This window comes from Cyprinodon tularosa, unplaced genomic scaffold (assembly GCF_016077235.1).
Source record: "Cyprinodon tularosa strain WSP-4 unplaced genomic scaffold, ASM1607723v1 ctg472, whole genome shotgun sequence".
NCBI lineage: Eukaryota > Metazoa > Chordata > Actinopteri > Cyprinodontiformes > Cyprinodontidae > Cyprinodon > Cyprinodon tularosa.
Window position 1 is genome coordinate 276619 of NW_024039199.1, and position 111766 is coordinate 388384.

At 39.9% G+C, this 111766-nt stretch overlaps 1 protein-coding gene across 1 annotated transcript; it reads left to right on the forward strand.

Annotated features, from left to right (window-relative positions):
* Positions 1–23726: 23726 nt before the first annotated feature.
* Positions 23727–97750, forward strand: reck (reversion-inducing-cysteine-rich protein with kazal motifs). The gene is made up of 21 exons (XM_038301708.1): positions 23727–23928; positions 37672–37730; positions 40923–40997; positions 45304–45340; positions 51260–51345; positions 51488–51535; positions 54847–54880; positions 55052–55249; positions 56069–56333; positions 56418–56591; positions 59447–59659; positions 66216–66352; positions 73816–73959; positions 74035–74223; positions 77377–77487; positions 77628–77799; positions 80042–80231; positions 82461–82671; positions 82750–82823; positions 83335–83490; positions 96232–97750. Exons 1-21 carry the CDS (start codon positions 23745–23747, stop codon positions 96442–96444), a joined length of 2970 nt encoding a protein of 989 aa, XP_038157636.1. The 5' UTR covers positions 23727–23744; the 3' UTR covers positions 96445–97750.
* The last annotated feature ends 14016 nt before the right edge of the window (positions 97751–111766 follow it).

Genomic DNA, 111766 nt, shown 5'->3' on the forward strand with positions numbered 1-111766 from the left:
CACTCAACCCTCGACGGATACAGACCACTACACAGGTCAAGTTTAGTGAAAATGACAGCAGCCTGGACAGATTCTAAAGCACATGACAGCAGCGGGAGTGGATACTTGTTTTTAACGGTGATCTGGTTTAGCCCTCGGTAGTTGATACATAGACTGAGGGATCCATCTTTCTTCCCCACAAAAAAGAACCCGCGCCTAATGGAGAGGATGAATCTCCCTTGGGAGAGGAGTTGGATGGCTGACAAATAGGTAGGACAGACTGGAAACAACGCAAATTACAAGCAGGAGACCAGGATTCTAAACGAAACTCTGCCCAGTTACGATGGGGATTATGTTTCCAAAGCCAAGCCTAGCCCAACACCACCGGAGAATGTTTTAGTGGAAAAACAAAAAGCAAAAGTAATTATCTGTGGTTACCAGAGATAATTACCTCCAAAGGTTTGGTTTGATGGATGATGAGCATTAAACGTTCCCCATTGTGCCAAAGTGATTCAGTTTGTGTTCACCACTTGTCCCTTATTCTTTTTTTCTGATTTCTAATGCTGAAATTTAAACATTAGTTTGCAACTTTGCTTCACTTACTATCCCGGGTTTGTTTGTGTTAGCATTATGTTGCAGTTTCCATCTATTTATGTTTAAGTCAAAGCTATTACTTCTGGATTATTGGTTGAAATAGTTTATTTTGTTTCAAAGTATTTTCATGGTATTTGTTTTCCTTTTTACTCACCATTGTTTGTCCAAGTATTTCCTGCTAAATTGGCTAGATGATGTAATCAATTACCTTAATGGGTTCTACCCTTTAGAGGGTTTCCTTTGGAGTAATGCTTTGTTTGTTTTTCTATAAAGTAACCTTTCGAGTTATCTTGTATATATTGTTTATTTTGCAGATTCTTTGTTTATGTAGATGAGTTTATAAATTAGATTCATAATTTTATTCTTGTTTCTCTGTTTAGACTTTGTTTGTATTTTTCTACCTGTTTAATTGAGGCTTGGTCCAATCACGTGCAGGTGTGTTGTCACTTGCATAAGTATGAAACTCCACTGCCTTTCGGCTGAAAACACTGTTTTGAATTCATTAATGAAGGCTTGGAAGGTGCAACCAAAGGATCAGCAGTCTGGGAAGTGAGCTTCAGCCCATCTGAGGGCTCTACGGGTTAATAACTGTAAAAAAAAAAAGGGAAATCTTGCCATGATCTAAAGCATCAGTGCTGGGAGATTGGTAAAGCACAAGAGAACACTGGAAAGTGAAACCTCTGCAGTCAACACTGTCTCCGGAGTATTTCTCTGGGCTCGGAGAGGCACATGAGAGAAAGGGGGAGATTAGGCAGGAGAATCAGATGACAAGTTACTAGGAGGTGGAATACTGGATGATGCGGAAGCGGAGGTTAACGCAGAGGTAAGTTGGTTAAGTTGAACTGTCAAAACTTGCTTGTGCTGCATTTACTGCAAAGCCTAGAGTCTTTAACTGCTCCTGCTGGGCAACAAGCTGCCTAACAAAAGTGTCTGCTGGGTCAGTTTGGCCAGAGTGATCCTCTGTCATGGTTTTTAAGGTGTTTGGCCCACATGCAGACACAGAATGAGAACAAAGAGCAGTTTAAGATGTTTATTTAGGCTATACACAAATATGAATAGCTCACAAGTTGAGCTGCAGGCGAGCCTCGGAACGTCAGCATTAGGGGCACTGCGAGAGGACAGAGGAAACACTAAGATAGTATGGGAGATCTGCGCTGATGCTGCTTCACTTACCGCCAGGTACCAATAGCCTATCCGGGGAGGGTAAGTGGAAGAAAGGGTTCTGCAACTCACTGCTTTCCGATGGGAAGAGATGGCTGAGCGGCAGGTGAGGTAGTGGATGGATCTTAGGCAGGAGCCTGAGCAGCACCACAGTGGAGACAGGTTCAAGGAGCAGCTGAAGGAACCAGAGTAAATCCAGCAAGGGGGTTCTCTTGTCTGCTTCGGTAACACCGAGGGTGTTAGAGGGGAATGCTGGGGCACAATCTGAGCAGCAGCATTTTAGGAACCGGTCTTCAGCGCACAGAGACAAGACGGGTGAGTAATCTAGAGCACAACCAGCTGAGGGAGACAGGATAACAGACTTAGAACTAGGAATCCAAAACATCAAACTCTCAGGAATGAAGATCTGTCGATAGGACAGAGGCCTAGGCATACCACAATGGTTTAACACTCTGGCGTCCAGCCAGAGCAGCCCCAACGAGCTGCAGGTGCCGGGCCACGCCCACCTGTCAACAACAGCCACCTGTGGAAGAGAATTTGCAGAACACAGAAACCTGACACGCTTTAACAGAAAGAAACCCCCAGCAGAGCCAGGCTCAGTGTGAGCGGCCATCTCCTGAGGGCAACTGGAATTCAAGGAGACAGAAGCAGACATACAGAAATTAATAGAGATAAAATGTAACTTGTCAACCAGCTCCACAGGAGGCCCCGTACAGGAAAGACACAGCCAGGCAGACGAGCTTCGAGCCAGCCCCAACATCAGAGGACAAAAAGAGCACATCCAGTTAGTCACAGTCAGAGAAACAGGACTACACTGAAAAATAGGCCAAGCTCAATCATCTATAAACAAGGGTGTTGATGGCAGCAGCAAAGCTCATATTTCTCTTCAGGATGGTGTCACAACCAAACAGGAGCAGAACAGATGAAACTACTATGAAAAAAGCAAAGAGAGCATACTCTAAGAGATTGAAATAACAAATTTTGCCGAATGGAAGAATAGAATAGAATGGAGCAGAATTATGAAAAAGGGGTGGCTATGTGCTCCAGCAGTCTAAGCCTATAACAGCATAGAGAAAGCACAGGATAACCTAAGCCACTCTAACCATAAGCTTTATAAAAAAAGGATCCCTACTCTTAGAAGTAGACAGGGTGTCTGCCTCACGGACTAAAACTGGTAGAGGAGAGGAGCCTGATAACTAAAAGATCTGCCTCCCATTCTACGTTTAGAAATTCTAGGAACCACGAGTAAAACTGCTGACTGAGAGTGAAGTGCTCTGTTAGGAACATAAAAAACAATCATATCTTTGATATCAGATGGAGCTTGGCCATTTTAGGCTTTATATGTGAGAAGGAGGATTTTAAATTCTTTTCTGGATTTAACAGGAAGCCAATGAAGAGAAGCCAGGATAGGAGAGATATGATCTCTCTTTTAAATTTTCAACAGAACTCTGGCTGCAGCATTTTGGATCAGCTGAAGGTTGATGTAACATCAAGCAGGTTATTGCAAGCTTTTATAAAATAATTTCTGTGAAATTTGACTTTATACTGCATTTTTTCAGCTAAATATGATTGCCAGAAAAGAAAATGATGGTAACATTTATGGTTGACCAGCTTTGAAGTTGCTTAAATTACCTCCTATATCTCTGAAAAGCTTGATTTAACTATATAACATTAAGATGCTGACTGCAAGCTTTGCTAAAAGAAATTGTAGGCAATGTGACTTTATACTGCATATTTTCACCTAAATATGATTGCCAGAAAAGATCAGTGCTGTATCATTAACCGTTTGTCTGTTTTAGCAGCTAAAGAGGCCAAGGTGACCTCCGTTCGAGCTAAAAAGCCTATTTTTGCCATAGATCCTAAACTGCTGATTTGAAGGTAGGATCCAAACATTTCTGCTCAAAACCACTTTATATTGTTGGTTTTAAGGTTAAAATATGTGCCAGAAAAGATCATAGCTTTATCATTAATGGTTTGTCTGTTTCAAGTAAAGAGGCCAAAGTGATCTCTGTTCGACCCAAAAAGCTTATATTTGTCATAGATCCTCAACTGCTGATTTGGAGCTTGGATCCAAAAAATTCTGCTACATAAAATCAAGCTGCTGATTGCATGCTTTGTTGAAATAATTTCTTTGCAATTTCACTTTATGTTGCAGATTTTCAATTAAATTTGATTAGTAGAAAATAAAATTATGTGAACATTTATGGTTGGCCAGATGTTAGAAAAGTGGCTTAAACTACTGTACCTCTGATTGCTATGAGAAGCTGCTGATTGCAAGCTTTGATAAAAATAATTTCTGGGCAATTTGACCTCATACTGCATATTGTCAGCTAAATGTTATTACCAGAGAAGAAAATGATCATAGCATTTATTCTTGGTCACATTTGAGAAAAGTGTCTTAAACTACCTCCGATTGCTCTGGAAAGCTTGACATTGCTATATAACATGAAGCTGCTGATTGCAAGCTTTGATCAAAGAATTTATTTCCAATTTCACTTTGAAATGAGAATTTGTAGCTAAATATGATTGCCAGAAAATAAAATCACGGCGATTTTTATGGTTGACAAGATGTGAGAAAAGTGGCTTAAACTACCTCTGATTGCGCTCAAAAGCTTGATATTGCTATATAATATGAAGGTGCTGATTGCAAGCTTTGACCAAATAATTACTTGCATTTTTACTCTATGTTGTATATTTTTAAGCAAAATAAGTTTCCCAGAAAAGAATATGACGGTAGCATTTTGGTTGGCAAGAAATGAAAAAAGTGTCTGACACTAGCTACAACTGCTCTGAAAATACAGATTTTTAGAAATTACTGAACAATCACCATTCAGATGAGTAATATTGTCTTGCAATAGTCATTTAGAGTGGGTAAGATGACAACAAAGCCCTAGCAATAACAAAATTAGAAGAGGGAGGATGAAAAATATTATGAGCTGGTACAGCTAGCGTATCATTGCCTCAAGCTAACAGGACGGAATGGCTAACCTGGAAAATTTACTAGAGGAACTGAGAGGGTTTCCTGTCAGGAAAACAAGGACTTTAAACCATTAAAGAGGAAATACGAAAAGCGAACGCAAGGATAAGTGAAGTAGAGGAGCGGTTGGGAAAGACGAGGGAGTGAACCCAAAACACGAAGGAAGTGGTAGCAGTGGTGAGTCTGGACGATAAGCTGGTAGACCTGGAGAGCTGACCCAGGAGGGAGAATGTCAGGATCTACGATGTTCCAGAGGGGCCTAAAAAGAAAAGTGAATCAGTGGTTTCATTTGTGGAAACTTTACTTAAAGAGGGGCTCGGTCTGTAGGACAAAGAGCTGTTTCTTCACAAGGCTTGGCAGCATAAGGGATTTGTCTTGTGTGAAAAACAAATAAATCTGGATCACGATTAGCCAACAGCCATCCTCAGAAAGCGCAGAGTACACAGAGGTTTAGAGGGTTCTAAAAGAGAAAAGGGTTCCAGACACTCTTCCCTGGAAGTTAATTATAAAGAAGGGTCCAAAATCTACAACACCATAGAGGAAACAATGGAGGACCTGGCTAAAAGAGGCTACAAAGTTAAAGTCATCAGATCTCCAGCCTCTCTTAAGGAGCAGATTAAGCAGCTGTCCTGGAGCAGAAAGGAGGGGAGAAAACAGAAAGGTTCTTCCAGCTCCGTAAGATGAGAACATTACAAAAAGAGGCTCTTCTGCCTTCAGAAGAACAGCTCCACCTGAGACCTGTTAACTGAAGGATCCATCTTGTTCTCTCCTTGGATTTTCCTCTTAGAGAAAGGTGTATAGAGGGCTGATTTAGGGATGATGGAACTTAAAAATTATTTGCTTGGGGTCCACTCTTATTTGAGCTGCCGCCACCCATAAGGGCCCTCCCTAATATTATCGGAGGTTTTTCCCTTCTGGGCTGCTTTCAAGAAGCTCAACAGGGTCTAGGTCACAGTCTCCTCCTTTGGATGATCAACATGTTCTGTTTTTATTTTGGTTTATATTTACATGTTTGTTTCTTGTTCACTGTTGATATTTTGTTTATACTAGTTCCAGTGAGTGGTGGAGGATTCTCAGGGTCATTGGTGACATGGCAAAGAAAATTAAATAAAGGAGGAAGACACAGTTAAAAGTGGATTTCCTTCAATATAAACTGCATTAATAATCTAATTTAGAGATGGATAGTTTTATCTAAACTAAGGAAAAATAAAGTTCAAGTAGCGATGCTACAGGAATCACACCTAGGTGATTCTGAAAATGGCAAACTGAACAAAATGGGGTTTAAATCCATCATGGCTCAGGGAAATGAAGAGGGGTTTTGATTTTAATATTGAGCTCCTTGTACTATGAACTTGTAGCAGAACATAAAGACAGGGAGGGTCGTTATATTTTAATCGCAGGAAAAATAGATGGCATTCTGATAAGTTTTGTTAATGTCTATGCCCCATCCGATAGGGACTGGTCATTTTCCAAGAAAGTGTAATGATCTGTGCTGGGGGCTTTAATTTGAGGTTAAACTCAAATCTGGACTCATCTAAAGGAAAAAAAAATTAAAAAATATCAGTAAAAGAATGAAAAATATGATGGATGAACCTGGACTAGTGGATGTATCGAGAGATAAGAATCCTACTAGTCGTATTGACACACATTATTCTTCTTCTCACATGTATACTTACATATTGATTATCAACTCAACTTTATTGTCAAATGTGCTACATAGTAAACTTACAACACAGATGAAATTGCAGTCCTCTCAACCCCACGGTGCATAATAAAATATAAAATATAATAGACCATAGCATAAAAAAAATAGAAATAAAAACCTAAGATATACAAATAAATATTTAAATATGCAAACAGTAGTGTGAATGGTGCAAATAGTGCATAGAGTAGCAGTCCTGATGTTATGTTTTCATGTTTAAAAAGATGCATAGATTAGAAAGTTGGGGTTGGGCTCCAGTCCAATATCAGACCACAACCCAATCTATATTTCCCTTTAGCTGGGTGAAAAGAGCAGATCCATGTTCTGGAGACTGAATACAAACTTTTTAAATAGTAAAAACTTTAAGGCGAATATGAAAACTGAAGTCAAACTATACCTGGTGTTAGGAATCCAGTTTGCGTTGGTTGTGTTTGTGTTTGTCTTACCTCCTCCACCAGGCGGTGCCTGGTTCTGGTTGGCCTCCTCACACACCTGCGGATGGTTACCTCATTAACAGAGTGTTCTTAAGCTGCTGACTGCCACTACCTCAACGCCAGAGTGTTTGCCAGTTTTGGGTACTCTAGCCAAGCTGGGTTTTGCTGAGTCAAACTGAGTTTTTGTCTACCTGAGTTTTAATCTTGCTGTTTTTGTCTTTGCCTCTCGGCAGGAAGTCATCCTGCTAACTCGATGTTTTGGACCTTCTCCCCCCTGGAAGGATTCACTGAGCACCAAACTGAGCTGAGGATTCAACCTTTTCCCCCAAGGATTGTTTGGGGCTTCTCTCTGAGCAGGGGATTCATCTCCACTATAACCCGTTCAAGTACCGCAGGAAAACTAAGTGGCAGTCAGCTTCTCCGTTCACCAAGGAACAACCGCAATATGGGTAAACCCTGTCCGCCCTCCAACGAACAAGACCTTCACTGGAACAACCCACACCGACTGGATTCAATAAGAGACACCTTTTTCTGGAAATGTGAGTCTGCACCCTAAATCCTCTTCTTCAAGTCAAAGACACTAATTTCCCACTGAGCCTGAACTAACCGCAGTATCTTCCCCTTCATTTTCCAGTTCCGGTTCGACAGTGTTCAGAATAGCACTGGATTCATCTCATTCACTTTCAATAAAAACCTGTTACTGTAAACTTTTCCCTGGTCTCTCTGTTTGGTCTTCTGCATGTGGGTCAGAGCTCTAGATAAAATCATGACATCTGGGTGAGAATGATAATAAAGAGGTGGGTCCGGCGATACTTTGGAATGCCCTAAAGGCAGTAATCAGGGAAAAAAATGGTAGCCATTTCCTCCCACGAAAATAAATTAGACAACAAAAACACTCAATTAGAAGTGGAACTAAAAAAAATGTCAGAACATTCCAAAACCTTCAAGAGGGAAACAAAAACTAAAATCGAGACAGTGAAAAAGAACAAAAAATTTGAAACATGCAAGAAATACAAAAGAAACTTATCTTTGCTAAACAGATATACTATGAGGCAGGGGGAAAATCTCTGAAGCTCCTAGCATTTAAATTATGGAAACAACAAGCGCATAGAACTATTTACAAAATACATAACAAACATACAAATAGGGTTGAAACTAACCTAGAAAAGATTCATAAATGCTTTAGAGGTTTTTCTCCAAACCTTATATTCCCAGCCCAAATTACACAATGCGCTCTATTACAGGCGAACAAAACAAACAATATCAGACATAACTGAAGCAGAACTAAGTGATTGGTGATTAGAAAGTTGAAAGTGGGGAAATCACCCGGAATGGATGGGTTTACCTCCGTGTGGTAAAGAGAAATGCAAAATCAGTTTGTCCCTGTGTTACTAAAATGTTTCAATAATGTACTGGAAAAGAAAATAATCCCTCTCTCATGGAGAGATGCAATTATTTTGCTATTCCCTAAGAAGGGAAAGGATAAGTTGGAATAAGGAAACTACTGCCCAATAAATGTGCTAAATATTGTTTATAAATTATTTACTGCCATAATTGTATCAATCAACGAGGACTCAGAACCAGAAATACTTTGGTAATCCCAGGGAGAAATTACTTTCGTTCCATTACTCCATATGTAATAGAGTGACTATACACAACACAACACTAACACAATTTTATACAATATATATAAAATAAGGGGGTACCCCGCTCCATTACGCCATCAGTTTGGGGGTCCTTGGCCTGGAAAATATTGAGTACCCCTGCAATAAACCATTGGCCAGGATAAAAATAAATGAGACTTATCTGTCCCATTTACTTTGGAAAGGGGTACAAGGCAGGGATGCTGTGTTTCGCCACTCCTGGTTGCCCTTTTTTTTTTTAGAGCTATTCAGTCAGTGGATTAGGCAGAGGACAGACATAGCTGGAGTATACACGGCATCTGGGAAACAAAAGTTGTCTTTGTTTGCGGACGATCTATTATTAACCATAACAAACCCTGCTCAAACTCTACCTGTACTTATGGGGGTGATCGAGGAATATGGTTTGCTCTCTGGTTACAAGATAAAGATAACCAAGACTGAGGGTTTAACGATAAATTACAAACCACAGAACAATATTAGGAGTCATGATCGGTTTAAAAAATCTGACCCACATGCAGAGTAACCATTCAGAGAGCATGGAAAAGGTTTAACAGGTTTATTGAGGGGGGTCAAACAGGAGTTGGATCTGGAACTGGTCACTTCAGGTACCGTGGAAATCTTGGAAGCACTTAGATTTTGCAAGAATGGAACTCATGTTAGAGGGGGGCCTTGTTAGTCCATGAATCCAGTCTGTGTGGTAAATCCAGAGAATAGTGCACAAGTTGGAGGGCAGACAGGCTGAGAAGCGTTGGACCCGGAGGAGTAATTGATTGGACTGTGACTCGGATTTCCGATGGGACTTGAACGAAACATGTGGAGGTTTTCCCCTGTTCAGTGTAACTCATTTTTTCCTTCCAGGTGAAGGTCCAGGAAACCAGTAACACAGGAAAGCTTTCTGCCGAAGAGCAAAGACAAAAACAATTTAAGACTCAGAGAAACAAAGCTAGGTTAGACTCAGCTAAACTAAGCTGGGCTAGAGTTACCCAGAACTGGCAAACACTCTGGCGTCAAGGTAGTGACAGCCCACTGCTCAAATACTCCTCCAGATAATGATCCAATGAGCCGCAGGTGTGCAGGGAGGGACAGCGAAGATAGGGAACCTCCTGATGGTGGAAAAAGGACAGACACAAACAGGCCACACAAACTGGATTCCTAACAGCCCAAGGATTTTTTCCAGAATTTGTGATGTCAACTATGGGCCCCAATTATAAATCTGAAATCTGACATATAGAGATGGAATCTGATACTTTTTCAAATTTATACTCCAGAGTGGAGTCAGTTAGAATGAACATTTTCCCACGCTTCCTATATCTTTTTCAATTTTTACCTATTTTGATATCAGAAAGTAGCTTCACAGTGGGAAAGATTACTATCTCAATATATTTGGCAGAAAAAAAAGGCAAGGGTCAGATACAGAATGCTGCAGTAAAAGAAGGAGAAAGGTAGACTGGGTCTCCCCAGTCTACAGGTTTATTACCTTGCTGCCCAGTTAAGACCAGTGTTCTGTCTGTGCTCTCCTTCCTACGATGCAAGGTGGAAAGATTTGGAAGGAACAACAGTGGAAGGAATACCTTTTATCCTCTAGATTTAGAGAATAGATCCATAAAGGATTAACCACTTACTATACATTTACCCAGGAGGGCAGGTTTCTGAGTTTTGAGGAACTTCAGAGATGAAAGGGGTTTAAGAGGGTCAGACTTCTTTAGATATCTAAAGGTTAGGGCCTATTTCAATCAAAATATATGTAACAATTGGGAAACAGCCAAACCTGGACTTTTTAATGTGTTCTTGTCTCTGTTGAAGTCGGGTTCATGCAAGAAATTAGTTTCCATATAGTAAAATGGTATTCTATCCTCTAAAAATGGTGACACAGACTAGATAAGAAAAATAAGGAAATTGATCCATCTCAACTGAAGTCTGGGAACAAATAAATAAGTTAAACTGGATGACCTCGAGCTCCAATACATGTAGGCAGTTCTGTTCAATATTTTGTAACTCCAGCTCAGAAAAAACATGGAGGCAGCGGAGACACATGTTGGAGACTGTGGAACAAATCACCACCACATCTTCTGGAGCTGTCCAGTGATCAGTGGAGCAGATATATTCCCATCTAAATACTGAAAGAATCCTATGTCATTATGAATCCCTATACTTAGGAAATGTTTCATTTGATAAATGGACTCTGGGGAACAAAAAAAAATTGCTGTTAATGCTTCTGGCAGCAAGCAAAAAGACAATCACTAGAAAATAGTTACAGTCTGAAGCCTCTACAGTTGAGGACTGGGTTAATATTGTAGAAGAAATCTATATTCTGGAGAAGCTATCTTTTTCTTTCCAAGGTTGAAGGGACTAATTCTTCAGGATCTGGTCTAAATGGACAAACTATGTAAAATCAGTAATCCCTGTGGACTAAATATGTCTTTCACACGTAAATTCTGTTTGTTTCTTTTTGTATACACTCATGTATACCAAATGACAAAATAAATTTGTCTAAGTCTGTTGTGATGTGTATTGTACCCTGGCTCAGGAAGATGACAAAATGTTGTTTCTGATTGTGCTTTTCCCCCTAATCAAAAATCAGACTAGACCCACCCCCCACTCACTTTTCTGTTATGGATGTTCGGTTATTATACAAAAATCCTGGATTGGCTTATATCATTCCTGCTCATACTTCCATTGTGATGGAAGCAGGTCCGCCATTTAAATCCCATATCAAAGAGGTTTCTAAAATGTCCTTCTTTCATCTGCAGAATATTGCAAAAATCTGAAATATCCTGTGATGCTGAGAAACTAGTCCATGCATTTGTTACTTCAAGGCTGGACTATTGTAATTCTTTACTATCACGAAGTCCACAAGCTGTAGTTAAAAGCCTTACGCTGATCCAAAGTGCTGCAGCCAGAGTTCTGATGAAAATGAAAAAGAGAGATCATATCTCTCCTATCCTGGCTTCTCTTCATTGCCTTCCTGTTAAATCCAGAATAGAATTTAAAATCCTCCTTCTCACATATAAAGCCTTAAATGGCCAAGCTCCATCTGATATCAGAGATCTGATTGTTCCTTATGTTCCTAACAGAGCACTTTGCTCTCAATCTGCAGGTTTACTAGTGGTTCCTAGAATTTCTAAAAGTAGAATGGGAGGCAGATCTTTTAGTTATCAGGCTCCTCTCCTGTGGAACCAACTACCAGTTTTAGTCCGTGAGGCAGACACCCTGTCTACTTTTAAGGCTAGGCTTTAAACCTTCCTTTTTGATAAAGCTTATAGTTAGAGTGGCTCAGGTTATCCTGAGCTATCTCTATAGTTATGCTGCTATAGGCTTAGACTGCTGGAGGTCATAGGGACCCCTATTTCATCATTCTGCTTCGTCCTATCTCTATTCTCCCACTTTGCAGAATTTGTTATTTTAATCTCTAACATTACGCTCTCTCTGCTTTTCCCCATAGCTTCATCTGGTATGTTTCTGTTTGGCTTTGACTCCATCCTGGAGAGAAATATCAGCTTTGCTGCTGCTTCAGCACCTGTTTATAGATGTTCGAGATTGGCCTGTTTGCCCTGCGATGGGCTGACGACCTGTCCAGGGTGTATTCCACCTCTCGCCCATTGACAGATGGAGATCGGCACCAGCATCCCTCCCGACCCCACTTGGGATTAAACGTGTTAGAAGATGGATGGAGATTGGCCTGTTTTTCAGTGTAGTCCTTTTTCATCTGACTGTGACTGGCTTGATGTGCTCTCTTCACCCTCTAACATGGGAGCTGGCTTGGAGCTCGTCTGCCTAGCTGTGTTTCCTGGACAGGGCCGCCTTTTACAGCTGCCTTTTGTAACTCTGCTTCTGTCTCTTTTAACCCCAGTGGCCTCAGCAGATGGCCGCTCACACTGAGCCTGGTTCTGCTGGAGGTTTCTTCCTGTTGAAAGGGAGTTTTTCCTCTCCACTGACGCTACAAGCACGCTTAGTGTGAGGGATTGCTGAAGAGTCAATGCGTCAATGCAATCAACTGGTTTTCCTTAGAAAACTTTGAATCAATTTCACTGTATGATCTGGTGGATTTTAAAGTGCCTTGAAATAAATTGGCGCTATAGTAATAAACTTCATTTAATTGAATGATCTGCTAAAGTGTGTTGTGATTTTATGTTCTTTTCAATATATATTTCTGATACTTTAAGATGTTTATTGCCCTCCCCTGTAGGGGATGGAAATATCTTATTTAATCAGATATTATTTCAGCTGTTATATACTGTTTATGACACACAGTCTTAACTGTGTGTTAGAACAATAAATGAAAGAGTGATTCGAGCACTAATCATGGTCAAACAGTTAATTCTGCACATACATGGAATAAATTCACCACAACTTCTGTTCAAAATATAAAAGTTTATTAACAAAAATCGTTCGGCTGCAAGTCAGAGATATTTCAGTTTAACACTCTCAACTAAGACTAGTAAAACTGAACTAAACTAAACTACTATGTAGAAGAAGGGGAAACATGGTTGAAAACCATATCAGAGTTTAAGATGGATTTTGTGTTTGAAACCAAACTTAATCTGGAATAATTTGTTATGTGATCAAATTAGCTTTTCACAATTTTTTTTGTCACTTATATTTTATTATTTTTGATCATACAACGAACATACAAATAAAAAGGACCAAAGTACACTAATATGAACATGTCTGGGTAGCACCCTTTCAGTTTTTCTGTTTATATAATGTCCATTTTTCCCATTTTTTTTCATCTGTGGTTCTTGTCGTCTCAGTCTGTGTGTTAGTCTTTCCATGAGAAATATGTCTTCAATTGTCGTGATCCATTGGTCCTTTGATGGCACGTTTGACTTCCCCCATTTCCTTGTTATACATTTCTTTGCAGCTATCAACATCATCTTTACCAAATAGTTATCCTTTTCATGGATAGTATCATCACCAAAATTGCACAAATAGAGAATTTCAGGTTTCATTGGAATTACATACCCTAATACTTCAAATAATACACAGCAAACCATTTCCCAAAACTCCAAAAGTTTTAAACACTTCCAAAAAACATGGCAATGGTTGACATCTATCTCCCCGCACTCTCTCCAACATTCTTGATGCCTATGCATTTGTTTACTTTTGGACTTGGGCGTAATAAAAAATCTTATTACCGGTAGCTTTTTCCAGGCAAATTCCCTCCATGTCTGATAGCCAGTAGTTGTATGGTATAGTTTCCACATGTTGAGCCAATAAATATCTTCAATTTCTAAGTCAAATTCTCTTTCCCATTTTCCCTTAACATAGTTAGTTGTATGTTTATCAAGGTTTATTAGGGCTTTGTATATTGCCGTTATTATTCTAATATTACTGTCTTTGTATGCTTTAATTATAATTTGGACCACTTCGCTCTCTTCCACGGAGGGCCTCGTTTGCATTTCCTTTTTGTAATAGTCTCTGATTTGGAGATATCTGAAAAAGTCCTGTTTATCAAATTGATATTTATGTGTCAGAGTTTGGAAACTCTCCAGCCTCCCATTGTTTTCCAGAACACACCAAGCTGTAACTCCCTTAGTTGCCCAGTATCTATAATTTTGGTCGATTTTAGCTGACGTAAATTTGCTATCATACGCTACCCATTTTAGTTTTGTTGTATGCTTTTGGATTTTATGCAGACGCAGTATTCTAAACCAGATGTTAAACGTATGTTTAGTTATCAAGACTAAATAAATTTTATTTTTTTCATAGTTATCTTTGTCTCCAAGCAAGTTTTAAATAGGCTGTTCCACGGATCCTACTTCTATATCTTTCCATTTACCATAATAATATGGATTACACCAAAAATAAATATATTTTAATTGTGAAGCCTGGTAGTATTGTTTTTAACTCTGGTAACGCCATTCCTCCAATTTCTTTGGGTAGCTGGAGAGTTTTATATCTCACCTAGGCCTCTTGCCATCCCAAATAAATCTAGATATTATTCTATCTATCCTATGTTGTAAATTGAGTTTGACTGACCTCTACTGGTAGAGCTTGAAATAAAAAAAGAAATCTAGGTAAGATGTTCATTTTTACTATTTCAACTCTGGAACTAAAATCTAGGGGCAAGGTGGTCCACCTTTTTATGTCTTTTTGTATGTTGTCTTGAACCTTCAAATAATTAATATTATTGAGATCCAGAAGGAATTTCTGGAATTTCTATTCCCAGGTATGTAATCGAATTCATTTCCCAATTTAATTTGTAGGATTTTTCTATATCTAGAGAGGGTGTATAGTGAAATTTTTGAATTTGCGTTTTTGAGACATTTATTTTGTATCCAGATATATAATCAAATTGTTTCAGAAGCTTCATCAATGTAGGTATAGATTTATTTGGTTTTCTGAGATATATAATAACGTCATCGGCAAAAAGCCCCACCTTATGTTGCACTCCGTTTACAAAAACTCCTTTTATTTCCTGATTTTGTTGTATTGTTTGTGCCAGTGGTTCAATATATATGGAGAAAAGAGTCGGTGAGAGCCCACAGCCCTGTCTAGTTGATCTCTGTAAATTAATTTTATCTGTAAGACTTCCGTTTATTTTTATTCTGGCGGTTGGCTTGTAGTACAGTGTTTTCATATTTCCAACAGATTTATCACTGAAACCTATTTTTCTCAGAACTAGATAAAGAAAGTTCCAATCAAATGCTTTTCCCTCATCAATACTCATCACGACTGCGCTTCTTTTGTCTCTCTGTGCTCTGTCTGTTATATGCAAAGTTTTCCTAATGTTATCATATGTCTGTCAGGTACTCATAAATCCAGTCTGGTCTTCGTCAATTAATTCTGACAGAAATGTATTTAACCTTTTGGAAATGATTGATGTACATATTTTATAATCAATATTTAATACTGAAATTGGCCTATAGTTAGAGCAGAGTTCCTGGTTTTTACCCGGTTTAGGAATTACTGATATTATTGCTTCTGACCATGAGACTAGCATGTTATTTTCTTTTAAGGTCCAATTTAAGGTTTTACAAAAGGTTGTTATTAGTTCGTTCTTAAAAATTTTGTACCATTCAGCTGGGAAACCATCACTTCCTGGTGATTTGCTATTTTTTAAAGCCTTTATGACTTTTAATATTTCCTCCTTTGACATCTCAGCTGTTAATACATTATTTTGATTGGTGCCAATTGATGGTAGGTCCAATATTTATAAAAACTCCTTCTGTTCTTTAATGTCTGCAGCCGGAGGTTGTGTATAAAGTTTTTCATAGTAGGTTTTGAAAATATTTTCAGTTTCTTTAGGTTTATGGGTTACAGCATTTATATCTGGATCCCTGATCTTATAGATTTTATTTAATGTCTGTTCTTTTCTTAATCTTTTAGCCAGGAGTTTTGTTGACTTTGGTCCCATTTTATAATAGTTTTGTCGAAGGTAGACATGTTTTTTTTTTTTCCATTTCTTCCTCTAGCATATTATTGAAGCATTTCTTAACTTCTTGAATTTTCTGTTGTATTTCCGATTTTTTTTTTGTCTTTAAAAACTGCTGTTCCAAGTCTTTAAGCTTTTCAGAACAATATTCATATGTTTTCATTTTACTTTTTTTCAACCAAGCCGTTTTAGAAATAATTTTTCCTTGCATCACTGCTTTTAGAGCATCCCATACAACAAATGGGTTCACCTCTCCATTGTCATTTTGATCAATATATTGTTTGATTTCTTCTTTCAAATCTTGTATTAAACCTTCATTATTGAAAATGCCCACATTTAATCTCCACAAAGTCCATTTTTCCCTGCTTGCAACATTAATTCTCATATATATATAGCGTTGTGATCCGAAATATCTGCGTTCCCAATTTTACATTCCTCTACTTTATATTTGTCTAAATTGTTTATAAAGAAATAATCTATACGTGAGTGTACCTTGTGGCTGAGGGAATAATGGGTAAAATCCTTCTTGAAGGGGTTGAGGTTCCTCCATATACCAATCATTCCCAATTCCTCCAGGGACAATTTTACAAATCTCGTCAAATGTGTTTTATGTTTTTTAACACTTGTTGTGTCTAATTTGTTGTTCAAAATTATATTAAAATCCCCTCCACATATTAGAGTTCCTTCTGCTTCTGTTGCTATAACCCCAGGCTCACACCGACACCGGTCTTACCGTTGCGGTGCGGTGGGTGCAGCGCCGCAGTGATTCCAAGTCATTAAAAAGACGTAAACCTCTCTCACCGGCTGCTGAGCTGTCCGGCTGCGGTTACCGAGACACTCCGGTGCTGCAGAAAATTCCGCAACCCCTTGCTCACACTCGCCCCGGTGCGGTTACTGAGCCAACGGAGACCGCAACACCCGCACACTCCCTCTCACACCGCCCTTTTGACTACGGTGCGGTGCGGCTCTGCGGCTCCGGCAACAGGTCCGGAGATTTAACTCGCGAGAACAGAAGTTCACTTGAGTTCACGTAACTTCACGCGATAACACGGCCCAAATAAGGATATTTGCGAGAGCTTGTTGCGGAGGGCTCCGGCACGCCGCAAGGATAGCTTTCTTGCGGAATTTTCTGCAGCGCCAGAGTGTCTCGGTAACCGCAGCCGGACAGCTCAGCAGCCGGTGAGAGAGGTTTACGTCTTTTTAATGACTTGGAATCACTGCGGCGCCGCACCCACCGCACCGCAATGGTAAGACCGGAGTCGGTGTGAGCCTGGGGCAAGAAAGCTATCCTTGCTGCGTGCCGGAGCCCTCCGCAACAAGCTCTCGCAAATATCCTTATTTGGGCAGTGTTATCGCGTGAAGTTACGTGAACCTCTGTTCACTTGAGTTCACGTAACCCAAGTGAACGGTGTGAGAGGGGGTGTGCGGGTGTTGCGGTCTCCGTCGGCTCAGTAACCGCACTGGAGCCAGTCTGAGCAAGGGGTAACGTTAAACATGGATTTGAAAAAATGTTTATCACTTTCTGGAGGGGCGTAGACATTTACTATTGTGATCGTCTCTTCTTCTAACCTCCCCTTTATGATCACATGTCTGCCTTCCTTATCTTTAATTTCTCTTTCTAGATCAAATTTTGTATGGTTGGATATTAAAATTGCTGCCCCTCTTTTACACTCCTGTTTTGTTTCAAACAAGTTGATGTACACCCAGAAAACAAACAAAGACTGAACCAATATTATGAACAAAAACCAATATTAAGAACTGGCGCCTTCCAAAACTGATGTTTCTTGAAACCTCTCTCTTTCTCCCTATTGGTGGGTGGGCAGGATATCCTCACTGCTGATGAGGGCCTGCCACAAGACAGCTTAAAACATCCAACTAATGGAGTTATTCGTCTAGCAATGTCCAACATAGTCTCCCTCAACCCTCAAAGTCGGCAGTTATGTTTACTTGAGCCATTGAACTAGCATTGTGCTGTACGGTTCCAAATAGTATGTTACATTTATAGTAACTTAATAAAATAATATCTTAGCCCTTTTGAACTTATTGTATTAAGAGTCTCCTTGGGGAGGTCTGTTACCTTTGTAGTTAAGTCTTCAATATTGTTGCGGCCGTTGATATTTGCGTAGCTTATCCCTCGTACGTTGTCCGGTCTCCAGCACGGATCCTCCGCTGCTCACCCGCTGCCATCCTGTATCTATTTAAGTGCGGCGAGTCTCTCCACTGCTCTCCCCTAGCAGATCCACCTCGTATCCCCTCGCTCTTAGGTCCAGCGCGGCGTCCATGGCGTTGTCGTAGCTTTTCGATCCATCGCTCCAGAAGACACGCATTCTGGTGTAGGGCATTTGGAAGTGAATGTTTCGCTCCTTCAACACTTTCTTGATGCCTATATAAGCACGCCTTTTCAGTACTATTTCTGTAGGGTAGTGGTGGTCAAATTGGATTGATTTATCTGAAACTCAAGAAATTGACCACTATAGCCCTCAGTTGCTCACCTGGCTTTGGTTTAAAGGGAGGGGTTCTGTGTGCAGGTTAAATATGGGTCTCTGTGTCCTTCCGTAGATCTAGTTCTGTTTTTAAAAGTTGGTCTAAAAATGTTAAAACCGAGTCCTTTTCACTGTCCTCTGGAAGACCAAATGTACATATATTATTTCTCCTAGATCTTGACTCCAGCTCAGTGATCTTGGCCGTTTCTCAATATGCGTTCTTGAGCGTTCTCGTGTGCTCGTGTACTCGTGACACGTCATCAGCCTCAGCCTGAGTACCGTTCCAATTCTCGAGAACGCCAGATTGAGAACGCACCAAATCCCCGGATGTTGTTCTCGCCCCGCCCTCTTTATTGAGCATGCATCAGAGCAGACTTGTGCGTTCTTCAGACTGACCGCTTCCCCAGAATGCCGCGCGGCCGCAGCTTGATTCGAGACAGCGCTCACAGTGGTAAGTTAAACATTCCCGTTTCTGCTGCTGCTGTTCTTCAAACGTACGTTTTGAAATCGTTTGAGGCGATAACATTATACATTTAAGCCTCCCTGTGTGGCCTGTTTACAGAGTTAGTGCGAAATTTTAAAAAAAAGTCTGACGTTGAGCGGACCAGAGTGACCAGCAGACCTCCGAGGGTAACTGCAGCCAGCGCTAATGTTACCTCGTCTGTAGTGAATTTCTCTCGGTCTAGTTATGTGTGAACTACCGCTCGTTTTGATGGCGGTTTTTTTGGTTTAATTCGGCCAAACGTCCAATTTTTTTAAATGTTTTTTAAGCTTTAGAAATTAAAAATATTGTTTTGAAAATGTTTTGTGTAGGGAATAAATAGTTTTGACTGTTAAAGAAATGCTAAAGAACGTTGCATGTGATGACGTCACAAGTACGCTTCTGTTCCAATACACATACGTGCTTGCGTTCTCGACAAGTCCGATCTTCCTGCGTTGTCGCCAAGAACGGACTTGACGAGAAGGCGAGTACGTACTCGCGTTCTCGTGAATTAAGAAACGGCCCTTGTCTTGCAAATTTCGAGTATGAGTTAGCATCTTCAGGAGCCAGCCGTTAGCCTCAGTGTTCAATTCCTTGAGTTCCGCAATGTGAGCTTGGGCCTCAGCTAGTTCAGTTTTTGCTCTTCCATCTCTTTGTTACTTTTTTGAATCTGGACTCCATATCTTGACGTAGTGACGTTATATCATCTCTAAGCTCGGTTTCAAACGAAATTAGATCGCTACGCATTGTGGTCCGGAGGTCTTGAATTTCTTTGCTAAGCTTTGCTAGCCCCTCGAGCATTAGCTTAGCATGGTCTGGATCTTCTTTGCCCATTTCTTCCTCCTGTCCCTCATGAGCGCTCTCTTCATTTCCAGCAACCTCAGTCAGGCCTTTTGGTTTTCTTTGGCTTTTTCGCATTCCCGGTTCACTCATATTGTTGATATAAGTCGTTCTATATCGACTTCTCGATTTTTGTGGAGTTCTAGTTCACCGACATTAGATAGCTACTTGCTATGCGTCTTCACTGTCCGCCATCCTCCCGGAAGCCTCATTTTCGCTAATTTTAAAGAAATTGGAATGTTTTCAGACCAATTCACAATGCAAATCCATGAGGTGAAGAAAACATTATTTGGCCAAATTATGTTTTATTCAATGGTTTGCTTAATCAAGAACAAAAAACCGTTCTTTACCCTCTTTGAAATAGCTAGAAGCGAATAGACATGAGGATTCCACTAAATGACTCTTGGTCATACTTGATAATGGAAATGTAATGAACATCTGAGGAACACATGAACACTAATGTTAAATCAGTGTTTAAATTCTTAGTGAAATAAAGGTTGTCCAAGCTTCAGCAACAGCTCACAACATATTCCTGTAACATAGCGTAGCATGCAGTCTATTCTGTTAGCGTTGTCTTTACTCATCATAAACACATGTTGTATCTTCTGTCCCTAATCATGCCAGACCTGCAAAACCATTTTCCAGTCCTTTGGAGGGCTTGAGTTTCATCCAACTGCAGCTCAGCAGTCAGGGCAGCAACAACCAGGGTTTTTTATGTCTCAGTGGCACACAGCAGGGGTCCTCTTTGTCTCAGTAATCTATCAACACAGGGTAAGCCTTCTCTCCAGTCTGGCTCTATAAGTTCTGAAACTCAAGAAAAATTTGTTGCCAAAGATCTGTTTGCAGCAGTTTGGTTCTGAAAGGTTACCACAATGGCCCATTCTTGATGGTTCTGGAGATCTGGTTCCCCTGGGGCCCGCATCTCCACTGTGGTGGAGATCCAGCCAAGGCGGATCTCCTCCTGGGCAAGGAAGAGGAGGCAAGGAGCACAAGAGTCAAAGAGGAGGAGGCAAACGAGAGAGGATCCTGTCCGCTCTGTGGTTTTGTTCTGTCCTCACAGAGAGGGGTTTGGTTTTTCACACCTCTGGTGGCTTCCATGTGACATGGCTTTGACTGCTTTGGCTGAAAGGAGGGGGGGTCTGCAGAAGTCCCCCAGCTGTTATTTACCAAAGCTGCGTGTTCTCCTCCTGTCATCCTGTAAAGATGAAATATGGACACTGGTTCCAAAAAGTATGATGATCATGGCATATGGTACAACATGTGAAACCTTCTTTTGGGGGAGGAGAACTATGTAATCCTGAAGGTTATTAAAAAGTGGTCAGAGAGGACAGGGTTATGAGTAGGGATGGGGATCGAAACCCGATTCCATCAAGGACCCGGTTCCACTTTTTTCAAAACCCGAAAATCAATAACATTTGGGCTTATCGATACCACTATCGAGTCTGGTCGTTTTTGTTGTTTTTTTCTCCCGGAGGTCCTGTAACATAATTTTGTGTCCCTCGAGTCGCGTCACAGCATTTAAATCTAATCAATCCAATCACTGCAGCATGTCCACCAATGTTTTGGAATGAAATTGTAAACAAACAGATATTAAAAGTAAAACAAGTGAAGTCTGGCACTTAACTTTGCTCGGGACTTGAGAATGGCTGAACGGAAAAGACTCCTCCGGCTGCTGCCGCCGCACCACAGTCGGGCCCATCTTCATCATCCACTCAGAGTACCACTGGTAAGCGCGCACATAGACTTTGTAGCTTGTCCGGTCAGTTAAAAAATAGTAATTGTGAAATCCGTCTTGTAATCGGAAGCATACAAGCTAGTTAGCTTGAAAAGTAAATAGTTTCAGACATGCTGCGGGATGATGTGTTCAGATTGGCTCAGTAAAACGACAATTAGGTTATCATGATGCATTCAAGTGTAACGTAAAGAAAACGGGAAATTCAGTTTTTTGCGAGAAACATGGGTAATACAGTTGTATATTGCTCTAACTATTTTAGAATATATAATTAAACTACTGATGCCAACATTTATTAAAAATTACATTTAATTTAAAATACAATTATTTATTTGCTAAATATTTTCCTAATCACTAAAAACATGATGAAAAGTGACAGTTGACAATACATTAACCAACAAATGTGAAAATATATTCTAGTTAGTTTTATGTCATTTTGAAGTGGCCTATTACATTAGCCATGTTTATTGAAGGCTAGAAACGTTTTTGTTATGCTCACTTGTTAAGCAATAAAAGCAATACCAGTTCTGTTAAAAAAAAAATTTGTTGCATCGTCTTTCCACCAAATAACAGAAAAGTATCGATAGTGGTATCGATAAACACTCGGATCGATAAGGAGTATCGATAAAGGTATCGATATCAATAAATATTAACGATCCCCATCCCTAGTTATGAGTAGTGTTATGAGATGAGCCATGGCTTCGAGGCGTGTCTTGAGTAATGAAGGGGGCTTTTTCCCAAAGCATGTGTCGAGGTGTGATTCATTTAGGGCATGGGCCAAAACTGATCATTTCCGAAGCCTCTCTACAGCGATACCATGTGACCGCTTAAGGAGGAGGTTCCGACCGATAGAGGTTCATCTTCGATAGCCATTTAAACACCCTCACTACTCAGTCAAGATGTGGGAGTTTGCAGAAGAGTAACTGTCAGTTGGATAGAGTTTGGATAGATTCTAAGAACAGATTGTTTGGTAAAACCCCCAATCTAGTTGGTTGAAACTAGTGTGGTTAGATTAAACAATGTAATAATCAAAATCTGAGTAAGCCACTGACTACAGCTGTAACATCAGTGTTAAGTAGTATTGCTTTTAAGTTAGCAGTTAGCATTGCTAGTGGTGCCATCTGTAAGACATTAACTTCCATTCCTGAGGTTGTTGGTTTGAAACCCACCTTAGACTTTTGAAAGTTGCGATAATACTTAAGTATTTTGGCGAATGTGACTAATTTGTATTGGTTTGCCCTAATACAAATATAGATTGGGTAAAAATACTGACAATTTAGGATTTAATTCTGATAGAAGAATAGAACATGTTAGTATCAAGCTGTAGCCATGTCTGTTTTAGAGACTGAAGTAGCTCTCTTGTTTTAATCACCTTCTTCTCTTCCATTAATGAAAAAGCATCACTGGGGACCCTCCGAACATGTAAAAAAAGATATCTAATTCCGTCATTTTCCACCAGTGTGTTACTGGCCCTCCCAAACAACTCACATCTTTGGTGCCATTTAAGTCAAGTTAAAGTCAGCATTCTGAGAAAAAGGTCTGAATTCTGAAATTAAACTCAGAATTCTGAGAAATAAAATCTGAATTCTGAGATTAAAGTCGGCATTCTGAGAAATAAAGTCTGAATTCTGAGATTAAAGTCGGCATTCTGAGAAATAAAGTCTGAATTCTGAGATTAAAGTCGGCATTCTGGGAAATAAAGTCTGAATTCTGAGATTAGAGTCAGGTTCTGAGGAAAAAAAAGGCTGAATTTCTAAGATTAAAGTCAGAATTCTGAGAAAAAAGTCTGAATTCTGAGATTAGAGTCAGACTCCTGAGAAAAAAGTCTGAATTCTGAGATTAGAGTCAGCATTCTGAGAAATAAAATCTGAATTCTAAGATTAAAGTCAGCATTCTGAGAAAACATTCTGAATTCTGAGATTAGAGTTAGCATTCTGAGAAATAAAATCTGAATTCTGAGATTAAGGTCAGGTTCTGAGGGGGAAACAAAAGGCTGAATTTCTAAGATTAAAGTCAGACTCCTGAGAAATAAAATCAGAATTCTGAGATTAAGGTCAGAATTCTGAGAAAAAAGTCTGAATTCTGCGATCAGAGTCAGGTTCTGAGAAACAAAGGCTGAATTTCTAAGTCAGAATTCTGAGATTAGAGTCAGAATTCTGACTTTTTTCCCTTATTAAACTGAAAAAATATTCAAAAATCTTCTTTTTTCTTTTTAGTCGCCCTAATCCTCTTCCATAGAGCAAAGCAGAAACACTAAAACTTTCTGTGGATCCAGTAGTCTGAACCTTTGGAAGCAGGATCCTGCTGTGGAGCGCGCATGCTCTGTTCGCTCCCTGCTCGCATATGCGGCAGTGGAAATGGAGAGTTAACGGGGATCCATGGAAGTGGCATTCCACAGCACCGCACTTTTTCCTGACTTTTCTTCTTCACGATGCACTTTGGGATTTCAATAAGATGCGTGCCTGTTTCCCGATAACGAGCTTCCTTCTGGCCATCAACATTTACTGCCAGCAGCTGCGAGCTCAGGGTGAGTCTGTCCCTGACTTTGCTCTCAAACTTTCCAAACTGCATCCAAACCGATCCGCTTTTCCCTGGAAGAAAAAAAAACTAGCTTTGCTGAGCTTCGGACTGGTTAGATGGTACAGTGATGTTTTCTATGGTTTGTCTTCGGGGAAAAGCGGAAAGACGTCCACCCTGCGCATTTACTGGGATTCAGAGTTTCTTGTTTTGTTTCCTTCAAATGTAAAAACGCTGAAGTTGGCATCTGATTCACAGATTCTGACACGGTGCCTCCGTGTGACGCCTTTTAAAGTTCATACTTTGATCATCTTTCCTTGGTAATACAGTCCATTATCTAAAGAATCTGGGACTCCATGAAGGCAAAGATGTCAGCGGGATGGGATTAGGAAAAGTCAGCATTCATCCAAGAGTACTCAAAAATTTAAAGATTAGAACTACATCGTATTTTTTCTCAAGTAAAGTTAAAATAAATGGGGAAAATGGCTCCTCCAGCTTTTTTTTAATATATTGTCATTACACTGTCACAAGTAGATATAAACCCTCAGCATTTAACACATCCCCTGGGGAGCAGTGGGCTGCCATTGTGTGCCCCCCAGGGAGCAGTGTGGGATTAAGGGTCTTGCTCTATGTGAGTGGGTTTCGAACTCACAACCTCAGGATTCCAGCTCTATTCTAATCACTCCCATAATAATAATTGAACTTTATTGATCTCACATTGGAGAAATGTGCCTCTGCATTTAACCCATCCCTTGGGGAGCAGTGGTCTGCCATCGTGGGGCGCCAATAATCTGGGATTAAGGGTGTTTCTCAGAGAGCCAGAGTCTGTGGGAGTGGGGCTCGTGCTCACAACCTCAGTGTTCCAAGCCCCTAACCACTAGGCCGCCACTCCCCACAAAATCTGCCAGATAGATATGATTTAAACTAGTCTAGTACTGTTACTTTTATCAAATGTATCAAATGCAGCACTGGGGCTCGAACTTGAACTCTGAACCTCAGGATTGTAATCTCTATGCCCTAACCACTAGGCCGCCACTCCCCTCATGAAGCAAACTTATTCAAATACTGAGTAACTAATCAAATTATATAAGTTAAAGAAACATAGAGTTATCTGCTAATTTTGAAAATGAGATAAAAAAAAATTTAAATATCTAACACTCAGTCATCAAACAATCATTTTTTTATTATCTTTAATACAATTGAGTCTTTTTTTTGACAAAAGACCTATGATGCTATAGGCCTATTTAACATGCAATAAATAAATATAAGTAAATAGATTTGACATTCAGTACTTTATTGTCATATACACTTCCGTGCACGCAGCCAGGGTCTGTAACATCATCAGTTCTCAGGTGAATATATGCGCTATTAATTAAACTTCACAACAACACTATGACAACGTAGATTGAGTCAGCTGGCATGAACCTCAATCACTGTGTTTATGTCACACGTGACTCTATTAGCTCCAAAATCCTTTTACGAAAACCACAAGGAAATAATTATATTATGATACTATTTTAATGTTATTGAACAGTTCTCCTCAGAAAAACAGTTCTCTGATTTCAACGTGGCCTGTGGTAAAGGGTATAATAGTCACTAATGCAACTTTTTTGGCATTGAAATAACAGGACACCCTGTGGAAATGTTATAATGAATTTTACACTGACCTTTTCAGTCTTTGGTAGAACATAAAATGTATAATTTGTTAATTCCTTGAACTCTTTGTTTCAGAAAGTTGTTTTTTTCCATTGTTTTTGGTTCTGTAAAACAAACTTCTCAGTTTGGATGGATTTGAAATTCTGCTTTTGAAATATCAGCTGAAACTCTCTAAACTTCAACATGTTTTTTGTTTTTTTTACCATCTTATGTGAGGGTAAATGAAATGAAGGCCAGATATTTAGAAAGATATAGATTTTTTTTTTGTTTTTTTGTCAGAAAACAAAGGAAATGGCTTCCTATTGTGCTAATGAATTCATTAGGACATGTTTGGTCAGTTAAAAGAAAACAGCTTTGCCTCACACCAGTGCAATAAAACAACTGGTGTTGATTTGGCTTTCACTTGTTAATTGGCAGAGTCAGCATGGAGCTGTTGGTTTTCAGACACATTTCTGTTTCTCCTTTGGTCTCTTAAGGAGACCTTTTGCTGTTGCCACAGTTTTATTTGCTGTGCCCGCTTTGTCCCAAGGCCTCTCTCACTGAGTCTATTTTCAGAGGGGCTGTACAGTGTTATAAATTGGTCTAACGTACAGCTAAGGATGGTCTTTGAAGTTTAGTGCACATGGGTGCAGGATGTGGATTACCTCTGATTAAATATCACTTTGTTCAGCCCATTTTTTTCCCCTCCCTAACACATCTGCTCCAAACATGAAAGAGGCTAAACTCTTAGATCCTCATTTGGGCTGCACATTGTCTTCAAGAGCCTTCTGTCAGTGAGAAATCCCTCCAAAAAAAAAACACTTTTCTTTTTTATGATATAAATGCCATAATAACTTGCCAGAAACTCATTCTCTTAATAATGTTTCTATTTTGTGTTCAAGTCTGCAGAAATGTTGTTGACAAACAAACTGTGCGCAGTGTTTTCCTTCTTAGTTTATTTCATGGTGTGATCTGTTTCTTGGGACTAGCCAGGAGGTAATGCATCTGGAACCAATTTAGCTGTGCGAAGCAGAGAGGGGAAAGCAGGGAGGGAACAGACGCTCTTTGCTTTTTGTGTCCACTGTGACCAGACATAGTCCTGAGTCCCACAAACCTAATTTATGGTGTGGTAAACACAAGATTAAAGTGCACACAGCTGAAGGTTTTGGCCAGAGTTTGGTGGAACAACTATTGAACTGACTAAGACACAAATGCCTAAGTGTTGTACTTAAAGTCGTAGGGAAATCATATTTAAATGTCAAATCATTCTGGCTTAAACATGTGTATAAATGTACTCTTTATCAGATGATATGGTCCCAAAATTAGAAAATTTTTATTTAAAAAACAAAATCCTGTCTTAAAATCAATGGGGGGTTTTTCCATTATCTTATGCTGGCCAGTTAGTTATACGTCGGCCTGAACACCTAAATTCGGGCAATAACGTATCAACGGTCATCTGTCAATCAAATTTTTTCGGTCATAGCCTCTTGATTGATATGTCACAGATAATATATAGGGGTTGACGTTAAGGATTTTTACCACTTGCCCTTTGGGCAAGTGACTTTCACATTTCATTTGCCCAGAAACAATTTTTACTTCCTGGTGTGTATCTGCATGTGTCAGATAATGAACTCAAGCCTACATTACCTTGTTAACATGCTTTTCAATCCTTCCTGCACATTCTTTTCAAACTAAACTTTGCTTTAAACTGTTGTGTGCTTGGGAAAATATAAATTGTAATGTTAAAAATCTAAAAAATACTTGACAGGTTAAAAACTTAAGATAAATCACAAGACATAAGTCAATGTCACAAATGAATAACTTTTATTTTAGAGTGATGGTATGTTGATACAAGATAATACTATTAATATAATGTGACTTTTCTAGAGAATCATTATACATCGTTATTTTATACAGGGTTTCCACAGTCTTACATCATTTTAGAATTCCCTGACTTTCAACTGACTCAGGATTAGTTTTCCTTGACAAAATAAATGCAGCTGTTTGTCGTTTTGGTAATTACATCAAAATTACTGCTAGGTCAACAAAAATCACGCCATCTGGGGGAAAATCACGCAGCGTTTTCAAATCTTGCGGCTTTTTGAAATCACGTGAGAATGTGTACAAAACAACAAAAATGGCGCCGGCAACGCTTCTAGGTCGTTATCATCGAATGTCGGTGATTTTAAAGTAATTTTAAATAATAAATAATTTTCTTTGCGATCATTGCATTTGCCCAGCAAATGCAATGAAATTTGTACTCTACCAACAACAAAAGCTACTTGCCCCGGGAGATCGGGCGATGGTTAACATCGAGCCGTGATATACGTAATGGTTGAAATAAGAATAATTTCCTATCTTAGTGAGTTCTGTCCCAGTGTTCACGGGGATGGACGTCTGTGTCTTCGGCAGGCGTAGAGCTAACAGAACTGGCAGCATTGCGAGGCAAGGGCTCAAACATGTACGGCTGTAAGCCTTCTACACCAAACCAAGCTTCTGGCGTCCTCTTCCACAACATCTTTGTCCCCGCTTTCCTCTTCTAAATAAATAAAAAATGTATGATGGAGGAGACTCCTCCATGACTTCCTACACAAAACTCTCCTCCTCTTGCATGTTTCCGCTGTCCATAGCGTTTATTGACTGTCGTTTCTAAGTCACCAGTTTAGTGCTACTTGGTCCCAATAGAATTTCCCATTGGGAACCTACTAGCACTAAGTTGCTAACTGGTTAGCAAGATGATTCAGAGAAACCGGCTACAATCAAACGTGTTTGCGAACCTTCCGCCACGACAATCCCACCCTCTTGATAAACGACCAATCACATTCACTTTATTCACTCGTGTAAAGTCGGGCACCACTCTGGAGAATTCGGTAATGGAACGGTTGCAGCAGCCGTTTCCCTACGAATTTAAAACTACTTTCTTCCACAAGCTACAAATGATATTAAGAGGGGATGACTTTGAATTTCATATTTGCTTATAATTAGGAGTAATTGGTTTCATCTTTATAGCCAGACCTACCCCACCGAGCAAAAATTGGTTGAAAAGACACTCAAAAGACAACATCATTAATATCCATACGACATCAACATTTGGTTGAAAAGTGAAAAACATTAATTTTCATGTCATTGAAAAGCCATTGAAAACTGGGTTTGCAACGTCTCTCAGTGTCCATTACTGGACTAAACTGGGACAAAATCAGACCGTTCATCTATTTGTGGACAAAATAAAGACTATGATGAACCGTCCAGATTTAGCCTAAAAACCAACGTCTAAATCAGTTATTCCCAACCAAATCATGTTGAACAGGTGGTGTTGAGAAAATATTGTTTTTTGTTTGTTTTTGTTTTTTTTGACTAAAGACCTATGAGCCTAAAGGGCTATTTAAAATATAGTAAATAAAAATAAATAGACATCATCGGTTCTCAGGGGAATATATGCGCTATGAATTAAACTTCACATTGACACTATAACAGCATAGTTTTGGCATGGGCCTGAGTCACTGTGTTTATGTCACTCCTAACACTCTTAAGGCTGCGTTATGTCAGGATTAGACTATGTAAATTTACTAGTCTGCTACCGTGAGCGGGATACCTCTGTACTCGGTGACCACTTGGCTCTTTGACGTTGAACTTGTGTTGAGTAGGCCTCAAAATAATTAAATTAAAATACAAATACACGCAATAGTAAAAAAAAAAAACTAAAAAAAAACGTACCCCCTAGTGACGACAGGGAGATTTTTAATACATTTTATTTTTTAAATCTTCCTTTCGCCGTAGGGGGTGCTGTAGCACGCCCACTTCCCACGGCCATGCTGGGATCTATTCTGCTTTGTGAGGTCCTGATTGAAAAATTAAACAGAAAATACAATGGATTTCTGGCTTTCATCTTTTCCTTATGATACATTAGAGTTCCAAGTCCATTCAATAACAGCAAGATGTACAGTAGCTGTGGAAAACTCTGTCCCCCACCCTGTTTGACACCCTGTTTATACCTGATTGCTGGTTTTCATAAACAAGTAGCTGGACAGGATGGCCAAATATGTCTACTTCCGGAAACATTTACAGGGTTCCAGTGGGTCCTTAAAAAGTCTTAAAAGGCATTGAATTCTTCAAAATAAAACTAAGGCCTTAATTGGTATTAAAATGTCTTAAATTAGTCTTTCCTAGGTCTTAATTTTTAAAACATCATAAATAGGATTATTATTATTATTACGATTTATTTTTGTAATCTAAATAAAACTTCTTTCTTCTCTCATAAAATTTTAAAAATAACAATTTTTTTTTTTATATATAAAAAGAGAAATAACGGCTCGCCATTATTGGTTCCGTCCCGATAGCGGAACCAATAAAAGCGTTGTTGCGGGCGGGACATTTGGGAGATGCACCATTAACTTTTTGTCTGGGTTGCTGCTGCTAGATACTTTCAGACACAGCAGGCAAACCTGTGGCAAGCCAGGCGATGGGAAAGAAGGAGAAGACAATGAGAAAAAGAGAACATAGAAAGTGTGGACTGCTGGACGAACTGCAGTGAACTGTTGCGAAGCAGGATTGAACAGAATCCCCCCAATCAATAACATTCTGTAAACTAAACATTTGATCATTCATCAATTATATAATTAATCCTCTCATTTAGCATATGATTTTTATTATCGCTCTATAACTAGTATGATGGTATTGTTACAGAGTTTTTTTGCTATTCTGTCCTTTCAGCCATTCTTTGTGTAGCAATTTGTCTCTGTTCTTGTTGTGTGCATGAAGCAATTCAGAAATGGGCCAGGAATCATTAGCAGGCAGATTGGGGCCTCACACAACAAATGAGTGAATGGGCCCCATCATCCCGTCTCCTGCCTCTAGTAATCATGTCACCTGACATTGATTGCAAAGGATGAAGACCTTTCTGAGTCAAACATTCATACCATTCTGTGGCTTAGCTCACTAAAGCCAAACAACCAACTTTGAACAGGAATGTTGGTGAATATTCTCAGTCATCCAGGTCATAGTCATTCCAAAAAAGTTAAAAAAACAATTCACTGGACTTTGTTTCCAAGTTTCAAGACGTTTCGATTCCCATCCAGGAAGCTTTTTTAATTCAAATGTCAGAAATAGCGTTGCTTTATACAGTAGCCTGTATACAGGTTTATAGAGTGTATATATGCTGTATGCAGTGCAGGTTGTCTAAGCAATACGAAGTATTCTTTGGCCTACTGTATAAAGCAACTCAACGCTTTTTACAGGATGGGAAGCAAAGCGCCTTCAAACTTGGAAACAGTCTAGTGGATTGTTTTTTTTCAACATTTTTAACAGGATTGTACATGCTGACAAAAGAATGCTGTGGTTTTTAATTGTTCATCAGTGGACACTTAAAGGAATAGTACACCCAAAACATGATTAGCCTTCATTTTCTACTCACCCCCATGCTGAACAACACTCTGGAGTACTTTTTTGATATCTCAAATGCATCTGGAGATCTGGGAGGCTTCTTGCTGTCTGCTGACATTCAAAGAAATGGAGGTCTATGGCGCCCGAGGCAGAAAGGTCCATAAAAGTCCACAAAAAACGTGTCAATATTCCTCCATACTGCTCGTTCAATGTATTCCAAGTGTCCTGAGTGGGTAGCGTCCAGAATTTACTCGAAACGAAGTCATTTAGAATGTTTTTAGAGCATAAACAGTAGTGTATAGGATTTCCTAAAAGCGCGCGCCTGCGCGTTCACGAGTCTACGGAAGCCGGCAGACCAAACCAGATGAAAGTGCGCATTCAGCGTCTGCTCTGCCGATAATGCAAGCGTAGAAGAAGAAATGTGCTGTTTACCTGTGCAAAGAAAGAAACAACGAAAGAAAAATGTCTGAGGACTTCAGTGTTGAGGAAGAGCATGAGTTCTTTGCCGAGCTGAATGCGCACTTTCATCTGGTTTGGTCTGCTGCGGTTTCCGTAGAGTCGTGAACGCGCTTTTAGGAAATCCTATACACTACTGTTTATGCTCTAAAAACATTCTAAATGACTTCGTTTCAAGTGAATTATGGACGCTACCCACTCAGGACACTTGGAATACATTGGACGAGCAGTATGGAGGAATATTGACAGGTTTTTTGTGGACTTTTATGGACCTTTCTGCCTCGGGCACCATAGACCTCCATTATTTGAATGTCAGCAGACAGCAAGAAGCCTCCCAGATCTCCAGATGCATTTGAGATATCAGAAAAGTACTCCAGAGTGTTGTTCAGCATGGGGGTGAGTAGAAAATGAAGGCTAATCATGTTTTGGGTGTACTATTCCTTTAAAGAGGACCAACTCTGCCATATTTAAAAAAAAAAAAACAGACATAGATAAACGCTCAATAAATAAATAAGCCTACAATTAATTGCCACCAAAAATACAATAAACAAATAAATCCTAAGTAGAAATTACATTATACAGTGAGATATAAATGTATATAACTCTTTTAATTAGCTTCTTTATTTATTTGCCTTTGTAATATTTACCTTATTTATTTTTTTGTCCTTTATAATCTTCAACTTTATTTTTTTAATTACTTATATTTTTAAGTATTTATTTATGTGCATTTTAAAATATTTTTGTCTGTTTTATTCTTCCTTTGTATTTTTTTTACCCTAGTTATTTCTTCGCCACTGTTTATTTCTACCTTCCCTTTTTACAGTTCTGTATGCATTTCTGTCTCATTATGCAAATGAGGAGGGGGTGTGTCCTAGAGAGTCCACTTCTGCTCATTGGTTGGCTTGGCGGTCCATCTCCTTAACTCACAGAGCTCAGAGTACTAAGTTAAAAGTTCTCTCTCTTTTCTATTGCTGTTGTTCAATAAAAGCACGTTTTAAGATTATTTGAGGCGAGAACCTTATACTTTTAAGCATCTCCATATGGCCCATTCACAGATTTAATGCGTAATTTAAAAGAAAATGTTACGAACTTGAGAGGACCGCGGCAACCAGAGGAGCTCCGAGGCTAACGGCAGACCGTCTGCAGCAGCACTCTCTCTGCATAGCCATGTGTGAAGGACCGCTAGCTATTATGGCAATTTTTTGTTGTATTTGAAGAACATACTTGGCGAGGCAGAAATGCATACAAAAATGTAAAAATGACAGGCAGAAATAAATAGCGGCGAAGAAATAACTAGGGTAAAAAAATACAAAGGAAGAATGAAACAGACAAAAATATTATAACATGCACATAAATAAATACTTAAAAATATAAGTAATTAAAAAGTAAAATTGAAGATTATAAAGGACAAAAAGATAAATAAGGTAAATATTACAAAGGCAAATAAATAAAGAAGCTAATTAAAAGAGTTATATACATTTATGTCTCACTGTATAATTTAATTTCTACTTACATTTATTCGTTTATTGTATTTTTGTTGGCAATTAATTGTATGCTTATATATTTATTGAGCCTTTATTTATTTCTGTATTTATTTTTAAATATGGCAGTTGGTCCTCCATAGACACTGTTCTCTTTTCAGTCTCATAATAGCTCCCAGCAGTGAACAGATTGTTGCTGCTGCAGGGCAGTTCTCCATATAAGGACAGGTATACAGGAAGCTCTCAAACCTTGTTTAGTGCTTTTCCCCAATGTCAAACATTCAAATGTATCCATTGATGTTCTATACCCAGAGGTTTCAAGTAACTAAGTACAAACACTTTGATACTTTACTTAAGTAGAAAGTATGAGTATCTATACTTTAAAGGAGTAATTGATTTTCACTTTCTACTGCTTACATTTTAAAAATAGACTGTTTTGTTTCATTTGAGCTCATTTTGGTTATGGGTTGTTGATATTTAAAAAAAAATAATAAAAAACATCAAAATAATTAATTAATTTCTCTCTGGGTGGACTCGGTACTGCACCAGAATAAATAGTTCAAGATGATGCAAACTTACATTTGACACAGTTGCTTTTGGTTATTAACTAACAATGAAATGAAATATATTTTAAACAGCAGGATTTATACTTCTACTGTGGTAATAAACATTAATACTTTTGACACCTCTGTCAATACAGAATATGTGTGTAAATCCCTTTATTGTCCCAGAGTGGGGAAATTGACTCTCTGCATATAACCCATCCCTTTGGGGAGCAGTGGGCTGCCATTGTGCGGCGCCCAGGGAGCAGTGGGGGGTTAAGGGTCTTTCCCAGAGTCTCAGGGTCCAGGCTATGGGGATCCAACCGGATACTTTCAACCTTCACAGAGCAAAAGCGCACTGCCTTATCCACTAGGCTAACACTCCCCCTAAGAGACAAACAGAACAAATCAAAAGAATTAAAATAATTTTAAAAACCCTGCAGACTTCCTTGGTGGAATTTTCTAACAGTATTTTAAGCTGATAGAGCTGGGGTTATTTGGTTTCAGGTCTTTGAGGTTTCAGGCAATAGATGAGACTTGGATAGTGAAGTACTCATTTCAGTTGTGTTACTAGTTCCGACTTTTATCGGATATCACAGAAAAATACTAAAAGTGTTGTGCAAACATGCACCATGGAACCAGCTGAAATTAGCAGCCAAGCCAAAGCCCATTTTCGGTGAGCGAATGCACCGCACCTTTGTGTAGGGACAACATTTTGATGTGGATGCTGTTGAGCCGGGCATACGCTGCAGTATTTGCAATCATTGCTTGAGCACACACCGTACGAGGAAACGGCAGGGTTTAAAAGGTCACACTTTACGTCTAAAAACCACGCCAGACTGCCTTTGCAATTTGTGCAATTTTGTGCTGAAAGTAGGGCTGCAACAACGAATCGATAAAATCGATAAAAATCGACTTTTAAAAGCGTTGGCAACGAATTTAATCATCGATTAGTTGTGTCGCGCGATTAATGCGTCATCCGCCGCCGCCGTCATCCCGGGGAAGAAAAAAAAATACGGCAGAGCGAGTCAGCGCCGCAGTTGCAGTGTTGACAACTCAGCGACTTTTCAGACCCCTCCAGCAACTATTTCTTTAAAAAGCTACTAGCGACAAATCTGGCGACTTTTTACGGTGTCACTGGCGGCTTTTGGAGACTCTTACGTGAAAGCATGTATCGTTCCTACTCTTCTCCTCCAGCGGCAGCTGCTGCCGTGGGGCGCCTCCCCCATCCCAACCCCTTTCTCTCTCTCCCTCTCAGCGGGGCAGTCAGAGCCGCAGGATTTTAGTGAGGAGTTTACCCTCAGCGTCCAGACTGCAAATGAAGCGCGCATGCCCCGGGATTGACGGCGCAAATTGATCACAATAATTAAAATAGCCTGCGCTTTGTAAAGTGAAAAAAGTCGTAACATGCAACTTTTGTAAAAACAAATGAACATGGCACGGAAGCACCACTGTTATGATGCAGCACCTAAAAAGAAAACACGCTGGAGCCTTAGATGTCAGTGAAGAGAGCTCATCAGCAGGATGAGCGACCATGTTTGTTTCGTTTTAAAGTGGGGAAACGTAACGTTAGTTTCTCAGGTAGCTCATCTGATGCTTTCCTTACCGTGTTAGTAGGTTACAGACAGTGATAAGGTTGGCTACTTATTTTACTTTTAATATCATTTGAATTAGCTTAAGCAGCGTTTATATTTTCTTTATAAATAAATTAATTTGCAAATTATGAGGGCAAGGCTTTTAAAGTTTAAATCTTCTGGCAAAGATAAAGTAAAGAAGATCCTGCAATTTATGGAAGTAAAGCAGAATAAAATCCAGCAAGATCAGTAATATGTCAATTAATTATCTGCCACATTCCCATGTAAATATCTGTCTTTGGAGGATGTGTTTTTTAGCACCCCTAGTTCTCTCATTTTTATTCCAAATACAATTTATAATTTGAATCACAGGGCTATTTTTATCTCTATGGTTCAGTATTTTCTCAAGTAGCAACTTTAACTGCTATACTTTCCTGTCTTAAAAGGCAGAACTCTTCTAGTCTATAAAAACCTAATTTGTTGAAATGGGGGGACCTATTGTTTGAATCCCTTAGGGGCTTTTAAAAACAAAAATGCCTGTCTCTTTGCGCTTTATGAAACAAAATACCCTATATTTTGTGGATGTACAGCTACATTTCTCATGTAAGTTTGCGTAGTTTTAACACAAACATTTATTTTTCATATTGCACCAGTACAGTTAATGAGAAACCTGTACTTGCGTGCTTGTTTGTTCTGTCTAAAATGTTTATTTTGGAATGAAGAGGTTAATATAAAAAAAATATTTTGTGTCCGATTCATCGATTAATCGAAAAAATAATCGGCCGATTCATCGATTTTCAAAATAATCGTTAGTTGCAGCCCTAGCTGAAAGGCCTAAAAAGGAAAGGTGACGCCTTATTTGGACAAAGCCATGGCTGAACAACCCTGGCTACTACAGGCTGTCAATTTTAAAGAAAGAACTCAATTTCACTCGCATCCCCGCCATGCTTCTGTGTTTTCCTCTGAGAAGAAGAAGAGTCCTTGTTTCTGCATTGACTTATTTGCTACGACCACCTTATGACAGCCGACTGAATTTCAAACCTGTTTGATTTTCTCCCGACCTTACGATTCCTGATCGGGGAGGTCGTGGTAAGAGGCTAATCCCCCCTCATTAGCCCCTGTACAATACACGTTGCAGGACGCATGAAGAGGCTCAACGTCACATCCTCGCATCCTTGCCAGAAAAGGGCAAAAAAAATCGTAGAGAGTATGCCTGACTTAAGGAATTTACATAGGAGCATTCTGAAAAATACGGTACTGATTAATAGGGTTGTCAAAAGTATCGATTCTCAAAAAAGTATCGATACTGAAATGTTGTATCCGGATACAATACTCGCTTCTAAAAGTATCAATGCAGTGCCACCACCAGTGGCACCTAAGCAGTCCTTCATCTAAAGTGCAGAATAGAGGAAAATGCACTTTAAGAACACTGTGTAATTGAATAATTCTGGGAACTTTTCAGTTTCAGACTTTTTTTTTTGTAAGAGGTGCAGCCGCTGAGAATTATTTTTGTTTCTTAACCGGTTTGGCTACTGTCATTGTTCTGTGTGCAAAGCATAGCCAAGGTAGGAACACTTAATTTTAATTCTATAAGTTTTTTTTTTATCAAGCTTGCTTAATATTGTGCACAGCAAAAAACCTTTATTGTATTTATTTGTTGTATTTTGTTTATTAATGAAAATATTTCTGTAGAATTTTGGAGTCTTTGTTTTTATCCTTGTGGTATCGAAAATGGTATCGAGTATCGAGTATTTTCCTTAGTATCGGTATCGAGTTGAAAAATTTAGTATCGTGACAACCCTACTGATTAATTAAGCTGTGGAAAATGTCCTGCTCGAGGTCAGTAATTCAGACATTCAAAACGCAAACTGAATGCATTATGATTAGCCAGACTCACCTTACTTCCTGGCAATTTAGACAGATTCTTAATAATGGCTGTGAACACTTACAGCAATTTTATGGGCCATTACCTGCCAAAAAACTCCTCTGTTAATGCAGTTGCTGGCAATTAAAGCTGATCAATTGTAACGTACGGCTCTATGCGTTTCCCCAGATTGTAAAAAACCAACCCAGGTCAGTTTTGGGCCCTTTGTTCTCGGCTAAAGAAACTCATCAGACTGCTTAGTACCTGTTTCCGGGTAATCCGTGGAGAAAGGAATCGTTCATAAAAGTTTGTGATTTGTCATTTGAAATTATTTGAAAGAATTAACAAAATATCTAAACCTACTTAGTAAAAGGAGAACATGAGCTGGACCTTTTTTCCTTTACATTTTTAACTTTTCAGAGGTGATGCGTCTTGACTAACACCACTGCTTACAGTAGCAGCCATTCAAAATTCCCCCACTTTCCTTGATGGGCCCTTGGCTGGTCCCCTACAGTTCATTTTAAACATCAATATTTGTACTAAAATATTCTTTCTTTCATGATTTGTGGACATTAAGATCTAAAGAGAAGCGTTATCTCCTGGTCAGACCCTGTAATTCAGTGAAGGGGTGGAGTCAGAGTAACAAAATATGCATGCCCAGGAGAAGGCCAGTGGCTGGAAGTTGGAGGGGATTTACCGTAGCTGGGAGCTGCAGGGAAGGCGGCTGCCATTCGGCTTGCTTTTGACTGGGAAGAGCCATTTTGAACGGCTGCTAATGTAGGTGAGGATTTTTTTGCTAACTCTTCATTTCTTTGTCTACAGATTCCTCCTGTTGCCAATATGCTGCTGAGGCATCGCCCTGCAAAGAAGCTTGTGAGCAGGTATGATCAAATCAAATGTTTGCATTGTGCCAATTTAAAACACATCACCTCAAGGCGCATTACAAAGTCAATTCAATCAAATCTTACAGACAGATTTACTAAAGTATCATTGGCTTGCACAAATCACTCATCCTGTATGGGCTTATATGTTCTTAGAAAAATGTACAGAATATGTGACAGAATTAAGAAAATGAACTTTCAATTCAATTTATTCCTATAGCACCAATTCACTAACCTGACTCCGCCAGATGGATTTGCTCCGCATATCCATCTGATACCTTCCGTTGAAGTAATTTTGGGAAGGGGCGAAAATACTGGTTAGCTGATTGGCCTATGTTGGTGATAGACGGGCCAAATAAACCAATCAGATCAACGAAGCATATGAGGTAACAGAGCCACGACGAAGAGGAGCCAATTGATAGATCAAACTCTTGCCCAAACCAGTCGGGAGAAGAGCAAAAACATCTTTTCCTCTGAGAAAAGCCTCCAGAGCAGTGTTTTGCTCTTCTTTCAGTGAAGAAATACTCTGTAATTCCGATAAAACTTGCTCGATAGCCACGCTAACGCTAGTTTCATCGGCTGAAGCCGCCATGTTCTTTAGACTGAACTGTCACGCTTCTCGTTGCGTCACACCTCAACCCGCCTCAAAGCCAACGCTGATTGGACGTTCGTTTGGTGAACTGCTCCAAATTTTCTTCAACGGAGAGTCTCCAGACTGATCTGCGAGTGAAACCTTGAAAGCTCGCGAGATCAGGATGGTCTCACAAGGCTACCAATTTACAACATCCCAAGGCACTTTACAGATCACCAGATCATCCAGTCAGATTGATTCAATCGCTCTTGCCAAGCATGTATGTAGTAACAGTGGAGAGGAAAACATATAGTAAGAGATTGAATTAACAAATTCTGCAGGGTGGGAGAATAGAGATAGAATGAAGTAGAATTGAAATAGGGGTCCCTATGCCCTCCAGCAGTCTAAGCCTATAGCAGCATAACTATAGAGATAGAGCTGGATAACCTAAGCCACTCTAACTAAAGCTTCAAAAATGAACTATGCAGTTTAAGTAAAATAAACAATGGGGAACTAATATTTATTACTGAATTACTGGTTCTATTACAGGAACCAGTGCAATCGAATCCCATGCAAACTACACTGTGTATGAATATTTGGTAAAAGGCTAAGGATTAAAAATCATTATCTTATTAGTTTTTTTTTTTTTTTCAAATTGACACAACAGCTAAATAATTCAGACCTTCTAGGAGGATGTAGAGTCTATAAAAACTCAATGACACAAGACAGCACTTCACTGGATGTTTCATTTTGGTAGATGTGATGGAAGTTAAGTTTTTAAATATATTCAGTGGACTAAGATAAGAATAATTGAATAAGTTAAGTAATAATAAAATGAGAAGATCGTGATTATGTTGATTTAATTAGTCCTAAACTCCAACAGGAGATTATTAGATACTAGAATTAGTAAAAATTTTTCACTTGTGAGCAAAACATGGACTAAAACTGGGACTAAATCAGGTGGATAAGCTACAGCAAACAAGAATTAAAGCTTACCAAAAAAAAGCACTAAATGAAGAGAAAAGAAACATTTGAGGTCAGTTGGATGTGATCCTGCACACAGTGTCCACATTGATCACTTAAGCCAGCTGCTGTAAATTTGATTTATATTTACTCAAGTGCTTTGCTTCAAATCTTCATTAATTTTCAAAGTGAATGATGTTAGTCCAGATAAGATAATATAAAATTCAAATATAATACCTCTAAGTAACTGCTCAGAAATCCCCGTCTATTTTCAATTTCTGGCTCAGGTCCTTCATCTCCGCTGCTCTCAGCACAGTGAAGAGGTGTGCTGGTGCAAAAACTAGTTTTGTGCCATTTTTTGGCCCCGATACCAATACCTGGCTGTGCAGTATGGCTGATACCATACCGATAGCATCCTCTGCATCCTACTTGGATGTAAAATTATTGCCATCATGGCTTTGTCAAGCTGCTGCCTACCTTTGTGAAGCAGGAAAAAGACTAATACAAAGTGAATCCAGTAGAACTTTTTATTGCCTTCCTGGAATGGGTGACAATAGTTAAATAAACTTTTGGCTCTAAAAATAGTATCTGTGCCTTATTTGTCCTCGTCAATGTCGATACCACCATTTTAGTGCTGGTTCGGGGCCCCGCCCAATACTGGTATCATTATAACAAAAAAACGGACTGGATATAAACCTGGCATGTCCTCATGTGTCAGCACTGAGGTTGGGTTGAAAACGCAGACTGGCTTTTTATCAGCATGTTATTTCTATAACATATAAGCGGAATGGGGTTGATTTTTATAGTCCGTCAATTTTTAAGCGTAAAAAAATCGGATATTGAGTGAGAGCGTGTGAAGACACTGAGATGTGGGAGTCTCACACCAAATGGCTGAGAATTGACAGACTGGAAGTTGCTTAGGCAATGTGAACGTAAAGCTTGAGTCTTTCAGTTCTTAGATGATAGATTTGTATAATATTTCTGTCAATAAATCCCTGAAATGATTACATACTGTAGCTTTAAGGTCCAAGGTGCTTTGTGAACAGTTCACATCTTCCCCATTTAAAATTCTATGACAAATGTTAGAATTTGGAAAGACTTTTTTCATTCATTGTCATCAATAAAAGCTACTTTCAGAAATCCAATCTAATAAATGCTCACACCTTCCCCATAAAACTGGTTGAATGAGCCTGCAGCTCTGAGTAGTAAATATATATATATATATATATATATTTTATTGCTCCTCAGACGAAATGAGAAGTGAAAACATTTTAGTAACAATTCCAACAATACGTACATTAGATGTAGCAAATCACATGTACTCTGTGAAGTTCAATAAAAATTCCTATAAGAAGGAAGGAAAGGTGTAACAAAATGACTGATGCTAGCCAACCATCACCTGCAGTTACTTAAGGGGTTAAAATCTGGTTCAGCTCTGGAGTCATATCTTATTTTTTTCTCTTCGCTTCTCTGTCCTTTAAGATTTAAAGTTGAACTTTTAGGTTGGAAACTGCCATTTTTGTCAAAGATAATCTCATGAGAAGTTTTCTCAGACATAGCTCTCTCTCATTCAGAATAGCCACTATGTTGACATTCAAGGGTTAGGTATGTTTTTAGATCTTCTTTGCTTCTGACCTTTCTCTTGCTTTATGCCGCAGCTTGCAACCATCAAGAGTGAGTCACGCCTAAAGCATCTTCTCCAGAGGTTACCCAGTTACTGTCCTGAGTCGGTGGTGAGTCCGTTTTCCTTTTATGACAGCCGAGAACTTTTATAGACAACTCTGTTTTTCTTAAACTCTCAGAGCATATGTATGTCCCATTGCTGGAAAAGCTACTAAAACAATTTTTTTATTTACCAGAAATCTTTGAATAGAGTGTTCTGGGCAAGATGACCAGATTTCTGAGGTCAAATCTGGGGACGTTTCCAGCTTGTATATAAAAAAAAAAAAGAACATATCATCAGAATTAAAATAGGAAACGGGGACAGTGATGCTTTTATCCATTTTTACATATTTATTAATGTTTAAACAACTAAAATCAAGTGTAAATCCAGGAACGTTCCTCTCCTATTTCGGAATATCATTCAGTCTTCTCTGTCCTCCTCCCTCTCCATCTTCTATTGGTAGCTGACTTCTACCTGCTCTCTGTTTTACTCGTAGATTTTTCCACCTCTCTCATTCAATCTTCATTCTGTCAGTCTTCTAATCTTCTTTTTCTATCAATCTTACACTCAAACACAATCAAAATCCCATAACTACAGATCAGTAACTAAAAAATTAGAGCATAATTCTTCTATATTACCTAAAAACTAAGACCGTTACTTTAGATTATTGGATTTAAACTATTGGTACTTCAACACACCATGAAGCAAATTTTATCTTGATCAAAATATATATTTAATACTATCAGTTTCATTAAAAGTTTAATTAAATCCAGTCACAACTTCCAAGAGCGCATCTCAAGACATAAAAATAAACTTCTTACCTCAGGCCTGGATGAAGAGATGCCGAGTTTGGAGGTAGAGAACAAAGAATTTTGTATCATCTTAATTATCCCCGTTACAAAGATGCACAATGAAAAGAAATGCTTGAGGAGAAACATGATGGATGCTGATGGTGAGTTTTAATTACGTCATTAAATTAAGCCTTCATTTCCTCATGTTTTGCTCCTATGAATTTAATAATAATACTAATAAAGTTGCGCATGCTCTCCCAGAGCCCCGATGAAGTCGAAGCGGAGCAAGAAAGCTGTCGGCTTTGCTTTGCACAGCGATCTGGAGAGGAGCGGTTGCTCCTTCTCTTCTACCATAATAACAGCCTACATGCAACATTTCCCCCTCATTCATATAACTGTAAAATCTGGGATATTTCCGGGGACAAGTGGTCCAAAATGGGGAATTTCCCCGGAAATCTGGGACCAAAAACATTAACGTATATAAAAATAAATAAATTACAAATAACCGCCGATTCCGATGCAAAAATGTATAAATCATGCATCCCTAGAAGTACAATTTGCATTCCATCCATACATCCAGAAAACTATGGATATGCTGCATTTTAAATATAACATTGCATAATTGTTTCTTGTAAACTTTCTGGTGAAATTGGAGATATATTTTATTGCATGTTGCATGTCCCAGTAAATCTGTTACAGCTTTAATCTGCAGCTCTCCCTACTTCTCTCTGTGCTCTGTTTAAAAAGATTTATGGACCTCTTTACTAATATAATGAAGCCAGAAACAAAATTTATGTCGAAGCTCTGTGTGATTCTGTCTGTACAAGAAAATATTTGTTCATTTTAACCTGTAACTAGGAGTCATTGTCCACTGAGAACCCCAGCTTTTTTGAACTAGTAAAGAAGAACATTTAAACTATATTTTCTCAAGCTTCTTGCATTATATTACTAACTTGTATAAACTTGCAATTTGTTGCTATTTTTAGCTGAAAAAGCTCTGAATGAACTGATTTTTTTTGGTGGTATGATCTCAATTTTTTTTAACCAACTTTAACTTTTACTGAAACAGCGGAAAAACTATGGAAGTAGCTCCCGTTTAGTGCTGCTGTGTGTCTGTCCTCCGAGAGGCAGGACAAGGGAGCAGCAACACTGAAACAAACATTCTGAAAACAAACAGCTGCAGACAACCTCTGTTACCCTCGGCTAAAGGAAATTATAAGGAAGGGGGAAAAAAAGCAGAAATTATTGGTGTGTCAGAAGAAACGGGACCAAGTTGAATCCTTTTAACATCATGGGAGAAGATGTGGAGGTGATGGAGAGTAGAAATAGCTTGGTGTTCACTTGGACAACAAACTGGACTGGAGAAATAATTGTGAAGTCGTCTACAAGAAGGGATAGAATTCAAAACTTATTGGTTTACCTCCACTGAAAATGAAACTTGAATACACAAGGCCTATATTTCTGTTCTTATCTTCAATAATGTCATTTGCAGTTCCCCAGAAATTTCAGAAATAAAAATATTCCCTACAAAGTTCCCATTGTAGGGAACAAAGACCCTTTCAATCAGCCAGACATGTGTTTTATTTGATAAAATTCACTGGTCTTGTTATATTTACCACTGTGTGCTACCAATTTGCTGATGACGATCAACTTTTTTCTCAGAAGCAAATAAGGATTGATTCTCTACAAACATGGATCACGTTCTTAAAAAAGTAAATTTTTTAATGCCATTGAAATAGCAAAAGCAGCCGGTTTGCATGCAAAGTCAATGGTTGACGTGTATCAAGGTGCATCAAAGGGTCCTGCAGCATCTAGAGCAGCAGGAGCAGAGCATATTGACGCTTCGAAGCAGCTGAAGCAGCGCCTCATGAGCTGCTGAGCATCTGAGGTGTGTGACAAGCAGCAGCTGTTGGAGTTGGAAACATTTTTCTGCTGATGCGCCACATCAACCAATCAGAGAAGCTAATCTGGGATCTGGCAGGGAGACGGACACAGCACTGCTGATGCAGAGTGCTATGATCACTCCACTGAAAAAGTTAATTAACGCCTAAATTAACTTAACTTGTAGAAACCTGGCGGCAGAATATGTTTTCTTTTATAAACCTGGAGCCTGCAGTTTTTACCACATCCCTGAAAAAGGCTATTAAAAAGAGTCTGAGCGGCTTCGACGGCGAAATATTTGAAGGCAGGAGGGTAATCTTGATGAACTTACTGCACAGACAATGTTTTCAGGTGGACTTTCTCAATATCACAGCAAATATAGCAAAGCCGCTCTCTGCCATTGAACACAGGAGCAGCAGAAGCATCAGACGCATCTAGACACACTTTACTGGACGTACTTCAGGAGCATCAAAGATGCTCTAGAGGCGCGTCTGACCTTAATGCGGACAAGCAACACAATTAAGCAGCAGAAGTGATTTTGGTGCTAAAATCGCGTTAGATGTGAACGTAGCATTAGTGTAATGTGAGGGTGTGGTCCATGCAAAGCATCACCAACAGCCCTTTACCATTAGTTTTTCTTGTCATTTCCTTAATATTTTATTTATTGATAGCTACAGGAACATGGTAGGGATTTTTTTCAGTTCTACCTGTCTCTTCATCATAATCTGTGTTTCTGTATTAGCCACCAAATAAACACAGATGCTAGACCACTGTGACACTGAGCTCACATCTCGTCTTCTTATCTTCTGCCTAAAGGTAGACAGAAAGGTCATATCCTTGTGAAGTTTTGTGATAAAATAACAAAAATAAGTCATATGTTGAATTTTCTCGGACCCTACAAAAGAAACCCACCCAGAGATGATGTTACCACATTCTAAAGTAGGGATGCACGATATAATCGGCCCACTATCGGTATCGGCCTTAAAACTGAATATCGGACATCGGCCACCCCACCGATATTTAACCTGATATTTGATCAGCTTCTGAGTTTCTAAAGTCTAAAAAAAAAAAAAAAAAATACTACTTCTTCTTCTTCCTCAAAAACTTCTTTTTTACAGACTTAAAAACTTCTAAAGACGAGGGAAAAAATATTGATACATTAAAATATCACATTATCTTCATATGCTGATATATTGCCATTTAAAAACACCATATCAATCTCTTTTACTAATGAAATATTTCTATATGTTATCGTTATGCTACGAAATCCCCCGAAAATTCACAAAATGTTGCCATATTTTTATATGTTGATATATTGACGCAGTATCGATCTATTTTACTAACAAAATTTTACAAGAATTTGCAAAATATCACGAGAGTTTGTAACAGAACGATGAAATTTCACCAGATTTTGAAAGTAAAATAGATCGATACCGCGTTTTTAAAAATCAATTTGATATCAGCATATGAAAATATATTTGAGTATATAATTTTTCAAAGTGTCAGAAATGGATAACAAAACTGCTATTTTCAATGACTACTTATTTTTGTCCAGCTTTAACATCAGTATCGATATCGGTTATCGGCTATATGAGTTTTAATATATCGGCATATCGGATATCGGCCAAAATCCCAATAGCGTCCATCCCTATTCTAAAGGGTTAATAATGACAGCTGCTGACATGATCCTTTTTGTTTCTGCAGAGTGAGCTTTGGATGTGCATCAACTCCACACTCCCAGGTAAGAGAAGAGTGTTCACAAACACACTGTGCACTCTTTAGCTGCTCTTTTACTGACTTAAAAAAAAAAAAAACAGACTGAGGGTCTAAATATCATTAACACTAGAACTCCCACTGGCCGTCAATTTGACGGGTGACATTTTCCCAATGGAACGCATGAGTAGTGATGATGTCATCAACTGAAACGGTTCTAGTATGCGATATAAACTCATTTTGGCCTTAAAATAGGTCTAACATATATTTTTGTTAAAGACTGTATTGTATGCTATTATTATTTGTGGTCTAAATTAAATTAGTAAAATAGATCAGTTTTATTACACAGGTTTGAAATTACAATTTTATTTACAGAAATGGATTGATTCCCCCCGAACATTTCCCGCACACCCCCTTTTCACATTGATGACAAACACAATATGAGTGTTTTTTTTGTGAAGCGCCGAAGCACCTGGCAATGATTGCTTTGACTCCCCAAAGCTGCTCTTCAGTGGCAGAGGGGCTGGTAACCTGGGCCCAAGCTCTGAAAGAACTTTAAATATGCAATTATTGCATGCTGTTCAATAAATAATGAGTGTTTTAATTCAGAGTAATTTTCATTTGAATGTGCTTTACTGGAGGCATCCATGTTTGTGAAAGAACACTACTGCCACCTACTGGTTTGTGACGTCACGGTGCGGTATCGGCTGTTGATCAAGTCCCAGTGCTGTATCTGGGGTTTGTCACAATGCGCTATTATCCAAGTCATCTTGAAAACATTCTTCTTCCAAATGTTGGCTACATATTACGGGTTTTTTCTCTGGTAAGAAGTTCGATGGCAAATCCTCCCTCTCCAAGTTGGCAATCCAACGACGAACCCGTCAATGGAGGATCAGGAATCGGAAAGATGGAATAACTCTTTGGTTTTTTTTCACTTTTCCCCAGTGTATTCCAGCATCCAGCTGCCATACACGTGGGCATTGTCAGTTTCACTATAGCTCTGGTGAATTTCAATGGTGAAGTCCTCTGAAAATCTTCAATAATTGTTGTTGATTGCAGATGTGTCTAGTAGTTCCCATTGATTTAGCTTGTAAAGCAGGGAGAATGGCGCTAGGCTTACCGCACCGTGGCGTCACTGCTGAAAGATGGCAGGAGGGAGGGGTTACTATATTTGGACAAAAATGGCCGCTCCCAGACTACGACAAAACGACAAAAAATATTTTTTTATTTTTTACTGATTAACGCTACATTCATTAAATCACCGCAAACGTATAAGTTGTAGGTATAAATAATGATCCGTTGGTTATATGGATGTGTGTTCCAATTGCATGGCATTGTTTGGCAGCTCGCTTAATGATTCTCTTAACAGTTCCAGGCAGCTCAGGCCTAGCGCTGGGCAGCAAGACTTACGTCGCGTTTTGTACGTAAGTAACATCCTGTTTTTTACGCAAGTAACGCACACAGCATTCAGTAAGCAAGTACGACATGACCAGGCGTAAGTCTAGAAAAGCATAACAAAAAAATGGCGTCCTATCGGGTAAACCGATGGAAAGTTTGGATGTAAAGTGGCAATAAGATCTGCGGGAGGAAATGCATCCAACACGCAGAAACATCTGAGCACACAATGAGGCATACATTTTAGCGAAGGCCATGTTTTTGATGCCTTCTGGACAGAAGCTAAAGTTACGACCAGCATGGAAGGCAACTCTGGTGGGAAGTAGGTCGTCACTGGCTGCAGTGTTGTAGTACTCGAGACCGGTCTCGAGACCAATTTTTTGATGGTCTCGGTCTCGTCTCGGACTTGACCGCATTTGGTCTCGGTCTTGTCTCGGTCTCGGGCGCTGAGGACTCAGCATTTTATTTCAAGACCGGTCAAGACCACAACTGTGGAAATAACACTAATCATCAGAATATTATCAGTTTCTTTAAGATCCTTCTTTTTATTGGATGCTTGGATTCAAATCCAAGCAATAACCTGTCTCATTGGTAAATGCAGTGAAGGAGATCAATCTATTTTTTAAACAAATTATCTGTCTCATAACATATTTCACAACTTGGTGACAGATATAGATTTATTTAAGAAAAGTTATATGATATAGCTTTAATCTGTATATGAGAGAGAAACAAGAGAAATGATTGGCTTTTTTTTTCAGTTTTACACTTTTATAGAATTTTGCACATTGTTTTGAAATAGCACATTTAAAAAAAACATAAATGTATGTACTGTTCATGAAGGGCAGAGAAAATACAATTTTGATCGACTTTGATTATTTGTTTGAAATTCTGTGATTACTACACAGAAGTACTAAATAAAGATGTTAATGTTTAGTCCAGTTATGTGTGTTAAATATCTAGGTGTTTTTATGTGAATGTGGGTCTTTTAGATCAATTTTTGTGATTTTGATCATGTTTCACATTTTATTGTCAAATACTGGCGCTGGTCTTGGTCTTGACTTGGTCTCGGACCCTAAAAGTCTTGGTCTTGTCTTGGTCTCGGGTTAGGTGGTCTTGACCACAACACTGACTGGTTGTGCTTAATGTGGTTCCTAGTAAATCCATGCCATTTCTGAAAATAAATCAATTTCCTACCTCTTTTAGGGTTATTAAACGTGCTACGAAGTTGCTCCAAAGTTCAGGGAGCAAGAGAAAGGTGACAGTCGTTTATTTAAATAAGGGGGAGAGTTGTTTATTTCCCGACATTGTACAGTAATGCTTTTTCATTAAACGGGTGCCTTCTCCATTAGATTTAGATGACTGTGGTAGCCTGGCTGAATCAGAGGCTGGCAGCTCCCGTTCACTGCCTACTGTTTTCGCCGAGGCAGGCAGAAATAGAATATCCCAGGCGAAGGTAGACGAATGTCACTGCACATACCTAGTTCATTGTTTCACAGAATCGATAAGAGAATTGATAAGGAATCGAATCGTTTAACAGAATTGATAAGGGAATCGGAATCGTCAAGATCTTATCAATTCCCAACCCTAATTGGTTATTCCCCGCTGACCGTACTTTTCCTTTAAAGTTTTATAGTGAAATCCTTCTTTATAAAAATGAAATAAAAACATGACGTTCTTTTTTAAGAAATTGGTTGACTGATTTATTAACTTTCCTGTGGTTTTGTGTAGCTTCATCAGCGTCAGTATTTTAATAGAGTTTGACTTAAACAGCACTTTGACGTGTTTTTCTGTTTGCTTCAATCCAAGATTTAGATCAGGAATCACATAGTTAGCCATGCTTTTTCTGTTCTAATGCTTATTTAGAATGAGTAAAGAAAAGCGTCTCCACCGTAAATCCAATAAATCTAGATAACCTTTGTCTTTGTCTGCTTGCATTAGGATGAATGATAGCTGGCGTGTTTTGGCCTAACCCTAAGCAGACGGCAGAACCGTTGAGCAAAAAACAGAGCAGGCATCAAAGGGCTGAATTCTTCTGCTCTAACTTGGAAAACAAATCTGTCAGACTCCTAATGGCCTCCAGATTTGGATGCCTTTATCCTTTCCTCTTGTACCTGCTGAACAGTTGGCCTCCAGACAGCCTCAGGTATTTCCAGATTAAACTTTAAGGGTAAAGCTTTTCCTCATATCCTTCGCTCGTAGATATGATCAATATCGTCTGCTTTCCAGCAGCTTCTTTGGATTTTTTTCTGTTGGTGTAAACAGACTCCTCAATGTGCCATCTTCACTTACTGACTTTCCGTATCATTCTGCCTTATTTCTCACTAAGTGATACTTTGACTTTCACAAATGACTTTTAAAGTAAAATATATCTTGAGCAATTACAGGTCTACTATTTAGGAAAGCTCTGTGTTTACGCCTCAAAGCTTTCTCTCTCCAGTTCTTTTCCTGAGACTTCACTCAGAACAAACTTTCAATAACACTTTACAATGTATTTTATGACCATGATATGACATCAGATTTTGATAGAAACTGTAATCTTACTCAATTTTCTTTGAGTCACAGAAGGCAGCGCTTACAAACCAGACTCATCTCATTGAATTCAATTCAATTCAATTCAGTTTATTTATATAGCGCCAAATTCACAACACATGTCATCTCAAGGCACTTTACAGTTCAACCAGATCATACAGTCAAATTGATACAAAGTTTTCTATCTAAGGAAAACCAGTTGATTGCATTGACTCATTGACTCAAATACAATCCCCCACACTAAGCATGCTTGTAGCGACAGTGGAGAGGAAAAACTCCCTTTTAACAGGAAGAAACCTCCAGCAGAACCAGGCTCAGTGTGAGCGGCCATCTGCCGAGGCCGACTGGGGTTCAAGGAGACAGAAGCAGAGATACAAAAAGCAGCTGTAAAAGGCGGCCCCGTCCAGGAAACACACAGCCAGGCAGACGAGCTCCAAGGCAGCTCCCATGCCAGAGGACGAAGAGAGCACATCCACTCAGTCACGGTCAGAGAAACAGGACCACACTGGAAAACAGGCCGATCTCCAACATCTATTAACAAGGGTGTTGATAGAAGCAGCACAGCTGATGTTTTTTTCCAGGATGACGTCACAGCCAAACAGGAACAGACGAGGCAAAGCTACTCTGAGAAAAAGCAGAGAGAGCAGAACGTTAGAGATTGAACTAACAGATTCTGCAGAATAGGAGAACAGAGAGAGAATGAAGCAGAATGATGAAATGGGGGTCCCTATGTCCTCCAAAAGTCTAAGCCTATAGCAGCATAACTATAGAGATAGCTCAGGATTGAAGTGGCCCCAAATCCCATTGCAGAAGCATTTTATACAACTCCACTCTGCCACATCATCACATCATTACATCATGCATGTTTGTAAATGAGGGAGACATCAATGGCTACAGCCATATCAAAATATTACACTTTGTTCTTAGATCAAGCACGAGGCTCTCATTCCTTTCCCAAATCTTTTCCACGTGCAGAATAAAGATGATAATTATATATCCGGACAGAGGAACTGTCTTAATTAGATAAACTACTTGCTGGCAGGTGATATTAGGGTTTAGAGGAGAAGTCGGGTCAGCAAGGAATAACCAATGGATCATTATTTATACCTACAACTAATACATTTGCGGTGATTTAAAGAATTTTGTGTTAATCAGTAAAAAGTAAAAACAATAATTTTAGTTACGATCACTGAGTCTGGGAGCGGCCATTTTTGCCCAAATATAGTAACCCCTCCCTCCTGCCATATTCCGGCAGTGACATCATGGTGCGGTAAGCCTAGCGCCATTCTCCCCGCTTTACAAGCAAAATCAATGGGAACTAATAGACACATCTGCAATCAACAACAATTATTGAAGATTTCCAGAGGACTTCACCATTGAAATTCACCAGAGCTATAGTGAAACTGACAATGCCCACGTGCATGGCAGTTGGATGTTGGAATACATCGGGTAAAAGTGGAAAAAAAAAAAAGTTATTCCACCTTTCTGATTCCTGATCCTCCACGGACGGGTTGGTCGTTGGATTGCGAACTTGAAGAGGGAGGATTTGCCATCGAACTTCTGGCCAGAGAAAAAACCTGTAATATGTAGCCAACATTTGGAAGAAGAATGTTTTCAAGATGACTTGGATAATAGCGCGTTGTGACAAACACCAGATACAGCACTGGGACTTGATCAACAGCCAATACCGCACCGTGACGTCACAAACCAGTAGGTGGCAGTAGAGTTCTTTGACAAACATGGATGCCTCCAGTAAAGCAAATTCAAAGGGAAATTACTCTGAATTAAAAACACTGATCATTTATTAAACAGTATGTAATAATTTCATATTTAAAGTATTTTTAGAACTTTGTATTCTGAATATGACTGGGTTTTTTTTATTTAACTTACTAGCAAATCATCAGTATGACCATATCACCTTTTAACAAACACTTATCTGCCAATGGCTTTTCATGGTAGATAAACTTTGTTGGAGAATGGAAGGTAGACTGGGTTGATGCACTGCTGTTCGGTTTGTTTCCAGGGGTTTCGAAGAAGTCTGATGGCTGGGTTGGACTTGGTTGTTGTGAACTGGCAATAGCAAGCGAGTGTCGTAGGGAATGCAAGCAGGTAAGAACTTCAGGATAAGGACTCTTTGTCATGTTAGTAATTTCACTGTTGTTTTTATTTGAAATTTGTTTGTTTCTAAATGTACTTGATAACATAACATGAACAAAATATCTAAATATATTTGGTTGTTTTCTTCCACCAGGCATCGTCTAAAAATGACATAACAAAAGTATGCAAAAAGGTCACAGAGGTAAGACAAACATGCTGTTAAATCCCTCATTAATTTTGTCATTCCAAAAAAAGTTCAAAAACAATCCATTGGACTTTGTTTCCAAGTTTGAAGACGTTTAGCTTCCCATCCATGAAGCTTTCTCAATTAAAAATGTCTAAAATAGCATTGAGTTCAAAGCTTTATCCAGTAGCCCATCAAAGCCTTGTTTGGTCTAGAAAACATGCAAACTGAAATAGACGAAGGGGTCCACCCCTTTGGAATGGGGGTCTTTTGGCTTCTTTGTTAGCCTGCATTGCCCCATACCTGTCTATGTCTCTGAAAGGGTGCCATTAAAGGGAATTGTTGGCCTGGCTGAATAGGCAAGGTCTAATGTTCCCCTGTAAAGGGGTTGCAATGATAGCAGGAAGGAATCAGGTCAATTGCTGAATTGTAGGCTTTTGAAGGCTGGAATATGAGCCCACCCCCTCTGTTTAAGGTTGGTTTTTCTTTCTTAACATAGATGGCTTCCTTCACACTTGTTTCAAACAACCTATTAACTTTTTCCAAAATGTGAACATTCTGGTCCTAAAAGAATGCCCTTTGTCCATAAAGTTATTTAGTTTTAAATCAGGCTAACTTTGCTGGGACTGACTCAAATCAATAATTTTTAAGACCGAGAAAGTTATTTTCCAATATATAATCTGGTTAGTACAGAAGCAAATATCAAATGTAATTTTTGTTAACAAAGCAACCAGGTTCCTTGTTACTTATTACTCCTTGTTTAAATTCAATTACTCAGTTACTATGATTAACCACTTACTTTGTGGAATTCATTTAACAAAATGCAACCCGGCCTAATCTAAAGATTTTTGTAGACGGGTAAACCCTTTAAAAATAAACACATTATACACTGATTTCAAGAATTTGAAAAGAGATGTAAAAAAAAAAAAAAAACATTGATATATTGAGTTTGGAGATGGTCACAAAACCGTTGCAGCAGCTTTTTGTGGGACCAAATGAGAGCCTGCCTAGCTCCAAGTAGGTCAGGCGGGCGGGGGAAGTTTACTACAGCGTGCACATGAGGAGCGCCTCTGCAAGTGGAAGTGAAGACTTTGCCAGATGCTGAACAGCTCTAACAACAACTTTTATCGCTATGTAATTGTAAATGCTTGTACAACAAAAAGTAGCATATGTGGTGCTACATTAGCAGCCATTCATGGCAGTCCACTCCCCTGCGACTGCCAGCCACTGGCCTTCTCCTGGGCATGCATTTTTTTACTCTGACTCCACCCTTTCCCTGACCAGGAGATGACGCTTCTCTTTAGATCTCAATGTCCACAAATCATGACAGAATATTTTAGTACAAAGATTGATGCTCAAAAAGGAATTGTAGACGACCAGCCAAGGGCTCATTAAGGAAAGTGGGGAAATTTTGAATGGCTACTACTGTAGTCTTCTTCTTCTTCAGCTTTTTTTATCACGAACTTCCCTCTTTAATCCATTTGGCTGTGAACAGAAAAGTGGTTTTCTTTGTTTCAGGATGGAATTAATTAAAAAAATTTTCTGCATTTTGTGCTTTTCAAACATTGTATTAACATAACTACACTGAGCAGCCCAACAGTTTCCAGTTTGCTGGACACCAGTTAGCACCAATGGTGTCAAAAGTACACACATTTTTCACTTAAGTAGAAGTTTAGTTTAAAAACAAACTAAAAGTTTTAGTATCAATTAACCTCTTATTAACCTCTCATGTAAAAGTGAAAAAGTATGTGCTCCCAAAACTACTTGAAGTATAAAAGTATAAAGTAACCTTTAAAAAAACAGCCAGATGCCGCTATATGAATTAAAATCTCAATTTTTTGACTATTTCTAAAAATTCTCTGAGATAGGGCCAAGGATGAGGGAGGTCTTGTTGGTCTCCGTCTCCCGATACGATCTTGCCTGTGTCGACCTTTCAGACATTTCAACATCTTTTTCTGAATCCAACGTTGTAGCATGGCATAGACAATTCACGTTAGCAGTTTGAAGAACACCTGCTTGCTTCTGATTATTTCTTTTGGTGTCAGCACAAATTTGTATGAGTAGCCACCCAATGAGTGTCCAATTACACTAGTTTTTACTAGATGTGGATGGCGCCAATGATCTGCATTGATGTGAAATAAATATTTATAAACATTAAACTGAAGCCAAAAGTAACGAGTAGCTTTTGTTTTTAAAATGTAAGGAATAGAAAGTACAGATATTGTGTGAAAATGCAATGAGTAGAGGTCAGAAGTAGGAAGAGAAATAAGTAATGGAGTAAAGTATAGATACCTAAAAAGTGTACTTAAGTACAGTAATAAAGTATTTGTACTTTGTTACTTGACACCTCTGGTTACCACCAGTCCAGTTGAAGTCGTTTTGATTCCTGACAATTTCTCGATACATACACAGATGAATGTTATACAGTAGCAGCCATTCAAAGGCTACGTTCACACTGCAGCCTGAACTGACCCAGATCCGATTTTTTTTTGGGCCCACATGTGACCTGGATCTGATCTTTTCATGGCAGTCTGAACAACACAGATCAGTTTTTTCCAATCCGACCAAGGCCACTTGGCTGTGTGATCCTGAATCCGATATGAATCTGATCTTTTCAAATGCGACCTGTGTCTGAACGGCCAGGTTGGATTCATCCGACCTGAACGTCATTAATACCCGACAAAGATCCCTATTCTGCATCTTGTTACACAGAAGCGGCAAGAAAAACATCAATCATGGCAGATGATGATGCAGAGATTAGTATTTATGTTTAACCATACTGAAAAGATTGAGTTTTTATGGTTGGAAAAGACCGCTAGATGCGCTCCGGCACTACCATCCATGTTTACTTCCGGAAAAAAAGAGCACGCTGGCCTGTGACGTCATTGCGTCCTCTACCGCGCATGCGGCACTTGCGTTGTATGACTGCAGTTCACACAGGAGATCACATACAAGTCGCATATATTTGGGAATATGAACGACAACGCGAAAAAATCGTATTTCACAAAAAAATCAGAATTGGGCATCAAGGCCTGCAGTGTGAACGCAGCCTAAATGGCCTTTCCCAGTCAAAAGCCAATCGAATGGCAGCCCACTACCAGCCACTAGAGTGACCCCTCTTCTACTGGGCGTGCATATTTTTTTTCTCTGACTGTACCCTTTCACCCTTTTGAATCATGACAGAAAGAACATTTTAGTACAAATATTAAAGTGTAAAAAAGGAATTGTGGGGACCAGCCATCAAGGAAAGTGGGGAAATTTTGAATGGCTGCTGCTGTATGGACATTGGTGGCAATTATCCATGATGCCTTCCTTTTTTCTCTTTCTAGAACTCTCTCTACAGCTGCATCATCAAAAATGAAAGTAAGTTTTCAGTCTCACACAGACAATCATACATAATAATTCCATTTTGTCTCACATCTAAACCTGGCTTCTAATTTCACCACACAGTTGTGTATGGTCTCTGAATAAACACTGAAATTGTAAATACCTTACAGAATGCTTTCAGCAACGCCTTTGTGTTTGTTCCTCTAGTGGGCTCATCATGCTGCAGCTTTGTGGGCCGTCACACCAACTGCAGGGACTTCTGTGATGCCATATTCAGAACAGACTCGACCCCAACAGAGTCCCAGATCAAGACCGTCAAAGAGTTCTGCAGCAGCCACAGCCCTAAGCTGGTTGAATGTGTCAACAATTTCACAGAGTCCTACCCCGCTCGGAGCCCAATAGACAGTACGTTCACATTCGTTCAACAACTTAAAACATGTGGGAAAGCTTTAAGGTAGCATGATGACAGGAGGTACTTTGGTTTGCTTATTAATAGCAATGGATCTCTCATTTTATTCTATATTATTCTGAAGGCATTACTTTGATCTCTGAGTTTATTCATATTGCTTTTTATGTATCACTATAAGAAGATAATGTAAAGTCATAACCTGGAATTTTATTTATACAGTCCTCCTTCTTCTTTAAACAGACATTTTGTAAGTTTTTACCCAAAAATATCTTTAAAATAGCCTTTTTATTCGACACTTAATGACTAAAACATGGTTAAATGAGCAGACTGACACCTCAGTAGTTATTCAGCGATGCATGTATAAGCCTGCAGTTTCTGTGCTATTCTGCGGCTGTGACATCAAGCCTTAAATGGGTCCAACCTGGCAAACATTCAAAGCTTTATATTCAACATGGATTGTGTGGATGTGCAGAAGCAACCGGCATCCAGCTCAACTCAGACGCCAATAGCAACTCCAGGTAACGTGAGGTATGAGAACAAGCAGAAGAGTGCTGCAGTTCTGAATTTTGGCCACTGGTGGCAGTATAATTAAAAAACTGCATAATGACTCTTTAAATTGAAGGTTATTCATGTTTAAGAGAAAAAAACAAAGAGAGAGAGAAAGCTCATCCAGCCTAGCCTGGCCAGCCAGAATGAATTACGCGGAGCATATAGCCTCTTTCCCACTAAAAATAAGCATGATTTTCAAACAGGTGTCGACACGCCAATAATCAGCATTTCGCTCCCTGCTCAGGCTATGTGATTCTCTCCTCCAGGTTTGTACTGCTGTGACCGGGCTGAAGCCCCTAATTGTCAGGCGGCCTGTAAGCATCTCCTTCGCACAATGAATACAGACCAGGAGATCATGGAGGGTCTGATAAAGGAATGTGGGACCCAGCCCCTCCCTCAGGACCCAATGTGGCAATGTTTTCTGATCAGAGCCCACCCTCCGTCTCCACCTGTGGACGAGACACCGCATCCAGCCAAGATGGACCGTGCCAAGCTGCACTGCTGTTCTAAGGCAAACACATCAGTCTGCAGGTGAAGTACCACGTTCACCTCGTCCTAGAATATAGTGAACGCTTGATTACGGACGATGGCTCTTATCGTACTTTGCTGCATCAGGGAGAAGTGTCGGGAGATCAGCACCCACTGGGGCAGTCAGACTTGGCAGGATTTTGATCAGTTGTGTGAGTACAACCCAATGGAGATAGAGCTCATCAACTGTCTGGCTGACGTCCGAGAGCCTTGCCAGCTTGGCTGCAAAGACCTCACTTACTGCACCAACTTCAACAACAGGTCAGACTTCCTTCTAAAGCTCAAATGACTTTAAACACCCAAGAGTTGTCTGTAGAGGTTATTTTGACAGCACATTATTGCACAATTCATAATGTTTTGACTGAAATATCTGGTGTGACGCTGCTAACTCCATGCAAACTCTTTGCATGTTCTCTCTGAGCATGCGTGGGTTCTCTCCGGGTACTCCGTCTTCCTCCCACAGTCCAAAAACATGACTGTTAGGTTTTTTGGCTTCTCTAAATCCTCTTTAGGTGTGAGTGTTTGTGTGAATGGTTGTTTGTCCTGTTTGTCTCTGTGTTGCCCTGTGATGGACTGAAGACCTGTCCAGGGTGGACCCCACCTCTCACCCATAGACAGCTGCAGATAGGCACCAGCACCCCTCAGGACCCCACTTGGGATAAGTGTGTCAGATAATGAATGGATGGATGGATGGATCCAGAGCGACCCGCTGTATCAATAAGCTCTGGCATAACTTTATAAATCAAGCATCTCCAAAACAAAGGCACATAAATACAGTATGAAATAATGACAATACATCTAATCTTATATTTAATTTATTGATATTATGCGCTGCAAAAACAATCTGGAAATAAATTTTAAAAATCTTAAATTTAGTGTATTTACCCTTAATTTGAAGAGGTAATAAGATTATTTTTCAATGGAATGCACTTGATATGAGAAAATACAATTGGCTTTTCTTATTTTAAATGTAAATTCTTTTATTTCATAGGAAAAATAAGCTTATTTTGAGAAATACATTTACATTTACATTTCCTTTTCCATTTTAATGTGAAACAGGGGAATCTTATGAAAAGATCACGTTATGTGCAGAAGTAGCCATACCATGGACTGCAGCACTTTCATTTGACCATATTCCTATTTATTAGGAAAACAATTGGAACATTTTGACCACTTTTGACACATATGTGCCAAAATCAGCCACCCTGTCCACTAAAACCTTTTTTGGAACAATATGCTTCAACCAGTTCAGTCCAAATTTGCTGCAGTTGTGGATCTATACAGTCTGAGGGCTGATCCAAAGTTTCAAAGGGGCTTCTATTGTGATTTAAAGTGTTCAGCTTAAAAAAAAATGCAAGGCTGGAATTTTGGTTTAATCACTGTTTGATCACCTATAAAAGAGAAAATGTAACAATTGCAATAGTGACTTAAATTTCCACTTTATACATTTGGAGTTGGTATTGATTTAATCAGATATGTGATTTCATGGGGAAATTATTCCTAAAACCCTCTGGTGGGTTAATGAAAGAAAAACTCAAAATAGATTCAATTCCGTGCAGTTTATTTCTATAGCGCCAATTCACAACACGTCATCTGAAGGCACTTTACAGTTCAACCAGATCATCCAGTCAGATTGATTCAAAGTTTTTAATCTAAGGAAAACCAATTGATTGCATCGACTCATTGACTCTTCATTAATCCCTCACACTCAGAGATGGGAAGTAACGAAGTACAAATACTTCGTTACTGTACTCAAGTAGATTTTTCTGATATTTTTACTTCACTTTACTACTTATTTTTATGGCGACTTTTTACTTCTACTCCTTACATTTTTACACAAATATCTGTACTTTCTACTCCTTACATTTTAAAAAATTGGCTCGTTACTTTAGTTTTGAATCATTTCAATGGAGTTACCGTTATTATTTTTCACATCATCAATACCATATTCAATCTAATTGGATGGGAATCTACGTTGCATTTGACTACAGGATGAATCGACAGATTCGGCGGTATTCATTCGCGGCAAATCATTGCAGCTTGGTGGCGGTGGCGTTAGCATAGTAGCATGGACGACGAGATGATTGAAAATGAACACAACGGAGATCTAGTCCTATTGGCAGACACCCATTTAAAATGTAGGCAACGGCATGAAAAAAGTGGTTTCTACTTTTACTTTTATACTTTAAGTAAATTTACAAGCCTGTACTTTGTTACTTTTACTTGAGTAAAAAAGTTTAATCAGTACTTCCACTTTTACCAGAGTATTTTTTAACACAAGTATCTGTACTTTTACTCAAGTACGGAAAGTGAGTACTTTTGCCATCTCTGCTCACACTAAACATGCTTGTAGCGACAGTGGAGAGGAAAAACTCCCTTTTAACAGGATGAAACCTCCAGCAGAACCAGGCTCAGTGTGAGCGGCCATCTGCTGAGGCTGACTGGGGTTCAAGGAGACAGAAGCAGACATAGAAAAAGAAGCAGAGATACAAAAGGTAATTGTATAAGGCGCAAACACACAGCCAGGTAGATGAGGTGGTTACATGGTTACAAAAATAACTAAATGATCAGTATCTTCTGATAAACATATCTATACATTTCATTTTACCTTAATAATATAGTCATATCGTATTGTGACCCAAGAATCCTGACGCGTTTCATATCGCAACATCCATCATAATGCTGACCCTTAGTTGGCAATGGCAGAGGTCAAACATTGGCTGTGAGTCATCACCAGGTTTGTACATACCATTGCTGGTATTTGTCCTTTATACTAAGAACCAGGTGCCATTAATATTAATTATTGGAGGAGAGAATAGCCTCTTAAAGAACATAAAGGCTCTGTGAGTGCCAGAAATCCTGTTTTTGGGTGACCAAATGCTTGCACTTTAATTTATCTTTCATAGATGAAGTGGACATATGATGAAAATTAAAGACCTCTCAACTTTCCAAGTAGGAGAACTTGCTGTCAGTGGATGACTAAATAGTCTCACATTTTAGATGTAAAGTTTCAGGTATAAGTTGTCGTGTCTTCTGTTTTTTTATTACTTATAAAATAAATTTGAACCTACCTTTCTTCTCACTCTTAAGGGACTATATTTTGTGTGTATTTATAGGCCCACGGAGCTGTTCCGCAGCTGTAATATGCAGTCAGACCAAGGTGCCATGAACGACATCAAGCTTTGGTCCAATGGGACGATTAAAATGCCGTTTATGAACATCCCTGTCCTGGACATCAGGAAGTGTCTCCCGGACATGTGGAAGGCCGTGGCCTGCTCGCTGCAGATCAAGCCATGCCACAGCAAATCTAGAGGGAGCATCATATGCAAGTAGGTCTGCTATTTAGTAAAACTTCAGAAAACAGATTCATTTCTTTCTTCTTTTTTTTTTGCAGATTTTTCTTTTCTTTTAATTTTTCCCATGTCCTCTTGATGTTTCCTAATGATTCGTTTCTCCTAGAGACAAATGGGCTTTCACACTATATGTGAAAATGCCCTGCCTTATAGGTTTTTTGTTTCCATTTTGCAAACTTTTTGGCGTTTCGTTGCTACTAAAAACTTCTGGACAGTACTAAAGTGTCAAAAATGACCTTAAATCAACTGAACAGTAAACATTGATATACACTCACCGGCCACTTTATTAGGTACACCGGTCCAACTGCTCGTTAACACTTAATTCCTAAGCAGCCAATCACATGGCGGCAACTCAGTGCATTTAGGGATGTAGACATGGTCAAGACCATCTCCTGCAGTTCAAAGCGAGCATCAGTATGGGGAAGAAAGGTGATTTGAGTGACTTTGAATGTGGAATGATTGTTGGTGCCAGAAGGGCTGGTCTGAGTATTTCAGAAACTGCTGATCTACTGGGATTTTCACACACAACCATCTCCAGGGTTTACAGAGAATGGTCCGAAAAAGAAAAAACATCCAGTGAGCGGCAGTTCTGTGGGCGGAAATGCCTTGTTGATGCCAGAGGTCAGAGGAGAATGGCCAGACTGGTTCGAGCTGATAGAAGGGCAACAGTGACTCAAATAACCACCCGTTACAACCAAGGTGGGCAGAAGAGCATCTCTGAACGCACAGTACGTCGAACTTTGAGGCAGATGGGCTACAGCAGCAGAAGACCACACCGGGTGCCACTCCTTTCAGCTAAGACCTTTCAAAAAACAACCTCATAAATATAGAACCTGAAATTTTTATATCTGGAGAAAGATTACAGGTCGTCACTGAATATAAATATTTAGGTTTACATATAGATTCGCATCTCAATTTCAAAACTCATATCCAAAAGGTTCGTAATAGGATTAAGTTTAGTTTAGCAAACTTCAGATTCATTAGAGATTTTCTTTCAACTGAAGCTGCTAAATCATATTTTTTCTCCATGATTTTATCCCATATAACATATTGTATAATAAGTTGGTCCAATACTCACTCTACTACAATAAAACCATTAGAAACATTATATAAACAAGCATTAAAAATACTGGATAAAAAACCTTACCACTACCACCATTGTAGTATTCTGAGGAAATATCAGTTACTTACCTGGAACAATCTTATCAAATTCAAAAACATCTGCTTAATTTATAAAATCAGACATGGTTTAGCACCAGCTCCACTATGTGACTTTGTACAGTTCAGATCCAGTGAGGTCAGGGTAACCAGAGGGGCAGTGAGGGAAGACTGCATCATCCCCCGGAGAAAAACAGCCTTTGGTCAGGCTGTCTTCTCCGTAAGAGCATCTCAGCACTGGAACACAGTGCCAGAAACCATCAGAGACTCTTTGTCATTCTCTTCATTCAAAAAGAATGCAAAAAAATGGCCTGTAGAGAGCCAAATTTGCGGGCACCAAGGTTTTTAGTGTGTATTTAAATAATTTTACAATATATTTTTAATAATTTTACATACATTGTACTTCTTAACCATAATGTTTTTATGTATTTGGTATTGTAATTTAATCTTGTGATTTTATACTTGTGTTTATTTTTAAGGTTGCCTTTTTAATATCTGGCTGGGGGACTACCGATGAAAATTAGCACTCCTTAGCTAACTCGGGTATATTTACATTGTTTTAATGTTTATTAATGTACACTGTCCCCTTTCAAATAAACAATAAATGAAATGAAAAGAACAGGAAACTGAGGCTACAATTTGCACACGCTCATGGAAATTGGACAATAGAAGATTGGAAAAACGTTGCCTGGTCTGATGAGTCTCGATTTCTGCTGCGACATTTGGATGGTAGGGTCAGAATTTGGCGTCTACAACATTAAAGCATGGATCCATCCTGCCTTGTATCAACGGTTCAGGCTGGTGGTGGTGGTGTCATGGTGTGGGGAATATTTTCTTGGCACTCTTTGGGCCCCTTGGTACCAATTGAGCATCGTTGCAACTCCACAGCCTACCTGAGTATTGTTGCTGACCATGTCCATCCCTTTATGACCACAATGTACCCAACTTCTGATGGCTACTTTCAGCAGGATAATGCGCCATGTCATAAAGCTGGAATCATCTCAGACTGGTTTCTTGAACATGACAATGAGTTCACTGTACTCAAATGGCCTCCACATTCACCAGATCTCAATCCAATAGAGCATCTTTGGGGTGTGGTAGAACGGGAGATTCGCATCATGGATGTGCAGCCGACAAATCTGCGGCAACTGTGTGATGCCATCATGTCAATATGGACCAAACTCCCTGAGGAATGCTTCCAGCACCTTGTTGAATCTATGCCTCGAAGAATTGAGGCAGTTCTGAAGGCAAAAGGGGGTCCAACCCGTTACTAGCATGGGGTACCTAATAAAGTGGCCGGTGAGTGTAGTAAAGGAACAGAACAGGGGGCAAGAGGGAAAACCTATAAAGTGTTGATGATATGATATTGACATTTTCACGTATTTTTTTTTTAGACCAAAGCGTTATTATTTCTAACAAAATAATAATTTTAAGGGGGACCACATAACATTGTTTTTTATCAAAAAAAGGTTGCCATTGTGAGGACTCTAGCGTCGCTTAGTGTCCAAAAACAAAGCTGAAGGTATGACTTGGAACGGGGGTTTTGCTATAGACAGCTGCTGAAGGATTAGGATTCATCTATGGCTTTGGCAGATTTTGTGCAGGTGAAGCAGGTAAGATGAGATCGGGAGGAGGTGGAGCAGTCCACGGTGTCTGCTCTGCGATTGGATCATTTTGAGAAGGACCTGTTGTTTAATTTGTTCCCACATTGAAAGACTCACTTGGTAAGTGGATGTTAGTGTTGTAAAACGCTAACATATGCAGCTAACAACAGCCATACCTGCGGCGTCCCCTCTGGGAAAGGGAGAGAAACCCAGAGTCTAACTTAATGGTAATAACATGGCACTGCGTTCTGTATTAGGTGTTTTATAGGTTCATGGTTTTTACAGAAAGTTTAGATGAATTTATGTTTTTATTCAGGTGGGGGCGGGTCAAATTGTTTTTGGAAATAAGCAGATCTTACAACCCTGCCAGTGAAGGACGGTGGAGTTGCCAGCTATATCTTTAAGAATACAGAAGATAAGATGATTTATTGTAACAGCGGAGGATTTATTTGAAAATCATGTTTATTTAAAGTATTATCTACTAATCTATATTCATAAGCTAGTAACTGGTTCTACTATTTGTAACAGAGGCATAGCAGCCCTATTTCCCCGCCATGTGTTTTCTAACGGAGCTGCTGCAGTCATATTAGCATCATCAGCTCAGAGTGTGACTCTGTAGGCTGGAGGTCCGCTCTGGATCATTCTGACCTGGAGGCTGATGCCTCCATGTCCCTCAGCACCACTACCCTCCCCTGAGAATGCTGAGCTAGCTCTAACAGTATTCTCCCTCTGACATAACCACATAGAGATGTTTTTTTACTGTGCTGTTACTAAATGTAGGATATTTGTTATAAAACATAGGCCGGTTGATTCATAAGTCAGAACCACCTGGGGTCTGTGTCATGAAACAATTTTCACAAACTCAGATTCAAATCCCTAACTCTAAATTTATCTAGCATAAGGTTGGAAACGCTGAGTTTTTAGTTTAATAAAAGCTGTTATGAGTTAGTTTTGAGTTCCAAGCATGAAAAGCCATTATTAGTGGAGCCCAGATCCGACCAGTCACCATGACAACAGACAACAGGAAGTGTCTATCAAATCCTATGTGAATAGGCGTTCCCGCTTGGGAGCACATTAAGGCTGTGCGTGTGCATTTTTTTTTTTTAAGTGGAGAGGGCAAGTCTTTTTAAAAATTAGCGAAAATCCTCCCCTATAGCTTTCAAAAAGAATACTTTACCCATGAAAGGAGTTCAGAAGGATAGAAAACGGAAAATGTATTGATCGTCTTCGAGCCTAGCAAAAACAACCAAGGACAGAAATCACAGTTAATCAATATCCTCCAAGAAAAAAATAATAATTCAGGAGAAAAAAAGATATGTTAAAATAACAATCCTCTTTGAGCCTTGCAAAAAAACAAAACAACGGTCAGACCGAGCAGGTGAGCGCAGCGTATTTCTCTCACCTTTTTATGAAAAAAAAAACGCTCCCAGATCTCTCTCTGAGAATCACCTCTCTGCCACAGTCAGCATAGAAACCGTCCCACAGAGTTTATTGCTGTGTTTTTCTTGTCTTTAGATGTAGATCTCATTACGTTTTTATGAACAGTCTCTCTGTTCTGGTTTGAGATGCTGCACAGACTCGTTTTTATTTTTATTAACGTTTCATATTTGTTGAACTAAACCTGTGAAATAGTTTTAATCTGTCTAGCACAGAGAAAGAAGTGAAAAACATCTGAGCAGATCTGCTCACCCTGCCTAGTTAGAGCCTCTCTTGATGCAGTCAGAGTGACATTGAAAGAAATCGAATCGGGGATTAAAAAAGTCGTACTAAACCATCGTGTTCAGGTCTTAACTATATCCGATTTAAATCAAATAGTCTGTGATGTGACCAGCCCTTCTACAGGAGACTGGATAACTGCTGAAATAAACTGGCCTCAGAACCACAGCATGCTCCAAACACTTTTCATTACCTTCCCCTGCAACATCAGACCTTTTTGCAGGAATATATTGATAGGTCATATCTAAATCTTTTATTTAGGCAAACCTATTGAACAACCAGATATCATACGGTTCATGGTTCCTGAGCTGAGTCTTTTGTTGTGCGTAGTTTATGTGATTATTTTTCACCAAAATTGTGATTGTGACCGCCCTTAACTCCGACCTGCACTGACGGACACTTTTCACCTGGTTTGCATTATTCCCCAAGCCATTGCCCCCCCTCAACTCCGACCTGCACTGTCGGTCACTTTACACCTGTTTTGCACTAGCCCCCCCCCCCCCCCCCCCACAATCTGTGCCAGTGCTGTTTACATTTCCTTTTCACTGTTTACATTTCCTTTTAATATATTTATATATATTTTTTGTAACTGTTTACATTTCCTTTTCCTTTTAATATATTTATATATTTTTTATATATTTTTTATTTTTATTTCACGGTAGCTGTTATGGAAGTCCCAAATCTCATTGTATCTGTCACAGAATATAATGACAATAAAGGCTTTTTGACTTTGACTTTGACTTTTTTGACTTTGCAATTTTATTTAGATTTTCCTTTCCACTAACCCCAAGCTTGTGGATGTTTCACTGCAGGCTTTTGATTTCTGACAGCCATAGTCCATTTTTACAGGACTTTATGTTAACCAATGAATGAAAAAGTGTTTACTTCTACTCCCATGCATAGATCTATGTGCTAGCTGCAAATCTCTCTACCTTTCTGTGAGGCGACAAACCCACTTCAACCGTTTAACCACCACCTAAAGTGCTGGAGGGAGAAATTTAGTGTATTACTTTTGTTAAATGTATAGTAAGATTAAAATTTGTTAAGTCTCCGATTTTAAATTAAATTGCGATTATATTGCTAATGGAATTAATTGCTTAGCCCATCTTTTTCCCAAAGACTCCTGGCGATGGGCACCAGCCCCCCATAGCTAACCCTTTTTTCACAAGTGGGTAGAAGATGGGTAGATTAAGCCGGGCGTACACTGTGTGATTTTTTTCAGTCGCTGCACGCAGCTACTGCTCACACTGTACGACTAAACCCTGTGGTTATTCGTACAGTGTGAGCTCACAGCCCACGATTTATGTTCGGCCCGACGCACTCATGCGATCGACCTTCTCAAACTGTGTGACTTAAAACCACGTCAGACTCAGCTCCGTAATGGAGCTGCTCTGACTCGTCTATCCGAAAGCCAAACAAATAGAAGGGGAATATTCAGCTCACTATAGTGAAACGCGCTGCCTTGTCATTTTGTGCTATTTTGTGCTGAAAGCCCTGAAATGAAAAGGCGACGACTTATTTGGACAAAAACAAGGCTAAGCAAACGTGGCTGCTACGGTCTGTTAATTTTACAGAAATAACTCCATTTCACTCATTCCATCCCTGCCATGCTTCTGTGTTTACATCTGAGAAGAAGAAAAAAAAGAAGAATCCTTCTTTGCGCATGCGCCCAGAGCGATTTGCCCACGACAGTCGGAAGAAATCAAACATTTTTGATTTCTTCCGACCTCACGATTCCTGATCAGGACCTGGTCGTGAGAGGCTGATCGCCCCTCGTTACCCCCTGTACACTACATGACTCACGACGCACGATCAGGCTGAAAGTCTGGCTGATTGAAAGATTCTCGCACGACTACAAAATCGCCCCGAAAATCGCACAGTGTACGCCTGGCTTTATTTGAATTCGTCGGTCAGAAATTTGAGCTAAGAATTTGTCGGCACAGAAGGTCCTAATTGAACGTGAAGCATCTTCTTAATAAGTGTCCTGCTCACTGATTAAGCATTTTACATGTCAGATTTTGATCAGCTTGCCTTTTTTCTTCCTCTATTGTCAGGTCAGACTGCGTGGACATTCTTACCAAGTGTGGGGACAAGAAGTACTTTCACGAAGGACAAACCCCCGAGAGGCTCTGTGAGGTTCTTTCTCCCATCGATGACCCAGAACATTGCATCCCCCTCCACAGATATCTCAGTGAGTTGCTCTTCATGATCACTTTTCATAATATGGAGCAAAATAAAGTGATGAACATACTTACAAACTTTAGAATCATAGTTACAGAGGAAGTATCAGCAATGTTGAGTTCACTTGATTCTTTATAGGTTTAATTATCTGCTTTCAAACAGATTGTATTTGTTCGTTTTAGGGCTAAACACTTAATTGCATTAATCAATTATTGAAATAATTATCAATTATTTTAGGGATCGATTAATTGTTGACTGTAGTATAGAGACTCTAAAACATGCCTTTAACTGACAGAGTGACCCACATAGAGTAGAAATACCATATTTGTAAAAAAAATATGTAAACATTTAAGATAAAAAACTTTTTTCATTTATCATTCTGCTCTATTCAGAACTCTTAAAGGGGAAAAGTTTTAGTTTTACCAAGTTTAATTTCAGAAAAAACCTTCTTTAAGGAACCTTTTGCTGTACGATTAATAAAGTCGTAAGAAGTGATATTTAAATGTCAAATCATTCTTATTGAAACATGTATATAAATGTACTCTTTATAAGACGATATTGTCCCAAAAGTTAGAACATTTCTCTTTTAAAAATAATCCTGTCTTCAAATCTGTGTTTTTTCTCCGTTATCTTATGCAGGCCAGTTAGTTATATGTCAGCCTGAACATCTAAATTCGGCCAATCATATATCAATGGTCATCTGTCAATCAAATGTTTTCGGTCATAGCATCTTGATTCATATGTCGCAGCTAATATACGCAACGGTTGAAATCAGAATCATTTCCTTTCCCATTGAGTTCCGTCCCAGTGTTCACGGAGATGGAGGTCTGTGTCTTCAGCAGGCGTAGAGCTAACAGAACTGGCAGCGTTGCGAGGCAAGGGCTCAAACATGTACGGCTGGAAGCCTTCTACACCAAACCAAGCTTCTGCCGCCCTGGCATCCTCTTCCACAACATCTTCATCCCCGCTTTCCTCCTCTAAATAAAAAATGGATGACGGAGGAGACTCATCCACAACCTCCAACACTAAACTCTCCTCTTCTTGCATGTTTCCTCTGTCCATAGCGTTCCTTGACAGCGTCGTTTCTAAGTCACCAATTTAGTGCTACTTGGTCCCAATGGAATTTCCCATTGGGAACCTGCTAGCACTAAGTTGCTAACTGGTTAGCAAGGTGCTTCAGAGAAACCGGCTACAATCAAACTTGCTTGCGAACGTTTCGCCACAAAACCCCACACCTCCTTGATAAACGACCAATCACATTCACTTTATTTGCTCGCGTAAAGTCGGGCACCACTCGGGAGAATTCGGAAATGTAACGATTGGAACTGATGCTTCGCTACGACTTTAATCTGTTCATCGAGAAAGAATTTCGACAAATTAATCGATTTGCAAAATAATTGTTTCAGCTCGAGCTATTTTGTATTTCTGTCTCTGGTGTGGAAGTGTGACTCTGTCAGCTGCCACTTCTGTCTAAAGGGATCTCTTTTCATAAATTTCAATACAGCCAGGGAAATTTCAATGTCCTTGACTCATTTTACAGGTAATGTCTGTTTTAGGCCAAGCATCAGCATTTTACAAGATCTTTTTTGAGTTAGATGTTAAATCAAATACTGCAAGCCACCTAAGTCTTTCTGCTGCAACATATAACACCCCCTCCCCCTTTAAGAGGAGGAAGACTGGGCAGAAATGGGCACAGTCTCATTGAAATGGCCCTTCTTTTAGTAGGCAGACAGGAAATGGAAGTAGAGAGAGGGGGTTGGACATGCGGTACGGGGTCACTGAGGCCAGGGCTCATAGGTTGTGCACTCAACCCCCACACCACCGCTGCAAACTCTCCACATCAGAACACTGGTAAAAAGTCTTGTTTTTCCCCTCATGTGGTCACATTTCAATGTGATCTAATTAGATTTATTTTATTCGCCCAGCAGCACCTTTATTGCTACTTCCAAGGGGTCAGATCATGTTTTTTTGAAAGCCACTTATTCCCAAAGTCTCAAGTCAAGTCATAAATCAAGTTAAAGAAATAAATCCTTCAGTCAAATCCTGCAAAACTTATTTTAACTGATTATTTCTTTCTTTTTTCTGTGTCCTGTTTAGCCGATATACAGGTGCTGGTCATAAAATTAGAATATCATGAAAAAGTAGATTGATTTCAGTAATTCCATTTAAAAAGTGAAACTTGTATATTATATTCATACATTACATACAAACTCATATATTTCAGATGTTTATTTTGTTTAATTTTGATGATTACAAATGACAACAAATGAAAATCTCAAATTCATCATATCAGAAAATTAGAATATTACTGAAGACCAATAAAAACAAAGGATTTATAGAAATGTTGGCCAACTGAAAAGTATGAACATGAAAAGTATGAGCATGTACAGCACTCAGTATTTAGTTGGGCCTCCTTTGGCCTGTATTACTGCAGCAATGCGGCGTGGCATGGAGTCGATCAGTCTGTGGCACTGCTCAGGTGTTATGATAGCCCAGGTTGCTCTAATAGTGGCTTTTAGCTCTTCTGAATTGTTGGGTCTGGTGTATTGCATCTTCTTCTTCACAATACCCCATAGATTTTCTATGGGGTTAAGGTCAGGAGAGTTTGCTGGCCAATTAAGAACAGGGATACCATGGTCCTTCAACCAGGTACTGGTAGCTTTGGCACTGTGTGCAGGTGCCAAGTCCTGTTGGAAAATGAAATCTGCATCTCCAAAAAGTTGGTCAGCTGCAGGAAGCATGAAGTGCTCTAAAACTTCCTGGTATGTGGCTGCGTTGACCCTGGACCTCAGAAAACACAATGGACCAACACCAGCAGATGACATGGCACCCCAAACCATCACTGACTGTGGAAACTTTACACTGGACTTCAAGCAACGTGGATGAAGTGCCTCTCTTCTTTTCCTCCAGACTCTGGGACCTTGATTTCCAAAGGAAATGCAAAATTTACTTTCATCAGAGAACATGACTTTGGACCACTCACCAGCAGTCCAGTCCTGTTTCTCTTTAGCCCAGGCAAGACGCTTCTGACGCTGTCTGTGGTTCAAGAGTGGCTTGACACAAGGAATGCGACAGCAGAAACCCATGTCTTTCATACGTCTGTGTGTGGTGGTTCTTGAAGCACTCACTCCAGCTGCAGTCCACTCTTTGTGAATCTCCCCCACATTTTTGAAGGGGTTTTGTTTCACAATCCTCTCCAGGGTGCGGTTATCTCTCTTGCTTGTACACTTTTTTCGACCACATCTTTTCCTTCCCTTCGCCTCTCTATTAATGTGCTTGGACACTGAGCTCTGTGAACAGCCAGCCTCTTTAGCGATGACCTTTTGTGTCTTGCCCTCCTTGTGCAAGGTGTCGATGGTCGTCTTTTGGACAACTGTCAAGTCAGCAGTCTTCCCCATGATTGTGTAGCCTATAGAACTAGACTGAAAGACCATTTAAAGGCTTTTGCAGGTGGTTTGAGTTAATTAGCTGATTAGAGTGTGGCACCAGGGGCCATCAATTTTGAACCTTTTCACAATATTCTAATTTTCTGATATGATGAATTTGAGATTTTCATTTGTTGTCATTTGTAATCATCAAAATTAAACAAAATAAACATCTGAAATATATGAGTTTGTATGTAATGTATGAATATAATATACAAGTTTCACTTTTTAAATGGAATTACTGAAATCAATCTACTTTTTCATGATATTCTAATTTTATGACCAGCACCTGTACTGCAGCTCTGGGAATTGATGTCCCAAAGCCGGCAGTCCAAAAGCTTTGCACTCACAAGTAGACCATTATGACTGATGCCATAAGGTTCTGCTTAATTCTTGTGTGTTAAACTTTATTGAACATTATTTGGGGAGTAAAATCGTAAGCAACAAACAGGAAAAGGGTGGTAAGAGAGAAAGAGTGGATAAGAATTTTTTTCAGTGTTTCTTTTTTAAATTAGTGAACTTGCTCTTCATTTAAGTAGGAAAGGAAAATGGAATAGGATTTATCCAGTTAAAATGAGATAAGGAAAACATCTCCAGAGTCCCGTTTCAAAGACACTTTATATAATTGTCTTTTCTTACTAAAGGTACTCTCTCTTTAAGGGGACATTTTTTGTCACCTGTTCAAATGAAGGGCAAATACACATATTTAAAGACAAATTTACTTGTTTTATAATTTTTGCAGTCAAAAGTTGAAGAATGCAAGCAATAGAAATGAAGCAGCAGGAACTATTTTGCTGCTAAAATCGGGTTCAGTCTGAGCGTATCGCAAGCATTTCATTTCGAGTTTTGAACAAGTCATTCATCAAAATATTAACATTTGGATCAGAGTAGTAATGATTCTTCAATTATTTTAAAGGTGTTTTTACTTTTTTAACAAGATATCTACACCTAATTTTCACATCTTTCACACCTTCTGAAACAGTACAACCTTTTTTTCACAACCTTAAGAGTAACATAAGAAATGCTTCTTTTTAAAAGCTTGGATCCACTGACTGTTTTTCAGACTTCAGTTTAATTCTACTTATTTATATAGCACCAGTTCACGATATGTCATCTAATTCAATCAAATCCTCCAGTCAGATTTGTTAAACTTTTGCTATCTGAGGAAAACTGGTTGCATCAACCATTGACTTTGTAGGATATGTTTCTCTTGGATGACCAAGTACAGTCAGTGAACAGTTGCTTATATTGATCCATGCTTGAAAAGACAGTTAAAAAGTAAAAAGAAAAAACTTTAAACAGGAATTAAGCTCAGCGTGAGGGGTCTTCTGCTGAGGTCTCCTTTCATAGGTTTATACCACACAGATATTGTATCTCAGGAATTCTGAATATAACATTAGAGCGTCCAGTTATCTCCATGCAGTACTCTGTTAGGGCTGATTTTGCATGAATTACTGCATCAGTGCACCAAGGCATAAAGTGCTCAGCCTGTGGACCTGCACTCATGTCATCAAACCTTCCTAAGAAGTTGTTTAGTTCATTCAGGAAGTCAGCATCCGCTGCACCCACCGGGGGAGAGGGTGTGTTGTAGTCTGTGATCACCCGTGTGCCTTACCACATCCTCCTGGTGTTGCTGGCGTTGTGGAAAAGATCCTGGATCTTCTGGCTGTGGTTCTGCTTCGCTGATCTGATGGCACTGTTCAAGTTGGCGGTTCTTAGTGCATCTCTATAACCAGACTTAAAAGCTGGGTTAAGGCCACTACCTTGTCAGAAAGTCAGTTTTAGTGTGTTCGGGGGGTTTTATTCTTGAGTTCTGCTTTCCACACAAAAAACATGGCTTCAGAGTGGATGACACAACTGAGGTGGGTCTCGTGTCAAAAATGAGAAGAGGTCAGAAATCTGACACAGTGCTGTTAAAAGTTTCACCTTATCCTGAACATCAGCGAGACCAAATGGATAACATGTGGGGCAAGATGAATGAACAAGCCCCATTCTATGGGAAGCACTGAAGAGAGCATAAAGATCCCAGACACTGGGGTCTCCTGTGACCTCTCCTGGGCTTAGAGTCCCTCCCACAGAGTGAAGAAGGCCCAACAATTGCTCTTCTTTCTCAGGACGCTGAAAGCTACTGGACTCCCATCTCAGCTGCTTGCAAGCTTCTACTGGGACCACGTTTGAAAGCGTCCTGTGAAAGCATCCACAGGGCACTGTGGGTTGCATTCTATCAGGTGTTAAGTTAGTTTATGCTGGAGAAGTCCAGAAGAAGGCAAGATGCATTGCCTTAGAATCCACCTCCACCCCTGGCACTGTTTTTCCTACTTCAGTCTGAATAAACATACAGGAAATGCTCCTCTTCAGATGTGTGAAAGCAACCCCCCCTCCAGTCGGAGACTCACATCCCATCCCCCCAGCAGCCGACCACATCCAGCCCCTTCCCTCCAGTCATACTTCCCACCTTCACAAACTAACACCCCTGCTGACAATAAACAAACCACCTGGCCCTCTTGTACACTTGAGTGGCACTAGCTAAACTTCATACTACATTCCTGTGTTCTACATACTTGATAGTACTTCTGAGGGGTTTTTCTGATGGTGCTTCTATTTGTTTCTTCTAAGGCAGGGGTTCTCTGAATGTGGGTTTTGACACCAACTAGGGGGAGGGGGGCTGCTGTGAGAAGGGCCATGATGTGTATTCTTACACATTCATGTAAATCTTCTGTCAAATAAGAACATGTATTATTTATATATTTATGTTGTATTTATTTATGTGATGCATAATTCAAATATTTAAAGGCACACTGTGTAACTTTTGGCCTCTAGGGGCCCGTATTTTGCTTCTACTAAATATTTTGCATGAATTACTGCATTGATGCACCAAGGCATAAAGGTGATCAGCCTGTGGACCTGCGCTCATGTCACATGTCATATGTCATATTGCTGGGTATCTAATCTTCCTCTAATCTTCAAGTTTCAGGTCTAGTGAGTTTGTTGGCCAATCATGAACATGAACATCATGGTAATTGAACCATCTCTTGCTGAATTTGCCAGGGTGGGCATGTGCCAAGTCCTGGTGGAAAATAAATTCAGCATCTGAGCCTGTCAGCAGTAGAAAGCAGGAAATGCTCCATAATTCCCTGGTACAGATGGCAGCATCTAAAACTGACTAGACCAACAGCAGGAGATAACATGATACCCCCAAACCATCACTGATACTGGAAGACACTCACTACACTTCAAGCAACATGGACTCTGAACTCTGGGAGTTTCATTTCCAAATTAAATTCAAGATTTGCCCACATCTAGAAACAGGGTTTTGGACATCTGTTTAACTGTCATGTTCCTTTTCTTCTTAGCCCAGGAAAGAAATATTAGATAACACTGGTTAAGGAGTGGCTTGATAGTAGTATTGGGTTCGATCATGACGGTGTTGTTCAATTAAATGAAATATTTTTGTGAACAAACTGAATGGAATTCCTATCATTAACGGAATTGTTACTTTCACAGATAAGTTCAAATTCAGAGTTGCTATATCAGAGGAAACTTCTGCTTTCTGTGACTCACTATGGCATCTTTTATTCAGAGCTAATGGACTAACTAATGGCTAAAATGAGCCCAGAATACCTTCCAACTAATGGCTAAAGTTAGCCTAGAATACCTTCGATCTAACAGCAAAGGTTAGCTTAGAATACTTTCAAACTAAAAGCTGAAGTTAGGCTAGAATACTCTCAATCTCAATGAATCGGTCATCATGAACATTGTGGACTGGTGTGAGAAGAACCACACGTGTCTTTTCTTGTAATATTATGACTTTATTCTCCCAATGTTGCGACTTTATTATCAAAATAGTAAGACTTTATCCTCGTAATGTAGTGACTTTATTGTCATATTTTAAAAAAATCTAGCGTAGCCCTAATATTCGGACTCTATCTAATACCTACTTTTTGTCACAGCTAAGAAATTATTTGTGAATCACACCAGATGCGTTACATTTTCCACCTGTGTTCGTTCCCTTATTTTCATTGACTGACTGAGGTTTCTGTCCCTCTAGCACCCAGTTCACTAGGAAACAGCATCGTTGAAGAGATCATCCATCCATGCAACCCTAATCCATGTCCAAGCAACCACTTATGCCAGGTCAACAGAAAGGGATGTTTGGAGGACACCAGCTGTCAGCCATACATCTGTGTTCCAGGTAGGATGGACTCCTACTCTCAGTTTGCCAGCTAATGCGTTCCACCTAGTGTCTGATGTTTTAGTCTGTCTCCAGGTTGTAAAATGGGGGAGGCTTCTGAGTTTCTGGTGCAGCAGGATGCTCTAATTCAAGTCCCGACCCACGATGGTGCTGCTGGCTGCCATGAGATGTGCAGCTGTGGCCCAAGCGGGCGTTTGGAGAACTGCATGTCTATCCCCTGTGTGGAAATGGACAAGGGCTGCATTGTAGAGGGGCAACGGAAGGGTAAGGGACATCTTTATCCATTTATTTATTGTATGCAAGTTCAAACTTAGCAGTGGAGGTCCTTAATATGGCCCATTCAGACTCCATGACTCCAGCGAACTCCTCAACATGACAGAGAAATTCTTGTGGAGCTGTCAGTTGGGCATAAAGATGAGAACAGAGAAAACTAAATATCCCCAACATTTGCTGTTTTCTCTCTCCTGGGAGCTCAAAAACAAAGAGAGAGTCCAGCCCCTCCATCTAGAAAGTTGGCTGCAGAGCCCAAACTTAAAGGGGAAGTCCAGCTGTTTCAAAACACAACAGCTCGGGCTTCTCTCCCACCACTGAGCTGACAGATGCATATTTCCAAGGTTTGTATGTTTTGGTTGTTGTTCCATGAAAAAGCTCAATATTCTTTAAACAACTTTTTTTAGAAAGAGAAACATTTTGTTTTTTCTAATATACACACTAGACCAGGGGTAACCAATATAAAACCAGCGGGGTCCTAATAAAGAAAATCAACAACCAGTAAAGGTCCAGATACATGTTTTATTATAATCTGTTACTTTAAACAGAATTTAACATAGAAAATCAGGTTTTTATGCATTAATGTTATACATTTACTTTTTAAATAAAAAAAATTAACATTTTTCCATTTTAAACTCTGAAGTGTTTTTTGAAGTAGAGAACAACAATCGTTCAGTTTGGACGATTGTTGATTCTTTCTTTTTTCTGTCTTAATGTTGGCAGTGGGCTTTAGGCTGCCCTGCAAGGCTTTAAACCTGGGTTTGAATGGAGAAAAAGCCTCGTATCAAGGAGCTCATTTAGAGCCTGGATCCATATTTATTTTTGATTCTGTTCATGGTGGAGAATCCTGCTTCACAGCAGCAGGTTGAGCCAAACATCCTCTAAATGTTCAGGGTCATCTTTGATCACGCCATTTCACTTTTCTTTCACCAGTTCACCGCAGTTCTTCCAGCAGTCCACACTTTCTCTGCTCTCTTTTTCTCATCATCTTCTCCTTCTTTCCCATCGCCCGTCTTGCCACAGGTTTGCCTGCTGGGTCTAAAAGTAGCAGCAGCAGCAACCCAGACTGACAGCTCATTGGCTAATTTGGATCACGTGCAGCCTGGTGCCGGACGCTCCAGAGGTCTTTACCAGAAACAGTGAAATTAGACACTGTCGTCCGGGAACATGCTGTAATTTCTAAATGTTTCAAATCAGATTGGGTCCAGATTGGGAAAAGATACGGTCTTAAAATATACATTTGAACTAGCGGCAAGCTGTAAAGCCTCTATCCTACTGTAAACAGTGGGTTAATGCATATTTTTCAAACATGGGTGTTTTGCTCCTTTCCCACCGGCAAAAAATGCTGAGTCTAACCCCTCATTAGCAGCTGCGTGGCCTCTGACCCCACGTCGCTGCGTGTCTGGTTTCACCATCACGCTGGGTTAGCATTGATGAGTTCAAAAGCGCGACAGAAATTCAGGAAAGTAAACAATGGAAAGCAACATGGAAGGAACCCAGGGCATAGTCAGTGTGCTTTATTGTTTCGCTCTATTATCTGTCTGAATCGCTCTCACCAGAGCTGCTCCATGTTTATTGAATGTAAACAAAGTTGTTTCTGCTTGTTAGAGCAGAAGCGACTGGCGTGATGTGTTGACTTCCGTACGTTGCTTTCAATGCTATCACCTAAAGTAGCAGGTCGACTCAGCTCCTGTGTTGCCACAGCATGCTGATCAGAGCCGAGGCAGTTTTAAAGTAGGTTGTTTGCTGAGTCACTTAACCTGGGTAGACACGCGTCAGTGAGCTGTTCCCAATACCGCTAAGGAGGAACAATGTGACTGTCTCCTGTATTGACAAATGGTGTTTTTTTAGTTCTTTTACCATATCTAAACAAGAGCAGACTGTGATGATGATAGTATGCAATAGATAGAATGACGTCCCACCTAGCAAAAACTGGTTGAAAAGATGACATGATTTACATTCAAATGACTTCTTAAGGGGTAGTGGCAGCCTGGTGGTTAGGGCATAGTGCTTGGAATCCTGAGGTTCTGAGTTCACTCCCACAGAGTGCTCCACACTGCTCCCAGGGGCCCCACGATAACAGCCCACTGCTCACCAACGCCATGGGTTAAATGCGGAGGAAAGTTTCTCCAAAGTGAGATCAATAAAATTCAGCCATTAATTGTTATTATTTGGTTGAAAAGTGAAAGGTAAAAAGCCAGGTTTTCAGTCTGTTATTGGACTAAAGTGGGACAAAATCTGACCAACCGAACACAGCCCAGTTTTCATATAATAAAAGCAAACATATTTTGCCTGCAGGTTTTCACATTTTAAGGTAATTTAGGTGTAAATAAACTGTTTCAGAGGAGTGATCATAGCGCTCTGCATCAGCAGCACTGTCGGTCTCCCTGCCAGCTCCCAGATCAGCTTCTCTGATTGGTTGATGAGGCACATCCAGCAGCAAAAGTTCAATTTTTCCAACTCCAGCAGCTCCTGCTTCTGAAGCGTGCTGCACGCCTCAATGCTCATGAGTTGCTGCTTCAGCTGCTTTAATGCATCTAAATGCATTGCGCCTGCTGCACTAGGCGAACTCCGAGACCTTCTGATGCACCCTGATGCGCATCAGCCATTGACATGTAAACCTGCTGCTTTCTCTGCCTCTGTCGCATGCGGTCTGAACTTAGCATGAGCATTATGAGGTGGTGTAAGTATTTGTGAATCTGTGAAACAAATGTTTTCCCAAGTTTATCTAGTTAGGACAGTTCCTCTGTCAGGATACAAAGTCATCTGCGTTATTCCAAAAAAGGTCAAAACAAACAACTGGACTTGTTTGGATGTTTCGCTTACCATCCAGAAAGCTTGCTCAATTCAAAATGTCTGGAGTAGTGTTGAGTTCCATGCTTTATAGAGTAGCCCAATAAAAACCTTGTTATGGCTTAGAACCGAAAACAGGTCAGCCCCTATAATTACATTATTTAATGACAACCTGGATAAATATCCAGTTACACATGCGCAAATGAGCTAATGGTACGGATCTTGCTTCCGGTATGGATTGGATAGTGAGAATGAGGCAGCTGGAGTTAGTAGCAACACAGAGCGACAGAAATGAAGGTTGAGATACTTTAAAAAAAAATGTCCCTGTGTTCTTTTGCTGTGTTTCACCATCAGACCACGGCTCATCTTTCACGACCGACTGCAACACATGCTCCTGCTTCGCTGGAGAAACCATCTGCTCGACGAGAAAATGTCCCACAAAGAAAGACTCTTGGGCTTCTACTGGTTCGTCTTCATGAGCTTTTTTGTTTTTTAACTTGGGTTTGATGCTATTAGTCAAGGTTAACTCTAATCAAAGGTTTTTAAATTTTATTAACGTTATTCCTATTTGATGTATTTACCCCCTCCCTTTGTTTCTCCTTCAGATCATCCCTGTAACTGTCCGTATAGCTTTATCCCAGTTTGTGCCGTTAACGGGCGTACCTATCCAAGTGGATGTGTGGCTCGCTGTATGGGATTCAAAGATCAACAGTTTGTCTTTGGCCACTGCCATTCCAGTAACCCCTGCACTGGCATCAGCTGCCCGAGAAACCAGAGGTGGGTTTAGTAACTGTTTATAGAGGGAAAACTCATCCATATTCACATACCCATCCTTTGACCTGACGGCTAGTTTGTTCAGGTGGTTTTGGTCCTGGGATCCAGTTTCATTTACAAAACCTCGTGTTTTGCCATAGAAGCTATAGGGCCAGTTTGAATTTTATTTTAACAGGCAATCAGATGTACTTTAACGGATGTGTTAACAACACCATACCTTCAGCTAATCTTGGATATGTTTATTCCACACCCCCCCCCCCCAATTCCACTTAAGGATCATTAATTAATTAATTAATCAATCATTAATAATGTATTAATTCAGCAGATAAATAAATTATTGAAATAACCATCAATTAATTTAGTTATCGATTAATTGTCAACTGGAGTATAGAGTATAGAGACTGTAAAACATGCCTTTAGTTGACAGACTAAGAGCAGGAATTATACACAGATTGTAAAAAATATAAACATTATGCTTTTGATATTAAAAAACTTTTTCATCGATCAATGCTCTATTCAGAACTGTGAACAAGTTTTTGTTTCACCTGGTTTAATTCTGTATGAAATCTTCTTTGGCCAACCTTTGAGTATCCAATTATTAATCAATTAATCAACAAAATAATTGACAGATTAATTGATTTACAAAATAATCATTAGCAGCAACCCTATTTAAATTAGAACAACAAAGTAACATGATGCGAATTTTCTAACCTTTCTGTCAGGTTAGTTCAATCTTTAGACATAAACCTTTTATTTTGGGGGGAGCATTAAAGCTCCCCCCAACAGTGGAGTGGGGCCAAAAAGTATTCAGTCAGCCACTGATTGTGCAAGTTCTCCTACTTAAAATAATCAGAGAGGTTGGTCATTTTCATCATAGGTACACTTTAACTATGAGAGATGAAATGAGGGGAAAAAATCCAGGAAATAACATTTTTAAAGAAATTATTTGTAAATTACGGTGGAAAATAAGTATTTGGTCAATAAATAGGGTTCAGCTTAAAACTTTGTAACATAACTTTTGTTGACAATGACAGAGGTCAAACGTGTCCTGTGCGTCTTCACCAGGTTTCACACACTGTAGCTGGTATTTTGGCCCATTCCTCCATGCATATCTCCTCTAGAGCAGGGATGTTTCGGGGGCTGTCTCTGGGCATTACAGACTTTCAACTCCCTCCACCAAATTTTCTATGGGGCTCAGGTCTAGAGACGGGCTGGGCCACTCCAGGACCAGTGTGTTTGGGATCATTGTTGGAAGATCCAGCCAAGTTTCCTTTTCAAGGCTTTCACTGACGGAAGGAGGTTTTGGCTTAAAATCTCACGATACATGGCCTGCTTTATTCTTCCCACAGCACAGATCAGTTTTCCTGTCCTCTTTGCAGTAAAACAGCCCCAAAGCACGATGTTTCCTTCCCCATGCTTCACAGTAGCTATGGTGTTCTGTGATGCAACTCTGCATTCCTCTTCCTCCAAACGCAACAAGTTGGATTTTCACCAAAAAGTTCTATTTTGGTTTCATCTGAACACATGATATCCTCCCAATCCTCTTCTGGATCATCCATCTGCTCTCTGCCAAACTTCAGGCGGGTCTGGACATGTACTGGCTTGAGAAGAGTACCTATGATGAAAATTACAGACCTCTCTCATTATTCTAAGTAGGAGAACTTGCACAATCAATGCCTGATTAAATACTTTTTGGCCCCACTGTATTTTGGAAAGCCTAGCAACTGAGATTGTAAACATATATTTGACATACAGCTTTTCTTCTATCTAATGATGCAAATGGATGGAGTCACAGCCAAACAGGAACAGACCAGATGAAGCTACTATGAGAAAAAGCAGAGAGAGCAGAACGTTAGAGATTCTGCAGAGTGGGAGAATAGAGAGAGAGTGAAGTAGAATGATGAAAAAGGGGTCCTTATGTCCTCCAGCAGTCTAAGCCTATAACAGCATTACTATAGAGTACATTTCAAATAGAATTTGTTTGCAGTTGCATAACATTTTCCTTATAATTATGAACATTGTTTCATCACAGCTGAAAATTGCTGATTATCATGGATTATCTTGACTATGTGAAAAAAACAAACAATGCTAATAGATACATTAAGGTAACGGGCGAATACCAAAAATAAAGTAATTCATTTCGCTGCTTGATAAAACTGAACATTCATCTTAGATATAAACCCTAGAACCCTTTTGTGATGTCATTACATTAGATAAAGATGGTGTGTTGATGTGTTTGTGTTAGGTGTGTCCCAAGACGTCGCGTTTGTCTGAGCAACACCTCAGATTGTCTGCAGTACGAGTGCGTAGGCCGACCGGCGGTCTGTGACAGAAGCAGCATGGAGCCGGCCTGTGACACAGACGGCCTGGTGCACCGCAGTCTATGCCATCTGCAGCAGGCTGGGAAGAAGCTGGCCTACATGGGACACTGCCAGGTATAGAACACAAGAAAGCTGAGCGAGACTCACAAATAAGCGCTGGAAAGAGGATCAAGCCCTGCTGGGCGTTTAAAGGAAAACGCTTAAACATTTACAGCATTTCACTGCAATTAAATATAACCCCCGTCAGGGGCAGATTTAGGAAATTTGTGGCCCTAGGCAAAGACAGGCATGGGGCCCTCTGAATTGAGAAGACAACACATTAAACAGACCCATTCTACAGATAGAAAAATGTTAATAGAATAGACATCCATTATCTGTTGTGTCTTCTTGTACCTTTTCTTCTTGTTTTCCTCTCTATGTTTTGTACTCAGCTGACTTTTCATGCTGTCTCTAAAGGAATGAAAGATTTTTTCCAAGCACTAAGCTCACTTAGCTGATTGCTCCTTCCTGTGTTTCCAAAAAGGCCAAAGTAAATAACCCAGTCCTTCTTTTCACTGTAGACAAGCCATGATCTGCTTCTCTGTTCTCCATTTTTCATTTGGATGAAATAATAGCTGCATGAATCATGACAGCAGACAAGATAGAGGAGAGCAGGAGGCGGGGTTACCAATCTACTGGCTCTGGAGAGCAGAGCTCGCTGCTTTTAGATGCTGTCACTAAAGTCTCCAGTAGCAGAAAAACATCTCTAGATTTGGCGCTAGGCGCTTTATTAAAATCAAAGTGCTAGAGGGGTCTGAAAAGTCGCTAAATATAGCAACTAAAGCGCTAAGTTGGCAACACTGCTCTTTGCATGGTTTGTTTTCAAATGGTTTGCTGCTGTCTGTTTGGACCTTTCTGAACATGTGCAGCAAATGGACTGATCCAATATGGTGGACACTGAAGGGGGGGGGCTGAGACACACTTAATATTATCAGAGTTCTGATGGTATTTTAGCAAAAGGAGTTTTATCAAAAACATAATTAATTTGCACAAATAAGGAATAGTTGTATAAACCATACATGTAAATAAAGATTTAAGGTCCTTGGGGCCCTAGGCAACTTCCTAGTATTGCCCGATTGTTAATTCCCCCCCCCCCGCCCCCATAAGACTACAAAGAACTTTGACCTCCCCTAGGATGGGTTTTTATGTATTACAGTCTTCAGCATTCCCAATTACACTGGCAGCTGTCAAGATATAGATCATGATTTGATCTTTTGTTATAATTCATTGACAAATGACCTCATTACGTATAGAACAGAGTAACAGTGCTGTGTTAACAATTTTACATCCGTTTTTACTTTCTGTCTGAACTCTAATGCTACGTTCAGACCACAAGCGATAGCAGCAGCAAAAAAGCTTCTGCTGCTTCATTTGTGATGCTTGTCCACATCAGACGCGCCTCTAGAGCATCTTTGATGCTCCTGAAGCGCTTCCAGTAAAGTGAGTAAAGATGCGTCTGATGCTTCGGCTGCTCCTGTGTTCATTTGCAGAGTGGCTTTGCAATATTTGCTGTGATCAGTGGTTAAAAAATTGTTTGAATATATTTTTATTGGAGAAAGTCTACCTGAAAATATGGTTGGTAGAGTCAGTCCATCCAGATTACCATCCCGCCTTTAATTCTGTAAAAAGAAATTCAAAAAAATCCACTGGACTTGGTTTCTAAGATTTTAAGACGTTTCACTACCTCTCCAGAAAGCTTTCTCAATTCAAATGTCTGGATTCGCAGTGAGTTTGAGTCTTTATATAGACAATGCCTTGTATTGCCTTGTCCTGCCTTTAAATATTATGTCGCTGTCTGAGCCACTCAGACCCCCACATACCAGCGGAGCGTTGTCACTGGGAATCCCCTTCAACACCCGTTTGTTACTGTTCGCTACTGTTCGTTGTGGCTGGAAGGAGATTTTAGCGGTTTTCATGTATGCAATCCAAACTGCAGGCACCAGAATAATAAAAGCAAACATATTTTGCTGTCAGGTTATATTACCCTCAATGAATAAATGTGCCTTGCCTATTACCAAATATCCATGCGACAGATTTCTTTCTGTCTGTTTGTGTGTTAAGTTCATGGTTTTTAAATTCAGGCAGATGCTGTTGCACAGCTACTCTTTAGTAACTTCATGCCCTTTATTTACCAAAAAAGTATAAGATTCATGGTATATATATTTTAATTACACATTTTAAACGTTAAACTCTTTAATTTTAAAGAAACAGATAATATAATATTTATTCTGGTAAATAGAGACTTCACTTATCTGGAAGCAATCAGTCAGAGTTTAGAGAAGCTAACAAAATCTCTGTCCCCAGGATGCCTGCCGGAAAACTAAAAAGGTTTGCGGTCACAACGGTGAGACCTACAGCACCGTGTGTGAGGCATTCTCTGACCGTGTGGCTGAGGACTATGAGGGCCCCTGTCGTGCTGTAGGGGCCCTGTCTGGCATGATTCTAGATAGGGTGTGCATCGAGGTGACCTGCCCGCCGATATCTGTTCAGGGCTGCCGCCCCATCACTCCTCCTGGTGAGCAGAGAATCACTTTTTAGTAATAACAGACCAGCCGACAGGAGCAGGACCCCTGATGTCCAACTTTATTTACAGGAGCCTGTTGCCCCATATGCGCCAGTATACTGCAGATCCTCTGGAGCCAGAAGCTGATGAACACTTTCTCAAAGGTATGAAGGGAATCCCTGTTCAGTTCTATGGTTCATCCGTTTCCTTTTCTTTCAGTTTTTATTTTTTAATCACACAAACTGAGTCATATATATGTTCCTGATCCCTTGAACCTCTTAAACCCTTAAACCTTATTTATTCATTCATTTAAACAAACTGTGGCTAGATCCCAAACCTATGAGTTGTCGTTTTTAAAGTTTAGCAGTCAAAAATTAGGAGCAATATCTATTCCTTATTTATATGAGATCACTTCATAACACCATCATTTTAATATGAAGCCTGTTTCCTGGTTTTGATGTCTTTGTATAAATAGTTGGCTGCATTAATGAAAGTTCATTCATGAGGTAAATTTGGACCTAGTTTTCGCATGAATATTTCAAATGACAGCATTTAAGGCAAAATTAAAATTCTTTTCTGGTTAGGCCCTGTCAGCTTTCTTCATAAATAAATAAACACCCAATGCTTTTTCAAAAACCCAATGGACCCCTTTCTAACCATTGTGCTTCTGTGCAGCTGAATAAGAACCAGCCCGTGACGGTCTACGACATCCTGCAGATCCTGCGTCTTCACGTCTCTGTGCCACAGTGTGACGTCTTTGGCTACCTGAGCATCGACAACAGACTGGTGGTCCTTGTGGCAGCAGTGGACCATCAGCCAACACCGCTGCAGGTAACAGGCACCAACAATTTCTAGCCAAAATGAAATATTTAATACCTCATTTACAACAGAGTATTAGGGCCATGCTAGAGGATTTTTGTTATTTTTATTTCAAGAATAAATTCGTAATATTATGAGAATAAAGTCATAACAATACAAGAATAAAGTCATAACATTACAAGAATAAAATTGTAATATTACGAGAATAAAGTCATAACATTACGACGACAAAGTCATAAAATTACGATAAAGTGATAACATTACGAGAATAAAGCCATAACATTACAAGCGTAGCGTTGTAACATTACGATAATGAAGTCGTAACATTACAAGCATAGCGTTGTAACATTACGATAATGAAGTGGTAACATTACAAGAATAAAGTCGTAACATTACGAGAATAAAGTCGTAACATTACGAGAATAAAGTCGTAACATTACAAGCATAGTGTTGTAACATTACGATAATAAAGTCGTAACAGTACAAGAATAAAGTCGTAACATTACAAGCATAGTGTTGTAACATTGCGATAATAAAGTCGTAACAGTACAAGAATAAAGTCGTAACATTACAAGCATAGTGTTGTAACATTGCGATAATAAAGTCGTAACAGTACAAGAATAAAGTCGTAACATTACAAGCATAGTGTTGTAACATTGCGATAATTAAGTCGTAACAGTACAAGAATAAAGTTGTAACATTACGAGAATAAAGTCGTAATATTACAAGCATAGTGTTGTAACATTGCGATAATAAAGTGGTAACAGTACAAGAATAAAGTTTTAACAGTACGAGAATAAAGTCGTAACAGTACGAGAATAAAGTCGTAATATTACGAGAATAAAGTCAGTGGCGTTGGATGTAGGAGTTTGCCCTGAAATCGAAGGATTGACGGTTCAAGCCCCGACTCCGACTTTCAGTGTCGTTGTGTCCTTGGGCAGGACACTTCACCTGCATTGTCTACTGATGGTGGTCAGAGGGCCCGGTGGCGCCAGTGTACGGCAGCCCCGCTTCTGTCAGTGAGCCCCAGGGCAGCTGTGGCTACAATGTAGCTTGCTACCATCAGTGTGTGGGTGTGTGTGTGTGAATGGGTGAATGTAGTGTAAAGCGCTTTGGTCTAGTCTCCTAACTTGAATAAAGGCGCTTTACAAGTACAGGCCATTTACCATTTTACCATAAAGTCGTAATATTACAAGAATAAAGTTGTAATATTATGAGAACAAAGTTATAACATTACGATGACAAAGTCATAAAATTACCGTATTTTCACGACTATAAGGCGCACTTAAACGTCTTTTTTTTTCCTAAAAATGTGCGGTCCGCCCTATGGTGCGGTGCGCCCTATGTGGGTTGTAACTGCGACTTTTGAGACCACCTCATTGAGGAGATGATGAAAGAGTGGCTGAATGTAAGGAGACCAGGTGTTTTTTTCCCACTCATCACCATTAATCTGTAACTCCATGCGTACCCATCTCACAGCTGATGTGAAAAACATGGGGAAACAAATTAACGCTGTGCTCGCTGTTCAACCGCTCGACATCGGTGTGAACCGGACCCAGCAGGTGCAGCAGAAGCAGCGAGTTTACATGCAAAGTCAATGGTCGACGCGCGTATAGGTGCAGCAAAAGGTCCCGCAGCGCGTTTTGGTGCAGCACGTCGGGAGCGTTTAAGCATCTGACGCACCGCCAACGCGCTGCTGCTGCTCAGATGGAAAAATTGAAGTTTCGCTGCTGGACGCGCCGCATCAACCAATCAGAGAAGCTGATCTGGGATCTGACAGCGAGACAGACAGCGCTCTGATGACATATGATATTAACGCAAATGAAAAGGCTGGGTGGATGCGTGGCTGAGACAGGTGTATGTGAGAAGACTAGGTGGTTTTTTCCACGCATCACCATCGCTGCGTGCCCATCTCACAGCCGATGTGAAAAAAAGGTGAATCAAATGAACGCTGTGCTCGCCGTTATCCCGGGGGTCTGACAAAGGAACTTCCACCGCTCGACATCGGTGTGAAGCGGCCGTTCACAGTAAGGCTGCGAGCGGCGTGGGAGCGATGGATGACAGACGGAGACCACAGTTTCAGGATAAGTGGAAGGCAGCGCCGGGCAAGTTACGCCACCGTTTGCGGATGGATTGTAGATGCTTGGACTAACGTTTCTGCTGGCTCTGTTGTTCAAGCTTTCGCAAAAGCCGGCATTATTTCTGAGGAGCTGCGCTGCACGGAAAGTGACTGACAGCGAAGAAGGGGAAACTGGCATGTCTGATTTAGCGCAGCTGTTTTATTCAGAGGAATGCTGAGGATAACAGAGGATGATGACTTTGATGGGTTTGATTAATACTTTGTAATAAATACATGAATAAAGCACAATCATACTCAGTTTTGCTCCCGCTCTGTTTTTCTACCTGAAAACTTAATTCAACAGCAGCCTCTGGGCCGGGTCTCCTCCTCTTCAGCGCGGTGGCTGGCAGGTGTTTTTTCATCTAAATAATCTAAATCTTGCAGCTATATTTGCTGTGATCAGTGGGAATAAAGTAGTTTTAATATGTTTTTAAGTGAGAAAGTCCACCTGAAAACGTAATAATTGCAGTCAGTTCATCCAGATTATCTATTTCTGTCGGAGGCGCTCAGACCCCCACATACCAGCGGTGCACCGACAGTAAATCCCTTCAACAGCAGCCTCACCGCGGCTGCTGGCAGGTGTTTTTCATCTAAATAATTTTAGCTGCAGGCACCAGGATACCGGTAATAAAAGCGAACATATTCCGTCGGCAGGTTTCAGGATTTTAAGTTAATTTAGGAGTGATCACAGTGCTGTGTCATCTGCGATGTGTCTGTCTCACGGCCAGCTGCCAGGTTTGATTAATACTTTGTAATAAATACATGAATAAAGCACAGTCATACTCAGTTTTGCCCCCGCTGTATTTTTAAATACGCAGTAGAGCTATTTAAAGGTAGTAGAGGACATGTACCTGTATATAAAAAATGCGCCCTATAGTCCGGTGCGCCTTATGTGTGTGTTAAATACAGAAATGGGACACATAACTGAGAGTGCGCCTTTTAGTCCGGTGCGCCTTATGGTCGTGAAAATACGGTACTATAACAAAGTCATCACATTAGGATAATGAAGTTGAAATTAACGAGAATGAAGTCCTCATACCACAACCCATTTCAGAAAGAAAGCTTCGAGCTCCGCCCACCAATCAGCGACCTGAGTCCACTTTGACCTCCTGCCCAATTTGATGCTGCTGCTAAAAGATTCTTATTAAGATTCCTTATTTATCAAACTGATGCTACTTAATGCTCAACATTCCTCATTTTAGGGAAGAACGTGCTTCTTGTAAGAGTTGTCATAAAATAAAACTGTATACTGATAATATCACATCTTAATTCTTGTAATAATACAACCTTATTCTCATATTGTTATGACTTTATTCTCATAATTTTATGACTCTTCTCGTTGTGACTTTATTCTCGTAATTTTACGACTTTATTCTCGTAATTTTATTACTTCATTCTCATAATATTACGACATTATTCTCGAAATACAAATAAAAAATTTCTAGCCTACCCCTAATACTCTGTCATACTATATATTTATTAGGGCTGCAACTAACAACTAAAGAGCTGAAGTAATTGGATTATTTCTGATTAATCAATAATTTCAATAACTGTCAATAATTGTCACCAATAATCACCAACCAAATAAATGTGTCTCTGTTCATTGGGATGCTACTAAAAGAGGAGTTAATCCATTCTGAGTTATAAATCATTCACTGTGTAAATTAAACACAAAGGACCATGGGTGAAAACATAGAATGGTATCTTTATTAGCTACTAATCACACAGTATAATTATATATAATAATTAAACATGCACTTAACGCTACTGAAAACAAGCACAAACAAACTAATAAAAAGGGAAGAGGGGTTTAAGAGTTTGTTAAGGAGGTGATAGAATGATTCTATTGGGTATTTGGTCCTTAAGGTCTCTGAATAGGGTGTGTAACATTGGGCTGAAAATGGCATATTTGCTGTTCTATGAGCTCTAATGCAGCCTGGTTAAAAGCCCTAGAATGAAGCAACAGGTTTTCTTCCTTTTATGGTATGATCATGAATATTTAGATGAGCTTCACGCTGATTGGTTGGTTTATAACGAGCAAAGCTGCTGAGCAAAGACGCATCATAGCGACAAGCACTCACTCACTGAAACATCCAATTGTTGATTATTATTATGAATTACTGACCTTCTGGTGTTTTTTGAAGTGTATGGCGATCTGTTCTTCATTTCTATTTCTGTACATTACTAAAGGACTGCCATTGAGTTAGTTTAAAATCTATTTTTCCTACAAACCTAAAGTCATAAATGCAAATTGGATGTCTCGATTGACTATGGGTATGCTGGTCTGACAGAACAGCAGCATGGTGTAGCTGGAGCTAACAATGCTAGCCAGTCCACTGCAGTAGTTTTTTCAGACTCACGCTGCTCATTCAGTCTGTTCAGTGAGCATCAGCAGTCAGTTAAAACTATTGAAAACGTCAGCAGTGGAATCAGAAAGCTTATTGAACAACATTGGGTAGAGGTATGAAGAAGCGATCCTCAGGCTTCGTGTTTCGCCTTATAAATCTGGGGGTTTGCAGAGATCTGTCTGGATTCTACAGACGTTTTTAAGACTCTGAGTTTAAGCAGGAGGTAAACAATTTTTTCCGACAAACGACCTCATGAGCACAACAGCCTTGCCAACAAGCTCTGTTTAGTGACTGATTCTTCTCCTTAGGATAAAAATCTATAGTGACGGTAAATGGAGAGGAGGACACGCCTGTCCCATCATTTTACTAATATATAACAAAAAAAAACCTGGGATTCTGGGTTTATTCCAAAAAAGTAAAAAAAAAAAAAAAAAATCCACTGGACTTTGTTTCTAATTTTGAAGACTTTTCACTTCCCATCCAGGAAGCTTTTTCAGTTCAAAATGTCAGGAATAGCGCTGGGTTAGAGGGTTGTGGGAAGGAATCACATCAATTGCTGGATTGTAGGTTTTTGAAAGCAGAAATCTGAGTCCACCTCCTCTGTTTAAGGTTGTTCTTTCTTCTCTAAGAAAAAACATTCTTAACAGAGGAGCTATTCCTGACATTTTGAATTGAAAAGGCTTCCTGGATGGGAAGCAAAACGATCCTAGGTTTAGAGTTTAATGTTTTCTTTGACTTTTAAGGAAAGTTCTTAATCTAAGAATGTTAAAATATTTATTATGTCCTCCTAGTCAAACATCACTCCTGTTTTCCCTCTAGAAACAAAGATAATTGTTCTGCAGACAACATTTGAATGCTAATAGATAACAAAGCTCTGTTCTAGTAATGGTAATAATTGTAATGATAATTGTATCTCTAGTGACATTTGCTGAGGACCACTAATGGCAGACTGCTGTTTTAGCTGCAGACAAAATACAATGTTCCATCTGGATTCAAATCTTTTCTCTGTAAATGTGCCATCTGTCGCTATTAGAAGCACTGAATATATTACTATTCTGCATCGTCTGTTTAGTTAAGCAGAGTGAAAAGCTATCAGCCCAGCATGATTTAGTTTAAAATGCCACAGTTGGTCTTTTTATCAATAAGCATTGACTGTTTTTAGAAATGTATAAGTCCTGCTATTTCAGGGTTCATATTGAGTGGTTTAATTAGTATTATTATTATTATTATACCTTTATTTTTACAAGCAAGTCACTGCCTTTGTAAATAAAAACAAGTTCTTATTTACAATGGCGGCCTGACAAGTCCAGTAACCACTCAGGAATGGGGACGCAATGAATGCAGTACATTAGCTTACTGTTTTCATCACAATATTTTTTTTATCACTGCTGCTCACCTTATCAAGGCTGCACTTTGAAAAATTTAATAGTCTAATTAGTGCAAGCAGCTGCAAGTGTCTGTGAACAAGGATAATATAATTGTTTTGAAGGATGAATCTGAAATGTGTCTATCTACTTTAAGAATATTTAGCAGAGGGTTTGAGTCAAGAGCGGCAGCTTGAAAAGAAGCCAGACCAAAAGTATCGTTTGCAGGCTTTGGCTGCAGCAGGTGACCTAAATAAGGTGGTGAGCTCAGGGAACACCATAGCCGGGTTGACCGGCTAAATTACCTGATACTATTGAATGCAACGTACGGATGTCAACACATCGCACCAGCCACATCTGGACTTCCACGTCACGATCGGTACTTAGCAAATGTCGAATAGATGCCGCAATTATTTTTATGGTTCTTCAAGATAATAGATAATTGCAGTCTTTATTTCCAAAATATGGATAAATGGATGTTGCTTATGGATAGCAGTGCACTTATTTTGCCCTTTGGACATTTACAACTGGTATATTTGCCCTTCGGTGCAACACACCTGCTTACATTTACAAAATGTACTAGGAAACATGAAAATGTATCTATCATGTTTCAGAGTAGTTTCAGTGTCTGTATTCTTAACAGAGATACACAGAAATAAAAGTGGTCCTGGCTGCACAGTCTCCTCAGTTGTTTTTTTTTAGATTTTGTTGAAGTATTTCAATTCAGTTTATTTATATAGCTTCAATTCACAACACATGTCATCTCAAAGCGTTTTACAATTCAACCAGATAATAGAGAAGAGAGACAGCGTTTTATTGTCATTTTATCCACACCGAGTAGTACACAGTACGAAAATCATACAGTCAAATTGATACAAAGTTTTCTGTCTAAGGAAAACCAGTTGATTGCATTGACTCATTGACCCGATTGCAATTCATCACACCAAGCATGCTTGTAGCGACTGTGGAGAGGAAAAACTCCCTTTTAACAGGAAAAAACCTCCAGCAGAACCAGGCTCAGTGTGAGCGGCCATCTGCTGAGACTGACTGGGCTTCAAGGAGACAGAAGCAGAGATAGAAAAGCAGCTGTAAGAGGCGGCCCCATCCAGGAAACACACAGCCAGGCAGACGAGCTCAGAGCCAGCTCCCATCATTGCTGGAGATTTTAATCAGGTTAATTTAAAGTCTGTGCTCCCTCGTTTCTACCAACATGTGCAGTGTTTTCCACAGGATTTTAGGAGACTGTGATGGGAGAGTCTTTGACCCTCGGGGGTTTTCATGTGTGCACAAAAAAAGATGCCACAGAAAAAGTCGTCAGACATACAGAGCTTTTTCAACAAAAAAAAAGCAAAGGAGTGAAAGTAGCCTTGAAAATCAGTATGGTAATGCAATAAGTTTGACAAAAGCAGGTCTTTAAATATTATGTTCTTTGCTAGTTTAAAAAAAAGCAAAACATCTCAGTTTTTTTTTCAGTCACATTTTTTTTATTGTTTTTATTTGTTATCAATGTTGCTGATGTTTCTGAGCCATTACAAAAGAGCCACTTAAAGGAACCAGTACATTATAATATTTTTATTTTGTTACTGTTGCATTCTCAGCAAAATGAAATCACTGAATAAATGTATGGCGTTCAAATTTGTGTTTGGGCTCATTTGTAGCTAAATACAAAAGCCTTTAAATCCTGTAACTGCAGGTTCATCATCCCATCCCATCATCCCTTATAGCAGGGGGAACCAATTAAATATCAGCAGGGTCCGAAAATCATCATAAAGAAAATCATCAACCAGTAAAGGCCTGGAGACATTTTTAATGATCTGCTACTTTAAACAGAATTTAACACTGAAATAAAATGAGGTGTTTATGTATCCATGTTATACATTGAATTTTTTATTTGTTTTTGCCAGGCTTTAAACCTGGGTTTGAATGGAGACTAAGCCATTCTCAAGCACATATCAAGGTGCTCATTTTGAGCCTGGATCCATATTTATTTCTGATTCTGTTCATGGTGGAGAATCCTGCTTCACAGCAGCAGGTTGAGCCAAACATCCTCTAAATGTTCAGGGTCCGCTCCGGTCCAGCCAGGTCAACATCCGCTATTACAATCGCACCAAACAGGAAAAAGAACAGCGAGAAGATCCAGTTTGTCAAATTAAAATATGGTAACAACAGATCGGTAACAACAAATTAGAGAATAATTCTTATATGTTTCAAAAAACTAACACAGTTTATTTAAAAGATTGGATGCAAACTATTGGTCCTTCAACAGACCAGGAAGCAGATTTCTCATCTCCGTCAGAAGCCGCACATCTGCTGGATGCTGATGGCGAGTTTTGTAATATGTCATATTGATCTAAGCGTTCATTTCTGCATGTTTTGCTCCTGCATTTATTGATAATGTTGTGCATGCTCTCCACGAGCTCTGAGGATTAGTCAGAGCGCAGCAATATGGGAGGAACAGCGGAGGCTGTAGGCTTTGCTTTACGCAGGAGGTCTGGAGCGCAGCGAGGCGGAGTGGAGGTTGTACGATTTCAGGGCAACAGGAGAAGCGGAGCAAGTGACTTTTAGACACTGTCATCAGACAACATGCGGTAATTTTTAAATGTTTTAAATCAGGTTGGGTCCGGATTAGCCAGCAGGTGGATCCGGATCCGGACCGTGGTCTGCTAATCTGTGACCTGTGCCTTATAGTGTCCCCACTAACTTTCATTACAAAGTTACACCCTTGATGCCAGCATTCATAACATGTAGGCGAATCACTGTCCCCCAGACATCTGCGGTTATATATTTGATATTTCTGAAAAACAAAGCGGTGCATGTATGACGTCATCAGCATGCGCCGGCTACCATTCATCCATCCTGTGCGCTGAACTGCTGCTAGTTTTCCTCACATGCCTAGAAGATGTCTAGTGCTGCTACCACAGATGATCTCGCTCTCCAGATGGAATTGAATGATTCAGATTAGCTAGCCGAATGAATAGAAGGGGTAGAGCGTAGCCGCCTGTGGCCCAGGCTGCCTGTCACAACTCCAGTCCGGCGCACGGATGACGTCATACAAGCGCTGCTTTGTTTTAAAAAAATATAAATATAAAAAATATAACTGATTTCTGGGGGACAGTGATTCTCCTACATGTTATGAATGCTGGCGTACCATAAAGAATAAATTATGAACAGTTTAGTTTGTGCCTTAAAGTCGTTGCCCATAGGATGACGTTACTTGGATATAACCTAACAGAATATCTTCAGAACGGCTCCAAATGACACAAAACATAGAACATGATGTAATAACGTAAAGTCAAGGGCCCAATGTAAAAAAACAATATTCACCTTTAAGTGCGTTTTTGAGGCCACTTTCTTTTTACTTTTTCTTTTTTCCCTTGTGGTCCACTACGGAGCCTAGAATCATTATCTTAGAGAGGAAAACACAATGGACAAGTTGATTAAGTGACTATTGCTACGTGTATAAAATGCCGTTATTTAAGATAAAATATTTCAAATTCAGTTACCAAATAACGATTTACATGTACATCCTGCTTGCTCCCGCCCCGAATGTAAGCCCCCCTGGCTTGCATTCAGTGTAAACCTGCTGTGGCTCTGAGTGCAGCACTGAGAGGGACTCCCGCGGAAGCAGGAGAACAGGGTTTGGACGGGGAAGGCGCCCCATGCCAGGTCCTGCCGCTGGACGACAAGAGTAGGAACTATACGTGATTTCACCGCAGAGTCTCCAAAAGAAAAGTCGCTAGTTGCTTTTTTGAAAAAGAGTCGCTGGAGGGGTCTGAAAAGTAGCTAAATATAGCGACAACATCGCTGAGTTGGTAACACTGCACGGGCGAATCGGGCAGCCGGGGACAGCATTTTTATAAAGGAGGGCGGGACGCGTGCTTCGATAACATAAACAATTTGTCTCTCTATGGCACTGGGTTACGGGCAGTATGAAAGTACAGCTGTCCAATGGTCTGATAAACTGACAGATCTTTTTGTTGTTTTCTCTCTCTGTGTGTCTATATAAGACTGTGGCGGGCCCAAACGAGACTGTGGCTGGCCCAAACGAGACTGTGGCACGTCCAAACGAGACTGTGGCTGGCCCAAACGAGACTGTGGCACGCCCAAACGAGACTGTGGCTGGCCCAAACGAGACTGTGGCTGGCCCAAACGAGACTGTGGCACGCCCAAACGAGACTGTGGCTGGCCCAAACGAGACTGTGGCGGGCCCAAACGAGACTGTGGCGGGCCCAAACGAGACTGTGGCTGGCCCAAACGAGACTGTGGCTGGCCCAAACGAGACTGTGGCACGCCCAAACGAGACTGTGGCTGGCCCAAACGAGACTGTGGCGGGCCCAAACGAGACTGTGGCTGGCCCAAACGAGACTGTGGCACGCCCAAACGAGACTGTGGCTGGCCCAAACGAGACTGTGGCGGGCCCAAACGAGACTGTGGCTGGCCCAAACGAGACTGTGGCTGGCCCAAACGAGACTGTGGCACGCCCAAACGAGACTGTGGCTGGCCCAAACGAGACTGTGGCGGGCCCAAACGAGACTGTGGCTGGCCCAAACGAGACTGTGGCACGCCCAAACGAGACTGTGGCGGGCCCAAACGAGACTGTGGCGGGCCCAAACGAGACTGTGGCGGGCCCAAACGAGACTGTGGCGGGCCCAAACGAGACTGTGGCTTACCCAAACGAGACTGTGGCGGGCCCAAACGAGACTGTGGCTGGCCCAAACGAGACTGTGGCACGCCCAAACGAGACTGTGGCTGGCCCAAACGAGACTGTGGCGGGCCCAAACGAGACTGTGGCTGGCCCAAACGAGACTGTGGCTGGCCCAAACGAGACTGTGGCACGCCCAAACGAGACTGTGGCTGGCCCAAACGAGACTGTGGCGGGCCCAAACGAGACTGTGGCTGGCCCAAACGAGACTGTGGCACGCCCAAACGAGACTGTGGCGGGCCCAAACGAGACTGTGGCGGGCCCAAACGAGACTGTGGCGGGCCCAAACGAGACTGTGGCTGGCCCAAACGAGACTGTGGCGGGCCCAAACGAGACTGTGGCGGGCTGCCGTTCATTAATGGGAAACACTGCATGTGGACTTTGCAACTCGGGGTGGAAACACTTTAGACCTGGTTTGCTCTAACATCAAATATGCATTCAGAGCAGCCCCCCGCCCCCACCTCGGGTCATCAGATCATCTCTGTCATGCTAATCCCTGCATATAAGCCCCAGCTGATCAGGGCTAAACCCAGTGGCGGCTGGTGAAAAATATTTTTGGTGGGGCTGATATAGCCTAGTGTATGTCTCCAACTAATCCGGAATAAGAATTCAAATAAACAATTGGACAATACATACAATTTAACAGTAATGATTTAATTTACTATATAATAACAGTAACAGTCATGATTTGGGTCACTGTGACGGGGTTCTTTGGCCTCCAAGAATCCAGGCTCAGTCGGGTTACCGGTGTTGGTGATTTATTGAGCTCAAAAACTCAAAACAGGGTGCAAAAGAAACTAAACATGTACAAGATACTCTGGGCCTCAGCCTCCCTCCAGTTACCAGCAATGTAACAAAGAAACAGAAAACAAAAATTGCCGCTTTTCTTCCCACAGCCCTCATTAAATAGTTTAAGCCCCTCACCTCAGGCTCTCTTATTTCTGATTTCTTCTCATTAATCAGTTTTGTCCATATATTACCTCCACAAACAATTGATGTACAAAAACAAATAATTGTTACAACTTAATTCTTTTACACAGATTCATTGACTTATTCAATTACACTAAACTGGGTTTGAACCCAGCAAAGACGCAGCCAGACTGAAGATGACAAGTCCCTGTAGCATAAACACGTACACACCCACACCCCCCACACACACACACACACACACACACACACACCCACACGCACACACACACTCACACACGGCTAACCCCACTGAAATATTAAGTGTGCACCCTCAATACGCCAGCAGGAACCAGGAACAGCTTGTGTGTTTTAAGTTCATGGACCTACTGGTCTCAGCGCGAGTGTATTGGTCCTCACAAACACAGTATAACAGGAATGTGTGTGTGGCGCGCAAAGTTAGAGAGGTTGTTTTAAGCGACGAGGTGGATTCGTCACAGTCACAATAACCATGACATGAAATGTTCATATCCTACAACAGGGATGTTCTTCTGGCAAACGGGTAGATAAATAAGGATCTCACCGAATTTGGTGGAAGCTGCATCTCGTTCGTTGCATTCGCCATCTTCCCTCTAATTGTCTGCACCTGCGCTTGGGTTCAGAAGCCTGTTAAAGCGCAGTATTTTCAGAGCCCCAAGACCATAAAGTTCCGAGACGCTGATTGGCCATTAAATTCACCTAGCAATAGTACATGATTGACAGATTCTCTGCAAATGTGGGGCTGTCTGATCAGCGCCCCCAGAACAGAGACGGTAGGAGTCTGTCTGTGGAAATCCACAATTTAATGACAGTAGATAGGGAAATGTAGTTTATATAATTTGTTTTGCTTATAGGTACACAGTCTAGAGAGTAAAACTGCCATTTATGAGTTAATTTCTAAAAATATATTTTACGTTTCTCTCTTCTTATCAGGGAGGGCGGTGCCCCAGCGCCCCCTATGGGCCGGCCGCCACTGGCTAAACCAACAGTTAAAGAGGTCCGAGTGTGGTCTGAGGGCGCCATGGAAACACTCCAAGACTGTTTTGAACGCTCTGACTGGAACATCTTAAAGGCTGCAGCAACCTATGGCAACATAAAATTTTATCGCTGCTGCACTTTAGAAAATGAGGACTTTAGGAAATGTCTTGAGAGCTGTACTGAACGAAATTTTGTTTTGTATACACACTGTGTGTACAAAATGATAATAAAGTTGTCTAAGTCTAAGTAAGTCAAAGTCTAATAAAGAATCTAAATCTTGCTCTTCCTGTTTTTCAGATCGAGGCTTGCAGTAAGGAGGCTGAGAAGATTGATTCCCTCATAAACTATGCCAGTCCCACTTTGGTCTCACACGTCCCCCTGTCAGCCTTCCTCAGCTCAGAGATCAACGCCTCCTCCATCCACTCTGGGGGCTCTCTGCCTTCACCTGTCCACCTAAGCCTCTGGTTCATCCTTGCTCTCATCATTACAGCTGCTCCAAGAATCCAGTAGCTTTAAGTGCCTTGCACCCCCCAACCCCCACCACTACCCAGTTGTTCCCAAAGTGCACTAATGCTTTGCATGTCCAAGATGCCATGGTGTTGGACATGGCAGTAATTATGACAATCATTCCCTTTTTTTGCGTTCCAAACAATCAAGCTGGTTGAGAAGTTACTGATATTGTTAATTATTTGTTTAAAAAGTATTATTATTCAGTGATAAGTTTCTCACTAGCTCCCCCACTGGAGAGTATGTGGGGGGATGGGGGGGATCTAATCTTTATGAAGTATTTAGCTTTATACCAACAGTGTTAAAATCAGGAGTATATTTCCTGACAGGTGTTAACGTTGATGCAGCAAATCAACATTTTTATGTGATTAAACATCAGTATTGACCTTGTGTACAGCGCATGAGCTCCATGTGTTGTAGTCGTTGAACCTAAGCAGTGTTATAGACGTGGCTGGTCCAATAAACAGGTCCAGCCTTAACAATCAAATCCAAAAAGTGAACTATAGAGTACAGAGGGTGCCACAAATATCACACTAAAGTGAATCCACCCCTTTCATTTTCTGAACATTTAATTTTCTTTAGCTAAATAGTTCTCCTCCTTTGCTCTGGCTCGTGATTACATTCCACCACAAGCTTCAACATCAGAAGCCTGAGTCTATGTCATCACTGGAGATAGGAACACAGTGGACCGCTGCTCCTTAGCTTCAGGAGACATGTAGAGTGTTGGGAAGCTATGATCACTGTCTGCTTCATCTCATACCAATTTACAAGGAGAAACAGAACACCTCTGTAGGCGGGCATGTACTGTGCCATGTTTTCAATCTATGCACGCAGCTACAACTCAAACTATATGACCAAACAGCAGACCGCAAAATGGCAAACAGTTTAAAAGTTCACAGCTTACGATGTATGTTCTCACACTGCGCAGGCCGATTCTCTGATGCGATCTACCTGCTCACGCCATACATCTAAAAACCGCACGTCGGACTCGTAGCTCTGCTTCAACAGCAGGATTTGTTCACCAACATCTCAGGATGGCCGATTTTTAAACATGTTTGATTTCCTGCTTACCTTACGATTCCTGATGGGGGGGTGGTCATTAGAGGCTGATTGCCCCTCGTTACCCCCTGAATGCTACACGACGCAGGACGCAAGATCAGGCTAAAACTTGGCCCGATGGAAATATTTAGTAGAATCAGCCCGGAAAGGGCAAAAAATCGTACGTTGTACACCCGGCTTAAGCCTGAGGTTCAGAGGAAGGAAAAATGTTCTAACCAGACAGATTCTGCAGATTGGCCATGAATGAAATACAGAATATGGCTAATTGGGCATATGACCTTAGTGACCAGTGATTTAGATTTTAATGACAACAATTATACACTATTACACGAGATTCACAGCACTTTACGTTCTATGTAAGTGTCGTAACTTGAAGGTTAACCAATGTAAAAGCCTAACTCAGTATTTACGAGAATGTCAGGTGTGTTAAATAGGCAATAAGAGTAAGTACAAAAAATAATTATATATAAAGACGTATAACAATCAAAAAATATTTTTATGTGCTTTGAATATTATTTTGTTATTTCTAGATTGTTTTGATTTTCTGATTCTACTTTCCAGGTGGTCATTTTCCCGAACTACCTCCTTTTTTAAAATTTTATCTTTTCATTATTATTTCATGCAAATCTCGCATTTCAGAGAAACTAAGGTGAGGCACAACAAAGAGCAATAGAGTAGAAATATAAAAACCAGATCAGCTCGAGACAATCTAACCAGATAAAAAAAGGAAAATAAATTTATCAATTTAGACAATTAGCTTAAAGGTACAGTGTGTAATAATTACAGGGATATACAATCAGAAATGTAATATATTATACATAACTATGTTCATGTTGCTGCGGTCTGCAGTCTGGACGTTAGATGTCGCTGAAAATTACACACTGTAGCTTTAAATGAAAGTAGATTAAGTTAAAGGATGTAGAATGTGTCAACATGTTTTTTAACGTAAGGAAAATAACAGCTTATGTAAGGAAAGATACCGTTAAAATGACACCTACTAACAAACTCATTGTTAAGGCTGTTTTTAAAAAAAAATGTCAATAGAAACATTGGCTCAATCTCAGTATTCTAAAAAGAGTTTTTGTTTGTTTAAAAAAAAGACATTATTAAAATGTATATCTTTTAATCACTGTGAAAAAAAAGGTAAAAAATGTAAATTGGATTTGTCTGCGCCCTTGGAGCTGATAATCACTCTACATTTTCCCCTCTTCAATCAATGTTTTATTCCAAGTGCGGCTGTTATTCTCAAAAATATGGTGAAATGAGATGTTTGTCAGTAAGCAGCCTGTGCTAGCTCATTGGATGGGTTTCAGACTGCATGAGGCTGGCTGGTTGTATAATGCTACATTCACACTAAACACGCTTTGCAGCAGAAGCAGCCGGTTTTCACGCAAAGTCTGTGCTTGATGAGCATCAAAAGGTCCTGCAGCGCATCTAGAGCAGCTGAAGCAGCACCTCATGAGCTTCTGAGCATCTGACGCGCGTGATGCGCTTTACAAGCAGCAGCAGCAGCAGCTGCTGGAGTTGGAAAAATTTAACTTTTGCTGCTCACCGCGCCCCATCAAGCAATCAGAGAAGCTGATCTAGGAGCTGGCAGGGAAACAGACACAGCACTGCTGATGCAGATCACTATGATCACTCCTCTGAAACAGTTTATTGACGCCTAAATTAACTTAGAATGTTAAAATACCTGAAAAACCAGCCACCACCAACAGTAGGGGAAATCCCCAAGATGTGAGCGGGCCTGAGGCAGCTGCTGCTGGGGATTCCCAGTGACAGCGTACCGCCGGTGTCAATCCATCAATCAATCAATTTCTTTATTTTCAACTACAACTTGTATACATTTGGTTGGATGTGGCAGTGGCTCCACCAGGTGGCCAGGGGTGGCAACGGCAACCCTGTGCAATGCCCTGGCCACCCCACTAGCCAGTGTAAATTGCAGTAGCATCATTTTTTAGCATTTAATACATTATGCACAGCCAACGTAACATTAAAATTCATACAATAAACCAAGATATGAGAAGGTGTTTGCTTAAGTCGTTATGATTTCTACAGGCAGGTGTATCAAAATAGTAGAAACCCTTTCCCTCCCTGAAATGATGGCTTTTATCTTCAGTGTGCCACCCCAAGATTATTAGTGGCCCCATCTGGCCCCCCATGAAACATTTCTGGAGGCGCCACTGGATAGCCATGCGTGCCACAGAATGTTTTCATTGGTGTTTCCTTACAGCTGCCAAGGGCGCCACCATGAGGAGGTTCCCTTATAGCTCCACCTTTATCTCTGTGGAAAGATAGGAGCCATATTGGGGAGGGAGAGAGGGTCTGAGCGGCTCTGACCGCCAAATAACAGGATGGTAATCTGGATGGACTTACTGCACCGATGAAGTTTTCACTTTCTCACTCTTAAATATATTAATACTACTTTTTACCAACTGATCACAGCAAATATAGCAAAGCCGCTCTCTGCCGTTAAGCAAAGGTCCAGCAGAAGCATCAGACGCATCTGGACACACTTTACCGCATCAAAGATTCTCTTGAGGCACATCTGACCTTAATGTGGACTAGCATCAAAAATTAAGCAGCAGAAGTTTTTTGCTAATCAAAACGTGTCCGGTGTGAGCGTAGCATAATGCTCAGCTGCGTAGCGGTCGTCCTTTAATTGATCAGCTTTTCATAATAATCTACCTATGCCTTATATATTAGAAGTCTCACCGTTCTTTATGGTTGTCTATGTCGTTTGTTTTTACAGAAAAATTATTTTCACAGACTAATATCCTTATTGTTCTCCTCTTCCCTTATAAGTATTCATATCTTGTATTTTTTTTTTTTGTCTTTTTAATTACACATTAAATTATTTTTCAGGGTTTATTTTCGCACAGTGTTTTTTTTTTTTTTTTTTTTGTGGCACTGCTGTTGTTCCGTGCTAATCTAAACTGATCAGGAAGTGCAGGTATAGGAAACATTTATGGAAGTTGGGGATAAATGGAGGCTTGGATAAATGTTTTTCCATCATGACTCAGAGCTTTTCTTCTAAGCAAACCTGTTAACCTTTTGTCTAATATGAAGCTCGTGAAAATGAACCACAAGAACTGCGTTTAGACTGATAGGAAATATGAGCATCACTTCAAACAAAGGACTTTCTTCTTCTTCCACCATGAAGTTAAAAGCTGAACCAATGGTTCTGTTGTGTCACACGAGAAGCTTTGAAGGGATATTATGAATGAGAAGCCATTGAAATAAAAAAGGGCAATCAGCTAGATCTACAGATTTAGGGTGGAGATCTTTTTCACAGTATGCCTTGTGCATATTGTGTCTTATATGAAGTATTATTGAAGATGCAATACATTTATTTTTGTTTAGAAGTGTCTGTATTTTATATATATCTGATAATGACCTGTATTGTCCCTTGTTTGTTATTTTTTTATGATTGCATGATGTTGAAATGATTTAGTTCCATGTTTGTACTCAGTGTGTTGTTTTTGCCCAGCACTATATGTTCCTATCTCTAACAGTATTACTGTGCTGGGCAGCTATGTAGCAGGGGACCCTGATCATGGCTCCTTCTGTTACTGTCTCACTTTTTTATCATTATTATATAAAATTATAACATGAGAATCGTGTTTCTGTCTTCTTTGGATTGATTTTGTTTGAGATCAATACTTTTTTTTGTATCCTTACAAAAAAAAGGTTTCCAGTCATATTCAATTTATACCACCTGGCAGGGGCGGATTACTTTTTTATTTAAGAAGAAATCTGGGGCCCTAGGCAAAGACAGGCAGGGGCCCCTCTGAATTGAACAGACAACACATAAACAGACCCATTAGCCAGATAGAGAAATGTTAATAGAATAGACGTCCATTATTTGTTCTAGGTTTGTCCCTCTATTCTTGTCCCTTTTCTTGTTGTTTTCCTCTCTGTTTTCCCCTCAAATAAGGCATAGTTGTATTAACCATACATGTAAACAGAGTTTTATTGGGGCCCCCAGGACGTTGGGGCCCTAGGCAACTGCCTAGTATTGCCTAATAGTAAATCCCCACTGCAAACAGCACTAAGTTTGCAGAGATATGCTGCATTAACCATTGCCTTTCTCTGATAACAAACATTGCTCCCCTTCAATCCTCTGTCCTGGTTTGCTGTCCAGGCGTTCGCTCATTGAGCTGTGAGCGCAGTCTGAATGGGAACTGGAGTTAAAATCAGTATAAGTTGGTGATGATTTGCAGAAAATATTCTAATAAATGCTTCTGAGCAAAGTGTGCATTAGAAACCCTACGTGAAAGCGCCTTTGTCCTTTAAATAAGAGGCACCTCCAGTCTACCAAAGCTGCCATCAGTGCGGCGCTCCTATTATTCTAATAATGCTCTTCTCCTCATTAGGGAAATTAGTCTGTGGCATAACAGGTTTTTAAATGAAAGAATATTATTCCGAAAATATTTAGTAAATAAAACAACTATTGTAACCAACATTTTTTTAAATGAGTCCAGTAACAGGTAATTACCATCTATTCTATTTCCCCATTCAGAATAAATTAAATAAAAGAAGGTTAAAATACAGATTTCCTTCAGGCTCTGAGACTACACTTTAATTAAGTGAACAAACTTTTCTTATTCTGCTTTTATTTTGGGCAGTATTTAAAATTTAAGAGTAAAATAAACATTTCTGCAAATAAAAGCTCAGATTTTTAAAAACAATCATAGCCTTTCACCAGAAGATGGTGCTATAGACAAGATGACACATTCCAGCTGATTTTGGCTCAATTGTAAATCATTTCACTACAAAGTTTGTAATCAGGAAAAACAGGTGCAAAAAAAGCCCAGCTTTCTATGGCCGCATGAAATTTCTTTTTTTTTCTAATTTATTTGATGAGATGAATAGAGAAAGAATAAATAGATTTCATTCTAATAAAGTTAAATAGTTTAAAAATAAACCACTGGACTTTGTTTCCAGACATTTCACTTCCCATCCAGGAAGCTTTTTCAATTAAAAATGTCTGGATTAGCGTTGAGTTCCAAGCTTTATAGAGTGGACCAACAAAGCCTTTCTATGGCTTAGAAAGCATGCAAATTGAACTGAAAGAACCGGTCCACCGGAGGGGATTTATCATTAGGGAATACTAGGCAGTTGCCAAGTTCCTGGGGTCCCAGAAAACTCTGTTTGCATGTATGGTTAAAACAAATATTCCTTATTTGTGCTCATTATGTTTTTGATAAAAATCCTTTCACTAAAATTCCATCAGAATACTCATAATATTAAGTGTGGATCAGTCCATTTAGACCGATACAGATTTATTTTGTCATTTTGTATACAGGAGTGTAAACAAAAATAAATTTTGTGTAAAACCGCTCTAGACAATTTCATTTTTAAAGTGCAGCCTTAAAACAGTAATAAATACATAGTAAAACAAAACAGTTCTAACACTTTTTTTATATAAATAAAATAACCCATTTTACAAAACATTCAGCAGTCTAATGGCAGTGGGGAAGAAACTGTTCTGGAATCTGCTGGACCTGCATCAGATGCTTCGAAGCCTCTTCCCAGAGGGCAGTCTGAGGCGCTGCAGCCTCCACACCACACAGTGAGACAGCTGGTCAGAACGCTCTCTGTGGTGCTTCTAGAGAAGGTGGGGAGGATGGGGGGGGGGGGGGGGGGGGGGGGGGGGGATAGGTGGACTCTCCTCATCCTCTAAGCGCTTCTGTGCCTTTTGACCAGTGAGGTGGTGTTTCCAGTCCAGGTGAGGGTGTGTGTGATGAATTTGGTGCTGCTGACCACCTCTACAGCTGAGCTGTTGATGAGCAGTGGAGCGTGGTTAGGCTGGTTTTTCCTGAAGTCCACCATGATCTCCTTGGTCTTCTCCAGGTTCAGGATCAGGCTGTTATCTCTGCACCAGTCCACCAGCTGCTCCACCTCCTCTCTGTAGTCCAGGTCGTTGTCATCTGCAAACTTCACCATGTGATTGGTGGTGAACCTGGGGACACAGTCATGTGTCATCAGGGTGAACAGCAGGGGGCTCAGGACGCAGCCCTGAGGGGAGCCTGTGTGCTTAGACTGATGACATAAGAGGTGTTCTGTCCGACCCGGACTGACTGATGTCTGTTGGTGAGGAAGTCTAGCAGCCAATAGCAGAGGGGTGTATTTGAAGCCCAGCTGTTCCAGTTTGCCCATCAGATGCTGTGGGATGATGGTGTTGAAAGCTGAACTGAAGTCCAGGAACAGCATCCGCACATGAGTGTTCTTCTCCTCCAGGCTCAGGTGGAGAGCCGCAGAGATGGCGTCCTCAGTGAAGCAGTTCCATCGGTAGGCCAACTGGAAGGGGTTGAATGTTAGCGGCAGACTGGAGACGATGTGTTCTTTATCCAGCCTTTGGAAGCACTTCATCATGATGGGAGTTATCAGGCCCTTCGCTGATCTGATGGTACGGTTTAAGTTGGCACACGCTGTTCTCAGTGCCTCCTTATCACCAGACTTGAAAGCTGAGTTCCGTGCTTTTAGCGATTTCCGAACAGAAAGCAGCAAACTATTTGAAAATAAACAATGTAAAGAGCATTGCTGCCAACTTTGTGCTTTTCACTTTTCAGACCCCTCTAGCATTTTTATTTTGAAAACCCGCTGGTGCCAAATCTAGTGAACTTTTTTCTGCTACTGGAGACTTTGGCGACAACAACTAAAAGCAGTGAACTCTGCTCGCCAGAGCAAGTAGATTGGTACAAAAAAAAGAGAGGAAAACAACAAGAAAAGGAAAAAGAAGAGAGGGACAAAACCTAGAACTAATAATTGGATGTCTATTCTATTAACATTTCTCCATCTGTATAGTGGGTCTGTTTATGTGTTGTCTTCTCAATTCAAAGGGCCCTGTTTTTGCCTAGGGCCCCAAATTTCCTACATCCGCCCCTGGGTCCACCCGTCGTTGGTCTATGCCTCTAAAAAAACTAACTAACAAAGATCTCGACGATTCCCCATTACTGAGGTGGACCTGTTCTAGCAAGGCTTTTGTTGGCCTACACTATCAAGCCTTGAACTCAGCGCTAATACAGACATTTAAAATTAAAAAAGCTTCCTAAATGGGAACGAAGCGTCTTCACACTTGGAAAACAGAGTTCAGTGGATTATTTATACCTTTTTTGGTGTGGCTGTGACCTGGATGACTCTTTACCAGCATTAGATTTCATATTTTTCACAAAAATGCAAACTTTCATCACTAGCTTGTTTGGTAACCAATGACATATTTTGTGAAAATGAATTTAGCCAAAAGAAACCCTGATCCTGATGGATATTTAATGTAGCAAACATTTAACACGCTGGGGACTGATAATGTCCAGATGTTTATTCAGCAAAAAACCAAACGATGATTTGCCATAAACTTTTTCCAGATATTCCAGGTAATGGGTGGATTAAAGAGCAAATCTAATCATTAAACATCTAAAAATGTCATTTCTGAGTTACAGAGATGACAGAGGTGTCCAGGAACAATATACAAATACTTCATTACCATACTTTAGTGGAATTAAGTAGGACTAATCATTTTTTATACAACTTTTTACTTCTACCTGTTGAAATTTTTGTAATTATCTTTACATTCTACTCCTTACTCGTTCGTTTTGTTTCATTTAAGCTAATTTTTGTTATGGGCTGTTGGTATTATCATAAAAACCATCAAAAGTTTTGGTTTTATTCATTTATTTATTGTCTGGAAACACATACGAAAATAAATCGTTTTTGAAGATGATGCAAAATTGAAAAAAAATCTTTCTTTTATACAGTTGCGCTTTAACCACACTGCAAAAAGGATCAAGAAATTAGTAAAAAGGCCTTAAATTACATGTATTTAACTTTAAATAAAGTGTTTTTTTCCTTAAAATATGATAATTGGATAATAATTACTAGAAATAAGTAACAGTTACAGTTGTTATTTCTTATTTTAAATGTAAATTGTCTTGTTCCATTGGCAAAGTGGCTCACTTACCTCCTTAATTCAAGAAAAAATGACTTTAGTTGTATGTTTTTTTGCAGTGTAACATTTTGTCCTGCATTACGTTTATGCTTGAAGTAGTTTTAAAAATGGTAGTTTTACACTTTTACTGGAGTAAAAAGCTTAAGTCAATACCCTAACTTCTACAAAAGTGTTTTAATCAGTAGTATTGTGATTACTAAGACGTAATCACAATAATACTGACACCTCTGCTGAATGATCTGATCATTTAGACAACAGCTTAGACTCATCCAAGCAATGACTAAGGACAGCAGAGAAGGTTTATGAAAGAGTTTATAGGAGAATGTTTCTTCTGTGCTTTGGTGAAACTTCCGAGATAAAGCCAGGGAGGAAAAGATAAACGGTTAGAAGAAGCTGCAGGCGAAAAGAGGGAGAGACTTTACTGTTGCTGAGGAGGAGGATCTCACGTCCGCCGGTGGCAAAGTCGGCAAGTTGTGGAAGGTTTTAGCAATCTTGTAGTGCTGGAGACGATGGTGCAGCGCTGGAGTGATGACAGAGGAGCAGTGAGGAATGGAAAACTGGTAAGGACAACAGAGGGAGTAGGTCTGACATAAAAGAAACTTAGGACCATAAAGGAACATGGTCATCTACAGCATCTTTTTCCCTCTATAGGCTTTTCTATTAGTAATGGTTGCATAAAAATGTTACTGTTTTATTGGACTGCTCTAAGCATGTGCAGGGATGATCTCAAACATTATATGAAAGATATAAAAACATCAGTTTTCTGAGTACAGGTTTCTAAAGACCATCATTGGTGATCTAGTTCTGGTTGCACATCTAGAAATGAGGGATTTGCCCAGTTTAATTCAATTCAGTGTATTTCTGTAGCACTAATTTAAAGCTAACCCTAAAGGCATTTTACAGATACAGTTCAACTCTTCTCAGTCCCTCTTACACTTAAAAAAAAAACACTTTAAAAAAAAACAACTACTGAAATAATTTTCTAAAGCCTCTGGTCTCTGCCTTGATCTCAAATAAGGTGAATTGTTATCAATTACAGCGAGGGATGCTGGTTCTATTTTAAACATCCCTGTCAAAAAGGCTGCTATGCATTTGGATATAAATACTGAGTGAAGCCAGACTAAAAGATGCCTGAATAACTTTAATCCTATATTCTTAAAATAAACCCATGGCTTCTATGTGATGTATCTCTAAGAGGAAAAACTCTGCTATTAAAAGCTGAAGGAACATGAAGGTTAGCTTATGCTGCTTAATTGGATGTAGACCTCTCTGATAAGCACAACTATGGATAGAGCCCTTTCTGATTATTGTGGAAAAATTGTTCTGATTATGTGAAGAAAGCTGCTTTGACAAATGATAAATTTAGAATAAATTGGCTACGTAATAAAATGTCCAAACCCTGTATGGAATGTTGTTCCTCATTAGGTATTCTCCAAGGTCGGTGGCCTTGATTTTCTTTCGATCTGTAATGACAATTTAGACAAAATTCCCCTTAAATTATAGTCTTGCCATAGAAATGCAGCTGGCATGGCCCCCAATTTTTTTTCCTTTTTTTATTAAACCTTTATTTTACCGGAAAAAAATCCATTGGGATCTGGATTTTCTATTACATTTAAGCACAACCATGAGTGGAATAATGGAATAAGACATCAATTCTATTAATTCTATCCAATTATTTCATTATTGTTTCTATAACTATTATTGAGTCTATAAAAACAAACTAATGTTCTATCACAAGTGGAATAATAATAACATCATTACTGTAAGCCAGCTGTTCAACCAGGATGGGAATCTTTTTTTTGTTTGTTTGTTTTTTTTTTAACAAGACTACGGAGTTCCTGTTTTTTCAAGGGAATTTTCTATTGTAGCCGATCCCCTCAGGAATAACATCTCTATTCAGAGCTGTGAAAGGTAACTGTACTCAAACTCCTCTTTCACAGGCTACTGACACGAAACGGCAGAGAAGCTGAACAATTGCATTGAAATGAGTCGATGTTATCCACTGGTTTTACCTTGATAGAAAACTTTGAACCAATCTGACATTGGGGGAATGGAGGAGGTGATAGGAAGAGGGTCCGTTTTTATATCATTACGACTTTTTTCTCTCTTTTTTTCTTTGCTTTTTTGGAACTATATACACTCTTTTTATATTGTCTGTTGTATTTTCATCTTTAATGGCATCTTGCATTAACTCTCTGTACTCTATATAAGCTACTGGAACCAGGATTTCCCTGAAGGAGTAATCCAAAGGGATAAATAAAGTTGAGCCTAAGTCTAAGTATGAACTGAATTGAATTTAACAACTCTTTTTTTAAATTCAAAATAAATTCGTTTTAACAAAACTTTTCCTTTAAGAGATCACTAGTTCACAGTTCAAAGCATTTATTGCAGATTTTTTTTTTTTTTTTTTTTACCAAGGTAAAGGAAATCTCTTAAATTGCTGTATAGATTTTTATCCAATCAATGTCTACCTTCAAAGACTCAAAGGGATATTAATGTTAATTGCACTTTCTGTGATGAAACAGCAACTCATGGATTCTGGCATTGCCCTTTTCCTAAGTGTTTATGGAGTCATTTTCTCATTTTGTAATGGATAATATTCCTTCTTACTTCTTATAATGCTTGTGAAATTTTGGATTTGGTTACATTAATTATGATAAGAAGTTACAATGTCAGTACATTTTTATTGACCTTATCATTTCAAAGTTTCTCAAATGCAGATCAAAGTTCTTCAATCACAAATCAAAATTTCCAGAATTCATTCAGTGTGTAAAATACTGTAGCTGTGTCTGAACGTCCGCCCTAACCCCTAAATTCCTGCATAGCGGGGGCAATACAGGTGCTGGTCATAAAATTAGAATATCATGAAAAAGTAGATTGATTTCAGTAATTCCATTTAAAAAGTGAAACTTGTATATTATATTCATACATTACATACAAACTCATATATTTCAGATGTTTATTTTGTTTAATTTTGATGATTACAAATGACAACAAATGAAAATCTCAAATTCATCATATCAGAAAATTAGAATATTGTGAAAAGGTTCAAAATTGATGGCCCCTGGTGCCACACTCTAATCAGCTAATTAACTCAAACCACCTGCAAAAGCCTTTAAATGGTCTTTCAGTCTAGTTCTATAGGCTACACAATCATGGGGAAGACTGCTGACTTGACAGTTGTCCAAAAGACGACCATCGACACCTTGCACAAGGAGGGCAAGACACAAAAGGTCATCGCTAAAGAGGCTGGCTGTTCACAGAGCTCAGTGTCCAAGCACATTAATAGAGAGGCGAAGGGAAGGAAAAGATGTGGTCGAAAAAAGTGTACAAGCAAGAGAGATAACCGCACCCTGGAGAGGATTGTGAAACAAAACCCCTTCAAAAATGTGGGGGAGATTCACAAAGAGTGGACTGCAGCTGGAGTGAGTGCTTCAAGAACCACCACACACAGACGTATGAAAGACATGGGTTTCTGCTGTCGCATTCCTTGTGTCAAGCCACTCTTGAACCACAGACAGCGTCAGAAGCGTCTTGCCTGGGCTAAAGAGAAACAGGACTGGACTGCTGGTGAGTGGTCCAAAGTCATGTTCTCTGATGAAAGTAAATTTTGCATTTCCTTTGGAAATCAAGGTCCCAGAGTCTGGAGGAAAAGAAGAGAGGCACTTCATCCACGTTGCTTGAAGTCCAGTGTAAAGTTTCCACAGTCAGTGATGGTTTGGGGTGCCATGTCATCTGCTGGTGTTGGTCCATTGTGTTTTCTGAGGTCCAGGGTCAACGCAGCCACATACCAGGAAGTTTTAGAGCACTTCATGCTTCCTGCAGCTGACCAACTTTTTGGAGATGCAGATTTCATTTTCCAACAGGACTTGGCACCTGCACACAGTGCCAAAGCTACCAGTACCTGGTTGAAGGACCATGGTATCCCTGTTCTTAATTGGCCAGCAAACTCTCCTGACCTTAACCCCATAGAAAATCTATGGGGTATTGTGAAGAAGAAGATGCAATACACCAGACCCAACAATTCAGAAGAGCTAAAAGCCACTATTAGAGCAACCTGGGCTATCATAACACCTGAGCAGTGCCACAGACTGATCGACTCCATGCCACGCCGCATTGCTGCAGTAATACAGGCCAAAGGAGGCCCAACTAAATACTGAGTGCTGTACATGCTCATACTTTTCATGTTCATACTTTTCAGTTGGCCAACATTTCTATAAATCCTTTGTTTTTATTGGTCTTCAGTAATATTCTAATTTTCTGATATGATGAATTTGAGATTTTCATTTGTTGTCATTTGTAATCATCAAAATTAAACAAAATAAACATCTGAAATATATGAGTTTGTATGTAATGTATGAATATAATATACAAGTTTCACTTTTTAAATGGAATTACTGAAATCAATCTACTTTTTCATGATATTCTAATTTTATGACCAGCACCTGTATATAGAAGAGGAGAGCTCTCACAAACAAAGCATGGCAGCAGCACAGCTGATATTTGTCTTCAAGATGGAGTCACAGCCAAACGGGACCAGATGAAGCTACTATGAGAAAAAGCAGAGAGAGCAGAACGTTAGAGATTGAACTAATAGATTCTGCAGAGTAGGGGGAATAGAGATAGAATGAAGCAGAATGATGAAAAATGGGTCCCTATGTCCTCCAGAAGTCTAAGCCTATAGCAGCAGAACTATAGAGATAGCTCAAGATAACCTGAGCCACTCTAACTATAAGCTTTATCAAAAAGGAAAGTTTTAAGCCTAGCCTTAAAAGTAGACAGGGTGTCTGCCTCACGGACTAAAACTGGTAGTTGGTTCCACAGGAGAGGAGCCTGATAACTAAAAGATCTGCCTCCCATTCTACTTTTAGAAATTCTAGGAACCACTAGTAAACCTGCAGATTGAGAGCGAAGTGCTCTGTTAGGGACATAAGGAACAATCAGATCTCTGATATCAGATAGAGCTTGGCCATTTAAGGCTTTATATGTGAGAAGGAGGATTTTAAATTCTATTCTGGATTTAACAGGAAGCCAATGAAGAGAAGACCAGGATAGGAGAGATATGATCTCTCTTTTTAATTTTCATCAGAACTCTGGCTGCAGCATTTTGGATCAGCTGAAGGCTTTTAACTACAGTTTGCGGACTTCCTGATAGTAAAGAATTACAATAGTCCAGCCTTGAAGTAACAAATGAATGGACTAGTTTGCATTTCTTGTACAGAAATCCTTTGCTTTATTAAGCATGGAAAAAATCAGAAAGTGTCTATCTGTTTGCTTTAACTACATATATGCCGTGCTGGGTAAGTTACTTTAAAAATGTAATCCGTTACAGTTACAAGTTACCTTGTTTAAAATGTAATTGTAGTGTAACTTTTTCGATTACTTTTAAAAAGTAATGTAATGAATTACTTTTGATTAGTTTTTGATTACTTTAAGGTTTTAATGAGTATTGACCCATGTTCAACATTTAATTTTTGAGAACTGAATGTGAACCTTAAAAAAGCACTAAGCTGAGAGGGAACTGCTGACAGGCAATCACAGGATGTCCACAAGAAGAGATGCCTGCACCAGGCATGGAAGATTTTCTCAGACTCCTCTCATTCCTCCCCCAGGCTCTACCATTTACGCAGTTTGCAGACTAACACAAGCAGGTTCAGGTTGATAGCCGGCAAACATTTCTTGCACTGCACGGTTAAATTTGAGCCCTTTTCACAGATGTACCGGTAAATGAAATGTTCCTTAAATTTCCAGTGCTGGAAGGCTGTCATTTTTGATGCGCTGCTTGAGCTGAAATAGAACCGTCCGCTTGCTTGCTGTTCCTCAAGGAGGCTCCACCAGCACAACACCTTTGTTTTTAGATGTTGGAGATCGGCCTGTTTTCCAGTGTAGTCCTGTTTCTCTGACTGTGACTGGCTTGATGTGCTCTGTTCTTCCTCTGAATTGGAGCTGGCTTGGAGCTCATCTGCCTGGCTGTGTGTTTCCTGGATGGTGCCGCCTTTTACAGCTGGTTTTTGTATCTATGCTTCTTTTTCTATGTCTGCTTCTGTCTCCTTGAACCCCAGTCGGCCTCATCAGATGGCCGCTCACACTGAGCCTGGTTGTGCTTGAGGTTTCTTCCTGTTAAAAGGGAGTTTTCCTCTCCACTGTTACTGCTGTGTTACTGTTTGAGATACATACTGTTATCCAAAAAAAGAGAGTGATGTATGATCTCACAAATATTGACTCCCTGAAATCTGAAATCTAAAATGTAAAAATTATGTTAGACAGTACATGTCTTTTCTGTTTTCTGTCTCAAGTTAAATGTCTTTCATAATGTGAGCT

Bases quoted from the DNA above. Each gene is read 5' to 3' on its own strand.
- reck (XM_038301708.1), top strand. From the start codon at position 23,745: ATGCGGCAGTGGAAATGGAGAGTTAACGGGGATCCATGGAAGTGGCAT. The intron at 54,881-55,051 runs GTAAGTTTTCAG...TTGTTCCTCTAG, and splicing joins CTGCATCATCAAAAATGAAA to TGGGCTCATCATGCTGCAGC. The intron at 74,224-77,376 runs GTAAGGGACATC...TTTCACCATCAG, and splicing joins TGTAGAGGGGCAACGGAAGG to ACCACGGCTCATCTTTCACG.